This window comes from Choloepus didactylus, chromosome 10 (assembly GCF_015220235.1).
Source record: "Choloepus didactylus isolate mChoDid1 chromosome 10, mChoDid1.pri, whole genome shotgun sequence".
In the NCBI taxonomy this organism is placed as follows: Eukaryota; Metazoa; Chordata; class Mammalia; order Pilosa; family Megalonychidae; genus Choloepus; species Choloepus didactylus.
In genome coordinates, this window is record NC_051316.1 from 70157796 (window position 1) to 70301974 (window position 144179).

At 38.5% G+C, this 144179-nt stretch overlaps 10 protein-coding genes, 2 long non-coding RNA genes and 2 pseudogenes across 13 annotated transcripts; 4 read left to right on the forward strand and 10 right to left on the reverse strand.

Moving 5' to 3' along the window:
* Positions 1 to 9637: 9637 nt before the first annotated feature.
* Positions 9638 to 10201, reverse strand: LOC119504932 (interferon omega-1-like). The gene has a single exon (XM_037797564.1). It carries the CDS (start codon positions 10199 to 10201, stop codon positions 9638 to 9640), a length of 564 nt encoding a protein of 187 aa, XP_037653492.1.
* A 7999-nt stretch (positions 10202 to 18200) lies between these two features.
* LOC119505013 (interferon omega-1-like) lies at positions 18201 to 18764 on the reverse strand. The gene has a single exon (XM_037797694.1). It carries the CDS (start codon positions 18762 to 18764, stop codon positions 18201 to 18203), a length of 564 nt encoding a protein of 187 aa, XP_037653622.1.
* A 6032-nt stretch (positions 18765 to 24796) lies between these two features.
* LOC119505025 (interferon omega-1-like) lies at positions 24797 to 25360 on the reverse strand. Its single transcript, XM_037797705.1, has one exon. The coding sequence runs from the start codon at positions 25358 to 25360 to the stop codon at positions 24797 to 24799; it is 564 nt and encodes a 187-aa protein (XP_037653633.1).
* Positions 25361 to 31385: 6025 nt separating this feature from the next.
* On the reverse strand, positions 31386 to 31949 carry LOC119505017 (interferon omega-1-like). Its single transcript, XM_037797699.1, has one exon. The coding sequence runs from the start codon at positions 31947 to 31949 to the stop codon at positions 31386 to 31388; it is 564 nt and encodes a 187-aa protein (XP_037653627.1).
* Positions 31950 to 39308: 7359 nt separating this feature from the next.
* LOC119505278 (interferon omega-1-like) lies at positions 39309 to 39869 on the reverse strand. The gene has a single exon (XM_037797938.1). It carries the CDS (start codon positions 39867 to 39869, stop codon positions 39309 to 39311), a length of 561 nt encoding a protein of 186 aa, XP_037653866.1.
* A 13848-nt stretch (positions 39870 to 53717) lies between these two features.
* Positions 53718 to 54229, reverse strand: LOC119545223 (interferon alpha-8-like). Its single transcript, XM_037850770.1, is given in 2 exon segments — positions 53718 to 54173; positions 54176 to 54229. Coding segments are annotated over 2 exon segments (510 nt in total).
* A 138-nt stretch (positions 54230 to 54367) lies between these two features.
* Positions 54368 to 56905, forward strand: LOC119505022. The gene is made up of 3 exons (XR_005210670.1): positions 54368 to 54476; positions 54724 to 54939; positions 56766 to 56905. It is a non-coding gene; the product is annotated as an uncharacterized LOC119505022 (long non-coding RNA).
* Positions 56906 to 74699: 17794 nt separating this feature from the next.
* KLHL9 (kelch like family member 9) lies at positions 74700 to 79765 on the reverse strand. Its single transcript, XM_037798262.1, has one exon. The coding sequence runs from the start codon at positions 79210 to 79212 to the stop codon at positions 77359 to 77361; it is 1854 nt and encodes a 617-aa protein (XP_037654190.1). The 5' UTR covers positions 79213 to 79765; the 3' UTR covers positions 74700 to 77358.
* On the reverse strand, positions 79683 to 86387 carry LOC119545224 (annotated as a pseudogene).
* A 3044-nt stretch (positions 86388 to 89431) lies between these two features.
* Positions 89432 to 93531, reverse strand: LOC119504994. Of its 2 annotated transcripts, none has more exons than XR_005210665.1 (3): positions 93342 to 93531; positions 92979 to 93080; positions 89432 to 90314 (listed from the first exon to the last, which is right to left on the reverse strand). It is a non-coding gene; the product is annotated as an uncharacterized LOC119504994 (long non-coding RNA). The 2 variants fall into 2 exon arrangements; XR_005210664.1 differs by having other exon boundaries at positions 93193 to 93531.
* Positions 93532 to 104683: 11152 nt separating this feature from the next.
* Positions 104684 to 105247, forward strand: LOC119505249 (interferon omega-1-like). The gene has a single exon (XM_037797890.1). The coding sequence runs from the start codon at positions 104684 to 104686 to the stop codon at positions 105245 to 105247; it is 564 nt and encodes a 187-aa protein (XP_037653818.1).
* Positions 105248 to 111238: 5991 nt separating this feature from the next.
* On the forward strand, positions 111239 to 111845 carry LOC119545225 (annotated as a pseudogene).
* A 5866-nt stretch (positions 111846 to 117711) lies between these two features.
* On the forward strand, positions 117712 to 118275 carry LOC119505587 (interferon omega-1-like). The gene has a single exon (XM_037798427.1). The coding sequence runs from the start codon at positions 117712 to 117714 to the stop codon at positions 118273 to 118275; it is 564 nt and encodes a 187-aa protein (XP_037654355.1).
* A 21964-nt stretch (positions 118276 to 140239) lies between these two features.
* Positions 140240 to 140821, reverse strand: IFNE (interferon epsilon). Its single transcript, XM_037798426.1, has one exon. The coding sequence runs from the start codon at positions 140819 to 140821 to the stop codon at positions 140240 to 140242; it is 582 nt and encodes a 193-aa protein (XP_037654354.1).
* Positions 140822 to 144179: the final 3358 nt, after the last annotated feature.

Below are 144179 nucleotides of genomic sequence, written 5' to 3' on the forward strand. Positions count from 1 at the left end.
TGAATAACAGAGAAATGAAGAAAGCTAGTTTCTCTACCTTAGCATAGAAAGGCCTGAATCAATGATGATTCCATTACACTGTGCTCCATAAGAACTGAGATTATTTCTATTTAAAAATAAGGTCCTGGTTTCAGTTCTGGCATGTAAAGAGCTTGAAAGTAGTCACTTCTGTACTTATAATAGGAAAAACTGGACAAACTGAAAATAAATTATTTTTTTGGACCTATCATAAAACTGAGGTCAGAGGAAAACCTCCATCCTGAAAAATCGGGAGAAACAAGTATTTTCAGAGACATTGATGGAATCTGCTTACCTGGGCAGAAGCTTGTGGTGCTATAAACTGGAAGGAACACTTAAGTGGTAATTTTAACAAAATGCTGGAGACTGAGTATGGAGTAATGTAAGAATGAGAAACTCCTAGGGCCACAGTCTTAGGAGTCCCCCACATTTCCACGGACTTAATTAGGATTTGAGAAAGATCCCCTAGTGGATAGGACAGCAGAGAAGAAGAGTAGGAATCCATAACAAAGATCTAGGCTGAGAAAAGCCTTTGCCAGAGTTTTATCCCAGCTGGGTGGAGGGAATTCCTCCCCTGCCAGCCCACTCTAGCCTTCCAGAATCACCTAAGAGGGGAGAGGGAAGTACAGTCAATCCAGGTTAGGGCTAAACTGAAATAGGCTAAGAAGACTTCAGCCAGGGAAGGACACAGGGGGTGGGGGAAATAAAGCTGTAGCACCCAAGAAAGATTTGTGAAGGTCATAATTCTGAGCAGAGTCTGAGGTTTATTCTGAATATTCTGAAACACTCCCCCTCCTGCTACCTTAGTGGCAGAGCAAAAGGGTCCTGTTGAATCAGTGGATTACAGCTGAAAGAGTTACAAGACACAGACTCTGATTAATAAAACAAATGGAGACTAACAGATTGTACAAGAATAAGTCAAATGTAGGGAAACCCTAAATCTACTAAGTGTCATGGCTAACCCTAAGGTCACCAAATTCCTGAAACAGAAAAGAAATTTTACAGTAACTGAATATGTTTACTTTTTAAGTTTCCACATTCAGTAACCAAACACATATTTTTATTTTAGTTTTCTGCACTCTATATAACCTTCTCTTCTTTGTCTTGTGGGGGATCTTTTCCATGTGTTGGTTGGAAGCTGCCCTGATTCCTGAATAATTAACTGCTCAAATAAACTCATGAAAGTAATATCATTTCTAATATTTTATTTTAACAGTTTTGATGTCAGAAGTGGGATCAGAAAGACAGTTGATGGCTCCCACAGGCAGCAAGAGAACCAGGCAAAGGTATCTGGGAAACAGGGCCTGAAGTTTTCCTTTCTTTCCCGCATACTTGAGGTGGCGGCCTGGAACACTAGGCCCCTGCTGAGATAGAACACTGCCAAGGCACACCTCGTTAAAGTATGCATGAGCGTGAGAATGCAGCTGAGGGAACTGTTTTCTGTTATTGTGCTTGAGATTAAGATAAGACCCATTTGCAGACTGATGTAAACAACCATGGGAAAATGTCTACGTGCACAGTAAAGCATTACTCTACCCTAAAAGCATAATAAATAAGGGTCTTGGAAATGGGACTCACACACTCACCCGACAGGCGGTGTGTCCACTGCTCTCAGTCTCCAAAAGATATTTTTGGCTCTAATCTTACTTTCTGCATCGCCCCGACAACAGGTATCCACTGAGCCTCATTGAGCTCTCTCCTTCTCTTGCAGTGCCTGGATGAGTTCTTCCAGATTTCAGTTCTGTAAATTGTGTGGATCCCTCCGACTTTCTTTGAGTATCACTAAAATCTGGGGATCAGACTAAGGATTGGTCTCGTTAGAGTTTTGGATGTGCAGATTCGGGGATCAGACCACACATAACTTGAGACCTCAAGTAAGTAATATGGGTTCTTCTTGTTGAAAAATTCAGGATCTGGGGCTCCCCAGCTGGGACATCGACTGGGTACACATTTAAAGATTATGGACCCCAAACTTGTCTATTTTCACACACAAAAAAGGGTATATATCAGCTTGTACACATGTTGGTCTGAACCTCAGTTGCTCATTCCTAGAAAGAAAAAGCTGATTGGATTGACCTGGAAAGGAACCCACAGAATCCCTCTTTTCATTATAAATCTGTGGGTCAAATAGGCCTGAGAAGTAGGAAAGCATCTATAAGATTACACATCAGGGCAAAGAAAATCTTAAAAGTCTCCTACACAAATATCATTGACCTCAACCTTTCCCATATGCCAAGAACAAAATTCTAATAACAATAAAAGAGTGAGGCAAGGATAGAAAGCCAATTCTTTCAAATAAACTAATGAGTTTTATATTTCTGTGTTTTCCATGTGCCTGTGTTTTTATATTTGACTCATGACTGAAAAATTTTAAGTTGAAGCTATATGCTCTCTATTTGTGTCTGTCTGCGTGTTTGATGGATGATATTTCCTACCTCTGGATGGCATTACCAAATTAATTTATATAACTTAAAAGAGCTCTATTCAAATTACTTAAAGGTAAGTAAGTACTTACATATAAATTGATGCTTCTTAAGTCCTAGAAATCAAGGAAACCAACTTCTAATATTTCCAGTAAAGGAAAAAAAAAGAGGATTCCTAGAACTAAACCCAAATGTTTAAAAAAAATTCAAGTTCACATACTTTAGGCAAATCTTTGGCAAACAGGACTAGTTTAATATGGTTAGTTAAACAGAACAGGTGTGTCTTCTGAGTTATCAATGTAAGTACAACACAAGCATACAATTTTATTGTACTTGGGTATGTTCTTCCTAAATGTATACAGATTTACTGATCAAATAAGCTAGCATTACATCTACTAGATGTTTAAGATGTTGAAAAATGTTAATGTGTTTAACCAAATTGAGTTATTCTGACAAACTTAGTTTCAAAAATAATTGTGTTTTGTAAATGTTAGCTTGAAGACAGTTTGCAAGATCTTTTTAGTAACTTAAACATGTAAGATGTGCAGGTTGTGTTTTTGTTAAGGAAAAAAAAAAGAGTAGTTTTGTCCTATAGTAAAGTGACTTGTTGCAGAATAAGAGAGGAATGTGTAGAACAAAACCTGAGTGGATATGCAAAGTTGTGGAAGGTTTGTGGAAAAAGAACTTTATTTGCTGTGGTTGGAGTTGGCTAAGATTTGGTAGGTTTATTGGATTTTAGAGTTTTCTTATCAGACAGCATCTTCATGCCAAGCTGGAATTTATTTTTTTCTCTATTAAAATGAGAAATTTTTCTTGGATTTTTGATCTGTTCTTAGTAGGTTATAAAAGGTCTTTCTTAACCATCTGAGTAATCTGACTAGAAGGAAAATTTTCTGTATTTTATGAGAATAATCTCATATGTTTTATATTGATCTTATCATCCTTAATTGAGAACAAGCCTTCTCACTTTTTAAAGAACTATTTTTTTTTAAGTAATCATGTTAACTTCTCTATTTACTTTAAAAATCTTTTTTGTCACTTGGTTAATAGTGAACCAAATACTGTTTTACAGTGACCCATTTTCCTATTTAACAAAATATCTAAACCTGACAACTTTTTGGCATTTCACATTCCCAATATCAAACCCTAAATGACACCTTCTTGATTTCAAAATGTCTATGGGTTTTTCAGAAGGCCTCTGTTCTTTTACCTTGAAAAAGAGGTGCTAAAAATAGGTTTATTTGATATGCTGTGAATTACATGGGAAGGGTTTCAAATTAGAAAGGATGTTCTAACCTTCTGTTGGTTAAATTTGTATGGGTAAAATGTTATTAATACTAATATTTCAGAAATTATATAAAGTTCCTCGAGATTTGTCAATATCCTGACTGCCCATGAGATGTCTTAGTACTGATCTGCCTGATATTAGACAGTAATATATTGTTACTAGCCATAAATTATTCTTTAAAAATATTACATGTCACAGAAACAACCAAATTTCCTTAATTGCATTATTTTTGTAGTGAACTTTCACAAGAAATTTCACTTTTGTGAAATTGTAATAAATTAACCATGGCCATTTTAAGCTTTTGGTCATCTACAGATAATTTTTATTCTGGTGTCTCCCTGAAAACACTTGCAATCAGCTGCAGGCCAGCTTCTATTTCAGCAAAAAGCACTGTCTCAGAGACCTATGAAAAGGACTATGCCAGGTGCGCTGGGACACAAACTTCTGATAACATTGCATAAGTAACTTTGAGACCATACCACTGGATGAAGTCAAGATCTCCAGAAGTCTAGAAAAGAAGCCAATGGGTTCATAGATTGCTAATACAAGACTGAGAGGAAAAAAGATTGGTTACTCAGGACTGAAGGAACTGATAATGATTATAGGTTTTGTCTGAGCGATTGCTGATGTCCTAATGTTCTGTTTTCTAGATGTAAGGAGTTCCTGACTCTTTTCCCTCAAACTATCTATAATTAATAAAACATTTATCTTTTTCTCCCTGCCTGAACCCTCCAGAATATGGAAACTATTATTGAATATTCTTATTTTTATGGCAAAATAATCACTTGCATAGATTCAATAAGAATCTGTCCCCCTTATCAACAGGATGTTTTTGGAAACATGGGTTTTACAACCAAAGCTTCAACTAGTATGCATGTTTGAGAATGATGCTCATTTAATGGGCATCAGAGAATTTTAAGGAACTAAGGTTGACTTTATGGAGCCCAATGCTTACTAAATCCTCTTGAAAAAACCAGTCTGGTACTTGACTCCAGGGTTCCCAGCTTTATTTTATAGGGTCAATAAGGAAGGTCACTTTCTGCAGGCATAGGAATCTATGATTCTTTGGGGTCCTCAAAAAAAGACGAATTCACCCAAATCTATAGGTACTGCAGGTGTAATCTGGTGTTGTATTCTTGGTTTGGTTTCCTAGCCTCAAAAGCTTTTAAAAGTCCAATCCGAGGTTCCTTATGAAAACTACCAGCAAAACAAACTTCCAAGGCCTACATGGTACATCACCATTCTTGCTGTACCCTTGAAAATAATCCAGACAAATCTAATGAAACCAATCTCATTCTATGTTCAAGAATAATTCTTTTTGGGGGTTAGTTTGATCCAAAGAAGGGCCACTGTAGAGAGAAGTTTTGTGTTTCAATAGAAAACTATAGCATACTTCTTTGGATTATCAGATTCTGCTCCTGCTCACTGTCTGAGCTATTTTGTATCTCCTTCATAAACAGCAGATACTTCCTGAAAAATTGGCTTGCAAACAAATGTGAGCTCCAGAATTGGGGAAACAATGTTAGATAAATAAAGGCCATACATTCAATGATAGCCAAGGATTTGGGGAGAGCCCAGACAGCCATCTGGTTCTCCCAGAATCTTTAAAAATACCCCTCATAAAAGTCCTGCATGAGTTCACTTATCGTGGTATATATAAAATAGTACAAACTATGCTAAAATACTGGTGGAACAATTTCTTAAAAGTTGCCAAAGTAGTCTGTAATCAGCAGTTTACCTGTCAGAGACAAAACCCAGGAACATCTATCAAAGTGTCTAATGGAATTACTCCACCACCTTCTGGCTCTTTTGAACATTAATGACTAGATTTTTTACAATCACCACCCACTACATGGTGCCAGTATGTGTCAGGATGTTCTTTGTTGGATAGATTTTCCCTGTCAAAAGGCAGTTGCCACCACATTTGCCGAGAAATTACCAGAACATGTAATTTCTTTGTAGGGAATGCCTCTCAAATTTTCTAATGACCCATGGGACACATTTTACTGGACAAATTATACAACAATTAATCAATGGGTTACCTGTGTTGTAGCGTTATCACTGTCCTTTTCACCCTTGGTCATCTGGAAAGATAGAGTATTAAATGTAAACTTTAAAAATTGGTCAAATGACAGGATGGTCTTGGCATAAGGTACTGCCTTTGGCTTTAATGGCCGTATTAAGCACACCTTTTGGGAAGCACAAATTGATGCCCAATGGGATCATAATGGGGTGTCTTATATCTTTATTCCTCCAACCCTGTTTAAATTTTAATATTGGAAATCATGGTACGATAAACTATTCTAAGTCCCTAATGGAATATGCCAAAGGTTTTATAGTTCAGGTAAAAGAAGTTTTACAGGAGCCCGACCTAGAGAAATGGCCCTGCCACAACCTAGAACCTGCAGACTGAGATTATTGGAAATGTCATCAAAGGAAGTCATCCATCAAGCCACAGTGGAAGGGACCTTACCAAGGTTCGCTGATCACACACACTGCTGCCAAACTTCAGGGACTAGAGCCGTGGGTGCACATATCACTTCCCACGTGAGGGTTTCCTAGGCACGTAGAGTAATATGGATTCTCTGCTTCCTCTCACTTTCAGTCACTATGACATCATTGTAACAAGAGCTTTACCTCAGGTCCCCCCAAATTCACCAGAACATATACACACAAAACATTTCTTACAGCAGTTTTGAAGAAACAGAATTCCCCTTTAACTTTTGCTTTCTTTCTGTGGCTTTCTACTCTTAATAGAAACCTGGCAGCTAGAAACCACAACGGAACTAGAAGCAGCTGTGTGAAGTGACAGTAAGGTGAAGGTAGTGAAGTTTTGTGATATGGGAGTGAAGAAATGGATCAGGAAAGCAGGGGGAAGAAGACAAAGGGAAGAACTGCAGGTGCCAGGTTCAGTAATAAATACCACGTGTGTTTCCCACTTCCCTCCAAGAGATGACTCTGTTGTTCAGATATTTATACCTACCAGTGTTTGCTGATGAATATAAATCAGTTACATTTCTGGCATGAGAACAATTTTCCCATCTTTTCCAGGACTCTTCCCAGAATTACATGGAATTCCAGCTTTTGGCAAGCATTTTCTGACAAGTAGTAGGAGAGTTTCATAATACTTAATGGACAAACACTATTCTGAGATAGATCTATATAAATATATATAAAAAAGGGATGTTTGCTGTATGTCAGCACTTGTTCACTGGAAAGTATTGTGCTAAATTCTTTAAAATGCATACACTGATTTAATATGCATATACATCTATGAATATTTCTACTCTACTTTACATACATGAAACCAAGGCTCAGAGGAGTTAGGTAAGTTGCCCAGAAACACACATAGAAACTAGCTGAAAGGGGTATCAATTAAAAATCCTATATTGTGAGCTATGGGTAATACCTTAAGTTTCATTATGGATTTCAGTTAACATTTGTTTATCTAAGTTTATGCATCTTTAAACTCTCTCTCTTTCTCCCAGGTCTTTCTTATTTTGGTGACATGCATTTTGTAGTATATATTACTTAATTGCCCTTTTCCTAAGTTTTTGGGAGAAACATTCTCTGATCTAGTTACCTTCATTCGTTTTTCTCAAATGTCTCATTGTTGATATACATTATAATTATCCATTTGGAAATCCACACATGTTTGTGATTTTAATGAAACCAAAGCTCTCTTCTATTGGACAAGTCTAAAGTTAATTACAAAAAAAACTACAAGCAATCATATTTAAAAGTATAAAAAGTATTCTTGGCCTTGGCTGGCTCAACCAGAAGAGTTAAATGCATTTTAAAATCTAATGAGACTTTAGTAAAAAAGATTGTTGCAGTGGGGAAAATTTGGTAAATATATTAATTAAAAAATTAATCTCCAAAAGTTAGCAAGGATTATACCTAATGTTAATAAGAAAGAAAAGAAAACTTTCTAAGAAAATTGCCTGGCACTCTAGCAGAAATCAATTTAGATTATCATCTCATAGAATATCATCTTATATCAGAGAGAAAATCAATCCTAATTGTATACAAAATTGATATGAAACCAAATTAACAAGAAAGGGAACTGAATATGTATAAAATCAGGAGGAAAGTGAGAGGCTTGGTTCTTCATCCTACATTCCAGGGTTGTACAAATATAAAAGCAAATGCCAAGCTCTTTGTACACAGTGTCCATCAAAAGAATATGGCTACAATTTACAGACTTTTATTCCGACAACAATTCAAAAGTATAAAATCATAAATAATTGATGTGAATGGCCAACATAAAGCTAGAATAAAGGAAGGAGCACATAGAATAAAAAGAAAGTTGATTATAAAACCTTAGTGAAAAATAACTGAGTTCAGCAATCAATGGGTTGACACTGAAGTTCACTACAAAGTAATGTTAATTAGAACAATGACAAATTACTATTTTATCCAAATAAACAAGAAGCTATTTAAAAGAAATCAAATATTTAACTTGTTCTCATGTTTGGTTCCAGTTCTTTTTTTCTTTTAAAATTATTTTCAGAAAACATGTTACAGAAATATGAAAAAATATGTATGACATGTTCACCCACATTCCTGTCCAGGTATCACTTTATTTCACCTCTTCTTTCACAAACAAGACTCCCCAAATAAGTTTCTATACATATTGAAGCTAGTTCTACTTCTGGTGTTTACTTTTTATCCCACTCTCATCTGGTTTCTGCCTCATTAATTCTACTAAACCAGATCCTACTGAGGTCACCAATGGTGTCTATTTTCAAATCCACTGTGATAGTTCAGTACACACTGTCTCTGAAAGTATCTCTCTGTCTTTTAAGACTCTTCTTCCATTCATTCATCTTCACCCCCATTCTTCCCTATTATCCTTCCATCTGCACTATCCATTCCACCTCCCTGCCCTTTACACACTGTCCTTCTCTTCTCCACTTTTAAATGTCGACTCGGGGTCTTCAGGATGAGGTGTAGGTTCCTTGTCATTATGCACTTATTCACAAATGACCACATTATTCCCATGTCCTCATTGCCAGAAATACAGTAAAGAATCCTAAATTAATACCTCTACCTATAGCACATGTTAATTCTAGATTCACATATGCAGCTATCAATAGGATTTCTGCTCTTACATGTCCTCAGGCACTATAGAAAGTACTTCTGTGATATTTTTCCTTCCCAGCTTCATTTGTACCTAAAGCTTCTAGTGTGGGAACACCATTTTACTTTACTTTTCTATGTGGCATTTAAAAGCATTAAAATTAAGTAAGCAGCAGCTGTCTTTTTTTGTGGCTCATTCCCTCTAAAATGGCAAGTTCCAAATCAGCAATATCTGTGTTTGCTTTCTTCACCTCTATTCCTAGAAGACCATTATACAATTGTGACATACGCAATTTATATAAAACATAAATTGAATGAATGAATAAATTTTACCCTCTATTCTTCAGTTTTGTTTACAAAACCAGGATTTTGAATTTGATTTTAAGAATAAACAAATTCAAGTAGATTTATTTCATAAGGATTTATTTTGAAAAGAATATGTCATTAACAAAATGAAAAGAAGAACATGTTTAAACATTTTAATACAGTGTGAAGGCCTACATGTTATTATCTGGAAAACATAAATATGAAACATATGATAAGATAAGAATTAATGAACTAACATAAATAAATAAATATACAAATGAATAAATAAATAAATAAATAAATAGCATCTAAGGCATTCAAAGCAACCGGTGCCCCATGACTGAATATTTTCAACATATACTTTTCACATCCTACTGACAAAGTGTTTGCTGTATTTAGTGCAATAAAATCTGTGACAAGTAGAAATAAGAGCTTTTTGAAAAACAAAAGGCCTCCACGCAAGTGCGATATGGCATATATGACAATGAGAATCATTTCAGGAAGAACCAGGTCTCCATCCTCACTTCTGAAACTTTCTTGCAAGTTGGTTGATGAAGAGAACACATCTTCTGAGCTCCATTCTGACGACCTCCCAGGCACAGTCACTGCGTTTCTTCTCTTGCAGATAGAGACGGATCCCCTGGAAGTACCTCCTCACGGCCAGCGCGGGGCCCTCCAATGTCAGCAGCGATTCTGCCTCTCCTGTCTCCTGCAGCAAACAGGTCTCCAGGTCCTCCAGCTGGCGATGAAGGCCCGAGCGCAGTTGGTCCAGGAGGGTCGTGTTCCAAGCGGCAGAGGAGCCCTGTGTGTGGAGGAGGTTGAAGATCTGCTGGAGCGTCTCATGGAGGACAGACAAGGCCTGGGCCTTCTGGACCTGGCTGCCATCCTCCATCTCCCGGGGGAGTCTGAAGTCAGTCCTGTCGTTCAGGCAGGAGAAAGGGGAGATTCTCCCCATTTGGCCCAGAAGCAGGAAGGTCTGTCTGCTAACCAGGACGTGGCTCTGAGGCAGGTCACAGCCCAGAGATGGAACAGGGCCACAGCTGACCACCACTAGGGCCATCAGCAGAGAGAGCAGGAGGGCCATAGGGGCAACTGGGGAAGCTGCTCGCCTGGCTGAGCTGGGACCAGTGTGAACCTTGGACGCTAGGTTCTCTGTAGACGTCCTTTCTATGAACGGCTTTTAAACAGGAAACTTAAGGGTTTTCATTTTCTGAATGTTCTCTCTATACTTTTACTTCTGTTTTTTGTTTTCATTTACTTATTCTCCATATCTCCTGAGAAGATGTCATCATTCTTAATTTTCCCTTAGAGGTTTAATTTTCCCAGTAAACTTTAGATGTTCTGATTCAAATAGATACTTATTGATCTAATGAGAAATGTCTTCATAAAGTCAGAGTATAATATATGTATGTAAATACTCTCTCACACACATTTTTAAATATATAAATACTGTGCTCTCCATGGTAGGAGCAAATCTTTAGTCCTCATCCTGGGTTCCATTTTACCCTTCTTACTTTCCATAGGAAGTCAGGCTCCCTCATCCCTAAGTGTTCTGTATTAGATTAGGGATTTACCAGTCCATTTGTGGCAAATAAGCTTTTTTAAATCAAGGGCTAGGTGTTCACTGTTTATTCACAGCAGAGGCTGATGATTATTAGTCAATAAATTTCTCCTACATGTCTCTTCCTTCTTGAATACATCCATATGGTTATGCTTCACTGGAGCATTAATGTCAGGTTTATGATAGGCAGTGCACTTTCTTTCCATCATTTTTTAAATGGATATTTACAGGCCTCTCAGGCTATGCCAATACCCCTAGCAGAAAACCTAGTTTTTCTCAGGTGCACATGGGTACAGAGATGCTAATTCCAAGACAATTTTGTTTTCAGCCTTTTCCCATCATCACCTCATGAACAAGGCAGTTTTCTCATCTAGTAACAACCTCCCCTCTGCACGACAGAGTGTCTGCAACTCAAACTCTTCCAGACTCTCAGAGTCAGCTCACCACATCCAGATGACATGCGGTCTCCTTTACTGGGGAGGCCTTGCTTTCTGTTGCCAAAATAATTAATCCTTCAGAATCCTCACCTTTACTTCTAGAGTGTTTGTGTGAAGTACCCTAGTTTTCAGTGCTAACCTCCTCCTCTCTCTACTCATGCCCGGATCAAGCACATCAACTGCCTTCAGAAAGTGACAGCAAAAGGTTTTCTTGTCTGGGTAGGTGGAGGAATTATCCAATTGGAATCATTTTACCTTTTGTAGTTAAATAATTTTTTTTGCCATATATAATTGTATTATTCAACAATCTTACTTAAACTACTGAATACTTGTTAATGCTCAAAATTTCTTAGCCGATTATATGGGATTAGATGATAAAATCGTCCCAGCAAAAGCTCATATTAGTGAAGCTGGTGACTTTCAGTTGTTCATCCAGTCAGCGTGACTCTGTTGGGCCTCTTTGTTCTTCCTTCTCTGTCTTGCTATAAGGAAGCAGGGCCTTATGGCCCAGACTATTACATAAGGGAGAAAATAGCCTTCTTTCTTTACTCATCTGTGGTTTTTCATTTAAAATTTTTGTAACTTCTTTTAAATGCTGTGGTTTACTGGGCAAGGATTGTCCGCTGCTCCCACATTACTTTCTATTTCATCCTGAGGTTAATACAGACAATGGGAAGTAAAAGAAAGGCAAAGGGTAATATCACTTTTGTCTCTAATAGTCAAGAAATCCGATTTTTTGTTTCTCATTTCAACTTTCTTAGAAAGCAAAACTTGATAGCTGTTGGTGGGGGAAAAAGAACACAAGATTATTTCGTTGAGAGTAAAATTTAACAAATGACAAGGGAACTAATTACCAAAATATTAGGATGAATGTATTGCTATATTTACCATACTGTGTAGGTAGCATGTTATTTTATAGACATTTCAAATACTATAAATGTAACATTAGGAATGGGTAAGAAACAATACATGCATAAATAAAAGCATAAGAAAGTAAATAAATGCAGCATGCTCATTACAAAGCAATCATTCCTCTATTCCTGAAATTGTTTTCAGAAATAGTTGTCTTGTAACACTGAAAAAGTGTCTGTCATATTTCAGACAATAAATTCTATACAAAAAGCAGAAATACATCTTTGAAGGGAGTGAACATTTCTTTTCAATGAACTTTCCAGCCTATTTCCTTACCGGCTATTTTTTTTTAAATAAGATTAGCAATGCAGCTCTTGATTTCCACTCTGACAACCTTCAGGTAAAGGTTGGTTCCTTAGAAGTACCTCTTCACTGCCAATAGAAAGTACTCACTTGCCTCAGAAATTATTTTTAATTATTTTTACTGATCTACACAGGTCCCTGGGCTCTCCAGCATATTCTGGACCAAGTCCAGTGAGGAATTTCTCCAGGGAGTTCTCATTCAAAGTAGCCCAGGAGCTCTTTATGCTCAAAAGGTTGAAGATTTGCTACAGCATCTCAAGGAGGACAGCGGTGGCCTGAGTATTCTGGAACTGGCTACCATCCAGCTGTCCCTGGGGAAACCTGTTGTCATTCCTGATGTTAAGGAAAGGGACAGTATCCTTATTTTCTCAGAAGCATAAAGTTCCCTACTAATCAGACGTTGGCTCTAAACCAGTTCACAGCTCTGAAAGCAGATGGAGATGGCAAAGTGCATCAGCAGGGCCTTCAGTATGGGGATGGAGAAGGCCATTGAAAATCCTGTGGGTGCTACTGGCCTGGCTGAGGGACATGGCTTCCATTGGTCTCCCAGCATGGCCCTGTCTTCTCCTCACTATTATAATCTTGGCCCCCAAGTCCTGTGAAGTTCTTGTACCAAGTGTTCTTTTAAAATTAGGAACCCAATAGCTTTGCTCTTCTAGATGCCCTGCACCTTGGACATGTGTCCAGGATTGCAATCGACATGGCTTTCTCTTTCTGCTATTTTCTGACTGGGTGTCAATAATGAATCTTCGGATTGTTGCCCAAAATCTTAGAACAAATTCTAGTTATTTTTTGGTGTAATGAGTGTAGGAATTGAAATTCCAAGACCAATAATATTTTCATCCATTTTACAGCCCCACCTTACCTCACAGGGTATTACCACACCTCTAGTGAACCCCTGGGGCCTGGAGTGACTGTAACTTGATCAACATGTACAGAGCCACATATCCTGAACTCTAACTCTCCCTGACTCACTTTCTTTGTACAGGGCATGAATGATCTTTTCACAGCCAGATAGGGTAAAATATTACTTTCTTGGGTCATTAAAATTGTCCCCCAAAATATCCCCCAGCTTTCTTCCCCTTGTCCAAGCACTAAGCAAGTTTGCCAGATATGACTGTGAATAATTTTTAAAGTGAGAAGTGATCTCCTCTCCTCCTGACTCGAGTATCAAATGCTTAGAGAGCGTGCAGGTGGCACCGGTAAACAGTCATCCTCCTAATCTATGAGGAGAAATTATCCTAAGTATACATTTTTGACTTTTCTTTTGCCAAGTGTTCCTTCCATTATTCATTTTATTTCATTAAATTGTTGAATACTTATGAGAAAAATTTCTTTACTTTTTGTGAAATTTTAATTTTTTCACCTTTCCTTTCATATTTTACTGGGCAAAGTTCATCTTGTTTATCCTAGATTGCTTTTAGTATCATGAAAACAGAAAAGCAAAGAAAATGGTACAATTTTCCCCTCAGTGCTCATAACATCGGGTTTTTAATTATCTGTCCAAGTAAACACTGTAAGAAATAAAAAGCTATCCGTCACTGTGTGTGGATGTCTGGGAACGAAAGGAAAACAAATGCAAGTATGAATGTGTTGAAAGTAATAGAAGGTGTGCATTTCTTCAGTGACAAAGTGAAAAATATAATTTAGCTAAATTCAGTGCAATCAAACTGGGAATTCAGGTCAATAGGAAAGGGGAAGGAAGAAAGGTAGAGTGGAAGAAAAGCAACAGCAGCAGTTTCTGGGAGCGGACCAGAGAAGAATAGTTCTTGTCCAAAGGCCTTCAGCCTTGAAGAGCAGCCACGTGGTTATTCCATTTTTTTTTTTTTTTTTTCTAGATGTTATCCCTTTGGAGACAAGGAAGGGGAATCTACCAACCAACTCACAAGAGGCTCACTTTAAAGAACAATAATTTATTAATTTATTAATTTTATCTGACAGGATAATGGTTATTGGTTTTGATGGATTCAGTTGTGTATCCCAGTTTGGACATGTTCTTGGACATGGTCGACATTCTGGTGCATGTGGAACCTTGTAAAAGATGTTACTTCAATTAATGTGTGGCCCAACTGAATCAGGATGGGACTTAATCTGGATTACTGGAGAGCTTTATAAGTAGAATTAAATTCAGGCACAGAGGGAAAGCTATGGGAAGAAGCTGGAAGTCAACAGAACATGCAGGAGAAGGGAGAAGACATGATCTGGGCATTGCCATGTGTCAGAAACGCCAAGGACCCAGGACCACCAGCAGCCAGGCCCAGGGCACCACAGTCGTCAGGAAGAAAGCACTGCCTTGCTGATGGATCAGTTTCGGACTTCTCATAGCTCAAGCCTGGGAACCAATAAAATCTGTAGTTTAAGTCAACCCACTGTATGGTAGTTGTTGTAGCAGCTGGGAAAGTAGCACATCAGTTGTTTTCCCTGAACACTTCAGAAATTTGGATAATCTCAAAGCACATCATAACCAGGAAAATATACCTGGATAATTATGTGACAATATTAAAAATAAGGATATTGTTGAGCACCTGATATGGACTAGGTAATATTCTAAGGGTGTTAATACTTGTAATTCAGTCCTCTGGACACTCAGAAGAGTCTACATTAGCTTACAGATCAGATAATTTTTGAGCATCTGTGTGTAGTCAGACCTTGATCGGGTCACTTTGGTCAATGTCCATAAAGAAAACAGACAGACATAGATCCTTTCATTATCCGTATTTTTTAGAGTTTACTGGCTGTGGTCACATGAGCAGAGCTGGGGCTGCAACTGCGTTATTTACTCTGTTTCTGTGCGGGGCTGTTACCCGTGGGCCTGGACCGCGGCCGCGTTCACACTCCCGCTCCAAGCCATAGCGACATCCAGCTGCCTCCGCTGGCAGGTGCAGTGATCTCCTGGTGACCTGGAGCCGCCTCTCCCCTCCTCTTCTTTCCCAGCCTCCACCTGTGCCTTGGTGAGCGACAGCTCAGAGCCTCAGCGGGACCTGTGCGGGGCGGGGGCGCAGGGAAGCAGAGGCTCGGCCATCCCCACCTCCAGCTCTGCGGCCGCCAGCGCCGCCGCTCGGGTCTCCAACACTTTCCAACATTCAAGTTCATGACTTCTGGATATTAAGGAGGATATGGCTGCAGAGATTGTCAAGGCAAAGAGGCAATGCAGAGTCATCTAGGAAAACAGCTTCATGCTGAATATAACTATAGCAAAAAGAACAATAGGCAATATATTATACATATATATGATGTCAGTATAATGGCAGAATGGGGAGACCAATGGTGAATCCTGTACTGTGAGGTGTGGATGATCCTTTACATTTCATATTATGGATTTACGTTAACATTTATTAAAATCTGAATTTACACAATCATTTAACTCTCTTTTGCTCCCTGATGTTCCCTGTGTGTGTGTGTGTGTGTATGTGGCTAGTGTACTATTTCCTAAACATTACCTAATAATCTTTGTTTGCCTTTGGTTTTGCAAACAAGCCTTTCTCACCAAGTTTCTTTCATTCACTTTCATCTTGTATCTCATTCTTGCCTGTACATTATAATTAGCTGTTTCAAGATCCAAAAATGTTTATGTTCCTCTTGAAACCAATGCACTCCACTTTCAAAAATTTTAAGGTTTATCAGGAAATAATACATGCAAAAGTTTTAAATAATAGAAAAGGAATTCTTGGCCTTAGGTAGCTGAACCAGAAGAATTCAGTGAGTTTTAAAGTATCAGCAATAAAAGGAATGCAGCCAAGAGGAAAGTTCCATAGTTATATTATTAATACAAATAATCTCAAAAAAGTTTTGTTATCAGTAGCACTTAGGTTTATGGTGAAGATTTATGGATTATTAATAATGGAGGAAAGAAAAATTCACTTCAATGTTCTAGAATTGACTGCAACTCTAACAGACATGATTGAGAATCTCATATTACAGATTAAAACAATTTTTGATAGAAAATAGAATTCATTGCAAAAGCAGATTAACCAGAAAGGGAACTGAAAATGTGCAAAATCAAGAGAGGATAGTGAACAGGTAGAGGCTTGGTTCTCTATCCTAGACATTTCCGCAAGTGGCGAAATATATAAGGAAATGAACTTTGTACGCTGTCCTTCAAAAGAAGAGCTATGACTGCAATTTACAGAAAACTTTTATGTGAACAATTAGAAATTATAAAATAATACGTAAGTGATGTAAATGGCTAACAAAAAGGCTAGAATACATGAGGGAGCTGATAGAATAAAAGGAAACTTGATTATAAAACTTTACTGAAAAGGAACTGAAATTAGCAAGCAAATGGCTAAATATTAAAGTTCACTAAAAAATATTATTTAAAAGAACAATGACAAAATACTATTTTATCCAAATAAAAAAAACTAAAATCAAGCAAATATTTAAATTGTATATGATTTGTGCCATTTTTTTGCTAGTAAGTCTCAGAAAACATAGAGTAAAAATATGAAAAAATCATGCATGACATGTTCACCTACATTCTCCTCCAGGTATCACTTTATCTCACTCCTCCATTGACAAACAAGAATCCCCCCAAAATTTTCTACACACAGTGCACCTAATTCCACTTCCCACGTTTACTCTCCATCCTACTGCCATCTGGTTTCTGCCCATTAATTCTACTAAACCAGATACTACTGAGGTCACCGATGGCGTCTGTTTTCAGATCCATTGGGATAGTTCAGTCCTCAACATCCTTGAAAGCATCACTCTGTCTTTGAAGCCTCTTCTTCCTTTCAGTCATCTTTCACACCCATTCTTCCCTATTTGTCTCAATAACTAAACCACCACTCCACCTCCATGTCCTTTGCAGACTGTCCTTCTCTTCCCCACCTTTCAATGTCAATTCTGGATCTTCAGGATGACGGGCAGGTCCCTTATCATTCTGCACTTATTTATAAGTGACCATATCCATTCCCATATTCTCATTAACAGGTATACAATAAAGAATCCTAAATTCATATCTCCACCCATAGCCTGGTTGTAAAGTATAGACTCACATTCCCAACAACCTATATGACTACCACACTTACATGTCTCCCAGGGACCTTAGAAGGGACATCTACAAGGTGTTTACTTTCCCAGCTTCATTCACGCCTAAAACGACTAGTGTGAGAATATCAGTTTTCTTACTTCGCTTTGTGGTGTTTAACGTCACTGAAATTCAGTACAAGTTAGTACTGTGTTTAGGCTTCTTTCAGTGTGAGACTGAAAGTTCCAACAATGCAGGAACTGTGTTTGCTTTATTCACCTTTATCCTGATGACAGTTTTGTCACCTGTTGCTCAGGAACCCAATTTACACATATATTGTGAATGCAATGAATGAGTGATTGAATTTTCCTATCTATTTTTCAATGTACTTTGGAACACTAGGTTTGGATTTTGTTTGTAGAATAAACAAATTCAAGACTGATCCTAATTATTCAATTAATAAATAAAAATAAAAATATTTAATGAAATGGAAAGGTATATTTTGTAAATTTAATATCATAGAAAGGTGAACAGGTTATTTATAGAAAACATGTAAATATTCTAAGTGTATTAAGCCAGAATGAAACCATAAACATAATTAAATAGACAATGGAAATACATAAATACATAAATAAATAAATAAATAAATAAATAAGAAACTAAGTGAATAAATAATGGAAAGTCAACAAGACACTAATCCCTAAGGGACTGGTGTCCCTGGCATTGAAAACTTTTAGCTTATACTTGTGAAATCCTACTGACAAAGGGTTTGGTGCATTTAGTGCAATAAATTCTGTGACAAGCAGAAATAAGAGACTTTGAAAAACAAAGGCCTCCACACAAGGGCGATATGGCTAATAAGACAATGAGAATCATTTCAGGAAGAACCAGGTCTCCATCCTCACTTCTGAAACTTTCTTGCAAGTTGGTTGATGAAGAGAACACATCTTCTGAGCTCCATTCTGACGACCTCCCAGGCACAGTCACTGTGTTTCTTCTCTTGCAGATAGAGACGGATCCCCTGGAAGTACCTCCTCACGGCCAGCGCGGGGCCCTCCAATGTCAGCAGCGATTCTGCCTCTCCCGTCTCCTGCAGCAAACAGGTCTCCAGGTCCTCCAGCTGGCGATGAAGGCCCGAGCGCAGTTGGTCCAGGAGGGTCGTGTTCCAAGCGGCAGAGGAGCCCTGTGTGTGGAGGAGGTTGAAGATCTGCTGGAGCGTCTCATGGAGGACAGACAAGGCCTGGGCCTTCTGGACCTGCTTGACATCCTCCATCTCCCGGGGGAGTCTGAATTCAGTCCTGTCGTTCAGGCAGGAGAAAGGGGAGATTCTCCCCATTTGGCCCAGAAGCAGGAAGGTCTGTCTGCTAACCAGGACGTGGCTCTGAGGCAGGTCACAGCCCAGAGATGGAACAGGGCCACAGCTGACCACCACCAGGGCCATCAGCAGAGAGAGCAGGAGGGCCATAGGGGCAATCTGGGATGCTGCTGGCCCGGCTGAGATGGGAACTCGGTGGATCTTGGACGCTAGGTCCTCTGAAGACCTCCTTCCTATGCATGGCTTTTAAATAGAAAACTCAAAGGTTTTCATTTTCTGAACGTTCTCTCTAAACTTTTACTTCCTTTTTGTTTTACTTTCCATTTTTTGCAAATTGTCTAAGAAGATGTCATCAATCTAATCACTTAATTTTTGTACTAGAGGTTTAATTTGCCCAGTTAACTTCAGATTTTCCAATCCTAATGGATACTATTGATCAAATGAAAAATGTTTGTCTTAAAGTCAGATATATGCATGTATGTAAATAGACACTCTCTTGCATATAAGTATTGCACATCTCTGTGCAAGAAGCGTCTTTTGAGTCCTCATCCTGAACTCTTTTATTAACCTTCCTTTGTGACATGGGAAGTCAGGCTCCCTGGAAACTATGGGGTCTGTTTTAGACTAGGGATTTAACAGTCTATCTGGGACAAAAAATAACAAAACTACAACAAACAAACCAACAAACCAAAAACCCATTAGAATCAATGACTGGGTGTTGTTCACTCTTTTATTCACAGCAGAGGCTGATGATTATGAGTCAACGAGATTCTCTGACTTTTCTCCTCCTTCTGGAACACATCCATGTGGGTCCATGGGGTTATGCTTCATGAGGCCACAGGGCTTATAAGGATTACAATAGACGCTGCCCTACCTTTCCATCATTGTCTTACCAGAGGTCTACGGTGCCCCTTGGGCTGTGCCAATACCTCAAGAATGAATCCTAGTTTTCCTGAGGAGCACATGGGTGTGGAGATGCTGATTCCAAGGCAATTTTATTCTGGGTCTTTTCCCGGCACCACCGCACTCACAAGGCAGGTAGCACATCTAGTAGCAACTCCATTCTAGGTGACAGAGTGTCCTGGACTCAAAGTCTCCTGGACTCACTCTCAGGGTCATCTCACCTCATCCAGATGACATGCATTCGTCTTTACTGGGCAGGGGCTTGCTTTTTTGATGCCAAATTAAGTAATCCTCCAGGATCCTCACCCTTGCCCATGGGAAGGGCCCTGATTTTAGTGTTGACCTCGTCCTCGCCAGACCCATGGTACTGGATAAAACAGGTTGAAGCCTCCAGTTCCAGCAGCTACATTTTTCTTTTCTATGTAGGTGGAGGAATTATGCAATTATAACTATTTTAACTTTAGAACCCAAATGATTTTTCTTTTTCCCAAGTATGCTTTTATTACTCAACTCTTTTACTCTATTTCATACTTGTTATTACCAAAGTGTCCTAGGTGAGTACAGGGTATTACTGATGACTTTTTTCCCAGTAAATGTTTGTATTACCAGAGCTAGTGACCTTGAGACGTTCACCCAGTCTGCATCTATCTTTTGGGCCTCTTTTTTCATCCATCTCCACTAGAATGCAGGGCTGTGACATTATTACGTAAAAAAGAAATATCCTTCTTTCCTTTACATGTTTGTGATTTTTCATTTTAAATATTTGTAACTTCTTTTTCATGTTGTGGTCTCCTGGGCTTAGTTTGCCTTGCTGCTTCTGTATCACTCTCTCTTTCATCCTGAGGTTAGTGGAAACAACGGGAAGTGAAAGAAAGGCCAGGGGTCATGCCAGTATTCTGTTTGTTTCTTTTCCTGTAGTATGCAACACAGATTTTTTGTCCCACATCTCAACCTTCCTAGAAAGCAAAACTTGACAGCTGTTGGTGGGAGAAAGGAAAGCAAATTAAGTATGAACGTCATAAAGTGAAAAAAAGGAATGACTCTTCTTCTGACAAGATGACAAGGTGTAAATTGGCAAAATTCAATGCAGTTACGTTGTGGAATAGTGACTAAGGCAGAGGGGATGAGTGAAGGCCAATATTGAAGTAAACAAAGGCCAGAAAATTACTGATTACAGTCTCAAGAAAGACAACCCCAGGTCCAGTTGATGGCTTTCAGCTTTCCAAGTGCAGCCACTGATTCTTCTCTCATTTTCTTTCTCGATATATAATCACCTTGAGGTCCAGGTGGGGGGAAACATACAACCAACTCACAAGATGCTCATTTTAAGAGGCACTCTAAAATTATTAATTAGTAATTTAACTGACAGGATAATGGCTATTTGTTTTGATCGACTCAATTGTGTATCCCAGTTTGGACTTGTTCTTGGGGATTCTGGTACACAGGGAGCAATTGTGACAGATGTTACATCAGTCAAGTTGTGGCCAAGTGACTCAGGTTGGGACTCAATCTGGATTACTGGAGTCCTTTATGAGCAGAAAGAAATTCAGACGCACACAGAGAGAAAAGGCCAAGAGAAGAAGCAGGAAGCCAACAGAAGATGGAGGAGGAAGGAGAAGACATGGCCCCGTGCATTGCCATGTGACAGAAAAGCCAAGGACCCAGGACCACCAGCAGCCAGGCCTAGAGTGGGAGAAAGCACTGCTTTGCTGACACCTCGATTCTGGACTTCCTCTAACCTCCATCCCGTGACCCAATAAAGCCCTGTATTTTAAGGAAAGCCGTTGTATCTTATTTGTTATAGTAGCCAGGAATCTAATACATCAGTCGTTTTCCCTGAACACTTCAGAAATTTCGGTAATCTCAAAGAAGGCCATACTCAGGGTAATATAGCTGGATGATTATGTGACACTATTAAAAATAAGGATATTATTGAGCAACTGATATGGGCTAGGTACTATTCTAAGGGCGGTGATACTTGTAATTGAGTCCTCTGGACATTTCCAACATCTCCATTAATTCATAGAACAGAAATTTTTGAGCATCTGTGTGTGGTCATACCTTGATCTATTCACTTTGGTCCATGTCTATAAAGAAAACATACATAGGTCCTTTCATTGTCCCTATTTATAGAGTTTATTGGCTGTGGTCGCATGAGCAGAGCTGGGTCTGCAGCTGCGTTATTTACTCTGTTTCTGTGCGGGGCTGTTACCCGTGGGCCTGGACGGCTGCCGCGTTCACACTCCGGCTCCAAGCCATAGCGACATCCAGCTGCCTCCGCTGGCAGGTGCAGTGATCTCCTGGTGACCCGGAGCCGCCTCTCCCCTCCTCTTCTTTCCCAGCCTCCACCTGTGCCTTGGTGAGCGACAGCTCAGAGCCTCAGCGGGACCTGTGCGGGGCGGGGGCGCAGGGAAGCAGAGGCTCGGCCATCCCCACCTCCAGCTCTGCGGCCGCCAGCGCCGCCGCTCGGGTCTCCAACACTTTCCAACATTCAAGTTCATGACTTCTGGATATTAAGGAGGATATGGCTGCAGAGATTGTCAAGGCAAAGAGGCAATGCAGAGTCATCTAGGAAAACAACTTCATGCTGAATATAACTATAGCAAAAAGAACAATAGGCAATATATTATACATATATATGATGTCAGTATAATGGCAGAATGGGGAGACCAATGGTGAATCCTGTACTGTGAGGTGTGGATGATCCTTTACATTTCATATTATGGATTTACGTTAACATTTATTAAAATCTGAATTTACACAATCATTTAACTCTCTTTTGCTCCCTGATGTTCCCTGTGTGTGTGTGTGTGTGTGTATGTGGCTAGTGTACTATTTCCTAAACATTACCTAATAATCTTTGTTTGCCTTTGGTTTTGCAAACAAGCCTTTCTCACCAAGTTTCTTTCATTCACTTTCATCTTGTATCTCATTCTTGCCTGTACATTATAATTAGCTGTTTCAAGATCCAAAAATGTTTATGTTCCTCTCGAAACCAATGCACTCCACTTTCAAAAATTTTAAGGTTTATCAGGAAATAATACATGCAAAAATTTTAAATAATAGAAAAGGAATTCTTGGCCTTAGGTAGCTGAACCAGAAGAATTCAGTGAGTTTTAAAGTATCAGCAATAAAAGGAATGCAGCCAAGAGGAAAGTTCCATAGTTATATTATTAATACAAATAATCTCAAAAAAGTTTTGTTATCAGTAGCACTTAGGTTTATGGTAAAGATTTATGGATTATTAATAATGGAGGAAAGAAAAATTCACTTCAATGTTCTAGAATTGACTGCAACTCTAACAGACATGATTGAGAATCTCATATTACAGATTAAAACAATTTTTGATAGAAAACAGAATTCATTGCAAAAGCAGATTAACCAGAAAGGGAACTGAAAATGTGCAAAATCAAGAGAGGATAGTGAACAGGTAGAGGCTTGGTTCTCTATCCTAGACTTTTCCGCAAGTGGCGAAATATATAAGGAAATGAACTTTGTACGCTGTCCTTCAAAAGAAGAGCTATGACTACAATTTACAGAAAACTTTTATGTGAACAATTACAAATTATAAAATAATACATAAGTGATGTAAATGGCTAACAAAAGGCTAGAATACATGAGGGAGCTGATAGAATAAAAGGAACCTTGATTATAAAACTTTACTGAAAAGGAACTTAAATTAGCAAGCAAATGGCTAAATATTAAAGTTCACTAAAAAATATTATTTAAAAGAACAATGACAAAATACTATTTTATCCAAATAAAAAAAAATGAAAATCAAGCAAATATTTAAATTGTATATCATTTGTGCCATTTTTTTTGCAAGTTAGTCTCAGAAAACAGAGTAAAAATATGAAAAAATCATGCATGACATGTTCACCTACATTCTCCTCCAGGTATCACTTTATCTCACTCCTCCATTCACAAACAAGAATCCCCCCAAAATTTTCTACACACAGTGCACCTAATTCCACTTCCCACGTTTACTCTCCATCCTACTGCCATCTGGTTTCTGCCCATTAATTCTACTAAACCAGATACTACTGAGGTCACCGATGGCGTCTGTTTTCAGATCCATTGGGATAGTTCAGTCCTCAACATCCTTGAAAGCATCACTCTGTCTTTGAAGCCTCTTCTTCCTTTCAGTCATCTTTCACGCCCATTCTTCCCTATTTGTCTCAATAACTAAACCACCACTCCACCTCCATGTCCTTTGCAGACTGTCCTTCTCTTCCCCACCTTTCAATGTCAATTCTGGATCTTCAGGATGACGGGCAGGTCCCTTATCATTCTGCACTTATTTATAAGTGACCATATCCATTCCCATATTCTCGTTAACAGGTATACAATAAAGAATCCTAAATTCATATCTCCACCCATAGCCTGCTTGTAAAGTATAGACTCACATTCCCAACAACCTATATGACTACCACACTTACATGTCTCCCAGGGACCTTAGAAGGGACATCTACAAGGTACTTACTTTCCCAGCATCATTCACACCTAAAACGACTAGTGTGAGAATATCAGTTTTCTTACTTCTCTTTGTGGTGTTTAACGTCACTGAAATTCAGTACAAGTTAGTACTGTGTTTAGGCTTCTTTCAGTGTGAGACTGAAAGTTCCAACAATGCAGGAACTGTGTTTGCTTTATTCACCTTTATCCTGATGACAGTTTTGTCATCTGTTGCTCAGGAACCCAATTTACACATATATTGTGAATGCAATGAATGAGTGATTGAATTTTCCTATCTATTTTTCAATGTACTTTGGAACACTAGGTTTGGATTTTGTTTGTAGAATAAACAAATTCAAGACTGATCCTAATCATTCAATTAATAAATAAAAATAAAAATATTTAATGAAATGGAAAGGTATATTTTGTAAATTTAATATCATAGAAAGGTGAACAGGTTATTTATAGAAAACATGTAAATATTCTAAGTGTATTAAGCCAGAATGAAACCATAAACATAATTAAATAGACAATGGAAATACATAAATACATAAATACATAAATAAATAAATAAATAAGAAACTAAGTGAATAAATAATGGAAAGTCAACAAGACACTAATCCCTAAGGGACTGGTGTCCCTGGCATTGAAAACTTTTAGCTTATACTTGTGAAATCCTACTGACAAAGGGTTTGGTGCATTTAGTGCAATAAATTCTGTGACAAGCAGAAATAAGAGACTTTGAAAAACAAAGGCCTCCACACAAGGGCGATATGGCTAATAAGACAATGAGAATCATTTCAGGAAGAACCAGGTCTCCATCCTCACTTCTGAAACTTTCTTGCAAGTTGGTTGATGAAGAGAACACATCTTCTGAGCTCCATTCTGACGACCTCCCAGGCACAGTCACTGTGTTTCTTCTCTTGCAGATAGAGACGGATCCCCTGGAAGTACCTCCTCACGGCCAGCGCGGGGCCCTCCAATGTCAGCAGCGATTCTGCCTCTCCCGTCTCCTGCAGCAAACAGGTCTCCAGGTCCTCCAGCTGGCGATGAAGGCCCGAGCGCAGTTGGTCCAGGAGGGTCGTGTTCCAAGCGGCAGAGGAGCCCTGTGTGTGGAGGAGGTTGAAGATCTGCTGGAGCGTCTCATGGAGGACAGACAAGGCCTGGGCCTTCTGGACCTGCTTGACATCCTCCATCTCCCGGGGGAGTCTGAATTCAGTCCTGTCGTTCAGGCAGGAGAAAGGGGAGATTCTCCCCATTTGGCCCAGAAGCAGGAAGGTCTGTCTGCTAACCAGGACGTGGCTCTGAGGCAGGTCACAGCCCAGAGATGGAACAGGGCCACAGCTGACCACCACCAGGGCCATCAGCAGAGAGAGCAGGAGGGCCATAGGGGCAATCTGGGATGCTGCTGGCCCGGCTGAGATGGGAACTCGGTGGATCTTGGACGCTAGGTCCTCTGAAGACCTCCTTCCTATGCATGGCTTTTAAATAGAAAACTCAAAGGTTTTCATTTTCTGAACGTTCTCTCTAAACTTTTACTTCCTTTTTGTTTTACTTTCCATTTTTGCAAATTGTCTAAGAAGATGTCATCAATCTAATCACTTAATTTTTGTACTAGAGGTTTAATTTGCCCAGTTAACTTCAGATTTTCCAATCCTAATGGCTACTATTGATCAAATGGAAAATGTTTGTCTTAAAGTCAGATATATGCATGTATGTAAATACACACACTCTCTCTTGCATATAAGTATTGCGCATCTGTGTGCAAGAAACATCTTTTGAGTCCTCATCTTGAATTCTTTTATTAACCTTCCTTTGTACATGGGAAGTCAGGCTCCCTGGAAAGTATGGGGTCTGTATTAGTCTAGGGATTTAACAGTCTGTCTGTGACAAAAAAATAACAAAAACAACAACCAACAAACCAACAAACCAAAAACCCTTTAGAATCAATGACTGGGTGTTGTTCACTCTTTTATTCACAGCAGAGGCTGATGATTATGAGTCAACGAGATTCTCTGACTTTTTCCCTCCTTCTGGAACACATCCATGTGGGTCCATGGGGTTATGCTTCACGGGGCCACAGGGCTTATAAGGATTACAATAGATGCTGCCCTACCTTTCCATCATTGTCTTACCAGAGGTCTACGGTGCCCCTTGGGCTGTGCCAATACCTCAAGAATGAATCCTAGTTTTCCTGAGGAGCACATGGGTGTGGAGATGCTGATTCCAAGGCAATTTTATTCTGGGTCTTTTCCCGGCACCACCGCACTCATAAGGCAGGTAGCATATCTAGTAGCACCTCCATTCTAGGTGACAGAATGTCCTGGACTCAAAGTCTCCTGGACTCACTCTCAGGGTCATCTCACCTCATCCAGATGACATGCATTCGTCTTTACTGGGCAGGGGCTTGCTTTTTTGATGCCAAATTAAGTAATCCTCCGGGATCCTCACCCTTGCCCATGGGAAGGGCCCTGATTTTAGTGTTGACCTCGTCCTCGCCAGACCCATGGTACTGGATAAAACAGGTTGAAGCCTTCAGTTCCAGCAGCTACATTTTTCTTTTCTGTGTAGGTGGAGGAATTATCCAATTATAACCATTTTAACTTTAGAACCCAAATGATTTTTATATTTCCCAAGTAAGCTTTTATTATTCGACTCTTTTACTCTATTTCGTACTTGTTATTACCAAAGCGTCCTAGGAGGGCACAGGGTATTACTGGTGACTTTTTTCCCAGTAAATGTTTGTATTACCAGAGCTAGTGACCTTGAGATGTTCACCCAGTCTGCATCTATCTTTTGGGCCTCTTTTTTCCTCCATCTCCACTAGAATGCAGGGCTGTGACATTATTATGTAAAAAAGAAATATCCTTCTTTCCTTTAAATGTTTGTGATTTTTCATTTTAAATATTTGTAACTTCTTTTTCATGTTGTGGTCTCCTGGGCTTACTTTGCCTTGCTGCTTCTGTATCACTCTCTCTTTCATCCTGAGGTTAGTGGAAACAACGGGAAGTGAAAGAAAGGCCAGGGGTCATGCCAGTATTCTGTTTGTTTCTTTTCCTGTAGTATGCAACACAGATTTTTTGTCCCACATCTCAACCTTCCTAGAAAGCAAAACTTGACAGCTGTTGGTGGGAGAAAGGAAAGCAAATTAAGTATGAACGTCATAAAGTGAAAAAAAGGAATGACTCTTCTTCTGACAAGATGACGAGGTGTAAATTGGCAAAATTCAATGCAGTTACATTGTGGACTAGTGACTAGGGCAGAGGGGATGAGTGAAGGCCAATATTGAAGTAAACAAAGGCCAGAAAATTACTGTTACAGTCTCAAGAAAGACAACCCCAGGTCCAGTTGATGGCTTTCAGCTTTCCAAGTGCAGCCACTGATTCTTCTCTCATTTTCTTTCTCGATATATAATCACCTTGAGGTCCAGGTGGGGGGAAACATACAACCAACTCACAAGATGCTCATTTTAAGAGGCACTCTAAAATTATTAATTAGTAATTTAACTGACAGGATAATGGTTATTTGTTTTTATCGATTCAATTGTGTATCCCAGTTTGGACTTGTTCTTGGGGATTCTGGTACACAGGGAGCAATTGTGACAGATGTTACATCAGTCAAGTTGTGGCCAAGTGACTCAGGTTGGGACTCAATCTGGATTACTGGAGTCCTTTATGAGCAGAAAGAAATTCAGACACGTGGAGAGAAAATGCCAAGAGAAGAAGCGGGAAGCCAACGGAAGATGAAGGAGGAAGGAGAAGACATGGCCCCATGCATTGCCATGTGACAGAAAAGCCAAGGACCCAGGACCACCAGCAGCCAGGCCTAGAGTGGGAGAAAGCACTGCTTTGCTGACACCTCGATTCTGGACTCCCTCTAACCTCCATCCCGTGAGCCAATAAAGCCCTGTATTTTAAGGAAAGCCATTGTATCTTATTTGTTATAGTAGCCAGGAATCTAATACATCAGTCGTTTTCCCTGAACACTTCAGAAATTTGGGTAATCTCAAAGAAGGCCATACTCAGGGTAATATAGCTGGATGATTATGTGACACTATTAAAAATAAGGATATTATTGAGCAACTGATATGGGCTAGGTACTATTCTAAGGGCGGTGATACTTGTAATTGAGTCCTCTGGACATTTCCAACATCTCCATTAATTCATAGAACAGAAATTTTTGAGCATCTGTGTGTGGTCATACCTTGATCTATTCACTTTGATCCGTGTCTATAAAGAAAACAGACATAGGTCCTTTCATTGTCCCTATTTATAGAGTTTACTGGCTGTGGTCACATGAGCAGAGCTGGGGCTGTAGCTCCATTATTTACTGTTTCTGTGCGGGGCTGTTACCCGTGGGCCTGGACGGCTGCCGCGTTCACACTCCCGCTCCAAGCCATAGCGACATCCAGCTGCCTCCGCTGGCAGGTGCAGTGATCTCCTGGTGACCTGGAGCCGCCTCTCCCCTCCTCTTCTTTCCCAGCCTCCACCTGTGCCTTGGTGAGCGACAGCTCAGAGCCTCAGCGGGACCTGTGCGGGGCGGGGGCGCAGGGAAGCAGAGGCTCGGCCATCCCCACCTCCAGCTCTGCGGCCGCCAGCGCCGCCGCTCGGGTCTCCAACACTTTCCAACATTCAAGTTCATGACTTCTGGATATTAAGGAGGATATGGCTGCAGAGATTGTCAAGGCAAAGAGGCAATGCAGAGTCATCTAGGAAAACAGCTTCATGCTGAATATAACTATAGCAAAAAGAACAATAGGCAATATATTATACATATATATGATGTCAGTATAATGGCAGAATGGGGAGACCAATGGTGAATCCTGTACTGTGAGGTGTGGATGATCCTTTACATTTCATATTATGGATTTACGTTAACATTTATTAAAATCTGAATTTACACAATCATTTAACTCTCTTTTGCTCCCTGATGTTCCCTGTGTGTGTGTGTGTGTGTATGTGGCTAGTGTACTATTTCCTAAACATTACCTAATAATCTTTGTTTGCCTTTGGTTTTGCAAACAAGCCTTTCTCACCAAGTTTCTTTCATTCACTTTCATCTTGTATCTCATTCTTGCCTGTACATTATAATTAGCTGTTTCAAGATCCAAAAATGTTTATGTTCCTCTTGAAACCAATGCACTCCACTTTCAAAAATTTTAAGGTTTATCAGGAAATAATACATGCAAAAGTTTTAAATAATAGAAAAGGAATTCTTGGCCTTAGGTAGCTGAACCAGAAGAATTCAGTGAGTTTTAAAGTATCAGCAATAAAAGGAATGCAGCCAAGAGGAAAGTTCCATAGTTATATTATTAATACAAATAATCTCAAAAAAGTTTTGTTATCAGTAGCACTTAGGTTTATGGTAAAGATTTATGGATTATTAATAATGGAGGAAAGAAAAATTCACTTCAATGTTCTAGAATTGACTGCAACTCTAACAGACATGATTGAGAATCTCATATTACAGATTAAAACAATTTTTGATAGAAAACAGAATTCATTGCAAAAGCAGATTAACCAGAAAGGGAACTGAAAATGTGCAAAATCAAGAGAGGATAGTGAACAGGTAGAGGCTTGGTTCTCTATCCTAGACTTTTCCGCAAGTGGCGAAATATATAAGGAAATGAACTTTGTACGCTGTCCTTCAAAAGAAGAGCTATGACTACAATTTACAGAAAACTTTTATGTGAACAATTACAAATTATAAAATAATACATAAGTGATGTAAATGGCTAACAAAAGGCTAGAATACATGAGGGAGCTGATAGAATAAAAGGAACCTTGATTATAAAACTTTACTGAAAAGGAACTTAAATTAGCAAGCAAATGGCTAAATATTAAAGTTCACTAAAAAATATTATTTAAAAGAACAATGACAAAATACTATTTTATCCAAATAAAAAAAAATGAAAATCAAGCAAATATTTAAATTGTATATCATTTGTGCCATTTTTTTTGCAAGTTAGTCTCAGAAAACAGAGTAAAAATATGAAAAAATCATGCATGACATGTTCACCTACATTCTCCTCCAGGTATCACTTTATCTCACTCCTCCATTCACAAACAAGAATCCCCCCAAAATTTTCTACACACAGTGCACCTAATTCCACTTCCCACGTTTACTCTCCATCCTACTGCCATCTGGTTTCTGCCCATTAATTCTACTAAACCAGATACTACTGAGGTCACCGATGGCGTCTGTTTTCAGATCCATTGGGATAGTTCAGTCCTCAACATCCTTGAAAGCATCACTCTGTCTTTGAAGCCTCTTCTTCCTTTCAGTCATCTTTCACGCCCATTCTTCCCTATTTGTCTCAATAACTAAACCACCACTCCACCTCCATGTCCTTTGCAGACTGTCCTTCTCTTCCCCACCTTTCAATGTCAATTCTGGATCTTCAGGATGACGGGCAGGTCCCTTATCATTCTGCACTTATTTATAAGTGACCATATCCATTCCCATATTCTCGTTAACAGGTATACAATAAAGAATCCTAAATTCATATCTCCACCCATAGCCTGCTTGTAAAGTATAGACTCACATTCCCAACAACCTATATGACTACCACACTTACATGTCTCCCAGGGACCTTAGAAGGGACATCTACAAGGTGTTTACTTTCCCAGCTTCATTCACGCCTAAAACGACTAGTGTGAGAATATCAGTTTTCTTACTTCTCTTTGTGGTGTTTAACGTCACTGAAATTCAGTACAAGTTAGTACTGTGTTTAGGCTTCTTTCAGTGTGAGACTGAAAGTTCCAACGATGCAGGAACTGTGTTTGCTTTATTCACCTTTATCCTGATGACAGTTTTGTCACCTGTTGCTCAGGAACCCAATTTACACATATATTGTGAATGCAATGAATGAGTGATTGAATTTTCCTATCTATTTTTCAATGTACTTTGGAACACTAGGTTTGGATTTTGTTTGTAGAATAAACAAATTCAAAACTGATCCTAATCATTCAATTAATAAATAAAAATAAAAAAATTTAATGAAATGGAAAGGTATATTTTGTAAATTTAATATCATAGAAAGGTGAACAGGTTATTTATAGAAAACGTGTAAATATTCTAAGTGTATTAAGCCAGAATGAAACCATAAACATAATTAAATAGACAATGGAAATACATAAATACATAAATAAATAAATAAATAAATAAGAAACTAAGTGAATAAATAATGGAAAGTCAACAAGACACTAATCCCTAAGGGACTGGTGCCCCTGGTATTGAAAACTTTTAGCTTATACTTGTGAAATCCTACTGACAAAGGGTTTGGTGCATTTAGTGCAATAAATTCTGTGACAAGCAGAAATAAGAGATTTTGAAAAACAAAGGCCTCCACACAAGGGCGATATGGCTAATAAGACAATGAGAATCATTTCAGGAAGAACCAGGTCTCCATCCTCACTTCTGAAACTTTCTTGCAAGTTGGTTGATGAAGAGAACACATCTCCTGAGCTCCGTTCTGACGACCTCCCAGGCACAGTCACTGTGTTTCTTCTCTTGCAGATAGAGACGGATCCCCTGGAAGTACCTCCTCACGGCCAGCGCGGGGCCCTCCAATGTCAGCAGCGATTCTGCCTCTCCCGTCTCCTGCAGCAAACAGGTCTCCAGGTCCTCCAGCTGGCGATGAAGGCCTGAGCGCAGTAGGTCCAGGAGGGTCGTGTTCCAAGCGGCAGAGGAGCCTTGTGTGTGGAGGAGGTTGAAGATCTGCTGGAGCGTCTCATGGAGGACAGACAAGGCCTGGGCCTTCTGGACCTGGCTGCCATCCTCCATCTCCCGGGGGAGTCTGAAGTCAGTCCTGTCGTTCAGGCAGGGGGAAGGGGAGATTCTCCCCATTTGGTGCAGAAGCAGGAAGGTCTGTCTGCTAACCAGGACGTGGCTCTGAGGCAGGTCACAGCCCAGAGATGGAACAGGGCCACAGCTGACCACCACCAGGGCCATCAGCAGAGAGAGCAGGAGGGCCATAGGGGCAATCTGGGATGCTGCTGGCCCGGCTGAGATGGGAACTCGGTGGATCTTGGACGCTAGGTCCTCTGAAGACCTCCTTCCTATGCATGGCTTTTAAATAGAAAACTCAAAGGTTTTCATTTTCTGAACGTTCTCTCTAAACTTTTACTTCCTTTTTGTTTTACTTTCCATTTTTGCAAATTGTCTAAGAAGATGTCATCAATCTAATCACTTAATTTTTGTACTAGAGGTTTAATTTGCCCAGTTAACTTCAGATTTTCCAATCCCAATGGCTACTATTGATCAAATGGAAAATGTTTGTCTTAAAGTCAGATATATGCATGTATGTAAATACACACACTCTCTCTTTCATATAACTATTGCACATCTCTGTGCAAGAAGCGTCTTTTGAGTCCTCATCCTGAATTCTTTTATTAACCTTCCTTTGTGACATGGGAGGTCAGGCTCCCTGGAAACTATGGGGTCTGTTTTAGACTAGGGATTTAACAGTCTATCTGTGACAAAAAATAACAAAACTACAACAAACAAACCAACAAACCAAAAACCCATTAGATTAAGGAAGGGGGAACAATAATCCAAGAAGAACAGATAAGCTCTTTAATGTTCTGGGGATGTCCAGGAATGACTATGGTCTGTTAATTTCTGATGGATATAGTAGGAACAAGTTCACAGAAATGTTGCTATATTAGGTAACTTTCTTGGGGTAAAGTAGGAACATGTTGGAAGTTAAGCAGGTATCTTAGGTTAGTTGTCTTTTTCTTACTCCCTTGTTATGGTCTCTCTGAAATGTTCTTTTATTGTATGTTTGTTTTCTTTTTAATTATTTTTTCATACAGTTGACTTAAAAAAGAAGGGAAAGTTAAAAAAAAAAAAAGGAAAACAAGGAAAAAAAAGATGTAGTGCCCCCTTGAGGAGCCTCTGGAGAATGCAGGGGTATTGGCCTACCCCACCTCGATGGTTGCTAACATGACCACAGACATAGGGGGCTGGTGGTTTGATGGGTTGAGCCCTCTACCATAGGTTTTACCCTTGGGAAGACGGTTGCTGCAAAGGAGAGGCTAGGCCTCCCTATGGTTGTGCCTAAGAGCCTCCTCCTGAATGCCTCTTTGTTGCTCAGATGTGGCCCTGTCTCTCTAGCTAAGCCAACTTGAAAGGTGAAATCACTGCCCTCCCCCCTACGTGGGATCAGACACCCAGGGGAGTGAATCTCCCTGGCAACGTGGAATATGACTCCCGGGGAGGAATGTAGACCTGGCATCGTGGGACGGAGAACATCTTCTTGACCGAAAGGGGGATGTGAAAGGAAATGAAATAAGCTTCAGTGGCAGAGAGATTCCAAAAGGAGCCGAGAGGTCACTCTGGTGGGCACTCTTACGCACACTTTAGACTACCCTTTTTAGGTTCTAAAGAATTGGGGTAGCTGGTGGTGGATACCTGAAACTATCAAACTACAACCCAGAACCCATGAATCTTGAAGACAGTTGTATAAAAATGTAGCTTATGAGGGGTGACAATGGGATTGGGAAAGCCATAAGGACCACACTCCACTTTGTCTAGTTTATGGATGGATGAGTAGAAACATAGGGGAAGGAAACAAACAGACAAAGGTACCCAGTGTTCTTTTTTACTTCAATTGCTCTTTCTCACTCTAATTATTATTCTTGTTATTTTTGTGTGTGTGCTAATGAAGGTGTCAGGGATTGATTTAGGTGATGAATGTACAACTATGTAATGGTACTGTGAACAATCGAATGTATGATTTGTTTTGTATGACTGCGTGGTATGTGAATATATCTCAATAAAATGAAGATAAAAAAACTAAAAAAATAAAAATAAAAATAAAAAAACCATTAGAATCAATGACTGGTTGTTGTTCACTCTTTTATTCACAGCAGAGGCTGATGATTATGAGTCAATGAGATTCTCTGACTTTTTCCCTCCTTCTGGAACACATCCATGTGGGTCCATGGGGTTATTCTTCATGAGGCCACAGGGCTTATAAGGATTACAATAGACGCTGCCCTTCCTTTCCATCATTGTCTTACCAGAGGCCTGCGGTGCCCCTTGGGCTGTGCCAATACCTCAAGAATGAATCCTAGTCTTCCTGAGGAGTACATGGGTGTGGAGATGTTGATTCCAAGGCAATTTTATTCTGGGTCTTTTCCCGGCACCACCGCACTCACAAGGCAGGTAGCACATCTAGTAGCAACTCCATTCTAGGTGACAGAGTGTCCTGGACTCAAAGTCTCCTGGACTCACTCTCAGGGTCATCTCACCTCATCCAGATGACATGCATTCGTCTTTACGGGGCAGGGGCTTGCTTTTTTGATGCTAAATTAAGTAATCCTCCAGGATCCTCACCCTTGCCCATGGGAAGGGCCCTGATTTTAGTGTTGACCTCGTCCTCGCCAGACCCATGGTACTGGATAAAACAGGTTGAAGCCTCCAGTTCCAGCAGCTACATTTTTCTTTTCTGTGTAGGTGGAGGAATTATCCAATTATAACCGTTTTAACTTTAGAACCCAAATGATTTTTCTTTTTCCCAAGTAAGCTTTTATTACTCAACTCTTTTACTCTATTTCATGCTTGTTATTACCAAAGTGTCCTAGGTGGGTACAGGGTATTACTGATGACTTTTTTCCCAGTAAATGTTTGTATTACCAGAGCTAGTGACCTTGAGACGTTCACCCAGTCTGCATCTATCTTTTGGGCCTCTTTGTTCCTCCATCTCCACTAGAATGCAGGGCTGTGACATTATTATGTAAAAGAGAAATATCCTTCTTTCCTTTACATGTTTGTGATTTTTCATTTTAAATATTTGTAACTTCTTTTTCATGTTGTGGTCTCCTGGGCTTAGTTTGCCTTGCTGCTTCTGTATCACTATCTCTTTCATCCTGAGGTTAGTGGTAACAGTAGGAAGTGAAAGAAAGGCCGGGGGCATGCCAATTTTGTTTTTCTGTTTTTTTTTCCTGTAGTCTGCAAGACCGATTTTTTGTCCCTCATCTCAGCCTTCCTAGAAAGCAAAACTTGACAGCTGTTGGTGGGAGAAAGGAAAGCAAATTAAGTATGAACGTCATAAAGTGAAAAAAAGGAATGACTCTTCTTCTGACAAGATGACAAGGTGTAAATTGGCAAAATTCAATGCAGTTACATTGTGGACTAGTGACTAAGGCAGAGGGGATGAGTGAAGGCCAATATTGAAGTAAACAAAGGCCAGAAAATTACTGATTACAGTCTCAAGAAAGACAACCCCAGGTCCAGTTGATGGCTTTCAGCTTTCCAAGTACAGCCACTGATTCTTCTCTTATTTTCTTTCTCAATATATAATCATCTTGAGGTCAAGGTGGGGGGAAACATACAACCAACTCACAAGATGCTCATTTAAAGAGGCACTCTAAAAGTATTAATTGGTAATTTAACTGACAGGTTAAAGGTTATTGCTTTTGATAGATTCAGTTGTGTATCCCAGTTTGGACTTGTTCTTGGGGATTCTGGTACACAGGGAGCAATTGTAAAAGATGTTACGTCAGTCAAGTTGTGGCCAAGTGACTCAGGTTGGGACTCAATCTGGATTACTGGAGTCCTTTATGAGCAGAAAGAAATTCAGACACACATAGAGAGAAAAGGCCAAGAGAAGAAGCAGGAAGCCAACGGAAGATGAAGGAGGAAGGAGAAGACATGGCCCCGTGCATTGCCATGTGACAGAAAAGCCAAGGACCCAGGACCACCAGCAGCCAGGCCTAGAGTGGGAGAAAGCACTGCCTTGCTGACACCTCGATTCTGGACTCCCTCTAACCTCCATCCCGTGAGCCAATAAAGCCCCGTATTTTAAGGAAAGCCATTGTTTTGTATTTGTTATAGCAGCCAGGAAACTAATACATCAGTAGTTTTCCCTGAACAATTCAGAAATTTGGGTAATCTCCAAGAAGACCATACTCAGGATAATATAGCTTGATAAGTATATGACAATATTGAAAATAAGGATATTATTGAGCAACTGATAGGTACTATTCTAAGGGTGTTGATACTTGTAATTGAGTCCTCTGGATACTTTCAAGATCTCCATTAATTTTTAGAACAGAAATTTCTGAGCATCTGTGTGTGGTCATACCTTGATCTATTCACTTTGATCCGTGTCTATAAAGAAAACATACATAGGTCCTTTCATTGTCCCTATTTATAGAGTTTACTGGCTGTGGTCACATGAGCAGAGCTGGGGCTGCAACTCCGTTATTTACTCTGTTTCTGTGCGGGGCTGTTACCCGTGGGCCTGGACCGCTGCCGCCTTCACACTCCGGCTCCAAGCCATAGCGACATCCAGCTGCCTCCGCTGGCAGGTGCAGTGATCTCCTGGTGACCTGGAGCCGCCTCTCCCCTCCTCTTCTTTCCCAGCCTCCACCTGTGCCTTGGTGAGCGACAGCTCAGAGCCTCAGCGGGACCTGTGCGGGCCGGGGGCGCAGGGAAGCAGAGGCTCGGCCATCCCCACCTCCAGCTCTGCGGCCGCCAGCACCGCCGCTCGGGTCTCCAACACTTTCCAACATTCAAGTTCATGACTTCGGGACATTAAAGAGGATACGGCTGCAGAGTTTGTCAAGGCAAAGTGACAATACAGAGATATCACGAGATTGGTTTCATGCTATATAAAACAGTATAACAAAAGGAACAAAAAGAATGTAAAATTATATATATATATGATGCCAGTGTAACGGCAGATTGGGGAGATCAATGGTGAATCCTGTATTGTGAGGCATGGATGATCCTTAAATTTTATATTTGGATTTATGTTAACATTGTTTTATAACTCTGAATTTACGTAAACACTCAACTTTCTTTTGCTCCCTGATATTCCTTGTGTGTGTGTGTGCTCACATGTGCATGTGCATAGCTAATGTTCTACTTTTTCCTAAATATTACTTAGTAATCATTCTTTATCTTTGGTTTCACAATCCCTTCTGATCAAGTTTCTCTCATTCATTTTCATCTTTTATCTCATTAGTTCATATACATTATAATTAGCCATTTTGAAATACAGATGTGTATGATTTTTATGAAACCAACACACTGCACTTTAGAACATTCTAAATTAATCAGGAGATAATAGATGCAGAAATATTAAGTAATAGAAAAGGCATTCTTGGCCTTAGCTGGCTAAACCAGAAGAATTAAATGACTTTAAAGTTTCAGTAAAAAACAGTGTAGCACTGAGGAAACTTCTGTAATTATATTGATAAATCGAATAATCTCAAAAAATTTGTGTTATCAGTACCAATTACATTTTTGGTAAAGATTTATCTGTTGTCAATTAGTAAGAAAAAAATTCACCTAAATGTTCTGGAATAGACTGGCTTACTAACAGACATGAATTGAGATTCTCATATTATAGATTAGAACAATTTCTGATAGAATATAGAATTGATTGTATAAGCAGATTAACCCAAAAGGGAACTGAATATGTGTAAAATTGAAAGAGGAGTGTGAACAGGTAGAGGCTTGGTACTTTATCCCAGACATTCCAGCACTTGGAGAAGATAGAAGGAAGTGTCTGTCAAAAATATGGCTACAGTTTACAGAAAAATTTTATGTGAACAATTAGAAATTTAAAAATCATCCATAAGTGGTGTAAATGGCCAACATAAAAGCTAGAATAAATGAAGGAGCAGATAGAATAAAAAGAAACTTGATTGCAAAACTTCATTGAAAAAGAACTAAAATTAGCAAGCAAGTGGTTAATATTGAAGTTAACTACAAAGTAATATTGATGAGAAGAATAATGAATTACTATTTCATCCAAATAAAAAGGTAAAACCTCAAAATAAATCAAATATTTCAATTGTGCATATGTTTTATGCCTATTTTAAAAAAATGATTCTCAAACATATCACAAAAAAATGAAAAAACTGTGCATGGTACATGCACCTACATCTCCACTAGGTATCACTTTATTTCACCTCTCCATTCACAAATAAAATTCCCCAAATAATTTCTTATACACAATGCACATAATTCTTCTTCTGGTGTTTACTCTTCATCCTACTTCTATCTGGCTTCTGCCCCATTAATTCTACTAAAGCAGATCCTACTGAGGTCACCAGTGTCCTCTGCTTTCAGATCCACTGGGATAGTTCAGTCCTCAACGAACCTGAAAGCATCACTCTGTCTTTGAAGACTGTTCTCCCTTCATTCATCTTTCACCCTCACTTTACCCTTTTAGTCCTTCTAGCTGCACCACCCACTCCACTCCCTGCCTCCTGCATTTTTGCACACTGTCCTCTGCTTTCCTACCTTTAAATGTTGACCCTGGGTCTTCAGGATGAAGTGTAGGTCCCTTGTCATTGTGCACTTATTCACGAGTGACCACATCTGTTGACCTGTTCTCATTTACAGATACACAATACAGAATCCTAAATTCTTATCTCTACCCATGGCATAGTTGTAAATTATAGACTCACATTCCCAACAGCCAATAAGACTTCCACAGTTCCATGTCTCCCAGGGACCTTAGAAGGAACATCTACAAAGTTTTTCTTTGCCAACATCAACCACACCTAAAGCTGTTAGTGTGAGAACATCCTCTTCTTTTACTTCTCTTTGTGGTGCTTAATGTCATTGAAAGTAAGTAAACATTAGTACTGTTGTTAGGTTTCTTTCATTGTAAGACTGAAAGTTCCAACAATGCAGGAACTGTGTTTGCTTTATTCAATTATTTCCTGATGACAATTACATAATCTGTTGCTTAGGTACTCAATTAATACATATAACGCAAATGGAATGAATGAGGAAATGAATTTAATCATCTATTTTTCAATGTAGTTCAAAACACCAGGGTTTGGATTTTGTTTGCAGAAGAAACAAATCCAAGAAGTTTTCTTTAATAATAATTTAATTAAACTAAACATAAATTTAATAAAATGGAAAGGCAAGCATATTTTTTAAGTTCAAATACAATGTAAAGGTGAATATGTCATTATACGAAAAATGTAAATATTGTAAGTATACTAAAGACAAAATGAATGAATAAACATAATTAAATAGTTGAAATAAATAAATAAATAATAAATAAATAAAATTAACCTGCCATCAGGGCAGTAATCACTTAGGGACTGGTGCCTCATCATTGAATATTTTTAACCTATATTTATATATTTATATTTATATATGAATTAATATGTATTTATAGATGAATATTTTTAACCTATATATTACATCATACTGACAAAGTGTTTGCTATATGTAGTTCAATAAAGTCTATGAAAAGCAGAAATTAGAGCTTTTTGAAAAACAAAAGGCATCCAACAAAAGTGCAATACGGCATGTTGGTCAATGAGAATCATTTCACGTTGAACCAGGTCTCCATCCTCACTTCTGAATCTTTCTTACAAGTTGGTTGATGAAGAGAAAGAATCTCCTGACTTCCATTCTGATGACCTCCCAGGCACACTCACATTTCTTCTCTTGCAGATAGAGACGGATCCCCTGGAAGTACCTCCTCACAGCCAGCATGGGGCCCTCCAATGTCAGCAGCGATTCTGCCTCTCCCGTCTCCTGCAGCAAACAGGTCTCCAGGTCCTCCAGCTGGCGATGAAGGCCCGAGCGCAGTAGGTCCAGGAGGGTCGTGTTCCAAGCGGCAGAGGAGCCCTGTGTGTGGAGGAGGTTGAAGATCTGCTGGAGCATCTCATGGAGGACAGACAGGGTCTGGGCCTTCTGGACCTGCCTGACATCCTCCATCTGCCGGGGGAGTCTGAAGTCAGTCCTGTCGTTCAGGCAGGAGAAAGGGGAGATTCTCCCCATTTGGCCCAGAAGCAGGAAGGTCTGTCTGCTAACCAGGACGTGGCTCTGAGGCAGGTCACAGCCCAGAGATGGAACAGGGCCACAGCTGACCACCACCAGGGCCATCAGCAGAGAGAGCAGGAGGGCCATAGGGGCAATCTGGGATGCTGCTGGCCCGGCTGAGATGGGAACTCGGTGGATCTTGGATGCTAGGTTCTCTGAAGACCTCCTCCCTATGCATGGCTTTTAAATAGTAAACTCATTTTCTAAATGTTCTCCCTATATTTTTACTTCCTTTTTGTTTTCATTTCCAAATTTTGCAAGAGGTCTAAGAAGACGTCGTCAATCTAATCACTTAATTTTTGTAATAGAGGTTTAATTTGCGCAGTTAACTTCAGATTTTCCAACCCTATGGATACAATTGGGCAAATGAAAAATGTTTGTCTTAAAGTCAGATATATGCATGTATGTAAATACACACACTCTCTTGCACATAAATATTGCTCTTCTCTGTGCAAGAAACATCTTTTGAGTCTTCATCCTAAACTCTTTTATTAACCTTCCTTTTTTACTTAGGAAGTCAGGCTCCCTGGAAACTATAGGCTCTGTATTAGATTGAGACTTAACAGTCTATCTGTGACAAAAAGAAAAAAAAGATCTTTTGAATGAAGAATTGTTTTATTCACAGGAGAGCCTGATGAATATGAGCCAAGTCAAAGAGTTTCTCTGATGATTTTCTTCCTTTGGTACAGATCCATGTGGGTCCATGTGGTTATGCTTCACTGGGCCACAGGGTAAGGATTACAATAGATGCTGCCCTTCCTTTCCATCATTGTCTTACCAGAGGCCTCCGGTGCCCCTCGGGCTGTGCCAATACCTCAAGAATGAATCCTAGTTTTCCTGAGGAGCACATGGGTGTGGAGATGCTAATTCCAACGCAATTTTATTCTGGGTCTTTTCCCAGCACCACCACACTCACAAGTCAGGTAGCACATCTAGTAGCACCTCCATTCTAGGTGACAGAGTGTCCTAGACTCAAAGTCTCCTGGACTCACTCTGAGGGTCATCTCACCTCATCCAGATGGCATGAGATCTTTACTGGGGAGGAACTTGCTTTTCTGTTGCCAAAATAAGTAATCCTCTAGGATCTTCACCCTTGCCCTCTGGGAAGAATCCTGATTTTCACAGTTGACCTCATCCTTTCCTGACCTGTGGTCTTGTGCAAAACACGTAGACAGCCTCAGTTCCAGTAGCCTCATTGTTCTTTCTTTGTACTGGGAGGAATGATCCAATTGTAACCATTTTAACTTTAGAATCCAGATTATTTTTTCCCAAGTAGGCTTTTATTATTCAACTCTTTTACTTTATTTCATATTTGTTATTATCAAAGTTCCCTAGGTGGACACAGGGAGTTCAGTGATGACTTTTAATACCAGTAAAAATTATATTACAGAATCATGTGACCTTCAGTTCTTCATCCAGTCGGCATCAATCTTTTGGGCTTCTTTGTTTCTTCTTCTCCACAAGAATGCAGGGCTGTGAAGTTATTATGTAAAAGAGAAATATCCTTCTTTCCTTTCCACATTTGTGATTGTTTCATTTTAATTTTTGTAACTTCTTTTTCACATTGTGGAAAAAGCTCACAAAAAAGCTCAGTTTGTCTTGCTGCTCCTGCATTACTTTTTCTTTCACCCTGGGATTAATGCAAACAATGGGAAGTAAAAGAAAGGCATAGGGCATACTATTTTTCTCTCTAACATCAGATTTTTTGTTTCTATTCTCATCCTTCCTAGAAAGCAAAACTTGACAGTGTTGGTGGGAAAAAAGAAAACTAATTGATTCTAAATGTCATAGACATGAAAGATGGAAAGTGACTCTTCTGCTGACAAAACGACAAAGTGTAAATTAGTAAAACTCAGTGCAACCGAATAGTGGCTAAGGCAGAGGGATGAGTGAAGGCCAATATTAAAGTTAACAAAGGCCTGAAAAATACTGCTTACTCTCTCAAAAAAGAACATTCCGTGGTCAAGAGAAGGCCTTCAGCTTTGCAAGGGCAGCCCGAGATCTTTCATTCAGTAAGTGTAGGTGTGCTATGCTCTGGGAATAGAAAGGAGGAGTCACAACAGAACTCAACAAAGACTAGATTATCAACCAGAACCCCTGTTGCTAGAACACTAATCCTTTCTGGCAGAATAATAGGTATCACCCCTTGCCTGCATATTCTTCCTAGTTAATAAATCCACTCAGGTAATGAAAAGATTTTTTTGAGAAACCTAGAATTAAAAAAAAAGGAAATAAGATGATCCCAAATGATTCTGCTCTTAATTTACGTAATAATAATGAGAATGATATTTGTATGTAAAATTAAGAGGATTTTATTCATTTTTATATGTTCTTGCAGAAAACCATTCACATGTAATAGTTGGAATTTATTTACACTGTATTTTACAAATACTTTAATTTGGGGGCAAACAGAATTTTTCATTTCAACAGGACTTTCACATGATTACAGATACAACATTGGCACACTAGATTAAAAAACTAAAACAACTAGACAAAGTGTGCAGCTGTATTCCAATTTAAATCTTGACATGCACCACACTTCATACATGATCTTGGAATCACCTACTGTAAGCATATTAAAATTTTAACCAGAGGATGTCTGAGGTAACAAATGATTGCTTACAAAATAAAACCTCTTTCCCTAGTGCTGCTTATTCCATTATAGAAAAATATTACAAATAAAATATTACAAATAAAAAGTAGTGCTATTCAAGCTGTTCGTTTCAAAATCATGGATGACAAGTTCAAGCCAATTTTTTCTCTCTCACATAGAGACATCACAATATACTCAATGAAAATTGAACTACTTATTAAATGTACCTGCCAACTGCTACCAACTGAGTAATGATGCATTTTTAATATGCTGACTGATTACACATGTGATAAATAAAAACATTTGCCAATGTTTTTAAATGATTATATTTTAAAATGATAACAATTTTGTTGTATGCTAACTATGGATCAGCCACTATTCTAAGATCTTTAAAAATGTTTACTCAATCCTTTCACCAACCCTATTTGGGTTACACTCTTTCGTAAAATTGTTCGGCAAGAAATATAAATCTGGAGAGATGAACTATTCCAAATGCGTGCTTGATCCAAAGTCACAATCTTACAGAGAGTTGAGTAGTGGCTTGTCTGGAAAAGCCCATTAAAGGAAGTAAAGGGTAGAAATGGACATGGCATTTATAAGCAGAGAGACCATGGCATTAAACCAGTAGAGCAGGTAGGGTTAGAATACTGATAATTTTGAGCACCACCCAAATGCTAAAACATTGCTGTCTACTGTTTTGTAGGACAAAAGGGGCATGGTACAAGTGAATTGAACTGACTGACTTTAAGTACTAAAGAAAAGAAAACAAAATACCTTTAAATAGTTATAAGGGAGTAAAACTAATGAGTCATTTCTTCAATGAAATATATTAAAATAACTATTAACCCATCAACTTCAGATTTCTGGAAACCTATTAATTTTTCACTCTTGAGTTTTCTTGTGAGTTTAAGAATAAACAATTCCCGTTTCAACCAATTTTCCACTCTAATGATAGCCCAGGCATACGGGCTCTGATTTTTTCCTTCAGGCCTCCATGGGCTGCCCTCTAGCACCAGTCTACTCTTCTCATTACCAAGACCAACAACTCGGCTTCTCACCTCCAACTGGACCTCCCATTGCCTAAGGATGGATTCCAGTGCCTCTCTTTTTCTTTCTATCTTTCCAACCAGTGTTTGAGTTGTGAGTGCAGGAAAGACTTTTTGCATGGCTGAGATGGAAGAATATTATGCACTTCCAATACAAATGCAATGACTGCTTTCAAAGAGCTGTTTACACAGGAGAGTAAAACCAAACTCAGACACACTGCTTAATATGGTTGTCTTTATTTCTCTAGTCTTGTCCTATTAAAAATTATAAAATAAAACTGTAGGATTCAAATAACTATACCATTAAAATAGGCATTAACTGATGGAATGATAAAAGTTTTTTTTTTTTTAAATAAAGATTAGTTAAATAACTTAAGGCTTACAAAGTTCAAACAGCCAGATATTGAAGTCTCCAAGAAAGGTTCCTGGAAAGAGAAGAGAAAGAAGAGAACCTTAGAATTTAAAAGATACTGGAAACATACATTATGAAAAAAAAAAACAAGCTAGAAATTTCACTTTAATGCAAATAATACTTCTGAAATATTCAGAAAGCAGCAACAAGAACTACACACAACAGGCTTGTGAGGATGGGGAGAGAGATTCCCATAGGACATCCTTTCTTAAACTTTTTTGGTACCTCTTCATATTCTGAACACTTATTGAGGACCCTAAAGAGCTTTTTTTTAAAATGTGGGTACTATCTGTCGATATTTCCTACATGACAATCCAAACCGAGGAAAATTTTTTAAAATACAATTTTATTGAGATATAGTCACACACCATACAATCATCCAAAGTGTACAATCAGTTGTTCACAGTATCATCATGTAGTGCATTCATCACCACAATCAATTTTTTTAACACTTTCATTACTCCAAAAAACAAAAATAAGAATAAAAATAAAAAGGAATATAAGAACACCCAAAACATCTCATACTCCTCCCCTCCCCCTTATTTTTCTTTTACTTTTTGTCCTCCTTTTTTTTCTTCTCATCTGCCCACACACTGGATAAAGGGAGTATGAGCCACAAGGTTTTCACAATCACCGGGTCACACCATATAAGCTATATAGTTGTATGATCATCTTCAAGAATCAAGGATACTGGATTGCAGTTCAGCAGTTTCAGGTATTTCCTTCTAGCTATTCTAATACACTAAAAACTAAAAATGATTATCTATAGAATGCATAAGAATAACCTCCAGAATGACTTCTTGACTTCATTTGAAATCTTTAGTCACTGAAACTTAATTTTGCTTCACTTCTCTTCCCCCTTTTGGTCCAGAAGGCTTTCTCAATCTACAATGTCCTGTCCAGGCTCATCCCCAAGAGTCATGTTCCACATTGCCAGGTATATACCCCTGGGAGTCATGTCCTATGTAGGGGGGAGGGCAGTGAGTTTACCTGCAGTGTTGGGTTAGAGAGAGAGGAAACATCTGAGCAACAGAAGAGGTTCTCTGGGGTGACTTTTAGGCACAATTGTAAGTAGGCTTAGCCTCTCCTTTGCAGTAACAAGCTTCAAGCCCCAAGATTGAGGTTTTGGCCTACTAAACTGGTAGTCCCCAGTACTTGTGAGAATATCAGGAATTCCCCAGGTGGGGAAGTTTAATATTTCCACATTTTCCCCCAGTCCCTCAAGGGGGGCTTTGCAAATACTTTTTATTCTCTGCCCAAATTACTCTGCAATGTATTAGGTTTCACATTAACTTGTCCAAACCAGCCAGATCTCATGCCCTATTCAAGGTTTCACGTAATTATGGTGTTTGAATAAACTGACCATACAAGTTAAATTATATAGCATGCTACAGAAAATATAGATTTTCCACCAAATAAACATCTCTTCCTTTGGTCTCACACAGAAGTCAATATCATCCTTTCCCTTTAGTCTGGTTTACCTTAGTCCTAACCAAGTCCATTTGGTTCATATCTCAAATTGAAGTCTGATCTCTTTTTCAGCTTCTTTAACAGTTGCTGTATGGGGTAATGCTGACATTCAGAGCTGCTGGACTCTGGCTCGGAGTCTCAGGTGTCACACAGATACCCGAAGTTCCAGGGACTGATCAGGTTATACACAAACAGCTCAGCATCTCAGAATTTAGAATTACTGTTAAAACTCAGGAATAGATGTAACTGCTGTAAGAACTTACAATCTAGGAAACTTTACCATAAGCCTTCCCCCAATAATCCATGCTTTCAGATTCAATTTCCAGAGTTTGCATACTATAGTTAGTCCATATTAGGGAGGCATTATAATATTTGTCTTTTCATTTCTGGTTTTTCACTCAACATACTGTCCTCAAGTTCCATTCACCTAATTGCACACCTTACAACTTCATTCCTTCTTGTGGCTGCTCAATATTCCATTCTATGTATACACCATAGTTCACCATTCCGTTTATCAGTTGATGTACCCTTAGGCCACCTCCATCCATTGTGAATCATGAATACTGCTGCCATAAACACCAGTGTGCAAATGCCCATTCATGTCCCTGTATCAGTTCTTCCATGTATATACCCAATAACAGGGTTGCAGAACCATATGGCAACCCCATAGTTAGCTTCCTGTGACCCCCCGATGGACTGCCCCATTCTACTTCCCCACCAACAATGAATAGGTATATCCCTCTCTCCACATTTTCTCCAGCACTTGTATCCCTGTTTATTTTTTAAACAGTTTTATTCACACCATATAAACTGTCCTGAGTAAACAACCAATGATTTTTGGTATAATCACATAATTATGCACTCACCACCACAATCTATATGAGGATATTTCCATCTCTTCCACAAAAAAGGAAGAGGAAGAGGAGAAAAAAATAATGAATAAAAATATATAAGATAGAAGAAAAATAAAAATAGAACAAAATACAATAAACATGTCAGACAACAATAGTAACCCCAAGAATCCCATACCCCTCCCTTATATCCCCCTCTTACAGACATTTAGCTTTGCTATATTGCCTTTGTTACAATTAATGTAAGTATATTACAATGTTCCTGTTAACTATAGCCTCTAGTTTGCATTGATTGTATTTTTCCCCTATACCATCCAATTTTCAACTCCTTGAAATGTTGACATTCCTTTGTTCTCCCTCATTTAAAAACATTCTTGTATTTGTACATTTAATCACCATCATTGACCACTCTAGGCTTTGCTAAGTTATACAGTCCCAGTCTCTATCTTCTATCTTAACTTCTGGTGTCAGACATGCCTCTAGGCTTCCTCTTTCAACTGTACTCAGACTCATCTTTTGAACTGAGGAACTTTTAACAAAGAAGAATATCACACACACATTCTATTAACAGTCAGAGTGATGGGATCATCATACAACAAGAGGTCTCTAGAAAAGTCCAACAGACACTCATGAGAGATTGATAGTGAAAAAGACAAATAACATCTTAATATTACAATAAAAACAGTTTGATCTTGTGGACCTGTGAACAGTGTCTCAGGGGTTCCCAAACCACACTTTGAGAAATATGACTATTGAAAAATCAAAGTAATTTTTACATTTAAACAAGTGCTGAGCTTAGCTATGTACAAAAAAAGTTAAACTCCCTGATAAAGGATCATGATTTTTAAAGGAAACTAAAAACATTAGTTTTGACCTTCCTTCTATCTAACTCATGTAGGTTTTTCTTAGAGACAAGCTTTAAAGAGATGGCACTTTGGTTTTGCCAACATTTATCAAAGCCTGAAATAAAAACCCTGCCATGGCTCAGACACTGGCCTGCCTTTCCGAGTGCCCAACACGTAGGACCTAGGCAGACACCGACACACAGAGCTTCTTCCTTCTGACCCAGAACCCACAGTCCATGTGAGTCCAAGATGACATCCCAGGGCCTGGGGGCAGTGTGGGTAGCTGGTTTGGTGCCCCAGTGCCAGTAGGAATTCTTGTTTTTCTGCCTGCTGATGAAGACCCACAAAGCATCTTGTTATCAGGAAGAAATGCTGGAGCATTACCCCAGGGGATAGTGGCTGGGAACCCTTCCAGATTCTCATGGAATCTGAAGCTGAGCTACTCCTTTAGACAGGGCAGAAGGAGCTTTCCTCTCATTTGTTGCAGGAGGTTGCTGTTTTTCATTTCTTTCTTTCTTAACGTGTAGCTATGCACCCCAAAATAGATGCACAGATGGTCAATGAGTACATAAAAATTGATCAACATCATTATTTATCAGGAAGATATAAAGTAAAACCAAAATGATATGACTTTACACACCCACCAAAATGGATGCAATGAAAATACATGAAAACACCAAATCATCTGGAAGATTTGGATTCACCAGGACTCTCACCCATTATTGGTGTAAATATAAAGGGAAAGGCATACAACTTCTTAAAAACTCTGGTGGTCTCATAATTCTTAACATACCGCCACCCTCTGTAATTCAACTTTTAGGTATTTATCTAAGAGAAATGAAAACAGATGTCCACAAAACCTTGTGCCAATGTCCACAGTCCCTCTGTTCATAATGGTCAATAACTAAAAGCACCCCAGATCTCCATCAATAGCACAAAAGATAAACAAAGTGTGCTTTGCTCATATAATGGATACTATTCCACAAGCAAATTAAACACTGGTGCCCAAAGCAATAGGGAGGAATCTCAAAAACAATTATGCTGAGAGAGAAAGCTTAAACAAAAGAATAAATACTGTATGATCACATATGTATGAAGTTTTAGAAGAGGCAAACAATTAGAACTATTATTGCTTCTTGGGAAGCTGAAGGTGAGAAATCCCTAGGAAGAGTCACGGAGACTTTTTTTGGGGTGATGGTGATGTTCTTTATCATGATATGTGTTTGGATTGCACAAGTGTATGTATTTGTCAGAACTCATTAAGGGTACACTTAAGATTTGTACATTTCATTGACAAATTTTATTCAAAAGGAAAAAAAAGAACCAGAAACAAATACGGAACTTTAGTAAGTGATAAGCAATTGCTGAAGCATTTGTGGAGATGAGTATTATTAATGTCTTTTACTTTTTTGAAAGGTGGCAAATAAAATGAGGGATTATGAGATGGACAGTTGGGTAGATATATGATAAAGAAAGTATAATAAAATGCTAATTGGAGAAGTTAGGTAGTGGATATATGAGTGTTTTCTGTAGAATTCTATTATCTGTTCTTTACTTTGAAATTTTTCATAATAAAATTTTTTAAAATAAAATATTGAGAACAAAATTCAATGAAATACACCCAGACATCCACCAGAATGTCTAAAATGAAAGAAACTGTCAATATTAAATGTTGGTGAGCATGTGGAGAAAAGGCCCTCTCATAAAATTCTGGTGGAAGTGTAACTTGATACAACTACTTTGGAAAATAGTTTGACAGCATCGCCTAAATTTGAGCATATTTATATGCTCTGTCCAGAAATTTCTTTCTTAGATATATACCCAACACAGAGGCATACCTGTGTGCCTTTAAAAACACACAAAAGCAGGCTCATATCAACATTATTTGTAGCAATTCCAAATGGAAACAACCTAAGTGTCCTTCCACAAGAATAAAGAATAAGAAGTTCCCACAAACAGAGCAAACGACTGACTTTTCTGTAGTCGTGGTAACAATTAGCCACCAGAACTGGTTTTAAACCTGTTCAATCAAATCCATGACAATTCCACTCAGCGAACACACTTTTGTAAGCCAGCCAGTGAGTAACAGCCCATAACTTCTTAAAGGCAGTCATCCAGGAATGGACTCATTTCAAACAAGCACACTTCTGAGTAACAACCAAACAAAAACATTTCTACCCAAAGAGAACTCTTCCACAGATGGTGGCAATTCTTTATGCCTCTGAAGTCCTCCAGTCCTTGAATTCTATTAGATTGACACTGCTGAGAGATTACATCTTGCCAGCACAGCTTATTTCCCTACAGTAAGCAATAAATTAGTTTTTTCTTTGTATTGTGGGTATTGAGTAGTAGTCTTAGCATTCTTTAATAATGGATACATAGAGTACGATATATTTTTTGAAAATAAAGGAATAGTATTCAATCATGAAAATGAACAACTGTTTCTACATGTAATAACATGGATGAATTTGGAAACATTACTTTTTTTTTTAAATTAAATTCAGTTTTATTGAAATATATTCACATACCATACAATCATCCATGGTATACAATCAACTGTTCACAGTACGATCATATACTTATGCATTCATCACCACAATCTATTTCTGAACATTTTCCTTACATCAGAAAGAATCAGAATAAGAATAAAAAATAAAAGTAAAAAAGAACACCCAAACCATCCCCCACCATCCTACCCTATTTTTCATTTAGTCTTTGTCCCCATTTTTCTACTCATCTATCCATACACTAGATAAAGGGAGTATGATCCATAAGGTTTTTGCAATCACACTGTCACCCCTTGTAATCTACATTATCATAAAATCGTCAGAAGTTATGTTTTTAACATTGGCATTTCAAAAGTTAAATACAGATAGCAGCAGTTGGGCAGTGAAACAGTATTGAAGGAAGGATAAGAGTGCTAATAGCCTCATCTTATAAAGTGGTCTGTGATGAGTCTAGAACTGAAGACACCACAATTTTCCAATATATTAAACCAACACAACTCAAAACACAATCAAAATGCAGCTTTACTCTTGTTTTCCATTGCTCCTTAAAAATGAGTTTAATCTCCTCCATCCCTGATGAAACCTTTGATAGATCCCATGACATTTCTGTTCACTTCCAGGCAATAGACCTACACCTGTCACTTTAAATTGCAGTCATCAGTTAGAAATTAACATCCCATTCTTAACAATAATAAAAAATTTTAATTGATTTAACACCAAATCTTTTCCTCTACCCTAGCCAGGCCCACTGTGGGCTGAGTGGTGCAGAAGGAAAGGGGGACATTGCCCTTCTCTGGCTCTTCTTCCTCCCCAAGTTGACTACCTAGGGCTTCTCACCCCTCCATGTTTGGAGCCCAGGAGGAAGGAAAAACTGGACAGAGAGGTTTTTTACTTGAATTAGTAGTGTTGTACGTTGGCTCCATACTCTTTGGCCTGGAAGATGTTTAGCCCTGTCTCTTTCTCTCATGGATACTTTCAGAGGCTTACCTATGGGGTCTCTCTGGCTGAAGTACCTACAAACATTACTTTTGAGCAAAGAAAGCCAGACACAAAAGGATGCATACTAGTGATTTCATTTACATATATGGGTCTTATGGAATATCAGAGATGTTCAGTGTATGGAAATAGTTTGAAGTGGCATAAACTTCTTCACTTTGTGAAAATCCATTGTGCCATTCACTTATTTTTTGTCCATACTGTCTGTGTGTTATACTTCAATTTTTAAAAAAGTTTTTAAAATTAAAATAAGCAAAAATGAATGCTCTGAAGTGGAAAACAAGCAACCTGTCTGCAAGAAAGGAAAAAAAATAGTGTGGAAAAAATTACACTCATTTTGTATTAAGATAACATGGTTGTTGGCTGGAGAAAATATTTTTAGCAAATATTATGCAGTAAAGGTACATCTTTTTCATATAAAAAGTAAATAGAAAGTAGTAAGGACAACATCAAACACCAGTAGGCAAATGAGGAGATATCATACAACACTTGCTTAAGAAGGGAATGATATTAGCAAATAGGCACATGAAGAAAAGATCCAGTTTAGTAGCAATTAAAGTAATGTGAACAAAAATAACATATTCCTATTTCTAACCAATTTCCCAATCAGTCATCTTAAATACAAATAAAAATTTTAAAATAATATACTACATACATCACAAAGAATGAAACTTAATGTGAACTATGACCTATAGTTAATAGTTTAATTATAATAATATTGCTTCATCAATCTAAACAAAGGTAGCACATAAATGCAAATGAGGATGGGAATTCTGTACTATCTGCGTGATTTTTCTGTAAACCTACAACTACTCTAATAAAAAAGTAAGAAAATAATATAGTACAATTTTAATGAAAGTTTTCCTACTCTTTCACAGACTCAATACTAGATCTTATATTGATTCTGTTTTCTTTATTGGACAATGACTAACACAACTACCAATCAAGGAGAGGAAAATCAAACCTACTAGAAACTACTCTTTACCTATCAGATTGACAAATATTAAAAAGACTGATTATATCTAGTGTTGGCAACAGTGTGGGAAAATATACACATTCATACAATAGTTTCATGTAAAGTAATTCAGGGATATTTGTTAGTACATATTAATAATTAAAATGCGTATGTAATTTGATCAAGCGCTTTCACTTGGGCATACCAGCACATTTGCAAAATATTCGTTGCAGCATTTCTTAGACTGAAATAATCACAATGACGGAATTGAAAAGTGGTGAGTTAAACTAAGGCACATCCATGATACAAAGCATTTTCCATGTAGATGAACAAATGTGGAGAGATTTACAAAACTTACATTAGTTAAAAATATCAAACTGCCAAATGATGCCTTTGGTAAGAATGGTGTTCAATATAAATATAAATAAAAATTCTAGGGTTTTACCCATTAGTTTCTTAACAGTAGTTCCTTCTTGGGGAGAGACTGAAATTGGAAAATAATAGCCCAATGATCAAGGGGGCTTTTACTTTATCTAAATATATTGGATTTTAACAATGTCCATATACATGAATATATCAAGGTCAAAAAATTTATATAAATCTTGTGCAACTATATTTTAAAATACTCTTTCACCATTCATTCCCCAAGTCACATTGATTATGGTGACTCATTTTCTGTCAATTTCTTTGCTTTCTTTCCCCAAACACCAGCACATTCTCTCTTCCTGACTTATTACTGGTTCTTCCCCATCCCATTAATAGCCTCAATAATGATTCCTCTTTTCTGCTCTTTTCATTATGCCTCTATGATCTTTTCCAGTCAGTACAGGAAGCAGGTTCTCTTTTAGAGGAAGGGCTTGAAAATGCCTATATTTTAAAATTCCATCACTGTCATGCATGATTAGAAAACGAATTATTTTATCACTATCCCAGCTTTTGTATCATAGGTGCAATGAATGAATGCCATGCCAATTAAGTGTAAGAAAAGCACACTGTACTGTGGTAATATCAAAGTGTTGAATTAACTTCTTTTTAGCACCCTACATATATTTGAGTTTAGAGAATACATTCCTTGATATTACTTTCACTTCTTAACTGCACCTGCAATCCTCAACCTTTTACAAATTAAATGTTATCACTGTGCTCTCATTTTGATAACCAAGGACCTTCTGGACAAATTCCACAGACTTTCCTCAGCCTTTAGAAAAAACAATGATGATGATAGCAACTACACATTATTTCTCTAGTTCTAAAGGGTTCACTTAATCCTTCCACCACACTTGAATCTGAGCTGTTAATATTCTCATTTGCCAAGAAAGCACTTGGCAAAAAAGCTTATATTATTAACACCATCTAGTTTGAAACTTTGGATTAGTCTCCAAACCCCATTCTGTTCACCAGAGCTCAGATGTCTGTACAGACTGGACGTTCTTGACCATAACTTATTTGATAGCAAGTCTTACACTTCTGAGGCATTAACAGTTCCCATATTGGATCATACAGCATTGCAATTTTGTCTTTTTCACTAGTTTGTTTTTTTACCTCCAATTTTCTAGACATATCGACCAAAGAACAGGGAGACTATTTTTTTTGTATAAAGTGTGTGCAAACAAGATCATAGGTTGTTCTTATTCCCTGCAAACAACACTAGTACAGACAGTGTAAAAATGAACAGTGGTCTTAGTCACTGATTTTGTCTCCTCTACATGTTGTAGATAGCTGACCCCCAAATTAGAAGAACCTGAATTCCTGAATCACTATTTGGAGAAGAGCCAACCAGAAGAATCATCTGATCAGGAATTCATGCATTGAGCTCTTATATGAAGGAAAGATAAATATGTATCATAATCAAAATACTGATAGTTTCTGCTTATGTGTTACAATAGCTAGCATTAACTTAACCGGCAAGTGTCTTTAACAAAATGCTATCCTGAAGAAGCTTTTCAATAAAAAATTGCATAGCAAACTTTGGGAATAGCAAATATTCCCCAAGTATTTAAACAGAAAAATAAAAACTGTAAATCAAAAAATTATTTATTTAAGAAAAATGGGTCATTTTCTCCACACTTGCTTTTGTAAATTCATGGTGTACAACATATATTTAAAGTAATCTCATGATTTTTATTTTGATTTCACGTATTTTCCAGTTGTTACATAATATGAGTCAAGATTGCTTTTTGGGCTAGCAAACACTAATGTAATTGATTGGAGAGAGTCACAAATATAACTTTCTTCTTTCTTTGCTGACTTTTGAGGATTGTTAAATGCGGGAGAAGTACATTTCAATTTCCCCTCTGACAACCTCCCAGGCACAGCTGCTGTATTTCTTTTCCTTCATATAGACAATGATCCCTTGGAAGTACTTGCCGACAAAAATTCCCAAAGAGGAATAGGACAGAAGATTTTCTACTTTCATCTTCTCCAGTTGTTCCAGACTGTAATCAATTCTAGAGAGTAATTCATCCAGGAGCGATGATCCCAGGCAGCACAGGCGTTCTCTGTATTGAAGACGGGGAAGATCTGCTGGAACATCCGACGGCGGAAACATGGCGTGTGTCTTCTGGATTTCGGTGATTTGCCCTCTTTTCCAAGGATATTTGAAGTGGGTCCTGTCATTCACATATGAGTAGGAGGGGATCGTTTTCAGCTTTATCAAAAGCATAAATATTTCCTTATTTTCCAGGTCTTGGCTCCAAGGCAAGTGACAGCCAAGAGAGCAGTCAAGGCTAGAGCTGAGAGCATCACCCCTCCTATTAGCAAGTACAGGGCCATAGAAAACTGCAGTGATTCACCAGATGGCCGGGAGGGGGCGCACAGCCAACGCTAACTAATGAGCGCACGTCTTCCTTCATTGCGCACCGAAGGCCGGCAGATGGCGCCCGAGGTCACGTTTTCTGATCTTCGTTTTCAGAAACATTGACTGGCTGGGTTTGGCTTCGTTTTCGTTTTTTCTGCAGATGCGTCTGCCTGAAAGGGAGGCTGCCGGCGCTTCTCGGACCAACTTGGTGCAACTTAAATAGTGAGTAAAAAATCTTCCTTTTCGCAGCCCAGCCCTGATTGCTGAGGAGGGAGATTTGCCACGACTTGGCCTGAGACATTTTTTCTTCCCTAGCGAGCACGGAACCTTTCATTTTCTGAACTTTCCTCATGTTTTTGTGCTTTGCTTTGTCAGACGGTACTTTACCAAGATTTATTTGACAAAAGTATCGACTTAACTGAGAACTTTGACGGCTCGAAACCCAAGCATGCTGTGGTATTTTTTACAGATTCAGGATTGTTTCTGGGGAGAAAACCCAACACAAATTCAGAGAAAGGGGAAATTAGGATGCCAATATACGACACAAGGGAAACCTCCAGGCAACAAATGCCCCGGACTTACTGGAGCCCGAGGCAAAAGGGACATTGTGAGCCTCTGTTTACCTGCCCTTATTATATTTTTAACGGATAAGTTTTCCTACAACAGTAGTTGAAGAAATTAAAAGGTAGGTCTGTTAAGTTTAAATATTTTATTTATACCAAAACCAGAAGTTGATGTATTTTTACTTACCTGGCTTTAATAGAAACACTCATCAATCATATTTTTAAAACTACTTCTTTGCTCTCTTTTTTTCCATTTCTAGTAAGGAGTGAAGAGCTTAAAATATTTTTTATTTAACTTCACATTACTGAACTCCTTTCACAAGCACTCCACTTTGGTTCTGTTTTAAAAAAATTAGATGGGTAGTGTACAAGGAGTGCAGGACATTTAGCAGGTCAGATCTTTACATTCTCTTTGGTAAGGATTTTATAGGCAGAATAGAATTTGCCAAAATTTAATTTGCATGGCAGTCACCCCCAACCCCAGTGGAAGACTGTCAGGGACTTGGAAGTATAGGGTCAGATCTTGTCTTATTTAAAGTTTTCATGTTTTGGCATTAATTTTGATTTTTTAATATTACATTAAAATGTTATTTGGATTACTTAGATTTGGTGCCTCCTTAAATTTTGTGCTTGAGGAGAGTACCCCCTCACTTCACCCAAATGTCAGTCTTAGATTATCTTTTGAATTATAGTGTGATTTTCAATGGAAGGAAATCCTAGCTGAAAATCAGGAAACATCTCATTTCCTATCACCCCCCTTGCCTCCCCCCACCCCAAACCATTTTTGTTTTGTTTTGTTTTTTGTTTTTTTTTTTTTGGTTTGGTTTTGGTTGTATGTGTGTGTGTGTGTGAGCACACACGTGTTTTCTGGTTCCTTGGTGTGTACAACTTTTGTTTTTTAAGCTCTGCCTTAAAAAATATCACCAGAGGTGGCCAGAAACTATTCACAGAGAAGCCATTTTGTGTCAGACATCAATGCTCATTCCCCAGAAAGAGCCTCACGCAGGCTGAGATTTCTGTCTTTTCTGTGCCAGGCACTGCTGTAACAGTATGAACCTGGGCTCCAGCAGACAGTCCCCTCTCCAAGAATTTCCATTTAGAGGGTGCCAACGTGCCGGACCCTGGGAGTGTCAGGGGAGCTGCAATCAAAGCTTCTTTTGGCTTTTCTTGTTTGAACATGGACTACACAGATAACTATTTTTGTTATATTAATACTAAAGGCAGCTATCATTTACTATGTTCAAGTTCTCAGCCAGTAACTTGCAAACTTTATTTTATTTAATCCTCACAATTTCCTATGTACAGTTGTCTCAAGTTTTTAGAAGAGGAAACGAAAATCTGAACTCATTTAACTTCACAGGGGCCACATATTGTGTCAGAAAGTAGAGCTTTCCACTGGCTCCAGCCCCTTCTTCATCAGCACTAAGCACTCCGTTTAAGCTGAACTGAGCATTCTAGTGGTTAAACAATCTTTTGTTTAATGTCTTGTCTTGGCTGCTGCCTGGAGAGCAGTCATCATCCCTGTTTTACTCATCCCTGAATTCATACTGCCAAGCACAGTGTCTGTCACATCCATGCTGTTTGGGGGTGACAGAATGAAGAGACCTGGATGCATTAACCCTTGATGTTCCAGGTTTACGCCACTATTATCTGTAGACTATGTCAGAAAAAGACAGCTGTGGCTCCTGTAATGAAATGTGGAAGAAATCAAAGCTTGTGCATGGCTGTTCTACAAAGGAAATGCAGGGAGGTGAGGCAAGTAGTATTTCAGTGCAATTTAAGAAGTATAAAACTGGAGTCTAGGATCCAACCTTTTAGAACTATTCATAGAAATAAAAAAGGGAGAGATGCTCAGATTTTTTATTACAACATTGAGTCTCATTTAGATGAATACATCCTACTGATTAAGGCTTCTGTCAATTTCTGATCTGAGTGTGTTTAATTTCAGTTGTAGTTATAAAAGAAGTGCTGAAAGTCACAACATTATCTGAGGTCCATAAATAATAAAGAAAGTGAAAAAAGTGGAAGCAGAATTGGAATAAGTACAGAAAATGAAAATCCTGGCCTCACTATTCAAGAATCTGACATGCAAGTTTCTCAAAGAAGCTGGTTAAAGAGTCACACAGCCAGACAGCCTGCATCATCACCAGCCTTACCAGTGGCCCAGTCAACCTCTTCATTGAGGACACTGAGGACACTGATGCTGATGTTCTCCAACCCTGTCTGCCCCCTTAGCTGTGACCTGGCTCAGGGCCATGGCCTCCAAAAACAGACCTTCACTCCTCGAGGCCAAATCAGGAGGCTCTCTCTTCTTTCCTGTCTGGAGGACAAGAATGTTTTCAGGTTCTTCCAGGTGCAGTTGGCTGGCAGTGAGTTCCAAAAGGCTCAGACCCTTCTGTTTTCCATGAAATGATCCAGCAAATCTTCAGCCTCTTCAACACAAAGGGCTGAATTCCTCATTGGACTTGATTTGCAGCTGGACATGGAGGTGGAAGAGACTGCCCTGAACTCTAACTCCAGACTGGCAGTGAAGAGGTATTTCCAAGGAACCAGTCTCTATTCAAAACGGAAGTATACCAGCTGCTGGCTTCGGACATTGTCAGGCTAGAAATTAAGAAATGAAAATCAAAAGTGTTTTCTTTGTATTCACAAGCCCATCCAAAAACTCAGGAAGTTGTGAAGGACTCAGATGGTTGGATCTTATCTGCTAATAGTTTGCCTTATGCTTGTAAATATGCACTCAATTCAAAGAATTTTTTTTTGCATGCTTTCAGTTATAAAATGTATTCAGTCATTTTTGGCAGATTGTTTTTCAGTGATAAGAAACTGTTTCTGAATCCAGAGAAATGGCATTTTTAATTTGTAATAATTAGAATTTACATGGTTATTGTAGTTACAAATTTATTATTCATATTATAGTATAGTCAGCTTTGCCTTCTGTTTTTTTGTTTTGTTTTGTTTTTGTTTTTTGTTTTTGTTTTTGTTTTTTGATTTGGAGGAGTGGTGAGAGTTAAATCTAGATTTTTAAAGTTTGAGTCTTATATTCTTAAAGAGATACAAAGTGTCCTTGACCTTTAATCTGCCTTAAAATCCAAAAGGAACAAAAATGGTTTTCTTAATTTCATTAATTCATAAAATATTTTGAAGAGTCTCTGCTCCAGGCAATTTGCATGCCCTTGTGAATATCTAGTAGAAAAAACAAAGATATTACTTTCTTTAATGGTGCACTCTGGTGGAGAAGACAGCTCTTAAAGAATAGGTGATTAGTTAGGAACCCTTTGTAGAGCTATGAAGGAGATGAACTATGATAGATTATATTAGCTGGTGCTAATTCAGTTTTACTTATGCTTATTGGAGAAGTCATGTCTGATGGCTATTGATTCAATTTCAGCAGCTCCATAAACTAGAAACTAAAGTGAAATATATTAATCATGGGCCTTGAATCTTCAATAAATAAGGAGTGAATGAATACCTTCTATTTGCTGGCTCAGTGATGGGTACCAGGTACAATGAAAAAAGTAGGCAATTCCTTGCTGCCACAGAGCTTCTGGTCTAGTGGGGAGCATTCAATTAAAATACCGCTAATGACTAACATAGGGAAAGTGCAGGATACTGGGAGCATGTAGGACTTGTATGGGTCAGTGAAAGCTTCCAGAAGAAGCAACTGCTAAGCTGGCATCTCAAGGATCTGTAGGAGTTAGCCGAGTAAATGCATGATGGTCATAGTGTTTCAGAAACAAACAGCTGCAAATGTGCAAGTGTGGTGGAGAGAGCATGCATGAACAAAGAACTGAAAGGAGATATAAGTGTATAGAGATGGAGGGAAAGGGGAAGAGAGTAAAGTTGGAGTAGAAAGCAGGTGTTGCAATATAAAAGGGTCTGCAAGCAATTTTGGGATTGTAATTTACAGAAATGATTATGGAATATTTCAAGCAGTGCATTGATATGAGCAGATTTGGTTATTAAAAAATCTCTTCTTCCTGCCCTTTGAAAACAGGGTTGAGGTTTAGGTAATGACGTTGCATAGAAAGGAAAGAAGTAGACCTATTTGGACATGGGCATTGAACCCAGGGAGAGAGATGATAGGTTTGAAAGATATTTAAGAGGTTGTATCAGTGAACAGTTTAGTTGAAAGCAAGACTGAATAACTAAGTCTAGGTATTGAAGAGTTATGGTGCTCATGGAATTTTTAGGATGCCTTAGAAACAAGTTCTAGGCTAAGCCTCCAAGAAAAATACCACAAATCAAACCAGAGAACTGTCCTGATGAAAAACAAAATATTTTTTCTGACCTGGCCCTAATAAAAACTGGAAGGAAGTGCCATACTGTGATATTATTTCTTTGTCAGAAACCGGAACATGCCCCCATGGGAGATCGCCACCTCAGCCAGCAAATTTAGGACCCACCCCCACCCCATTCCACCCCACCGCTCCTAACCCCACCCCTCTGCCAAAGCCTCATCTTCTCATGGCTCACTTTAGGATCAAAATCTCACACAGCTGCTTCAGATTAGCAGAATCTTGTTCCAGGTCCTATCTGCAAGGAAGTCTGGAAATTTGCATGTTGCCCACTATGCCAGTGTATTAGTTTCCCATTGCTGCATAATTAGCTACCACCAAGTTTATTGGTTTAAAACAATGACTGTTTATTACTTAACAGTTTCTGTGGGTCAATAATTAGAGAGCAGCTTCAGGGTGCACTTCTGGCTCAGAATCTCTCATTGGTTCAGCTCAGGAGGTTGGCTGGGACTGCAGTCATCTGAAGGCTTGACTTGGGCTGGAGGACCTGCTTCTAAGATGGCTCGTCCACATGGCCATTGGCATGAGGACTGGCCCCTTGCCTTAGTCACATGGGTCCCTCCATCCAGCTGTATGATGAGTCCTCACAACATACAGCTGGCTTCTGTCAGAGGCAGTGATGCTCAAAGAGTGTTCGAAATGGAAGAGGCCGTAAATTCTTTTATGTCCTTGTCTTAGAACTTTCCACTGTTAGTAAGAAGGAGAAACACCTAAAGAGACATCAGCCCACACCAATACAGGTGTTGAGGTCACCAGCAAAAGCACAACTCACACAGGCTCTGATGGGTGGACATTTTACTCACAGAGAAGAGACAGAGCAAGGTCAGTTTCACTAGTGGGCATTGGTTCCCCTAAGTCAGTGGGTCTCCAGTCCATGGCTGACACAGGAAGATGTTATACATAGCACCCCTCTCTTATGTTTGTGTGCTACTGGAGTGGAGGAACCCTGCTCCTTCCCTGCTAGGGAAAGATTTACTACCAGGGTGTGAGCTGGGTTTTGTAAAACATGCCCACCAGAGTCAGACTGTCTCCAGTGAAAGTTTGCATTTGCTTGGGACAATAGGGGAAGGAATGTACCAGCAGTCCCCTCATCTACTAGGGCTTTGTGTTCTATCCCGGCAGGCTGACACACCTGGTCCTGAGCACAGGATGGATTTGTGGGTCCCAGGGAGAGGTGGCAGACCATGCCAGGACTGCCCCCCACCACACATACTATCCCTTCAGCAACATGTTGTATGTTTGTTAGAGAGGAGTCACTAAATACTGCACATAGTTAAGGCGAGAGGAATTAAGCCCCAACTGAAGAGAAGTGTATGACAGAATTTGAAGACAACTACATTGGAGAAATGGAAGTCAAAATGTGGGAATATCCACTAATGTGGAAAGACTGTTCTACAGATGATTGGCAGCCATGAATATGATAGCAGATACCACACGTGCCAAAAAAGGACAGCATTTAGTGACTTATTGGATGTGGGTTTTGAGAAAGACGGAAGACTCGAGGATGATGTCCATATCTCTATCTTGGGTAGCAGAACAAGGGGGTCCTTGCACATGTATGGGGAACACAGAAGGAAAGCAGGATTTAATTGCAAGGAAGGGTGAAAATTATGCCAATTTTGGACGTGTTGAGTGTAAATTTCCAGGGGGACAGCCATGTGGAGATAGTCTAGGGTAGCAGGTAAAAGTATGGCTCTGAAGTTTGGAAGTATGTTTCTGGCTACAGTTATGGACGTCATGAGCATAGAGATAGCATTTGGAGGTATTTGGGAGGACGAGACTGCTTATGCAGAGGATAGAGTGTGGAGGCCAGAATTCTGGGGAACACTAAAAATCCCTGAGATGAGAGGAAGTAGTCAGCAAAGGAAAGAGAGGAAGAGCAGACAGCCAGGAAATGGTGATGACCTAGAAGCCAAATGAGGATCAGACTTCAGGGTGGAGGATGTGGTAAAAAATGTCAGATGCTTTCAAGATGTCAGCCAAGATAAACTGACAGTGAACTCTGCCCTCAGTAGGATGTAAGTTATTGTAAACCTTGACTTGAGTGGTTTCAGGAGAACAGGGAGGCTAAAGAACCCACATTAAAGTGAATGGAGAAAGGGGCTGCATTTAAAGAAGTAGGGACAGATATTGGAGAGACTGTTTCAAAAAGTTTAGATATGAATGGAATGAAAGAAGCAAGATAGTACTTAACAGGTGGTTGCAGGGTTAAGGAGTTGTCTTATTTATGATGAAGAACATGAAAATTAAACACATTAAATATTGATCAAAACCAGGCCGGTAAAAAGGAAGGAATTATTGACACAGGAGAGAGAAGAGATAACTAATGAAGCATAAGGCCCTTACTGAAGCTTTTTTTGCTTTGGCATCAAAGAACTCTCTTCCCAAGAGCCAAGCCTCATGGAATTGTCCCTGTTTGGTGTTAGTGGTTTTAGACCCTGGGGCAATGCATGCTGTAAAGCGGGGGATGGGGAAGAGGGGACTTTGTTTTGCAAAGTGATATAAGATCTAAATGTGAGAATGGAAGTGGGAAAGGAGAAAGCCCAAGCTTCCATCTCTTCTCAGGCAGATCAGTTTTATGCAAGTGTATTTATCAAGTTTGAAGATCTGAAAAATGTTCTCCTTAAAACCTGGGCTTGCATAACCCTGGATAGAGTTCATGTACCTTCAGGGACACAGATGCCTGGGTTTGAATAGTGTTGTATTAATGGACACCAGATTTTCTTGTAGTTTACTCATCTTTACTTATATAGAATTTGTTTCCTTTGGAGCACAGACAAATAAAGAGAATTAAATATGTGGTTGTTGGAACAAATGAAGAACCTGTTTCCCACAAAGGTACATCCCCAGTGTACAATTCCAAAGAATTTTGAAAAATAATTTTTATTCTTTAGTTTTGGGGAAAAAATTGGAGGCCACTTAACCAATCGTTTCCTAACCATGGCCTGGTCTAAATATTTGCATCAATTCTTTTAATCAATAACCAGTCTGAATGGGGCAATGAATTAGCTGTTTACTAGACCTCAGGTAGGACTGAAAGTCAGTGAAGGTCAGTATCTTGAGAATCAAAATATTTTTCCTTAATTCCTGAGTTCTCCTGTAAACTTGTTAACTAATGAAGAGAAAGAACTGGCTTGATTCCAGGGCCCAAATGATTTATTATCTATTTCCCTTGAATAGACCAGAAAGAAGAGGGTATTTCTTTACATTTAATCTGATTTTGAAAAATTTCTTAAGGCAATAGGCCATTTTCCTGTTTTCTTAGGAAACCCCATGTATCTTTCCGATTCAGAAGTAGGTGTGTAATATCTGTCAGAGGGCCTGATGAGGAAAGACAGCATTCGACTGTAGATTCAGACCCATTAAATGGTTAAAAATTTTTTTGACGTTACACTTTTTTTAATAGGCTGCTCTGAAGATCTGTTTTTTAGTACAGTGTATTTCTATGTTTATCAAAAATGATCAATGTTTAGGCGTAAAAAGACATAATCAATACTTAGTTGTGATAGTTATAAAAAAATTGCTATCTGATTTTACTAATTTATGGTACTAATTTTAAATCCTAGCCACTAATTATGCAAATGTTCTTGTTGACATGATAGGAAATTTCCATTTTTTTCCTGTACCAAACAGTTGCATTTTAAAATTATTCTGATGATATTCTATTTTAGTATGTTTAAAAGTGTGAAGACATTGAAACTTTTTGTTAATCAGATTTTCAGAGTAGATTAGAAAGTTCAGTCCATCAGTTTCTTTTTACATGTTTGAATATGAATGTTTTTTAGTTGTCAACAAAATCACATAATGATGGAAATATTCCTAAACATCCAATTCCAGAATGACTGTTCAATAATGCTAGATTCTGTTTGAAAAGAAGTTCTCTTTCATTTTTAAGTTAAAACATCAACTTTACTTTGAAGGAACAATTTGTGCTCATTTTTTATTTTTATTTTATTATAGCATTTTGATAGCCTATTACTAACAACCACTTACCATTACAGAAAAGATCAGCCAAATTTGGAAAACTTGTATATGAAAAATGTTTAACTCATCTTTAAGTTGGACAATCTTCAGTATTTTGCAATGAGAAAATTATATTGAAGAAAATCCATACATTCAAATTTAAAATATCTTAAGAAGAATCCTTACTAACAGTTCAAGCTTTACCTAGATCACATTCTTGTTCACTCAGTGAGTGCATAATTAGAATTAACTTCAATCATTGTTTCTTGTCAGGAATCTTTTTATGTAACTTGTTCATTTTGTAAGGATTGATTTAGGTAACTCCGGAGAATATCATCTGTACGCCCACTTCACTGTGCACAGGAAGTGCGAGAGAGAGCACTGTGCTGAAAGCACATTGAGTTCTTGTTGTGAGTTCCACTGCCAACCTCTGCATGGTGAGTTAAGAACAGTATTTACCTTCTTGGGCGCGCGATTATCAGGCCTGGGGACAAAGGGTCGGTCCATATTTAAATATTACAAATCATATTAACTTTTAGAGAAAAATAAACATAAAAACAAGTTCTATGGTTTTCTTTCAACACGTATATGTGTAACTTTTTGCACACCACATTTAGAAGATTATGGCTGTGGTCTCTTCTGCATTTTCCTGAGCACAGACAGAACATGTGGCCACCCCTGGACATTTGTAGTTGGTCTCTAGCACGGCTCTGACCTTGTCCCCCAGGGGAGAAAGCCCTGGGTTGGAAATGGATGGTCCCCCACCCCCCACCCCGGCCACCTGTTCAGAATGTGTGGATTGTGAATACCACGGCCAACCTCTGAATTAGCACTTATTTCTGGAGCAAGAAAATTCCTCCGGATGGTGGACAGAGACAAAGGCAGGTCATGAGGCTCTTGAGGCTAGGGTAACCCGCCTGGACCTGGGCCTGCTGTCCCTGGGAGCTGCACAGGGAGAGCCCGGGGCTCCGGGAGCTCCAGCCCATGAAACCTCGGCCGCCTGCTCCTCCCAGCCCGTGGGCCAGTCCAGGGTTTTGCTCTCCTTTCCTCTCACCCACAAGTCTTTTCTCTTCTGATGTCCTGTTTCTGATGTGATGGCCAGTAATTTTTAGTATTTAGTTCTGCTGATAGATTGTGGGCAAGGGACACTTAGACCTTTTGAATAATTTCTCCCTCACAGGAAGACCCTTCTCACTGCACAGGTTGACCCTGAAGCCCATGCACTGCCTCATCCTCATTATACTAAAATCATCTGTCTTTTCCCAGACTCGGGCTACAAGTCTTCCTTCCCTGCCTTTAGCTTTGGGACCTATTGCTTAGGTCAATCATTTTTTTCTTATTTTCTGTTAATTCTCCTTTTCTGTGTTCCTATCTCTTTCAACTGAAATATTCCCAAGACAATTTCCTACTTTTTGCCGTCATCATTTTGCTGCTATAAATTCTGGTTGGTCCAAATGTAATAAAGTTTTAATAAACTGCTGAGCACTTATTAATATTCTCTATTTCATAAATGAGGTGGGGCTACAATTTCATTTTGTTTCTTTCCTATTCCAAAAGTATTTTTACCCTTTTCTTTGAATCACTTTCACTGTTTTTCCTACTATACTGACCATTTAGAGGCACTGCCTCTTGATTTTTTTGTTTTATCAAAGCTATTGCTTTTTGTTTTGTGTTCAAGTTTATTAATTTCTGAATCTATATTTAATTCCTTATTTCTGTTTTGCTTTTAATTATTGTTCTTTCCCAGCATCTTGAGTAGAATGCTTAATTCACTTATTTATATAATCTTTCCATTTTTTGTTAAACTTATATTTTGAAAATTTCCATTGAATATAAATTTGACCATCCCACACATATTCTTTTTATTATTTTGTGTTTTCATTGTTATCTTGCTATTAATTTCTAATCAATTTGTAACTTCCATTTTTGTTTCCTCCTTAGCTAAAAAATTCAAAAACAATCTTCTATGTCTTCTCACATTCTCCTATTTTTTTCCCTAAATATTCTATGCTTTTTGTTCCACCCTAGCATTGGTGCCAGGAATGAACTCCAGGGTGATTGGTCACTTTGTTTAGAAAGTGGTCCTGAGGTTTTAAATGGGGCCACATGCTCTGCCATTCCCCTTACTATCGGCAAGGAGGGAAAAGGAACAACCTTGCCCTGATATTCTACCTGACATTCCTCCATTCCTCAATGGATTATTGTATTAGAGATCTCCAGAGAAACAGAACCAATAGGAGATATATATATATAAAATCAGCTGTATTGTAGGGATTGGCTGTGTAACTGTGTGGATTAGCAAGTCTGAATTCCATAGGGCAGGCCACAAGTTGGGGATTCCTGTAAAGTTTTTGATGAATTCCCCAGCAGAAGCTGGTTGGCTGGAGTAGAAATAGAAATTCTTCTTTCTGACTGCTAAAATCATCAGTTCTCCCTCTAAGGCCTTCAACTGATTGGATGAAACTTCTCTCATTGCTGAAGATAATCTCCTTTGTTGATTATGAATGTATCAGCCATGGTTGCAATCAGCTGACTAATGATTTAAATCCAGGAAATACTTCACAGTAACGATCAGGCCAGTGCTTGCTTGACCAAACAACTGGACACCATGACCTAGCCAAGGTGACACATGAACATAACTATTACGATTATTACTATATTTGTTTCTGCTCCTTGTATTAGTTGACTCTTAAGCATGGAGTGTGTTACAGTAAGTATTGCAGTTTTACAAATTATCCCAAAATTTCATACCTTAAAATAAACATTTTCTTACTCTTACAGGTTTTGTGGGTTATGAATGTGGACAGAGCACTGCAGGAATGGCTTCTCTCTTCCACAGTGTCTGAGATTTCAGCTGAGAATACTAAATGGCTTGGGGTAATTTGCTATTTGGGGGTTGGAATAATCTAGATTTTTCTCCCCTCAAATGTGTGGTGGCTGTGGCTGTCTATCAGCTGGGACCTCCCCAAGGCCTCTCCATGTGGTGTGGGAGTCTTCACAGCATGACATCCTCACAGTCATTGCGCTGCTCATAGGATGGCTCAGCGAGGAAAGTGGAAGCTGTCCGCCCTTACAGCCCAGCCTCAGAAGTCACAGTGTTATTTCTGCCACGTTCAGTTTGTTATGAGCAGGTCACAAGCCCACTCAAATGCAAGGAGAGAGTAATTAGATGGCATTTCTTGATGAAGGACTTTCTTGATGGGAGATACTTTTGCTGCCACCTTTGGAAAATACAGCCTGATACAATCCACTCTCCACAAAAACATCGCGTCTCTTTCACATACAAAATACACTCATCACCCCCAAGACTTCCCAAAGTCACATCGCAATATGGAATTTGGCAAATACCCAAGTCCAGTGTCTGGCCATCTAAATCATAGCAAGGTGTGGGTTAAGCTTCTTAGAGGCAGTTCCATTCTTCTCAGTGTGAACACCTGTAATCTAAATAGGTTGTTTGTCCCTTTACTCCTAATATACAGTGTTTGAGACAAGCATAAAATAACAATAACAGACAGTATCAAGCAACATGGGAGAAAGGAGGAGAAGCACAGCGATTACTGTTTCATTGCAATTATGATACTGATTTCAGCAGGTATTATCAGTTTTTTTGGTTACAGCTCAGACCTCCTCTCTGGGAGTTATTTTCCATGGCTGACTTTTCTGTTCTCTGTCCTCTTAGTTCTTCCTTCTGAGTCATCCTTCCTTTTCCACAAGACGTTGTCCATGTTTTCAATTATATAAAGTTTCTTAGCCTAATTCCTTTCTGGAAAAGTGTGGGGGTTCAAAGGCATCTTTATTTTGTATGCTATCTGGTACTTTCAGTCTTAACTGATAATATTAAACACTGTGGATTTCCTGTATATCAATGTCTAATGAATGCCATTGGATGGTAGGCACACCTACAAATCTCTTCAAATAAGCCCTTTACCACCTTGGCTACCTATGAGACTGCTGTGGGACAGTTTCTTTGAGCCCTGTTGTTTAATGGAGAGGACCTGGGAGGCACTTAGAAGTCCTTAGGGTCCTTAGAAGTCGTCTTGCTTATTTGAAATGGTCTGTGAGACACCATCTTAGATCTTTCTGAAGTTTTAACAAAGAATTTTATAGCCCCACACTCAATTTGATCTTTTTTTAAATCATATTTTCCTATTGTAGAATACAACATATATACATAGAAGTGACAACCCTCCAAGCACAACCCAACAAGTAGCTAGAGAGCAAACCTCAAAGAACACCATAGGGTACAGTTTCAGCCATCCCCCTACTATGAAGTACAACATATATGCAAAAGGTAATATCACTCAAAGTATGATTCAGCAAGTAGATATATAGGAAACCTCCAAACTTGCCATGAGTCACAGTACCACAGTCTCAGCTATCTCCCTACTGCAAAACATAACAGACACACAAAAAGGTGACAATTTGATCTTTTTGCTTTATTTTTTATAGCATCTCCCTCCCAATACCAAATTTCTGTCCTCATTAATATAGCTTTGAAACAAATTACTCCAAGGTCTATCCCTCTAAATAACAGTTTTCTTACTCTAACAGATTCTGCATCATGGATCTTTACAGAGCACAGCAGGAAAGGTTTGTTTCTGCTTCACTATATCTGGGGTCTCAGCTGGGAATGCACCCCACTGGGCAGCTGGAGGTGACTTGACAACTGTAGGCAGCTTCACTGATATGTTTGATGCTGTCTTCAGCCGGGATCTCACTTGGGGCTCAGTACAGGAGCACCTCCCTGTGACCTCTCCTTGTGTCCTAGTTTTTCTGACAGTATGGTGGACTCAGGGTAATTGTACTTTCTACATGATGACCCAGGGCTCAGAAGTGAGTGGCCCAGTGAGCAAGCTCTACCATCACCAATGGTTTTCAACTGGGGGTGATTTTGTCTCCCAGGAGACATTTGGCAAGCGGGCAGTGCTACTGGTATCTAGTGGATAGAGACCAGGGATGCTGTTAAATATTCTACAGTGCACAGCTTCCACAACCAAGAATTATCTGACCACAAATATCAATAGTGCAGAGGCTGACAAACCCTAACCTTGCCTCAGGAAGTCACACATTATTTCCAGCAGACAATTTCTACAAGCAATTCACAAGCCTTCCCGTATTAAAGAGGAGGTGAATTCTGTTCTACTTTTCTATAACGAAATGGCAAAGTTCTCAAGGCATATGAGGGCTGGATGATATTGTAGCCATCTTTGGGAGATACAAACTGTTGCAGAGTGTCCCTGTGATTTCTCTTGCTTTGTAGAGATTTCTTCATACTCATGTTTCAAGTTGTATATTTTCTGCTCTTAGTATAAGCCAAGCCCATCAAATCTGCTTTTGATCTTCCAGAAAGTCTTCAAAAACTATGGTACTGGTGGTACCCTTCTCATTTCAAGGGATTTGGGTACAAGATGTGTGTGTACATCTCTGAAGTTTTAATTGTTAAAATTATCTACTAAAGGTATGAAAATGTTAAGGACAAACCGCCCCTCCAAACCTCCCCTCATTTTTTTTTCCCACACTAGTTGTTAGAAGTAGAGCTTGCTCTTCCAAACACTTTCTTTTAGATATTTTTTAAAGTTGAAAATATTATATAATATGTATATAATATTTATAATATATATGTATAAAGTAAAAGGAGCATATGTTGGCCTCTTCACCCTAAAAGAAAAAAAAAAAAATTAGCACTAAATTCCCTTTTTTCTGACCACTAACAACACAGCTGGGCCTGGAAGGTTGTGCTTTTATCTCTGGGTACTATTATACCAGTTCCTTGCCTGGAATTGTAATGAAACTGATCAGATGTAGAATACTACAAATAGATCTTTAGTCAAACCAAGTTAGGTTTCTTAACTTGTTAGAGTAAGTGAGCTCTTGCCATGAAGAACCATGGAAAGAGTGGGAAGGAGATTGTTACGGTGTTTGAATCCTAAGGAGGAAGAAGAAGAAGGTACCAGCTCTGGATTCAAATGTTTGAGTTGGTTAATGTGAACTGCTGTTTATTCTGGAGACTCTAGGAACACAGTGGAGTTGAGGTAGTCATAGGTAAGAAGGGAACTCATTCAAAAGGAGAGGGTTGTGTTATTGGCTACATTCCTTCAGGGAAAAACATTGCTTTAGATTGTTAGAAACATCACATTTTGCTTACCAGGAAGGCAAAGAAGCAGAATCCCATTCCTGTTTCCTTAGAAACTACAATGTGAAGATAAATGTAGAATATGGTGAATGAAACCCCACTCTGCAGCTTTGCATCTGGGTTGGAAGTTGAGATTGCCACCCTGTGTTACAGTGGCCCATGTAGCCCAGAGCCTTCGGGCAAAAAAAGGATGCTCTATTCTCAGAAATAATACATCAAACTGAAGTTTCTCTTAGTCTGTGATTTTAGAGAACAGTGTTTCTGAGCATATTGTTCTTGATATTAAAAGCAGTTTTTACGGGTTAAATGCCCAATTTGGGCAGGAGAACAGAATTGTTGGAAATATGGTTTAATTTGGGTATGGGGTGATGGGTCATTCCTAGTGGCTGGACAGATGTTGTTAAGAGTGGAACTGAAGTATTGCTGATGTTTTTCTCTGTGATCCTGCTAGCAGTGGGATGGTGGTACAGGAAGAAAGTTAATCACGGGTTTGCGTGCAGAGATGGAATGTGAGAGCAGCAGGCTATGCATTTTTCCTGTGCCTCATACCACCATCTCCAGTCATCTCCCTAATAGCAACCTGGTTGATTCTGTAGTTGAGGATCCAAAAACTGCATATTTCTCCAAATACAATAGCTTCAGTCCAGTAAAACCACCAAAGTAACAATTATTCCAGGAAATTAAGATTATGGGGTAGCAGAATGATCATACATCTTAATGATTTTTTATAAAACATCCAGCTAGTGACTGGTTTGTACATACTCAAGTGACATGGCTTCAATTCTATTATTCCCCTGAATGAAGTTTCCTTCCTGCCACCTCTAAAACTAAGGCTTCAGCAGACTCAAGTCATTCTTGCAGCTGTACACCTGATGGTCACCTGGCTCTTGCAAGGCCTTCCCTACCTTTCCCCCACCAATGCTTGCATAATCACATAGACAGGGTGTCAACTGGAAGGTCTTACCAGCTGGAAGCGCTCAGCGAGATAGCGAGAAAAAGTATTTCTAGACATTGTATCTGGGGAGTAAGTTGAGAGGGATCTCATTGAGCTTAGTCTGCACACAGAGGTATTCCCGAGTGATGGCCAAGAATCTGTCCACATGGTTGGATTAGCCACAAGGCAAGTGGTGAGAGCAAATGGGATGTGTAGCTATAGCAGCCCATGAAGTGTCAACAGAATCCATAACCTGCTCTCCTTTGAAGGCTGAGTACTGCAGGTCCAGGGCATGGGCAAGTTCATTAATGGAGAGCCAGCCTTGAAGGTTAAAAAAACCCTCTTTCCCCATTCTTTGAACTTAAGTGGTGTGTTCAAGTGTATGTGTACACATATGATATAAGGAAGGTTTTGTGAAGTCCTGTTTGTTGTAATTTTCTCATCTGAAGGAGGGTTGGGAGACCAATTAAAAGGTGAAGTAAACTCTCCCTAGTAGGAAGAAATAAATGCTATGTTGATTGTAAAGTGGACTTTCATACTTGGGAGTATTTTATATTAAGATTTACCATTAATTAGAAAGATGTTTTTTAATGGATCATTAATTCCTGGCTTGAAAAATGTTTTGACCTGTAAGTGATAAACTGTACTCCCCAAGAAAAAGTTAACTTAGTAGAAATTAGACTTGCCTTCCACCCATGCAAACCTGTATTCTGCTGGCTGGGATTGTGGGTGAAGCAAAGCAAAGAGTGATAAACCTCTGCCTCTTATTGAAACAGTTTTTTGGAAGATGGACCAGTAAAAGTATCAAACATACTCTTATAGACTTGGAATTGGAGAAGGGGTAGTACATGGTGAAACATCTGAGCTTGTTATAGACCTTGACTGCTGTGGGCAGCCAGTTCAGCACCCGGCAGTCGGCCTAGTGGCACGGTCCCTGGGCCTTCAGTACATGTCGTGGTAACCGTTCCGCAAGGCGGAGCATCGAGTGGCACCTATGACTCCTGCCTAAAAGGAATTTGTTTCTTATGCTGTTTCTTATATGTTTTTTATATTCATACTGCCTCTTTTTCTCATTTGACGTCTTTTGGGCTCTGTGGTGGTGGAATGCTCCCACACCTAGCTACATTAATGAGCCAGCAGCTTACCCTGCATTAGCGTCAGCGTAGTGAAAATGCCTGCTCCTTTCTTAGAAAACGATAGGTCACCCTTTCTGCTCAAAATCCCCCTTCCCAAGCTTTGAAAGAGTTAGCTAGAAGAAACAAAAAGGTAATGATTAGCAGACTCTAAAACATGAACACAAAAAATAGTTATAGGTTGCTTGGTACCAAATAATAGGAACTGTTATTCCTGTGCCCAAACACCGTGTCTTGCTACGCTTCAAGGAATCTGTCCCTGCAAACCCATTGATCACTGTGTAAGAATAAATAATGTCTAAAATTTAGCCAAACTATTCTAGCATTGCTTGCCTAAATGCTAGTGCATATGTTACAGAAAATTATAAAAATAAAGCTCTGATGCTCTGCTTGGTCGGAGATTTTTCATCTTCGTACCTGGACACAACAAGGTGTCTGTCTCGTTTTTTCGCCGACTCCAGCCCCCCTTTCAGGACCCTGCCCGTTGCTGAGGGTTAGGCCAGCCCTCGGCAGACTGCTGTCATCAGCTTTATATTCATCTTGTTCTAAAATTGCAGGAAATCTAACCATATTCCTTAAGTTCTATCTAAAAAGGAAAGATGGGGTTATGTGCAGTCAAATGATCTTTCAGGAGGCACTACTAAGAGATCATCTGTTTTCAGCCATATACATCCTGAGGGAAAGATTGCTCAATTGGTGAGACTATTTTGCTCTGAGACAATGTTTTGGAGAGTCATTGATATCACTCTTGCTGTTCACATAGCCAAGAAATATGCTTCCTTTGAGTCCATGGATGGTGCTACGTAGAATTTGGATCAGCTGGTCCAGGAACCATTTTGACTCGCACATGTGTGCTTGTGTGGGTGTTTGTCTGGACTGGATGAAAGTTTTTTGGCTAGAGCAGTGATGATCTGATCCTAGCACCCACCTGTGCAAGCTGAGATTAAAAAGCCCTCGGAATATTATGAGTTGGCCAGACTTACTCATACCTGGATATGTTGCCTGCTTTCTGCCATTGAAAAAATTTACCCTATAAGGGTGTTGGTGTTGAGGCATTCTGCTAAAAAACAAAACAAAACAAAAAATACAGCATAGTAGTGGGTGTAAATGATTAGAATCTGGATGAAATATTGCAGATTTTTTACAATATTTAAATGATATGATTTATTAATAAAAACTGTCAAAGCAATTTAAATCTGTTTTTATGTGGAATTTTAAAAATATGTCCTTCTCTTGGACTATTTGACCATAAGTCACCATAAGTTTTTAGGTTTATTTATGTAATTGAGTATGATCTGAAAACTTTAAACTTTCACATATCCTATAAAATTTTCTGATTTCTGTTACTATGTTGCTTAAAGGGGATATGTTTTCTGGAATCTATCTAAACAAGGAATTTTAATTTCAACCAGTAGATGTCAGAATAACATTAGCCCCTAGAAAGTGGTTTCTCCGAGACTGTCAACAGAAAATAGAGGAACTATCTGTAGGCATTCATGTGTAATTAATGCTTTTGATTACTGAGCACCATTTCAACAGTTCTGCAGTGAGTACAATCATCCTTAAAGAGTACATCAGCCTTTTGTTTTAACCATCACTCAGCCATTCAAATATATGTTCAACAATGGGATACTAGGAGACACAGAGAAGGGATCAAAATCAGGGTGGGAAGAATTAAAAAATCCACTTTTAAAGTAAATTTTTGGAAGTCTGATGGGTAAGATTAGAAAGCAAATATTAATTGAGAGGATCATGCTGAGATGACCATTTTTCTGGCTTATTTTTCACTAACTCTAGCAATATACTTACTGTCCAAAAGGTATGAAATTCGGAAGATTCTTTTCCTGATCTTGCCAAATTACTTTCTAAAAATTACTTATCCCAATTGATAATGCCCTCAGCAATATATGAGAGTGCTTTCTAACCCAAAGTTAGGAACAATTATAAAACATACTCTTCAGTACTTAAAATAACTAAATTGCCATCTCAATAAATTATGATCTAAGTATTTGTGATGAAACTTTGCATCCTTAATTTTTTAAGACTCCCAGTTAATGAGGAACAGACAAGATACTTCATGAACAATCTCAAGATTCTCTCTTTAACCAAGGAATTTTAAAACTAGAAGTATCTCTATTAAAATAAGACAGTGCCTTGTGTCACTACTGTAACTTTGCTGGATTAACCAAAGCTTTAGGTTATAAAATAGTGTAAAACAAGGTTTTATGATATGCAGATAATGATTCTTTAAAGTGAAAACACAGGAGAATCCACCCAGAAAGGTATTAGAACCAATGTGTGTCAGAAATGTAGACAGAAAACCAATATGCTCAAGCTATATATTTCCTACTACTGCCAATAAGTTTAGAATGTGAAAATAAAGTCAATTCAAAACAGCAATCTATATACTAAGGACAACTTGAAAGAATTCAAAACATTTTTACTGTATTGAGTGACTAAGATGTCAATTTATTAAGTTTTAAGGCCACTCAAATCAAAACAGTAGCTGAAATTTTTTAAAATAGGACAGAGAGTATGTAAGTCAACTAGAAATGTAAATGAACAAAAGCCTACAAGGTTTTCAAAATGATGTATCATGAGAATAAACCTCTCTTAGTGGTTATGAAAATGTTTTCTATATCTACAATAATTAAAACAGTTCAAAATTAATTCAAAATAGCAATCTATATACTAAAGACAACTATTTAATAACTTGTGAAAATCATTACGATGAAACTGCAAAGATTAAGATACAGTATGATGCCAACTTTATTAGTAAAAACTATCATTTACTGAATGCTTCTCTAGGCATGTCTTATGCTAATACTTTGTAACATTACCTCCTTACAATTCTGATGTACAATTATTAACTACTACTCCCATTCCCAATGAGGAAACTGAAACTTAAAGGGGTTAAGTAACTTATCTCAAGGTTTGTCAGCAGTTGGTTACAGTTGGTTGAGCTGGGGAACAGAACTCAGAACAGGCTGAATGGCTGATGAGACAGTGGTTTTAATTCTTTATGGTGTTTTTGTATTTTTGAAATGTTCTGTAGAAGCATATTTTGTCTTTGTTATCAGAACAAAATAATTTTACTTAAGAACCTGTAAAAATGTGAACAAGTTCAGATGTGTTTTGCCTTGCAGATAAACTACAGAAAAACTGTTGGTGAGTGGGGAAAAAAATTAAATCTGAATTTGTTTGGGTAAAAATAGAATGTTTTGCTTAATGGCACATGTATTTATAATTAGGAAAAAACAAAATATATAGAGATTTTTAAAAACAACTTGAGAAAAAGTCATAATGATAGCAGTCAGTGTCTTTTGAAGTTGGATTTATTTCTTTTTATCCAGCTTTTTGCTTAGCGTCTTTGGCATATATAAAAAGCATTTGACAAATATCTGTACATATGTATGTGAATAATATAGCCAGTATTAACAGAAGTTATTTTTGGCAAGTGAAATCATCAATAATTTAACTTTATTTTGATTAATTTCCCTGTACTTTCTACAATAGAAAAAAATTTTCATAATCAGAAAAGCTAATACGTGTTAATATTTGCATGCTTAGAAGAAAAACTCAAATGAAATAAAATAGTAACAGAATGCTTTATGTGCTTGTAGCTTTTATCCTCTTTTAAATATTTTTCTATGTAGTCAAAATTTTCTTTAAAAAAGTATCAGCTTATGAAAACAAATCTTTCCCACCAATCATTTTAAAGCTACCTAAGATTTCCATATGTATAAGGAAGGAATTCCAAGCTAAATCAGTAGCATTAGCGTAGCATCAGCCAGTCATTTGTATGATTGCTAAGAGAGCTGTCAACTGCAGAAGACTGGAAAGTAAAAGGATGAGAAGGTGGGTGTGTGAGGTGGGGTATGTACCTGGAGCAGTTGGCTCAGCTGATTAAACAATACTTAATTATAAAGTGACAGCGCCAAACATAATAAAAGGCAAAACCCTTTTACAACTATGGAAAGAGAAAAGCTGTTTATACAGAAGAGAAGACAAGCAAGGAAATACTACTTTGCCATGTCATAATTAGGAAGTGAAAAAGTAATATATCAGTGTTATGCAAAAATTAAAGAACTATCCCAAAGAAAAATTATCCTCAAAAGGTCAAAATGCAAAAAGAGGGACAACTTTGATCTCATAAAAATTAACTGACTAGTCAGTAAAACTGTTAACAGACTGGAAAAAAAAATGCAAACAAATGCCAGTTAAATTATATTTATTATATAAAGAGATCCAATAACTTGATATGAAAAACAAAGCAATTCCAATAGATAGTCACACAGACAAAGGACATGAACATCTGCTCAAAGAGGAAACACAACTACTCAAGATACACAAATGTTCAACCTCATTAATAAAGAAATGATTGGGATGCCATTTCTTGTTTATCCAATACACAGTTAAGAGCAATTTCTACTTTCTCTATTTTCTAAATGTCCTTGGATGTGCTATTTTTAGTAATATAAAGCTGAGTCATTTAAAAAAAACATAGTATGAAAAATTCTGCCAATGCAGAAATCATAAAAAGCATTAAAATGAATCAACACTTGTGTGGGGAGTAAGGGTCAGATCCCTAGAAGCCAATTCTTTTTGCCTTGGTTCCTGAGTTTTGTTTTGGGATTGTCAATAAGGAGAAAGTTGTTCCTGATTTATACTCTGACAGTTTCCCAGGTATAGGGATACATATATGTACACACACACACACACACATAATATATGTATGTATATATATATGTATGTTATGTATTTTTTTTCCCTTCAGGTAGACAATTATTCCAGACAAGTACTTCTTCAGAATCACTCCTTGAAGTACCACTTCAAATTCACCACGGAGGACTCCTATGATTCTAACTGCTACTAATGTCCCTTTTAGATCTCCCCATGTGGTTCTCAACCAGTAGGCAAGCTCTTGGTATCGGAGAGGCTGAAAATTTGCTCTAGTACCACCTTCAGTTCAGCAGTGTCCTAAGCTTTCTGTAGCTGGCTTCTTGGGGAATCTGAAGTTGGTCCTGTCTTTTAGACATGGCTGAAAGGACATTTCTTATTCGATGCAGAAGAGAATTTATTCTCTGCTTGCTCAGACAGTAGCCCTGAGGCAGATCACACACAGCTCAGGATGCACGTGGGCTGGAGCAGCACCAGTCACAATAGCCCCAAATCACAAAACAATATTAGACTAGCTAAATTGGGAGACTGAATTTCAAATTCTATAGCATTGTTCAGCAAATTTCTTTCTTTGCTTTTTACATATTAGAAGTTTTACTGAACAAAAATGTGAAAAATAGTGAAGTCTAAATTTACTGAGCAAAAGCAATTCTCTGAAACTTCTACTTTGCTAATTAACCTGTATAAAAGCAACTCTACAGAAAACAAATAATATACAAGTTACTTCAACAGCAAAACAGAAAAAGTAATGTTAGTTTCATCTGAAATAACAATTTAGTCAAATGATAAATTTGGTTGTCAATTTAATCTGTTGTAGCCCCTATCTACCTTTCTCTTTTTCTTTCCAGAAAGATACTAAACCGTGATTTAGGGCTATAGCACTTTGTTGTTCTTTAAAATTTATTATTTCTCTTGTCTGCCTCAGAAACTTCACATACTCTGAATGTGCACACACAATCTGGTGAGTTGACAAGGTATGTCAAAAACTTGATGAAAAAAGGGAGGTAGCTAATAATACTTGGCAACCCTTTGTTTATTCGCAGTTGTAGTTTGCCTCCCTTTGATGTTTTGCAGTCAAAGATGAAAAGAAAACTTCCAACTTTGATGCATAAAGAACATAATTATAAGTTCACTACAATAATCCCCAATTTGATTTATACAACACAACAAAAAGGCATCTAAACATTTTCCACACACCTTTTTCCATTTGTTACAACACCTGGCTATGCTGAACACATTTTCAGAATGCATTTGTTAATCGTTTGCTACACTTACTAAGCCAAACAACACAAAGAACATCAATTACCTTTTAATCTAATAACTGTACCAATCGCTGTAAGAAGAGATACAACAAAGAGGAGATCACCCATGATCCATCGCAAAAGTATTACACCTTAGTCCTAGGAATGATCCGTAGGTGCAGAAAGAGGTGATTCTCTAGAAGGCGACCCAGGGTTTTCTTCAGGTGGAAAAACCGTGAGGGTACAAGCTCGAATGCCACCAAGAGACTCTGGAAGGTCAAAAACTTTGTGCCACTCATCTTTTTCGGGGTCATATTTTTGGACAATTTCTACCATACACCGATTATTCCAAGAATATCCACCAACGACATAGATTTTATTTTCAAAGACCGCAACTCCAACATCACTCTGACCTCTTAACATAGCAGCAATTGGTGTCCACTGGTCCAGAGTTGGTGAATAGTACTCACAACTTAGTACATCATCATAATCACTTGTTCCTCTGAAGTGATTGCCACCAATGACATAGAGCTTGTCTCCAACTGTACACATGCAATGCAGACCTCTAACTGTAGTCATTGGAGCTTTCTGTGTCCATTTGTCTGTATCTGGGTCAAAACACATGAGCTCATTTTGGAAAGTGTCATGAGTAATTCCTCCTGAAATATACATTAAGCCTCCATACACTGTTCCAGCATGGCCATAGTGAGGTTCACTCATTTTTGCAACATAGCTCCACTCATTCATTCTTGGGTTGTAACATTCTACTGTAGCCAGTTCACCAGCTGCACTGCGCCCACCAACTGCATACAAATGTCCTTTGAGGGCACTCAAGTGGAAGAATGTGCGCTTTTCATTTAACGATGCAACTTGCATCCATTTATTATACCGAGGATCAAATCTGAAAACTGTATCAACGGCAGTTTTTCCTTTGGTATCATAATTGCTTTGACCACCAACTACATAAAGAAAGTTTCCAATGACAGCAATGCCATGCTGGTAACGAGGAGCATCCATGGGGGCTAAAGATCTCCACTCTTGTGCCCTTTCATCATACATTCGTAATTCTTTACTTACAACCAGCTGCTGCCTCAAAACTCCTCCTAATGTAACCAAGTGAGTGGAATCAGATCGAATGGCCGTTCTGTCTGACTGCATCACTGGCTGCATATACGGCATCATTTGGTAATTGCTAGCTTCCAAAAGCAAATTCACACAGGTATTGTCCGTCCTCATGAAATCTACTGTCTGCACATAATTGATGAGATCCTGCGGTGTCATCAGTGGAAATCGGATGTTCTTCATTAATTTTGCAGCATAATCCATCCGTGGGTCTTCCAATCTTAGCCAGCGGCAAGCAGCCTTGAAAAGTTCAAGTTCAGAACAGTGCTTTAGACTATTACTGGAAAGCACAAAGGCAAGCCGTTCAAATGGGAGTTTCAGGAACTCTCCAGTACTCAATAATGCAGGAAAATTCTTAAGGATGAAATTATTAACATATTTATCCACTTCAATAAGATTGTAGGTGTTAGCAATTCGTCCAACCTCAACACAGTTATCTAAAGAGACCCCTGATATAAGAAATACTTTGCAGAAGTCCAAAACAGGTAAAATCTGTAAAAAGCTGGCAGCTTCAAGTGTATCCTGAAGATTGTCCATATTAAGAGAAAGTTTTGCAGTATAAATAAAATCAATGATTTTCTTCAGACCAACCTTGTTCACCCCATGAAGCTTAATGCACATTAAATCTTGTTCTTTCATTCCACCTGTGAACATAGCCTTGAAATAATCACTAGCAGACGCCATCATAGCTCTGTGAACAGGGAAGATTTCATCTCCATCCCCTGGTATCAGGGTCACATCACAAAGCAATCCTTCTATTCTAAGTTGATCAAAACCTTGCAATACCACTGAACTGTGGGTATTGCTGGTAAAAAAACGTGTGGTTCCTGCCTTGCAAGGCTGCAAATGGGCAGAAACGCCCATTTCGCTGTTACCAACAGACACTTTCATGTGAAAGCCTCCTTCTTGCACAAAGAGATGTTTGCCGGAAAGAGGCTGTAACCTCGACGTTTTAAAGGAAACAAGGATTTCCAAAAAAACCCGAGAGCTCCCTTTCTTTATCAAGGACAAGCAGTCACTGTGGCGCCCCTCAGGACACCCTCGTCAATCATCCACTGAGAACTGTTTTGTAGCAGGACCACAGCGAGCTGTGGACTTCAAATCTGATTATTATGCTGATGATTCATCACCTGAAGGCAGTTAAATGACCCGGTTCACCTCGTCCGGCTCCTTCAGCAGTTCCGCTCCAGGCCAAGGGGGAGGCGCCGCCACGTACTGAGGCTCCCCGGCTCGCTCAGCGGCAAGGCCGGGACCTCGGCTTACGGCCGGTTGCGCCCTCCGCTGTCACCAGCGCGTCGCGCGCCCACAATGCTCTCCCAGAGTAAGGGCCTGGAACACTAGCCAAGGCCTGGAACACGGGCCTAGCCCCGGACACCGAGCCGGTCCTTCCGGAAAAGAAGAATCCCAGGATCCCCCGGGCTAGGAGCGGCTGTGACAGCCACTGCGGCTGCGCTCCTGACTGAGCTCATCAGTGGGAGGGCGTGGGGGGGAGGGGAGAGGAGAGGAAGTGCGCCGGACGCGGGAAGGGCGGGGCGAGGGTGAAGGAGCGGTGCGGAGGAGGTGGGTGTGAGCGAGGGCTTTTGGGGTCGCGGATCGCCTCTTTTCTGGGACTAAACAGGTCGGAAAAAAGTACACGTATATTATGCTGCATTTGGCATACATTTTTCGCGGTATCGGAGCTCTCTCTCCAAATGCGTACTTTTTCTTTAAGGTTTACACTTCCTGGCTTCTGCCGTTTTAATCACTGTGAAACACGGGTATCCTATAAATTGAAAGGAAACTGGCAGAGGAGGGGTTGGGGAAAAAAAAGGCTTAAAATTTTTTCTCTATAAAACAATTTGTAATTCTTATTCCAAACAATTTAACAGATACTTAAGTTATAAGTTTGGTTCATATTTTCGGATTTTAATTTTTTTAAAACGCGTATAATTTGTCTCTCTGAATACCAGATTGTCACCATGCTATGTAAATAATGTATCCTGAATTTTTCGCTCCCAATGCCATCATAAATAATTTTTTCATGCTTTTGTTTTCCATTGTCAACGTTTTAAATGGCTACACAATTTTCCAACAACTATATATGCTATGGTTACCTTTGCCCATTATTTGTTTCTGAATATATACATTCTTGTGCATTGTATACAATATATAATAAGCTTATAGAATCTGAGCTCAAAAATCTCCCCTGGTTTTGGATAAATCCAAAGAGTAGAATGTTGGTTGAAGACATAATGAGTATCTTTTTCCAAATTATTGTCTTCAGCAATGTTTGAGAGTGCATCCCCCCCCCCACCGAGTTTTCCCTTTATGGTATTTTATTAATTTGCATTTCTTTACATACCTGTAATTTTAATTTTGGCATACAAATAAATGTAAACTTCGACACAATTTCTTCTAACATTTTCCACAATTTGAGGTTATGCTCATTTGATGTGAGTAGACAAGTGGCTAATAAATGTGTTTTGAAAAATCAACTTAATTAGTAACTAAAGCTATGACAATTTGAAAAGAAAATTTCAACCATAAAATATTCAAAGATAAAAGTATTCAGAACTAAATAAATTCCAGGCACTTTAGGTGCTTTACATATTCTCACAACAATTTTATGGTAGATATAATTATTATTTCCATTTTACAAATGAGAAGATTGAGGGACAAAGAAAGCTAATTTCCCAAAGATCACATAACTATAAAATAGGAGAGCTGGGATCCAAACCTAGATAGCTTGACTCTCAGGCCTTTGCTCTTTACCATTCTGCTACAGTGCTGTCATGGTTTAAAAATAAAGCTTATTATTGAAGAAGTTGAGATTGATGTTGGGTTTATAAATTGACATTTCATATAGACTGAGCATATTTTTTCCTTAAGGTACAGTAGTTCCAATTTTAGAAACATATTTTGGTACAGTAAATCCAATTCTAGGACAATATTCTACTGTAATAAAATATGGAAAATTATGCAAAAACATGTATATCCGTGCATAATCTATTTTAATACTAGGAATTTAAAAATAATTAAATAGTCAATAACAGTAATGATTAAGCTATACATTAACATGATGCATTATGTTTGCAAACTGCTTGCAAACTGTTCTTAAAGTCTTAAGAAAATATATGATAAAAATATGTGCAAAACTGCATAATGTGATCTCAACTATATGTGGGTGGTTTGTAAAATTAGCTCATGTTGCCACTGTTACATACAAAGATAAAGAAATGCCTTTATTTTGCTATAATTACACTGCTCCTTCTCCAGAACCCACACCCAGAGGGGGCATTAACTAATTGTCCAATTTTATTTTATTTTTAATTTTTTAAACATGTATAATCTCTTTTTAATGCTGGTGAACTCAAGGATTATAGATAATAATAAACTTTAGGGAAAGCTGGGCTGAGTGGGGGATTATCTTCCAAATTAAAGTGAAGGAGGATAAGCATCCCCACTGTGTCAAAAGCAAAAAAGACAAAGAGCCCAGTTGTGGGTGAGCAAGTTTGGCAATTCCTATGTTCATCCCTTCCACAAGTATTTACTGTGCCCCTACCACGTGCCAGGCACCAGGCTGTATGCGCTATTGAGGCAATAACACAATCCCTGCTGTGAAAAAGCAGCAGGCCAGTGGGAGACCAGGCAAGTAGACAATTAGAATCATGGACATGCTCCACTCTGCAAATACCTCCTTGGGTTCTTGATGTGGCCCCACATCATGTTTCTATCTCATATTCACCTAACTCAGTACAACTGCTACTTGCATTAAAAAGTCTCTCTTCAGGAATAGCTAAGGTTTAGAAAAGTCTTTGTAACTGTGAAAAAAGCCTGAATTCCTTTTCTCCCAACTTTTTGAGGAGTCTCTACCAGCAGCACATGATACTGCTGTCACTCTCCCTGACCTAGAACCTGGGCCAGTGGAGATGGATCTCCAAGATGAGCAGTGCAATCTTTTCAAGGACATCTCCTAAAATAAGATTTTCCAAAACTTTCCATCTGCCCTTTCCAGATCTGCCTTGAGAGTATCAATCCTGTGATGCCTAAATTCATTCAAGATGGTTCCCAGTTTGCTGGTGTTGCTGTGAGGTTTGGGGCAGCAACAGCCAGATGGAGGTCCCTCCAGTCCATGGACAGGCAGAGACCACCAAAGGTGATGACTCTCAAGAATGTGAACTACTTTCACACTAGGATCAAAATGATGCACTTCACATCTGTTGTTGGCCATGTTACCCTCAATATGGGTATCATCACTTCCCAGTCCCAAAGAGTAGAGGCAGTACTGCTTTCCTACTGCTTTGGTGAGCTAAGCCAAATCTGTCGAGACAACTGACCAAGGTTTCTTTGTAGAGCTGTAGTCAATAGCCAGACTGTCTGTACTCAAGATTGCATGCAGTCTGGGTCATACTGATGTATCTCAACAACTCCAGGTTTCTTTATCCAGGACCTGAGCTGGGTCTGCCCAAGGCTGGAGCTCTATATGCCACTGGAGACTCTTCTGGAGGGGTCAGCTGCGTGGGTCACAGCCAGATTCTGACATCCCACTCTGGTTGTACTCAGCAGCTGGGGGCCTGGCCTGGCGTGCCATAGCTCCAGGCACAGGCCTTGACTTTATTTTAAATTCAAATGCTCTGTTTAAATGCTTTTCAGTTTATCTTGGATAAAACTGCTCCGTCTCTCAGAGACGACTCCTTCTGATTTTTGTCCCTAAATGGTATCTGAAACGATGGGAATTGTTTCCACATCCTTTTGACATTGTGGGTGCCCCACCCCCGTGATGGTCCTTTTATGTGTGCTGGTGGCATCTGGTCTTCAGGGAGATCTCTCTTGTCCTTACGGTGTCACTATATGTAGCAGTCTCCAGCTGTGTACCCCAGGTCCATTCTTTTGGCCTATCCAAGTCTCCCTGTGAGAATTAGTCATCTTCCCTCCTTATTGACTCAATTTCTCTTTAGCTTTGGGTGCTTAGTATGTAGGTCAAGTGATCCACTCCTCCACTCCCCCACCCTGTCTTGACTATGAAATTATCTTATCTTACTCATTGCCATAATGTTCAGACCATCGGAGGAGAAAGAACAGATCAGCAGAGTTGTCAGCCTCAAGGTCTCCTTTTTGCTGACCATGCTGGGATGCCATGCTTCCCCGGATTGGTATGAGATGGTCCCCATGAGCATACTTACAGGGAGTAGCAGGGCAAGAAGCCATTGCCTTTGGTGGTCCCCTAAACTTATTTAGCACACCCTTCTCCTTCCAGAAGACAACAGGAAACAAAAGTCTGGGGCATGCAAGTACTGCTGTCTGACCATCTCCACATGCTCACATGCATGCTCCATTTTCCCATGAACTTGAACTCACAAAGTACAAGTTCAAAGATAAAATTATTAAGAATTTCAAGATGGCAATGGCAGAGCTTTAAACCAAGGGTGGGGTTCTTCTAACTGTTCAAGTGTTGTCACACATACACACAAAAAATCAGCAGCAGTAGCCCCAGGAGAAAGAGAATAACCCTGCAAGTAAAAAGTAGTTAAAAATTACAGAAATCCAACATATAAAATTTAAAGACTCACCCGTATTCACTTAGTGGGATTCTGCTTGGAATCCTCAATCTGCTCGAGTGCAACTCAACTTCCCTGAGCCTCAGTCTTCTCAAATAGAAAATGAGGTAAAAAAATATCTAGAGCTGATTGTGTCAGTTTGGATGTATTATGTCCCCCCAAATGCCATTATCTTTGAAGCAGTTTGGTAGGGGCAGACATATTAGTGTTGATTAGGCTGGAACCTATTGATTGTTTCCATGGAGCTGTGACTCAATCAACTGTGGGCAGGACCTTTGACTGGACAGTTTCCTTGGAGGTGTTACCCTACCCATTCAGGGGGGGTCTTAATTAAATCACTGGAGCCATATAACAGAGCAGCCGTGAGTGACTTTTAGAGCTACAGCTGAGAGACTTATTTTGAAGATGGCTGTTGGAAGCTGACACAGAGACATCTTGGAGAATGCCATTTTGAAACACAACATGGGAGCAAGCAGACACCAGCCACATGCCTTCCCAGCTAACAGAGGTTTCTGGATGCCAATGGCCTTTCTTCAATGAAGGCACCCTATTGTAGATGCCTTACCTTGGACACTTTATGGCCTTAAGACTGTAACTGTGTAACCAAATAAACCCCCCCCCTTTATAAAAGCCAATCTGTTTCTGGTATTTTGCATTCTGGCAACATTAGCTTACCAGAACACTGATTCAAGTACATTTTAAAGCACTTAAGATAATCCCTTCCTCAGAGTTAGCACTTTAATACATAAATAAATGCTTCCTTCATTTTCTCGATATATTATATATTACATAAGAATATTACATCTTTTTCTATAAAATGGTTTGAAACTGTAACACCTCTCTCTTAGTAGCTGACTGACTCACAAAGATCAGCTGAATTTTGGCAAGAAACTTGAAGAGTGAAAGATAAGCCTTCACCATATCATCACCACCACCAATGGGTGCTTCTCTTCCTCCAGATCCCTTTTTAAAGAGGAGTAAAGTTAGACTAACAGATTGATGAAACTGACAAGAATGTAGATACAAAGCCACACATACACTGTCAATGTATTTTCAATTATGGAGTAAAGGCAATTCAATGAAAAAAAAGGATAATATTTTAAAAAATTAGTGCTGGAACAAGTAGACATTCATATGCAAAAAATAAAGAAACTTATCTGTACTTTACAATTATACCATATACAAAAATTAACTCAATGGGTCACAGACCTAAATATAAACCCTGAAACTATAAGATGTCAAAAAGAAAAAATAATTGTGACCCTTGGCAAGGCAAATATTTCTTAGAATTAATACAAAAAGAAAAATCCACAAAAGAATTGATAAGTTGCATTTAAAATTATAAATGTTTTCTTTTCATTGAATTTTGTTATAAAAATGAGAAGGTAACACTCAGACTTGGAAAACACATTTATTCAAAAAAATACTTAGATCTAGAACTTTAGAACTTTTACAACTTTAAAATAAGATTACAAACAACCCCCCCCGAAAATTGACAAAATAATTGAACAGATACTTTATCAAAGAAGATATATGAAAGGTAAATGAGCACATGAAAAGATATTCAAAATCATTAGTAATCAGAAAAGTGTCAAGTAAAACTATGAGACATCACTACTATCACTTTAGAATAATTAAATTTAAAAGGCTGCCTTTATCAACTGTTGAGGATATGTTAAGTGAAACTCCTATACAATACTAGTGGGAGTGAAAATGGTACAGCGACTTTGAAAAATTCTGGCAGTTTCTTAAAATGGCAAGCACACACCTACCATACAACTTAGCTATTCCTCTTCTATATAATTACACGAGAATCAAACGTTTATGTCCACACAAAGACTTGTACAGGAATATTCATAGCAGCTTTATTTGTATAGCCCCAAACTGCAAACAATCCAAATATCAACAGGTGAATGGAGAAAAAAGATGATATATATCCAGACAATGGGATAGTACACACTCAGAAAAAAGGAATGAACAAATAATACATGCAACAACATAGATGATTCTCTAAATAATTAAACTGAGTGAAGGAAGCCCAGTGTGGCATGGGGTTGGCATGAGAATGAGAACCCATAGGAAATAGAATGCAAAGGTCTGCTTTGGGGTAAGGGATAAAAGGATGCCATGAAGTCAAAGGTGTGGAGGAATGTGACCCCTGCCAACTTGCCACATGTGCCTGTCCCCATTCTGCTCCTGGATGCACTTCAAACGTCCTGTCTCCTGTGGGCACGTATGTAGTTCCCTGTTGTGGGTACTTTTCCAGAACAGTTACAGCAAGATCCATGCTCTGAGGAAGTGACAGAGCAATTATGGAAGCGGACATTCTACTGTGTGGGGAATCTGGGGAAGAGTCTGCTCTGTCACCTTTGGGATCCATTGAGTAATCACTCATTCTGGTCTCCTTTAGCCATCTCTGCCCACTGGACCATGCCACTGCCTCACTCCCCATTTTATCGTCACCATCAATGGGTGCTTCTCTGCCTCCAGATCCATTTTTATCGTTGTACCGTATTGTTCATGGACCATTTCGCCATCACTCCCCTCTCCCACCACCACAACTTACCTTTTACTTTCTACCCGAGAGGATGCTCAGATACTGAGAACTACTGCCCATCCACAACTTGCTTTGTCTTTCAACACTACCTCCTCACCTGAACACACTTGCAAAGTCCATCTCTCCCTCTCCAGTTACCTATGTTTCAAGGGCTGTCTCAATAGCAAAGTTGTAAAACCCTTTGAAAGAAAACTTCAAGCAGGTCAGGGAGAAGAGAGGTGACCACAGCCTGGAGAGCTCTCCCTGCACCCCCATCTTAGGTGAAGGACACGAGATGGCCATAAGACGGTCCACTCCAATTCTGCTCACAGGCTTGCACAGGTCCCTCAGACTGGGGCGAAAAGCAGTAGATGATTCTTGATTCAGAGACCATCCTTTTTAAGGGTGACAAGAATCATCATCTACTCAGGAGAGGACCCTAGGAGACTCTTAGAAGCAGAGAATCAAGGAGAGGATGCAGGATTCAGGTCCTTCCACCTCAGAGAGATGAATCCCTTTGCTCAGGAGAGGGATTACCAGAGATCCCTGGGAATAAGACACCCTAGTTTCTTCCACAGGCTCCACCAAAGAATAACTTAAAAAAACAAATGAGGTGAACATTTCAGAGATGTCATTTATGGAAAATAAGGAAGGTATCAGAAGATCCACAGCACAAATCCATGACAGTGTTAACCTCTGTGCAGAGTCCAAACCCACTAGAAATCTGAGCTGTCTTTTTGGGCAGTGGGGATAAGGAAACTCAGAAGAACAAGTCAGACATTGGCTAGATCCTAAAGGAGAAATTGGGGCTTATGCTTGGAGTTAAAGAAAGGAGAGACAGTCCACCATGGAGGAGCTCAAGGACTAAGCAGGTCCAAAGACAGAAAATCCTGCAATTACAGGGCCCTCTTTCCCTGAGAAAAGGAATGGCTAGGCCCATCCTGCAGCCTTCTAGCAGGCTATGAGGCCTGAGTGCCCTGAGTATCCAGAGGCAGGTCCAGGACAGAGTCAGACATTTTAAGAAAACTGAAATTCCAGGATCAACAACTGTGTTTGAGGAAACCCACTGCAAGAAGTCTAGGAGGGCTATGATCCCAGCCAGTTCCAGCAACCTTGGGCTGAAGACGTCAGGTCCACCAGGCTGCCCTTATCCTGCTCTAGGATTTGTCTCTAGGGAAGACACTTCTACAGAGTCAGAAAGTCCTCCTCTATGGCCTCTTTGGAGGGTAATTTCACAGAATTTTTGTATTACTAGAATTAAAGACCAACAATTAGTTCTCTCTCTGCTTTTTTTTTTTTTTGAAAGTATATTCTGGGGGTCCCCAAGACCACCCTCAGATTCAGTGATTTGCTAGAAGGACTCACAGAACCCTGAAAAGCTGTTACATTCATGGTTATGGTTTAGTACAGTGAAGGATACAGATTAAATTCATCAATGGAAAAGGTGCACAGGGCAGGGCCCAGGAGATTCTAGGTGCCTAGGTGCAAGCTTCCAATTGTCCTCTTCCGGTGGAGTCATGCAGACAAGCATTCAATTCTCCCAGCAATTATGTGTAACAATATGCATGGAGTTCTCCTAACCAGGGAAGCTCACCCAAGCCTTGGTGTCCAGGGGCTTTTTGGGGGTCAGGCATGGCCTACCACCTGCATGGCTGACCTTAGTCTCCAGCCATTCCAGAGGTCAAGCTGGTACTAGTGGTCCAAGGTCCCCATCATAAATCACACTATTATCATGGACTATCTGGCATGGCTCAAGGCCCCCAGGTGAACAAAGACACTCTTATCAGGCAGGATGTCCCAAGGGCTTAGACATTATTTCCCAGGATCCAGGCAAGGGCCACACCTTTCTTTGGGATATGGACAACCCAGACTTGCTGAGTTAATCCTTTACTGCGCAGGCCACATCCTGGTCCTCGGCCTAGGCTCTCTCACTGCAAAATGATCATATTTTTCTGAGCATCAACATTTAGTATAGTATTTACCTAATAGATACAGCAGTAGTATCAGTACGCCTAATATTTGGAGGAGCCAGTGTGGGGTAGGGATAGATTTAAAGAGCAAGTCAATTCATCCTATAAAATCATTATATATATTTTAATATTTTTGTACTAGTTTGGTCACTCATTCACTCCTTGAACTACTTTTATTATTTGTACTTTATGATAAACTTTTTTTGCAGAACTAATTTAGCATAGAAATTGTTAGCTAAATCCAGTTCTTTCTCAGGCCAGTCATTTTTCACTAGTATTACATCTTGAGGGGGCTTTAATTCAACCTCCCAATACATCTGATTATCAATATCAGCATTATAAGACATAAGACTTTTTTTTAATTCATTTTATTGAGATATATTCACATACCATGCAGTCATACAAAACAAAGCGTATATTCAATTGCTCACAGTACCATTACGTAGTTGTGCATTCATCACCAAAATCAATCCGACACCTTCATTACCACACACACAAAAATAACAAGAACAATAATTAAAGTGAAAAAGAGCAATTAAAGTAAAAAAGAACACTGGGTGCCTTTGTTTGTTTGTTTGTTTCCTTCCCCCATTTTTCTACTCATCCATCCATAAACTAGACAAAGGGGAGTGTGGTCCACATGGCTTTCCCAATCACATTGTCACCCTTCGTGAGCTACAGCTTTATACCATCGTTTTCAAGATTCATGGGTTCTGGGTTGTTTTTCATAGTTTCAGGTATTTACTGCTAGCTATTTCAATTCATTAGAACCTAAAAAGGATTGTCTATATTGTGCGTAAGAGTGCCCACCAGAGTGACCTCACAGCTCCTTTTGGGATCTCTCTGCCACTGTAGCTTATTTCATTTCCTTTCACATCCCCCTTTTGGTCAAGAAGATGTTTTCCATCCCACGACGCCAGGTCTACATTCCTCTCTGGGAGTCACATTCCACGTTGCCAGGGAGATTCACTCCCCTGGGTGTCTGATCCCATGTTGGGGGGAGGGCAGTGATTCCACCTGCCAAGTTGCTTAGCTAGAGAGAGGGCCACATCTGAGCAACAAAGAGGCATTCGGGAGGAGGCTCTTAGGCACAATTATAGGGAGGCCTAGCCTCTTCTTTGCAGCAACAGTCTTCCCAAGGGCAAGTCCTGTGGTAGAAGGCTCAACTCATCAAACCACCAGTCCCCTGACATAAGACTTTTTTACATAAGGTAGTTGAATCTCACCAACAGTGCCAGTGTTACACCCTATTGGAGTATGATAGTAGATGCAACCTGAAACATAAGAATCAAAAGATACTCACACATTACTAGAGTCCCATTCAGTCATCAACAACTGGACCATTTCCTCATCATAGTGTATGACCAAAATGTCTCCCAGAGCAATGACATTCAAGTTTGCAGGCTTCAATTCAACCACTTCAAGTTCCAAAAGCAGAAGTGGGCTTGGCAAACATGGCTTCACCCTTTCGGACATCTGGTATATTGAGCTAAGAGACAATATCTTCTCTTGCTCTGAGTCTCGAAGTACCAGTACAATATTGTTTAACCCATTTATTCATTCCTTTACTCTAAACAACTATTTCTCCTCTTCATTTGTCATTGCTTTTTACTTAAACTTTTCTGCCTTTGGAAGGGACATTAGTTTAGCAACTGTGCTGGTCCAGCTTGCCAGCAGAAATACTAATCTAGCAAGTGCCTTCCCCTCAGTCTACTCCCATTCATATAAGGAAGGGTAACACAGGTACAGAACTAGTGGGCTATCTTGTCCACTAAGCAATACAGCTACATTCACTGTCAACCCCAATTGTGCCATATGGGATGAAGGCACAATCCATCCCAGCAGGCCCTTAGGAATTCTAACATAAAAGTTAAAGGTGTAGTTACAGTTTCTTGCTTAGGGATCATCCCTGCATCCAGCACCTGCAGTTGCAGTCTTGGCCCAGGACTACTGCATCAGATAAGAAAAAAGAAAGTTAAAATGATGCGGGGAAGAACTGTATAGTCATTCCAGTATCCTCCCATACCCCCTACTCACCAAATCCCCAGAAAAGTGGAGGAATCCATCTAGTGGAGATACAACCTTTACTCCCCTTACATGCCCACTCATGAAGGGCACGTGCCTTTATCTCCCCCCATTTTAGATAAAAATGCTTCAACTGCGCATCCCAATTCTCTATTAAACCATTACTCTGAGGATGATATGCAACATATGTCCAGTTGATGTGGCATCTCTTTGCCCATTTTAGACAGTATGGGCTACAAAGTGTGTTCCTTGGTCTTAAGAAAGGTAACTCAGCAGTCCAAGCTGGTAGAGTGTCTGAAGCAATCTAACTTGGCAGTCCGGGTTGGTACAGTATCTTCTGTTCCATTCCTTTTACAGTATTACGAGCCTTTGCATCTACCACTGGGTATGTAAAGTCCAATCCAGAGGAAGGGTCTATTCCTGTCAGGACCCATTTACAGCCTCCTGAGACTAACAGGAGCTTTCTGATATAGTTTACTTGCTAGCTGTGTGCTGGGCCTTTCCCTTGGGGAATCTGTCCCATAGCCACCTGCATCCTCTGACCCACTAGTTGACGGAGCAGTTCTTGTTGGCACTTTGTGCCTCAGAAGGTGCAGGTGGAGTATGTTGAGATTCAGCCCACCTCTTCATTGCTGCTGCTTTCCCATGTCCACTCATTTCATGGACCTACATCATAGCTGCCTCAAGCAAGCATGCCAGGGTATTCACTGGTCAGTTCCAGTCACTTTTTGATCCTGGAAGGGGATTCTTCTGATAGGCATCAACACATCCTACTTAGATGCACCCCTTAAATTCCCACAGGGATTTCTATAGGGCCAAGCCCTATATAGGCATCCCTTTAATAGACCAGCTTTCCACTGCCCATCTGCTTGACTGTATGTCCAGGCCATCGGACCACAGCCCATGAATTGGGGAAAATCCTAGCATGGGGCAATTATCATTGTTCAGTTACTCCTCACTATAAGGATGAGCTGCAAATCACTAAAAATCACTAAGCTGATTTGTTCTTACGTTCTTCAATCAGGTTTTTCCATCAGTTGGTTGCAGTGAGGCAGCCTCACTGCAACCTTTCAAACGGGATGTTGTCTGTCCACCAATCGCAATAACTCTGCTTGGGAATAGAGGGTCAATATTGATAAAAGCCAAGCTGAGTGACTCGGTGATCACCCTCAGGCCCAACTCCCATAAACTTGTGCCTGAGCTATACATAAAAGGAGGTCACTTAGTGGGTTCTGTTTTGTTTTGTTTTGGGCTTGTTTGATTGTTTTTAATGTCAGGCACTAAAAGCACAAAACAGCACACAAAATTTATGATGATAACCAATGTGTTTCAGAGTGTTTAAAAACTAGGCATTTTAGACATATATAGCCTATATGACAAATTTATAGATATAAATAACCTGATCGGCCAATAGCTGGTCTACCAAAACAAACTTGTAGATAAAAAGTGGATGAGCATTTTTGGAGAGCTGGAATCTAATTCCTACAAATCCTAAGGTGCTTGTTTAATGGAAGGCCCATCCACTAGCTCACAACAAATGAAAGAAAGTAACTTTGAAACTATGTTTGATGAATGCAAAACTTAAGAATATGACTATAATTCCCCAATTTTAAAATTAAGTGAAAAAGAAAAAAAAATTTTAATGTGTTAAATGAGAGGATTGGAGAACACCCCCCAGTGCCATCAGCAGAGACTTCACCATTGAGAATTTCAGTGATTCACTAGACCGGCAAGAGGTGGCTTGCAGCCAATGCTAAAAACTGAACTCAAAGCCTCCTTTGAGATGTATTGATTATTATGGGAAAAGTGCATATAAAATAGAAATTAAAGAGATTACAACCTACTTTCATATTTGAAACGGAGATATGAAATTAAGTGAAATGTCTTCAGATTTTGACATTTAACTGGAAAAAAGTTATTTTACATATGCACTAAATTTACAAAATCAGCCACTGGTATATTTTATTTAAGAAATTCCACTGTGGAAATTTCATCTTAAATGGTTTTAAGCAACATGCAATATCAATTATTTTGAATACAAAATTTGCATGTGTTTGGATTTTCTTCAACTCATACAGGAATTTTGCTTATGGGTATCTTAGCCAAATTTGGAAGTGGCATTCAGATATTCAGATTTTTTTTAACAAGAACAGTCAAAGTGAGGTCTGTGAAGGAGTTTCAGTAAGCTGTAATTAATTAAAATTTATTTAAGATTGTCATTAAGGAGTTTCAGTAAGCTGCAGTTAATTAAACATTATTTAAGATAGTCACTGGGTTGCCAGATGTTGTCAAACATGGCAATTCTCTCAAATGAAAATGAGATAAGCTTATAAGCATATTTAAAAATATATATATTGATGAGTTTACTTCCACATAAAGCCGGGCAAGTAAAATTACATTAAATTTTGGTTTGGGTATAAACATTTAAACTTAAAATAATGCGAGTTTTAATACACTTATACTATTCAAAGATTCAGTATTTTTCAAATATTTTAATGCTGTGGGAAAAATGAACCATTAAATAATTAATAAAAGCATGTATAGACGCACACATTATCCTTCCACCTTGGGGTTCGGCTGGGCACTCACCATGTCCCCAACGCAGGCGCCTGGAAATCCCAGTATTTCGTATATTCGTTTCCACTCTCTCTGAATTTGTCGCGAGATTTCTCTCCAGAAATAATCCTGAATCTGTTAAAAAAAAAACAAAAAAAAAAAAAAAACACTGCAGTACGCTTTGGTTTCAAGCCGTCAACCCCCTCAATAAACGGATGCTTTTATCAAATAAGTCTCGGAAACGTACTTTATGAGAGGATAAAGCACACGAACATGGAGAAAGTTCAGAAGATGAAAGGGTCTGTGCTCGCTAGCGAACAAAACTGTCTCAGGCGAAGTCGCGGCAAGGGTCCCTCCTCAGCAATCGGGCAAAGAAAAGGAAACATCTTTACGCACCGTTTAAACTGCACCAAGGCGGTCCCCAAAGCGCCGTCTCCCTCGAGGAGAGGGACCAACTGAAAACGAAAACCTAGCAGGCGGAGCCGAAGGCTGAGGTTTTGAAAAGGAAGGTCAGAAAAGGCGAGTTCGGGCGCCCTCTGCCGGCGGGCGGTGCGCAGTGAAGCTTTGAGTTCAGGATTTAGCTGTGGCCGCGTGGCCGCTCTCGGTCGTCTACTGAAATCACTGAACTTCTCAATGGCGAGGTCTCTGCTGATGGCACTGGGCATGCGCTCCAACCCTTCCATTTAACACATTACTATGCCACCTTATAATTTTCCAGTCACTTCCCTTGTCCATGTAAGTTAGCACCATAAGGATTTTCCCTTTTAATTCACCAGAGCAACTAGCTCAGTCTTTTCTGCATCAGTCACTGAAAGGTTTGTAATTGATTCACTTTGGTGCAGTGGCCACAACTTTCACAGGTCTTGTATCCCACACAGTCTCCCATCTTATACATTTGTGGTGAGAATTAACTGGGTAATGCATATGATCCATCTGGAGTGTATAAAACATGGCTATTTTATAATCATTATTAGAATTATTAACTTTGTTGATAACATTTGAGATTCTCAGAAATACTTGCCAATTGATAATTTCATTTCGTCAATTATATATAAGAATCTTCAGCACCAACTGACAGATGGCATCAGAAAACTGGCATCTGAGGGGATAAGCCTCCAGATTATTCCCTTCCCCATCCAAAAACCACCCCAAGCTATAAAGCAGGCACTGTGGAACAGAGAAGTCATCCCTAATGCATCTTGTTCACATTCTTAATCCACAGAAGCTGTGAGCATAGATAAAGCTTTATTTTAAGCTCCTAAATTTGGGGGTAATATGTGCGAACATACACTATGGTAAGCATCAATTCATTTAAGGAGTAAATACACACAGACACAGACTTACCCACCACCCCAATACATGCACACACACAATGATAACTCTGTGAGAACTTCTTTGCAATAGCAGAACAAGGTGGCTCTTTCCTTGCCTACAAACAAGCAGGAGACTAGTAGAGGCAATGAGGCTATGGTATTAAGTCTAAGATGACTTTCTAAACAATGTGACCAATCGCCCTAGAGAGGGCTCCTGGCACCAGTGCCGGGATGGAGAGAAACCAGGATATATAAAGGGAGAAAAAAATGAGAAGATATGTGAAAATATAAGACTTAAGTGTGAAGTTTCCTGAATTTTTCAGTTAGCAAGGAAACCAAAATGGAAATTACAAATTAATTGGAAATTAAAAACATTGAATACATTATATATTAATAACTGCAGGCATAATCAAACATATTCTGAGAAAAATCTCTAAACATAAGTTTTATAATAGAAATCTTGAAAGTATAAAAACAAGTGAATACAAGAAAACTGCGGGTTGATAGTTATGTTCTTGATTGCACTGATTATTTCATAAGTGAATGCTATGTCAAAACTTATAAAATTGGATACTTTATATGTGTATACAGTATATATAACTATAACTCAATAAAGCTGTTTAAATAAAAGGTAAACAATATAATTGAATTAAGCATTCAATTCAAGATGCTGGAAAAAGAACAACAAAAATAAACCAAAGTAAAGTAAGGAATTAATAAATGTAGAAGCAGAAATGAATGAGTCTGAATACAGAAGAAAATGTCATAACCTTGGAGAAAAAGTCAAAAGGTGGTGATTCTACAAGACCAGTTTAGTAGGTAAAACTTTGGCAAAGCTGACATAGGGAATAAAGGAAAAATGCCTTTGGAATAAGAAATAAATCATAATTACAGATAAAGAAGAGAATCTTTTTAAGTTTTAAGGAAAAAAGAGTACTCAACTCCATATCAATAAACTTTATAATTAAATAGATAACTTTTATGAACATATAAATAATCAATTGACAACACAAAAGGTGGTAAATCTCTACCACTACACTCAAAAAAGGTCACAGGTAGGGAACTTTAAGATACTGATTATTTCTATGTTAAATAAACCTTTCCAGAGCATGGAAAAAGATGCAAAGCCTCCCAAGTCATTCTGTGATTATGAAACAACCCTGATGGCAATATTAGCAAATCTAATCTAGTAGTTTATTAGAAGTGTAGGATCTCAGGAGCAAGTACGATTTAGCCCAGGAACATCACAATGTGGGGGGGCGGGGGCTAGGAAATTATCTGAGTAGGGCTTCCTTCAGTTGCAAATAACAGGAACTCAGAAGGGAAGCCCAGAAAGACAGAGGGGGAGGGAGGAGGGGAGGAGAGGGAGGGAAGGAGAGAAGAAAAAGAGAAAGAGAGAGAAAGAAAGAGACAGGAAGGAAGGAAGGAACGGCGGAAGGGAGGGAGGGAAAGAAAAGTATTGACCTATTTCTCTAAGGTTGAAGGAAACCTTAGAACTCAAGAGGTATCTTCACCTACCACTCTTGCTCTCCCTTCCTCCACTCCCACACCTGAGGAAGGGAGAGCAAGAGCGCCTGGTGACATCAAAAGACAGGGAAGGAAGCCTTGTAGCCCGAGTCTGGGAAGGGACAGATGATTTTAGTATAATGAGGATCAGGAGGTGCACGGGCTTCAGGGTCAACCTGTGCAGTGGGAAGGGTCTGCCTGTGAGGGAGAAATTACTCTCAGGATGTAAGTGCCGCTGCCCACCATCTATCAGCAGAACAGAATACTAAAAATTACCGGCCATCGCATCAGAAATCAGACAGCAGAAGAGAAAGGATTTGTGGGTGGGAAGAAAGGAGGGCGAAAGCCAGACCGCCGCCGGGGCTGGGAGGAGCAGGCCGAGAGCGGGTTTCCGGGGCTGGAGCTCCCGGCGCCCCGGGCCCTCCGTGTGTGCGGGTCTGTGTGCGGAAGGCCCCCCAACCCGCCTTTGTCTCTGTCCACCACCTGGAGGAATTTTCTTGCTGCAGAAATTAGTGCCAATCCAGAGCCAGACCAGGGTGTTTACAGGTGACATATTCTGCACAGACTGCTGGGAGAGGGCGGCCATCGACTCCCAGTTCAGGGCTTTCCCCAGGGGACTAGGCTGGAATCTGCGCCAGGGGACCGACTCCAGATGAAATTGGGGGAGAAAGAAAGAAAGGAGAACCAGGAGAAGGAGGAGAAAAGGGGGAGGGAGGAGAAGCAGTTGAAATGGTTGTAGACTTTTTTGGAGTAAAAGTTACTGACCCAATAGGAAACATGGCCCAGGCCGCTAATCATGAGTCCAGGAAGGTATATATTATTATTCACTCACCACGAAGGAAGGTTGAGGGTAGAACTCTGTTGCATGTGTTTCCAGCACATTACTCTGTCCTACAGTTTTTGTATCATCCATTATATGAGCATATAGAATATATTCTCTAATTGCTACTAAATCAGTCCTTACAAAATGGACAAGTGACAATGACTAAAGATCATTCTGATTATGCCAATACTCAATGAATAAGAAAATCACCTATGTGATGCTTGTACTGTTAGAAGTACAGCTGCTGATACAATGATTCTGTAATCAGATAAGACATCAGCCAATTTTTTTTTCAAAACTGAGATCTATGAAATTTGAATTTATGGGTTTTTCTCCAATAAAATTTTCTCATTGCAAGGGACTTAAGTGTTGTCCAACTTAAAGATGATTTCAACCTTTTTTCATACACAAGTGTTCAATGTTTGCTGACCCCTTCTGTAATAAGAAGCAGTTATAAATGGAATGTTAATTTCATGTTTTGATTGTTCCTTGCTAGGGTATAGAAATACAACTGATTTTTATGTATTAATTTTGTATCCTGCTACCTTGTCTAATTCATTTATTACTTCTAATAGTTGTTTGGAGGATTCCTTAGGGTTTCTACATACAAGATCATATCATCCATGAATAGAGATAATTACTTCTTCATTTACAATCTGGATGCCATTTATTTCTTTTTCTTAACTTAATTGCTCTGACTTGAACTTCCAGTACAATGTTGAGTTTGCTCCCAATCTTTATCTAGATTGAGGAGGTTCTTTTCTATTCCTAGTTTGTTGAGTATTTTTACCATGAAAGACTGTTGAACTTTGTCAGATGTTTTCCTATGACTATTGAGATGGTCATGTGGTTTTGTACTTTATTATATTAATAGGGTGTATTACATTGATTGATTTTTGTATAATGATCCAACCTTATATTCCTGAGCTAAATCATGATCACAGCGTGTAGTCCTTTTTATATGTTTTTGAATTCAGTTCGCTGGTATTTTGTTAAGTTTTTTTTTTCTTTTTGCATCTATGGACATAAGGGATATTCTTTTTTCTTTTCTTATAACGTCTTTGTCTGGTTTTGGTACCAGGATAATACTGGCCTCATAGAATGAGTTGGGAGGTATTCCTTTCTCTTATAATTTTTGGAAGAGTTTGTGAAATATCAATGTTAATTATTTTTTAAACATTTGTTAAAATTCACTAATGAAGCCATCTGGGCCTGGACTTTGTGGAAGTTCTTTGTTTACTAATTCTGTCTCGTTACTTGTTATAAATTTATAACAGATCAACTTCTTCTTGAGTCAGCTTCAGTAGTTTGTGTCTGCTTTAGTTTGCTAGGCTGCTGAAAGCAATATACCGGAAAAGTGTTGGCTTTTACACTGGGAATTTATTAACTTACAAGCTTACAGTTCTGAAGCCATGAAAATGTCCAAATCAAGGCATCATCAAGCAATACTTTCACCCCAAGACTGGCTGCAGCAATCCTGGACTCCTCTGTCACATGGCAAAGCACATGACGGTGCCGGCTGGTCTCTCCTTTCTCTTCCTGGTTTCATTGCTTCAGCTTCTTGCTTCCATAGCTTTCTCTCTGCTTTTGTGGACTTTCTCCATCTGAATTTCATCCTCTTATGAAGGACTCCGGTAAGTGGATTAATGAGGTGGGTCACAACTTAAATTAAGATCCTTCTTACAGTGGGTCCACACCCAAAGAATGGATTAATTTTGAGAATGTGTTTTTCTGGGGTAAATACAGCTTCAAACCATCACAGTGTCTTTCTAGGAATTTAACTTTGTCCATTTGATCTAGGTTATCTAATTTGTTGGCATACAGATGTTCATAGTATTCCCTTATAGTCTGTTTTTATTTCTATAACATCTGAGATAATGTCCTTTCCTCTTTCATTCCCAATTTTAGTAATTCAAGTCTTCTCTATTTTTATCTTGGTCAGTCCAGCTAAAGATTTGGCAATTTTGTTGATATTTTCAAAGAACCAATTTTTGGTTTCCTTGATTTTCTGTCTAGTTTTTGTTTTCTCTATTTCCTTTTTTTCTACTCAAATATTTATTATATTTTCCTCTATTTGCTTTGAGTTTAGTTTGCTCTTCTTTTTCTAGTTTTTTTAAGGTGATAGTTTAGGTTATTGATTTGAGATTTTTCTTCTATTTTAATATAGGCATTTACAGTTACTAATTTTCCTCCAAGCTAGCTTTAGCAGCATCTCATAAGTTTATCTATTACGTTTTCTTTGTCAGTCATTTCAAAGTAGATTCTAGTTTTCCTTGTGATTTCTTCTTTATTTATTGGTTATTTAGAAGTATATTATTTGATTTCCAAATATTTACCAATTTCCCAAGCATGCTTTTATTACTGAGCTCTAATTTCATCTCATTGTGGTTGGTAAATATAATTTTTATGATTTCAATACTTTTAATTCTCTGAGACTTACTTTATGGCTTAACATATGGTTTTTCATGGGGAATGATCAATGTGCGCTTGAGAAGAATGTGTATTCTGCTGTTGAGTTGCGTTTTCTATAGATCTCTGTTAGGTCTAGTTAGTTTATAGTGTTGTTCATGTCTGTCATCTCCTTATCAATCTTCTGTTAAGTGGTTCTATCAATTATTGGAAGTGAGGTATTTAAGTCTCCAACTATTACTGTTGAATTGCCTGTTTCTCCCTTTAATTCAGTCAGTTTTTGCTTCATGTAGTTTGCATCTCCATTATTGGGTACATACATATTTATGTTTATAATTGCTATATCTTCCTGATGGATTGACCTTTCCATCATAGTAAAATGTCATTCTTTGTCTCTAGCAATAATTTTAGTTTAAGGTCTATTTGCCACTCCAGCTCTCTCTTGGTTTCTCTTGACATGTATATCTTTTTCCAACCTTTTGCTTTCAACCTATCTGTGTCTTTGAATCTAAAGTATGTCTATTGTAAACAGCATATATTTGGATCATTTTTTTTCTAAAAAACTATTCTAGTCTTATCTTTTGATTGAAATGTTTAATGCACTTATATTTAATGTAATGACTGATTATTGTCTTACGTCTTTCTGTTTCTCTATTTCTCCATTACTACCTTCATTTGTGTTAAATAGATTTTTTAGAGTGCCATTTTAATTCCTTTGTTGTTTGTTTAATATATTTTAAGACATTTTCTTAGTGGTTGCCTTGGAGATTATAATTAACATCTCAAATTACATGATAACAATCTACTTGAGATTAATACCAACTTAATTTCAATAGTGTAAAAAAAATTTGCTCCTATATATTCCTGTTTCCTTCCCCTCCTCTGTGCTATTATTGCCATATGTTACATCTTTATACATTATAGCCCTATCAACTCAGTTTATAACTGTTTTATGTGGTTGGTTTTTTTTTTTAAACAGAAGAAAAGTGTTATAAACAAAAAATTCATTTATACTGTCTTTTATATGTATGCCATCTTCAGTATTTTTTTAAATTTCCTTTTATATTTTCATGTGCCATCAGGTTGTTGTCTATTGTCTCTTACTTCAGTCTGAAGTACCCCCTTTAGTATTTCTTGCAGGGCAGGTCTGCTGGTAACAAATTACCTCAGTTTTTGTTTACTAGGGAATGTGTCAATTGCTCCTTTGTTTTTAAGGGATAGTTTTTTGTATATAGGTTTCTTGGTTGACAGTCTTCTTCTTTCATCACATTGAATATGTCATCTCACTGTCATCTAGCCTCCGTGGGATCTGATGAGAAATAGCTGTTAATTTTATTGTGCATTCTTTGTACATAACGGGTCACTTCTCTCTTGCTTCTTTAAAGTTCTTTCTTTGTCTTTTACTTTTGACAGTTTGATTATGACATGTTTATATGTGAATCCCTTTGTGTTGAACTTGGAGTTTGTTGAGGTTCTTTGAAGAGTAGATTAATATTTTTTTATTCAATTTGGGTAGTTTTCAGCCATTATTTCTTCAAATATTCTTTCGCCTTTCTTTTTCTCTCCTCTCCTGGGATTCTTGTTTTGCATATGTTGGTATACTTGATGGTGTGCCACAGGTTTCTGAGGCTGTGTTCATTTTTCTCCATCCTTTCTGTTCTTCAGACCTCAAATATATGTACATGAATAAAAATATCTGATGAAACTTTTCCATACTACCACAATACTCTATGACCTCTTCCTAATTAATCATTATGACATCATTCATTCATCTAGGAGGTTGGGTATGTATTTAATATTCAAACATGCATGGTAGAGATGAAACTTTAAAATATAATTATACTCAATTTCTTCTTCTAAAAGAGAAACTGTTCTCTGTGCTGGCTGGTAAAGTCCTTAGAAGAATAATCAAAGAAGGAGAGAAAGTTAATGATCATTTCATCTAAGAAAGGCAAAATTCTATTAACAAGGGAAAAGAAACAGCAAGAAATAGGAATAATAAATAGGAGAGAGAATGTTCTCACTGGTGTTTGGGGATATAAAGGAAACAAATAAGCAAGGAAGGAGCCACCATGGTAAATGTGACTTGGGGACTGAATGGTGACACAGCATTTTATAATATTTTTTTAAGTAATTGAACAAGGTCTATATAACTTTATTAACACTTGTGTATATATGTTTATAAAGAAATTGTTAAAAATTCAATCAATTCAGTAAAGTAAAATCCCCTTTCACCTTTGGGGTATTACTCCCAAATTCCAAATCTTGCCCAAGAGATAAGCATTGTTAAGAAATTGTTTACACTCCAGAATTTGTATTTATATTTTACCGAGTTTGTATTCTGCATGTTTTGTCAAACATTGTTTTAACTAGATACTGTAAGGCTAAAGACAAAATAATTGTACACAAACACTACTTTAGTTGGTAGATTTGCTTCTCAAAGAGGTTCTGGTTAGTAGTTCTGAAAATATATGTATACTAGAGTTGAATAAATAAGTAAATATATTGTAGTTAATGAGCACCAGATTCTCCCTATTGGGAAAAAAGTTACAAGTAAGCTAAAAGGGAAGGATAGAACGGATCCTGAAGTGCTGGATTAGAATCAGAGATAACAGTATATATTCATGTTTATTTCAGTACGCATTCGGAGACATAGGTGCAAATATAAATATAGGTGTGTGCATACGCAGGGGTTAGTATACATACATACATACATACAAGTCTTAACTCTGTGACAAAGGAGTCCTAGAAGCAGTGATTTCCTAGTGACAATTAGCACACCTTACCCCTAGATCTTGGTTTCTAAACATCAGTCTCCAATAAAAGGTCTTAGGGCTTCTTAAAGAAATGACTAATTCCTGGTTTGGGATGGGGGAAATACAAGATGAGCCTGGAGCATCTTGTAGTTCTAGAAAATACAAGGTGCTCAAAAACAAAAGAAAAAAGTATGGGTGCATGTCAAAAAGACACAGGAGTCAACCTATAGCCAAAGTTGGAAGAAGTGCAACATCAAATTAAATAATGATACTTTTAGATTGATACCAAATAATAGAATAAATATCCACACATCCATACTGATATATGTAAATGATTGGATAAATAAATAAATTGTGATGAGAGGACAACTCTTCCCCACAGAAGAATTCCGATGATTAAACGTAGAAGGAATGAGGAAAATAGAAAATCACCATTAGAACATCACAGAAACAATTGCTACAGGCAAGACCCATTGATGAATGCTAAAATTAGTGGGTGAAACTTCATAGAGGAAAAGGATAATGCGTAGCTTCAAAGTATCTCCCCAAAGTATTTATTAATTACAAAGCTTTTGATACTCTGCCCTTCTGGAAGTGGGACTTAATATCCCTTCCTGTGAGTATCAGCCGGTATAAGTGACATGCTTCTGACATGTAGGGTTTGGGAAGGGAAAAATAGTAACTACATAATGGAGATCTCTGGCAAACATCACCTGAACCAGATGAAGAAAAAATCTTTTGAGACCATCCAATTCCCTTTCTTTTAATTCTAGATTTCTTATAACAAACTTTTAATTGCATGAAGGGATTTAATAAGTAGGTAGAGTTCTCAGGTAAAAGTGTATCCATTATCCTGCAGAGATGATTAGTGCTCTAGCAATTGGGGTTCTGGTTGCTAGTCCATTGTGAGTTGCTTGGTGTCACCCCTCCCTTCTCTCCTTGGAGCTGATCACATCTGGATTAAATGAACAAAAAAGCAAGTGTCTGGTTTTGCAAAGTCGAAGGCCATCTGTTGAACCAGGGGTTGTTCTTCTTTGAGGCTCTGGCAGAAGCAGCTATTTTCTGGTCTTTGTTTACTTCAGCATTGGCCTTTGTTTGTCCCCTCTGCCATAGCCACTAGCTCCCAATTTTGATGCATTAAATTTTGCTATCTTATACTTTTAATCATTTTGTCAGCTAAAAATTCCCTTCCTATCTTTCAATTTCATGACATCACACTTACATTCTTTTTTTCCTTTTTGTCCACAAACAACTGTCAAGTTTTGCTTTCTAGGAAAGTTGAAATAAGAAACAAAAAATCTGATGTCTTGATAATTAAAGAGAAATATAATACAACTCCTTTGGCTTATTTTACTTTCCTTTTCATATTAACCTCTGCTTGAAATAGAGAGTAATGTAGCAGCAGCAAGACAAAGCATGCCCAGAAACCACAAAATGAAAGATACAAAAATTTTCAATGAAAAATCATGAACAAGTAAAGGCGGCTATTTCTCCTTTACATAACAGCCTCACAGCCCTGCATTGTCAGAGTGAAACAGAGACAGAGGAACAAAGAAGCCCAAGAGAATGATGATGACTGGATGAACAACTGAAGATTACTACTTTCTGTAATATAAACTTCCATTGGGAGACAACATTATTATTGAATCCACTGTAACTCCTGAGAAACTTTACTCATAATAAGTGTTCAACAGTTTAAATCAAAGAGTTGAAAAATGAAAGCTGCATTTGGAAAAATAAAAATTATTTGGCTAGTAAAGGTAAAATGATCCTATTTGGATAATTCCTCCACCTACACAGACAAGACACACTTGCTATTAGCACTGCAGGCTGCTGACATGTTTGATTACAGCTATATGGGTCAGGAGCGATGTCAGCACTGAAAACCAGGGACTTTCCTACAAACACTCTAGGGCAAGGGCAAAGATCCTGGAGGATTAATGATTTTGTCAAAACAAACAAACAAACAAACAAACAAAACCCTCCTTAGCAAAGGAGATCCCATGTTATCTGGATGTAATGAAATAACCCTCAGAGTGAGTCCAGGAGAATTAAAGTTGATACTGTCATGCAGAGGAGAGGGAGTTACTAGATGTGAAAACTGCCTTGTGATTGTGGTGGTGCTGGGAAAAGGCTGCAAATAAAATTGTCTCAGAATTAGCCTGCCCATAGTCATTTGCATCTGAGAAAAACTAGGATTCCTGCTAGGGTATTGATAGAGCTTGAGGGGACTATTGGCATCCTGTAATAAAATTATGGAAAGAAAGGGCATTATTTTCATCTTGACCTTGTGGCTCCAGTGAACCAAAACCACATGGACCTACATTGGATGAATTCTAGGAGGAAGAGAAAAGTTGGAGAATCTGGTCTGTGAATAAAACACTGGACAATGCCCAGTTCTTGGTTTTAAAGAGCTTATTTGACACAAATGGTCTGGTAAATCCCTAATCAAATAGAGAACCCATAGAGCTAGGGAACCTGATTTCCTATGGAAAGTAAGCAGGGTAAAAATGGACTCCAGGATTAGGATTAAAACTTAGTTCCTAGAACAAGCAACAATATTTATCGATAAAAATGTGTGTATTTGTGTGGGTGTATTTACATATAAATGTAATTCTGACTATATAACAAACATTTTCCATTTGATCAATAAGTATCCACTGGGATTGGAACATCTGAAGTTAACTGAGCAAACTGACTTCTATGGCAAAAATTAAAGGACTAGATTGATGATATCTTCTTACACCATCAGGAAAATATGGAAACGAAAACAAAAGGGAAGTAAACATATAGAAAAATGTTCAGAAAATGAAAATCTTTGAGTTCCCTATTTAAAAGCCATGCATAGAAAGGAAGTCTTCAGAGAAACTAGTGTCCGAGGTTCAGACCAGTTCAAGCTCAGCCAGGCCAGCAGCATCCCCAATTGCCCCTATGGCCCTCCTGCACTCTCTGCTGATGGCCCTGGTGGTGGTCAGCTGTGGCCCTGTTCCATCTCTGGGCTGTGACCTGCCTCAGAGCCACGCCCTGGTTAGCAGACAGACCTTCCTGCTTCTGGGCCAAATGGGGAGAATCTCCCCTTTCTCCTGCCTGAACGACAGGACTGACTTCAGACTCCCCCGGGAGATGGAGGATGGCAGCCAGGTCCAGAAGGCCCAGACCCTGTCTGTCCTCCATGAGACGCTCCAGCAGATCTTCAACCTCCTCCACACACAGGGCTCCTCTGCCGCTTGGAACACGACCCTCCTGGACCAACTGCGCTCGGACCTTCATCGCCAGCTGGAGGACCTGGAGACCTGTTTGCTGCAGGAGACAGGAGAAGCAGAATCTCTGCTGACGTTGGAGGACCCCGCGCTGGCCATAAGGAGGTACTTCCAGGGGATCCATCTCTATCTGCAAGAGAAGAAACACAGTGACTGTGCCTGGGAGGTTGTCAAAATAGAACTCAAGAAATGTGTTCTCTTCGTCAATCAACTTGCAAGAAAGTTTCAGAAGTGAGGATGGAGACCTGGTTCATCTGAAATGATTCTCATTGACTAACATGCCATATCACACTTGCATAGATGCCTTTTGGTTTTCAAAAAGTTCTTATTTCTGCTTGACACAGAATTTATTGAACTAAGTACTGCAAAAATTTGTCAGTAGGATGTGAAAAGTATGTTAAAAATACTCAATTATGGAGCACCAGTCCCTAAGTGATTACTGCCCTGATGTCAGATTAATTTTATTTATTTATTTATTTATTTATTTCAACTATTTAGTTATGTTTATTGATTCATTCTGGCTTAGTGTACTTACAATGTTTACACTTTTCATGTAATAACATGTTCATCTTTACATTGTATTTGAACTTACAAAACATGCTCGCCTTTCCATTTTATTAAATTTATGTTTAGTTTTATTAAATTGTTAAAGACAACTTCTAGGATTTGTTTCTTCTACAAACAAAATCCAAACCCTGTTGTTGGGAACTACATTGCAAAATAGATGATAAAATTCATTTACTCATTCATTTCATTCACATTATATGTATAAATTGAGTACCTAAACAACAGATTACGTAAATGTCATCAGGAAATAATTCAATAAAGCAAACACAGTTCCTGCATTGTTGGAACTTTCAGTCTTACAATGAAAGAAACCTAACAACAGTACTAATGTTTACTTACTTTCAATGACATTAAGCACCACAAAGAGAAGTTAAAGAAGAGGATGTTCTCACACTAACAGCTTTAGGTGTGATTGATGTTGGCAAAGAAAAACCTTGTAGATGTCCCTTCTAAGGTCCCTGGGAGACATGGAACTGTGGAAGTCTTATTGGCTGTTGGGAATGTGAGTCTATAATTTACAACTATGCCATGGGTAGAGATAAGAATTTAGGATTCTGTATTGTGTATCTGTAAATGAGAACAGGTCAACAGATGTGGTCACTCGTGAATAAGTGCACAATGACAAGGGACCTACACTTCATCCTGAAGACCCAGGGTCAACATTTAAAGGTAGGAAAGCAGAGGACAGTGTGCAAAAATGCAGGAGGCAGGGAGTGGAGTGGGTGGTGCAGCTAGAAGGACTAAAAGGGTAAAGTGAGGGTGAAAGATGAATGAAGGGAGAACAGTCTTCAAAGACAGAGTGATGCTTTCAGGTTCGTTGAGGACTGAACTATCCCAGTGGATCTGAAAGCAGAGGACACTGGTGACCTCAGTAGGATCAGGTTTAGTAGAATTAATGGGCAGAAAACAGATAGAAGTAGGATGAAGAGTAAACACCAGAAGAAGAATTATGTGCATTGTGTACAAGAAATTATTTGGGGAAATTTATTTGCGAATGGAGAGGTAAAATAAAGCGATACCTGGCGGAGAATGTAGGTGAACATGTCATGCATGATTTTTTCATATTTCTATGATATGTTTTCTGAGAATTACTTGCAAAAAATTGGCACAGAACATATAGACAATTTAAATATTTGATTAATTTCAATTTTTTTAATTGGATAATATAGTAATGTATCATTGTTCTTGATATTATTTTGTAGTAAACTTCAATATTTACCCATTTGCTTGCTAATTTCAGTTCCTTTGCACCAAAGTTGTATAATCGAGTTTCCTTTTATTCTATCAGCTCCTTCATTTATTCTAGCTTTTATGTTGGCCATATACATCACTTATGTATGATTTTATAATTTCTAAGTGTTCACATAAAATTTTTCTGTAAATTGTAGCCAGGTTCTTTTGATGGCACCTCCTTTTATCATTTTCCATGTGTTGGAATGTCTGGGATAGAGACCCAAGCCTCTACCTATTCACTTTCCTCTTTTGATTTTGCACATTTTCAGTTCCCTTTCACTTCATCTGCTTTTGCAATCAATTCTCTATTCTATCAGAAGTTGTTATAATCTGTCACATGAGAATCTCAATTCATATCTGTCAGTGAGCCAGTCTGTTCCAGAACTTTTAGGGAATTTTTCTTTCCGGAATCATCTACAACAGATAACTCTTTGCCATAAATGTGAAATTCCTACTGATAATACAAGTTTTTTGAGATTTTGTTTTATTTATATAGTTACTGAACTTTCCTCATTGCTACATTTTTTTTTTTTTTACTGAAACTTTAAAGTCGTTGAATTCCTCTGTTTTAGCCAGCTAAGGAAAATAGTTCTTCTCTATTATTTAATATTTTTGCATATGTCATTTCCTGATTAATTAAGAATCTTTTAAAGTGGGGAGTGTTGGTTTCATGAAAATCATACACATCTGGATCTCAAAAGGCTAATTATAATGTACACGAATGAATGAGTCGCAAGATGAAAATGAACGAGAGACACTTGCTCAGAGGGGCTTGTGTGAGAAACCAAAGACAAAGAATGATTATTAAGTAATATTTACGAAAAGTACAACATTAGCTACACGCGCGCATGCACACACACACACACATAAGAAACATCAGCGAGAATGAGAAAGTTGATTGTTTACATAAATTCAGAGTTAGAAACAATGTTAACATAAATGCAAAATATGACATGTAAGGGGTCATCCATGCCTCAGTACAGGATTCACCATTGGTCTATCCATTCTGCCATTATACTGGCATCATACATATATAAATTTACTTACTTTTTTTTCCTTTTTTCATACCGTTATATTGAGCGTGAAACCATTCTTATAAATGACTCTGCATTGCCTCTTTGCCTTGACAATCTCTGCAGCCGTATCCTCTTTAATGTCCCGAAGTCATGAACTTGAATGTTGGAAAGTGTTGGAGACCCGAGCGGCGGCGCTGGCGGCCGCAGAGCTGGAGGTGGGGATGGCCGAGCCTCTGCTTCCCTGCGCCCCCGCCCCGCACAGGTCCCGCTGAGGCTCTGAGCTGTCGCTCACCAAGGCACAGGTGGAGGCTGGGAAAGAAGAGGAGGGGAGAGGCGGCTCCAGGTCACCAGGAGTTCAGTGCACCTGCCAGCGGAGGCAGCTGGATGTCGCTATGGCTTGGAGCGGGAGTGTGAACGCGGCAGCCGTCCAGGCCCACGGGTAACAGCCCCGCACAGAAACAGAGTAAATAACGCAGTTGCAGCCCCAGCTCTGCTCATGTGACCACAGCCAATAAACTCTATAAATAGGGACAATGAAAGGACCTATGTCTGTTTTTGTTATAGACATGGACCAAAGTGAATAGATCAAGGTCTGACCACACACAGATGCTCAAAAATTTCTGTTCTATACATTAATGGAGACCTTGGAAGCATCCAGAGGACTCACTTACAAGTATCAACACCCTTAGAATAGTACCTAGTCCTTATCAGTTGCTCAATAATATCCTTATTTTTGATATTGTCATATACTTACCAAGCTATATTATCCTGAATATGACAGTCTTTGAGATTATCCAAATTTCTGAAGTGCTCAGGGAGAAGGGCTGATGCATTAGTTTCCTGGCTGCTATAACACACACCATACAATGGCTTTCCTTAAACAATGGAAGTTTATTGGCTCACGGGATGGAGGTTAGAGGAAGTCCAGAATCGAGGTGTCAGCAAGGCAGTGCTTTCTCCCACTCTAGGCCTGGCTGCTGGTGGTCCTGGGTCCTTGGCTTTTCTGTCACATGGCAATGCACGGGGCCATGTCTTCTCCTTCCTCCTCCATCTTCTGTTGGCTTCCTGCTTCTTCTCTTGGCCTTTTCTCTCTGTGTGCGTCTGAATTTCTTTCTGCTCATAAAGGACTCCAGTAATCCAGATTGAGTCCCAACCTGAGTCACTTGGCCACAACTTGACTGATGTAACATCTGTCACAATTGCTCCCTGTGTACCAGAATCCCCAAGAACAAGTCCAAACTGGGATACACAATTGAATCGATCAAAACAAATAGCCATTATCCTGTCAGTTAAATTACTAATTAATAATTTTAGAGTGCCTCTTAAAATGAGCATCTTGTGAGTTGATTGTATGTTTCCCCCCACCTGGACCTCAAGGTGATTACACTGAGAAAGAAAATGAGAGAAGAATCAGTGGCTGCACTTGGAAAGCTGAAAGCCATCAAACGGACCTGGGGTTGTCTTTCTTCAGCGTGTAATCAGTAATTTTCTGGCCTTTGTTTACTTCACTATTGGCCTCCACTCATCCCCTCTGCCTTAGTCACTAGTCCCCAATTTAACTGCATTGAATTTTGCCAACTTACACTTTGTCATCTTGTCAGCAGAAACGTCATTCCTTTCTTTCACTTTTATGACGTTCATACTTAATTTGCTTTCCTTTTTCCCACCAACAGCTGTCAAGTTTTGCTTTCTAGGAAAGTTGAGATGAGGGAACAAATATCTGTCTTGCATACTACAGGAAACAAACAAATCAAAAAAAAAAACTGGTATGTCCCCTGGCCTTTCTTTCACTTCCCATTATTTCCACTAGCCTCAGAATGAAAGAGAAAGGGATACAGGAGCAGCAAGGCAAACTAAGCCCAGTAGACCACAACATGAAAAAGAAGTTACAAATATTTAAAATGAAAAATCACAAATGTGTAAAGGAAAGAAGGATATTTCTCTTTTACATAATAACATCACAGCCCTGCATTCTAGTGGACAGGGAGGAACAAGAAGCCCAAAAGATTGATGCAGACTGGATGAACATCTTAAGGTCGCTAGCTCTTGTAATACAAACATTTACTGGGAAAAAAAGTCATCAGTAATACCCTGTGCTCACCTAGGACACTTTGGTAATAACAAGTACGAAATAGAGTACAAGAGTTGAATAATAAAAGCTTACTTGGGAAAAATAAAAATCATTTGGCTCTAAAGTTAAAATGGTTATAATTGGATAATTCCTCCACCTACATAGAAAAGAAAAATGTAGCTGCTGAAACTGAAGGCTTCAACCTGTTTTATCCAGTACGATGGGTCTGGCGAGGACGAGTTCAACACTAAAATCAGGGTCCTTCCCATGGACAAGGGTGAGGATCCTGGAGGATTACTTATTTTGGCATCGAAAAAGCAAGCCCCTGCCCAGTAAAGACGAATGCATGTCATCTGGATGAGGTGAGATGACCCTGAGAGTGAGTCCAGGAGACTTTGAGTCCAGGACACTCTGTCACCTAGAATGGAGGTGCTACTAGATGTGCTACCTGCCTTGTGAGTGCGGTGGTGCCGGGAAAAGACCCAGAATAAAATTGCCTTGGAATCAGCATCTCCACACCCATGTGCTCCTCAGGAAAACTAGGATTCATTCTTGAGGTATTGGCACAGCCCAAGGGGCACTGTAGGCCTCCGGTAAGACAATGATGGAAAGGAAGGGCAGCGTCTATTGTAATCCTTATAAGCCCTGTGGCCCCGTGAAGCATAACCCCATGGACCCACATGGATGTGTTCCAGAAGAAGGAAAAAAGTCAGAGAATCTCGTTGACTCATAATCATCAGCCTCTGCTGTGAATAAAAGAGTGAACAACACCCAGTCATTGATTCTAAAGGGTTTTTGGTTTGTTGGTTTGTTTGTTGTTGTTTTTGTTATTTTTCTGTCACAGACAGACTTTTAAATCCCTAGTCTAATAAAGAAACCATAGTTTCCAGGGAGCCTGACTTCCCATGTGAAAAAGGAAGGTTAATAAAAGAGTTCAGGATGAGGACTGAAAAGATGTTTCTTGCACAGAGATGTGCAATACTTATATGCAAGAGAGTGTGTGTGTATTTACATACATGAGTATATTTGACTTTAAGACAAACGTTTTTCATTTGATCAATAGCATCCATTGGGATTGGAAAATCTGAAGTTAACTGGGCAAATTAAACCTCTATTACAAAAATTAAGTGATTAGATCGATGACATCTTAGAGAATTTGCAAAATATGGAAGCAAAAAGAAAAAGGAAGTAAAAGTATAGAGAGAATGTTTAGAAAATGAAAACCTCTGAGTTTTCTATTTAAAAGCCATGCATAGGAAGGAGGTCTTCAGAGAACCTAGCGCCCAAGATCCACCCAGTTCCCATCTCAGCCGGGCCAGCAGCATCCCAGATTGCCCCTATGGCCCTCCTGCTCTCTCTGCTGATGGCCCTGGTGGTGGTCAGCTGTGGCCCTGTTCCATCTCTGAGCTGTGACCTGCCTCAGAGCCACGTCCTGGTTAGCAGACAGACCTTCCTGCTTCTGGGACAAATGGGGAGAATCTCCCCTTTCTCCTGCCTGAAAGACAGGGCTGACTTCAGACTCCCCCGGGAGATGGAGGATGGCAGCCAGGTCCAGAAGGCCCAGACCCTGTCTGTCCTCCATGAGACGCTCCAGCAGATCTTCAACCTCCTCCACACACAGGGCTCCTCTGCTGCTTGGAACACGACCCTCCTGGACCTACTGCGCTCGGGCCTTCATCGCCAGCTGGAGGACCTGGAGACCTGTTTGCTGCAGGAGATGGGAGGGGAAGAATCTCTGCTGGCATTGGAGGGCCCCGCGCTGGCCATGAGGAGGTACTTCCAGGGAATCCGTCTCTATCTGCAAGAGAAGAAACACAGTGACTGTGCCTGGGAGGTTGTCAGAATGGAGCTCAGGAGATGTGTTCTCTTCGTCAATCAACTTGCAAGAAAGTTTCAGAAGCGAGGATGGAGACCTGGTTCTCCCTGAAATGATTCTCATTGAGTAATATGCCATATCATACTCGCTTGGAGGCCTTTGTTTTTCAAAATCTTTTATTTCTGCTTGTCACAGAATTCATTGCACTAAATACAGCAAACACTTTGCCAGTAGGATGTCACAAGTGTATGTTAATAGTCATCAATGCCAGGGGCACCAGTCCCTAAGATATTAGTGTCCTGATGACTTTTCATTATGTATTCATTTGGTTTCTTATTTATTTATTTATTTATTTTATTTATGTATTTATTTTCACTGTTTAATTATGTTTATTGATACATTCTGGCTTAATATACTTAGAATATTGACATGTTTTCTATAAATAACATGTTCACCTTTATATGATATTAAAATTTGCAAAATACACCTTTGTGTTTCATTAAATTTTTTTATTTTTATTTATTAATTTCATATTTAAAATCATTCTTGAATTTGTTTATTCTACAAACGAAGTCCAAACCTAGTGTTCCAAAGTACATTGAAAAATAGATAGGAAAATTCAATCACTCATTCATTGCATTCACAATATATGTGTAAATTGGGTTCTTGAGCAACAGGTGACAAAACTGTCATCAGGATAAAGGTGAATAAAGCAAACACAGTCCCTGCATTGTTGGAACTTTCAGTCTCACACTGAAAGAAGCCTAAAGACAGTACTAACTTGTACTGAATTTCAGTGATGTTAAACACCACAAGACAAGGAAGAAAACTGATATTCTCACACTAGTCGTTTTAGGTGTGAATGATGCTGGAAAAGTAAATACCTTGTAGATGTCCCTTCTAAGGTCCCTGGGAGACACGTAAGTGTGGTGGTTATATTGGCTGTTGGGAATGTGAGTCTAGAGTTTACAAGCAGGCTATGGGTGGAGATATGAAGTTAGGATTCTTTATTGTATATCTGTTAATGAGAATATGGGAATGGATGTGGTCACTTATGAATAAGTGCAGAATGATAAGGGACCTGCCCTTCATCCTAAGGTCCAGAATCGACATTTAAAGGTGGGGAAGAGAAGGACAGTCTGCAAAGGACATGGAGGTGGAGTGAGTGGTTTAGTTATTGAGACAAACAGGGAAGAATGGGTGTGAAAGATGACTGAAAGGAAGAAGAGCCTTAAAAGACCTAGTGATGCTTTCAAGGATGTTGAGGACTGAACATCGCAGTGGATGTGAAAACAGATGCCATCGATGACCTCAGCAGTATCTGGTTTAGTAGAATTAATGGACAGAAACCAGATGGCAGTAGGATGAAGATAAACACGAGAAATGGAATTACGTGCACTGTGTGCAGAAAATTATTTGGGGAATCTTGTTTGTGAATGGAGGAGTGAAATAAAGTGATACCTGGAGGAGAATGTAGGTGAACATGTCATGCATCATTTTTTCATATTTTTACGATATACTTTCCGAGAATTACTTGCAAAAAATTGGCACAAAACATATACACAATTTAAATATTTGATTTATTTTAATTTTTTATTTGGATAAAATAGCAATTTATCATTGTTCGGTTGGATATTATTGTGTAGTAAACATCAATATTTACCCATTTGCTTGCTAATTTTGGTTCCTTTTCAATAAAGTTTTATAACTGAGTTTCCTTTTATTCTTTCAGCTCCTTCATTTATCCTTGCTTTTATGTTTCCCATTTACATCACTTATATATGAGTTTATAATTTCTAAGTGCTCACATAAGATTTTTCTGTAAATTGTAGCCAGGTTCTTTTGATAGACACTTCCTTTTATCATTTTCCAAATGCTGGAATGTCTGGGATAGAAACCCAAGCCTCTACCTATTCACTTTCCTCTTTTGATTTTGCACATTTTCAGTTCCCTTTTGGTTAATCTGCTTTTGCAATCAATTCTCTGTTCTATCAGAAATTGTTATAATCTATCACATGAGAATCTCAATTCATATCTGTTAGCGAGCAAGTCTGTTCCAGAACTTTTAGTGAATTTTTCTTTCCATAATCATTGACAACAGATAAATCTTTGCCATAATGTAAAACTGCTACTGATAATACAAGGTTTTTGAGACTTTGTTTTCTTTATATAATTACTGAACTTCCCTCATTGCTACATTGTTTTTTTTTACTGAAACTTTAAAGTCATTGAATTCCTTTGTTTTAGCCAGCTAAGGCTAAGAATTCTTCTCTATTATTTAATATTTTTGCATATATCATCTCCTGATTAATTAAGAATCTTCTAAAGTGGGGAGTGTTGGTTTCATGAAAATCATACACATTGGATCTCAAAAGGCTAATTATAATGTACACGAACGAATGATTCGCAAGATGAAAGTGAATGAGAGACATTTGATCAGAGTGGCTTGTGTGCGAAACCGAAGACAAAGAATGATTATTAAATAATATTTAGGAAAAATTACAACGTTAGCTACGCGCAGGCGCACACACACACGAGAAACATCAGCGAGCATAAGAAAGTTGAGTGTTTACATAATCAGAGTTAGAAACAATTTTAACATAAATGCAAAAATATGATATGTAAGGGGTCACCCATGCCTCAGTACAGGATTCACCATTGCTCTTTCCATTCTGCCATTATACTGGCATCATACATATATAATTTTACTTACTTTTTGTTCCTTTTGTTATACCGTTATATTGAGCGTGAAACCATTCTTATAGATGGCTCAGCATTGCCTCTTTGCCTTGAGAATCTCTGCAGCCATATCCTCCTTAATATCCAGAAGTCATGAACTTGAATGTTGGAAAGTGTCGGAGACCTGCGGCCGCAGAGCTGGAGGTGGGGATGGCCGAGCCTCTGCTTCCCTGCGCCCCCGCCCCGCACAGGTCCCGCTGAGGCTCTGAGCTGTCGCTCACCAAGGCACAGGTGGAGGCTGGGAAAGAAGAGGAGGAGAGAGGCGGCTCCGGGTCACCAGGAGATCACTGCACCTGCCAGCGGAGGCAGCTGGATGTCGCTATGGCTTGGAGCCGGAGTGTGAACGCTGCAGCGGTCCAGGCCCACGGGTAACAGCCCCCCATAGAAAGAGAGTAAATAACGGAGTTACAGCCCCAGCTCTGCTCACAGGACCACAGCCAATAAACTCGATAAATAAGTCAATTTAAGGATCTATGTGTGTCTGTTTTATTTATGGACCTCGACCAAACAGTCTAGATCAAGGTTTGACCACACATAGATGCTCAAAAATTATCTATTCTATAAATTAATGTAGACTCTTGGGATTGTCCTAAGGAGTGAATTACAAGTGTCAACCCTGTTAGAATAGTACCTAGTCCTTATCAGGTGCTCAATAAAATTCCTTATTTTTTAGTTTTTTCATATAATCATCCAGCTATATTGAGTATGATATTATTAGAGACTATCCAAATTTCTGAAGTGCTCAGGGAAAAGGACTGATGTACTAGTTTCCTGGCTGCTATAAAAAACACCACACAATGAGTTGACTATGGGAATTTATTCGTTCCCAGGTTTGAGGCTAGGAGAAGTTCAATATCGATCTGCTAGCAAGGCAGTGCTTTCTCCCTGAGGACTGTGGTATTCTGGGCCTGCTGCTGGCAATCCTGTGTCCTTGGCGTTTCTGTCACATGGCAATGCCCAGGGCCATGACTTCACCTTTCTCCTCCACATTCTGCTGACTTGCAGCTTCATCCTATGGCTATCTGTTTCTGAATTTCATTCTCCTTAAAAAAGTCTCCAGTAATTCAGATTAAGTCCCAGCCTGATTCAGTTGGTCCACACATTAATTGAAGTAACATCTTTTACAAGGCTCCACGTGCACCAGAATGTCGACCATGTCCAGGAACATGCCCAAACTGGGATACCCAATTGAATCCCTCAAAACCAATAACCACTATCCTGTGAGATAAAATTAGTATACAATAAATTAGTCTTCTACTTGAAAGTGAGCTCTTGTGAGTGGGTTGGTAGATTCCCCTTTCTTGTCTCCAAAGGGATTCCATTGAGCAAAACAATGAAAGAAGAATCAGTGGCTGCACTTGCAAAGCTAAAGACCATCAATGGGACCTGGGGCTGTTCTTTTTTGAGACTGTAAGTTTCTGGCTTTGTTTTCTTCAATATTGGCCTTCACTAGTCCCCATGCCTTAGTCACTAGTCCCCAATTTAGCTGTATTGAATTTTGCCAACTTACACTTCATCATTTTGTCAGCAGAAGACTCACTTCCTTTCTATCACTTTTATGACATTCAGACTTAATTTGTTTCCTTTTGCCCACCAACAACTGTCAAGTTTTGCTTTCTAAGAAAGTTGAGATGACAGACACAAAATCTGTCTTGCATATCACAGAAAAAAAATGTTATTCCCCTGGCCTTTCTTTTATTTCCTATTGTTTCCATTAACCTCAGGATGAAAGAGAAAGTAATACGTTAGCAGTAAGACAAACTAAGCCCAGTAAACCACAACATGAAAAAGAAGATAAAAACGTTTAAAATGAAAAACCACAAACATTTAAAGGAAAGAAGGATATTTCCCTTTTACATAACAACGTCACAGCCCTGCATTCTAGTGGAGAGGGAGGACAAAAAGCCCAAAAGATTGACACTGACTGGACGAAGAACTGAAGGTCACTACCTTCTGTAATACAACCATTTACTGGGAGAAATAGTCATCATTGAACCACCTGTGCCCACCTAGGGAACTTTAATCATAACAAGTATGAAATAAAGTAAAAGAGTTGAAAAATAAAAGCTTAGTTGGGAAAATAAAAATCATCAGGATTCTAAAGTTAAAATGGTTACAGTTGGATAATTCCTCCACCTACACAGAAAAGAAAAATGTAGCTGCTGGAACTGAAGTCTGTCAACATGTTTGATCCAGGGTCATGGGTCAGGCGAGGGCGAGGTCAACACTGAAATCAGGATCCTCTGGAGGGACAAGGGTGAGGATTCTGGAGGATTACTTATTTTTGAAACAAAAAAGCAAGCCCCTATCCAGTAAAGACGAACACATGTCGTCTGGATGAGGTGAGATGACTCTCAGAGAGTCCAGGACATTCTGTCACCTAGAATGGAGGTGCCACTAGATGTGCTACCTGCCTTGTGAGTGCGGTGGTGCTGGGAAAAGACCCAGAATAAAATTGCCTTGGAATTAGCATCTCCACATCTGTGTGCACCTGACAAACACTAGGATTCATTCTTGAGGTATTGGCACTGCCCAAGGGGCACTGTAGGTCTCTGGTAAGATGATGATGGAAAGGAAGGGCAGCGTCTATTGTAATCCTTACCCTGTGGCCTAGTGAAGCATAACCACATGGACCCACATGGATGTGTTTCAGAAGGAGAAGAAAAGTCAGAGAAACTCACTGACTAATAATCATCAGCCTCTGCTGTGAATAAAACAAAACAATCCTTGATTCTGAAGACCTTATTTTTGGTCATAGGTAGACTGTTAAGTCTCTAATCTAATATAGAACCCATAGGTCCTAGGGAGCCTGACTTCTCATGTGAAAAAAGAGGGTAATAAAGTAGCTCACGATGAGGACTAAAAGTATGTTTCTTGCACAGAGAAGAGCAGTACTTATACACAAAAGAATGTGTGTATATTTGTATACATACATATACTTCTGACTTTAAGACAAACATTTTTCATTTGACCAATAAGTATCCATTGGGATTGGAACATCTGAAGTTAATTGGGCAAATTAAACTCCTATTGCAAAAATTAAGTGATTAGCTTGATGACATCATCTTAGAACATTTGCAAAATATGGAAACAAAAACGAAAGGGAAGTAAAAGTATAGAGGAACATTCAGAAATTGAAAATAGAAAAATTTTTTATTTAAAAGCCATGCATAGGAAGGAGGTCTTCAGAGAACCTAGCGTCCAAGATCCACCCAGTTCCCATCTCAGCCGGGCCAACAGCATCCCAGATTGCCCCTATGGCCCTCCTGCTCTCTCTGCTGATGGCCCTGGTGGTGGTCAGCTGTGGCCCTGTTCCATCTCTGGGCTGTGACCTGCCTCAAAGCCACATCCTGGTTAGCAGACAGACTTTCATGCTTCTGGGCCAAATGGGGAGAATCTCCCCTTTCTCCTGCCTGAACGACAGGACTGACTTCAGACTCCCCCGGGAGATGGAGGATGGCAGGCGGGTCCGGAAGGCCCAGGCCTTGTCTGTCCTCCATGAGATGCTCCAGCAGATCTTCAACCTCCTCCATACACAGGGCTCCTCTGCCGCCTGGAACACGACCCTCCTGGACCTACTGCGCTCGGGCCTTCATCGCCAGCTGGAGGACCTGGAGACCTGTTTGCTGCAGGAGACGGGAGAGGCAGAATCTCTGCTGACATTGGAGGGCCCCGCGCTGGCCGTGAGGAGGTACTTCCAGGGTATCCGTCTCTATCTGCAAGAGAAGAAACACAGTGACTGTGCCTGGGAGGTTGTCAGAGTGGAACTCAGGAGCTGTGTTCTCTTCATCAACCAACTTGCAAGAAAGTTTCAGAAGTGAGGATGGAGACCTGATTCATCCTGAAATGATTCTCATTGACTAATATGCCATACTGTACTTGCGTGGACGCCTTTTGTTTTTCAAAATCTCTTATTTCTTCTTGTCACAGAATTTATTGAACTAAATATAGTAAAACAATTTATCAGTAGGATGTAACAAGTGTATGTTAACAATATTCAATTATGGGGCACCCATCTCTAAGTGATTGCTGCCCTGATGTCAGTTTAGTATTATTTATTTATTTATTTATTTGTTGGTTGTTTATTCATTTATTTTTATTTATTTCACCTATTTAATTATGTTTATTGATTGATTCATTCTGACTTAGTATACTTATAATGTTTACATTTTTCATGTTCACCTTTACATTGTATTTGAACTTAGAAAACCTGCTCACCTTTCCATTTTATTAAATTTATGTCTAGTAAATTTATTTATTTATTTTATTAAATTTATGTCTAGTATTATTCAATTGTTATTAAAGAAAATCTCTTAGATTTGTTTCTTCTACAAACAAAATCCAAACCCTGGTGTTGTGAACTATTGAAAAATAATGATTAAATTCATTTACTCATTCATTCCATTTGCATTATATGTATTAATTAGTATCTAAACAACAGATTATGTAATTGACATCAGGAAATATTATTGAATAAAGCAAACATAGTTCCTGCATTGTTGGAACTTTCAGTCTTACACTGACAGAAACTTAACGATAGTTCTAATCTTTACTTACTTTCAATGACATTAAACACCACAAAGAAAAGTAAAAGGAAAGGATGTTCTCACACTAGTAGATTTAGGTGTGAATGATGTTGGGAGAGAAAAACTTGTAGATGTCCCTTCTAAGGTCCCTGGGAGACATGTCAGTGTAGAAGTCTTATTGGCTGTTGGGAATACAAGTCTATATTTTACAACCATGTCATGGGTAGAGATAAGAATTATGTATTCTTTATTGCATATGTGCAAAAGAGGACAAGGCAATAGATTTGGTCATTTGTGAATAAGTGCACAATGACAAGGGACCTACACTCGTCCTGAAGACCCAGGGTGAACATTTAAAGAAAGAGAAGGACAGTGTGCAAAAATGCATGGGGGTGGGTGGAGCGGATGGTGCAGGTAGAAGGACAAATAGGGTAAAGTGAGGGTGAAAGATGAATGAAAGAGTGAAGAGTCTTAAAATACAGAGTGATGCTTTCAGGGACAATAAAGACTGAACTATCCCAGTGGATATGAAAACAGATGCCATTGGAGACCTCAGTGGGTTGTGGTTTAGTGGAATTAATGGGGCAGAAACCAGATGGAAGAGGAATCAGGTGCACTGTGTATAGAAAATTATTTTGGGAACCTTGTTTGTGACCAGAGAGGTGAAATAAATTGGTACCTGGAGGAGAATGGTGGTGAACATGCCATTCATATTTTTGTGATATGTTTTCTGAGAATCATTTTCAAAAAATAGGCACAAAATATATGCACAATTTAAATATTTGATTTAAGTTGTTTTTTTAATTGGATAAAATAGTAATTTGTCATTGTTTTCATTAATATTTATTTTGTAGTGAACTTCAATATTAATGCGTTTACTTGCTAATTGCAGTTCCTTTTCAATCAAGTTTCCTTTTATTCTATCTGCTCCTACATTTATTCTAGCATTTATGTTGGCCATTTCCATCACTTATGTATGATTTAATAAATTCTAATTGTTCACATAAAATTTTTCTGTAAATTGTTCCCATATTCTTTTGATGGATTGTGTAGAAGTAGCTTGAAAATTCCTGTTATAGTTTTTCAAGTGCTGGAATGTCTAGGAAAGGGAACCAAGCCTCTCCCTATTCAGTTTCCTTTTTGATTTTATACATTTTCAGTTCCCTTTCTGGTTAATGTGCATTTACAATCAATTCTATAATCTATTAGAAATTGTTTTTATCTATTTGAATCTAATTCATGTCTGTTAGAGTTCCAGTCAATTCTAGATCTTATAAGTGAGTTTTTCGTTCTTTCCTTATTGATAATAGGTAAGTCTTTACCATAAATCTGACTGCTACTGATAATACAGCTCTTTTAGATTATTTGACTTATTAATATAATTACTGAACTTTCCTCATTGCTACATTCTTATTTTGTGTGTGTGTGATTTTTTGCAGATTTTATTGCTATATATTCATTTATCATATATTCCATCAAAATTATACAATCAATATCTCACAGTATCATCACTTAGTTGTGCAATAATCATTACACTCCCTTGTAGACAGTTTTTATTACTCCAAAAAGAAAATTATTGGATAGATACAAAAAGAAATCCCCAAACATCCCACATCCCTTATCTCCCCCTGTTATTGACCCCTAGTATTGCTACTGTATACAAGTTACTGTTGATCAGAGAATTATAAGGTACAGTTGACTATAGTCTTTAGCTTGCAATAGGTATTTTTCCACCACATATCACTCTATTATTAATTCTTTGTACCAGTGTCATACATTTGTTCCAGTTCATGTGAGAATTTATTTAAATTTGTAGTTTTAATCGTTGACATACATGACTCTAAACATCCCCTTTCAACTCACCTACAAATCATCACTATTCCTTATATTTCCACTAATGAACTACCCTCACCCCCTATCTATTTCCAAGCATTTTGAGTTCAACCTCATTATACATTCTGAACATATTAGGTTACTGCTTCCTCTTCTCTAACATCTGACTATTTCTAGCTACTCTATATACTATATCTTAAGGCTCTGAATTTACATATTCTAGTTACTTCATATTAGTGAAATCCATATCTATCCTCTTGTGTCTAACTTATTTCACTCAGCATTATGTCCTCAAGGTTCATCCATGTTGTCACATGCTTCAGGACCTCATTCCTCCTTACTGCTGTATGTGTATGTGTATACCACATATTGTTTATGCATTTACCTGTTGATGGGCATTTGTATCGTTTCCATCTTTTGGTAATTGTGAACAATGCTGCTATGAACATCGGTGAGCAAATGTCTGTTGAAGTCCCTGAGTTCAGATCTTCTGGGTATATGTCAAATAGCAGAATTGCCAGGTCATAGGGAAACTCAATGTTTAGTTTTCTGAGGAACCACCAAACTGTCTTCTACAGCAGCTGTACCATTTTACACTCCCACCAGCAGTGAATAAGTGATTCTATTTCTCTGCATCCTCTCCCAGAGTTGTAGTTTCCTGTTTGCTTAATAGCGGCTATTCTTATAATTGTGAGATGATATCTCATTGTGATTTTTATTTGCATTTCCCTAGTAACTAATGAAGATGAACATCATTAATTGTGCTTTTTAGCCATTTGTATTTCCTCTGGAGAAATGTCTATTCATATTTCTTGCCCATTTTATAATTAAGTTGTTTGTCTTTTTTTTTTTTTTTTTGAGTTGTAGGATTTCTTTATATATACTGGATATCAAACCCTTATCAGATATACGGTTACCAAATATTCTCTCCTATTGAGTTGGCTGCCTTTTCACCCTTTTGACAAAATCTTTTGAAGCACAGAAGTGTTCAGTCTTGAGGATTTCCCATTTATCTATTTTTTCTTTTGTTTCTTGTGTTTTGGGTGTAAGGTCTAAGAAGTTAACTCCTATCACTAAGTCTTGAAGATGTTTCCTTATATTTTCTTCTAGGAGTTTTATGGTACTAGATCTTATATTTAGATCTTTGATCCAATTTAAGTTAATTTTTGTATAGAGTGTGAGTTAGGGGGTCTTCTTTCATTCCTTTGGATTTGGATATCCAGTTCTCCCACACCATATATTGAGGAGACTATTCTGTCCCAGTTCAGTGAACTTGGGGGCCTTGTCAATAATCTGAAGATCTATTGCTGAACTCTCAATTAATTATATTGATCAATATGTCTATCTTTGTGCCAGTTCCCTGTTGTTTGATGAATATGGCTTTGTAAGCTTTAAAGTCAGGAAGTGTAAGACATGCCACTTTATTCTTCTTTATCAGGATTTTGGCTATGTGAGATCCCTTTCCATTCCAAATAAGTTTGATGTCAAACTTTTCCAATTCTGCAAAGTAAGTTGTTGGAATGTTTATTGGTATTGCATTGAATCTGTAGATCAATTTGGCTAGAACTGACATCTTAACAACATTTAGCCTTCTTATCCATGAACACAGAATGTCTTTCCATCTATTTAGGTCTTCTTTGATCTCTTTAGGCATTGTTTTGTATTTTTCTGAGTACAGGTCCTTTACATCCTTGGTTGAGTTTATTCCTAGGTACTTGATTCTTTTAGTTGCTCTTGTGAATGGAATTTTTTTTCCTTAATTGCCTGCTCAGGTAACTCATTTCTAGTACGTAGAAATACTAACAATTTTTGTGTGTTGATCTTTATCCTGCCACTTTGCTAAATTTGTTTATTAGCTCAAGCAGCTTTGTTGTAGATTTCTCAGAATCCTCCAAATACAGGGTTATGTCATCTGCAAATAATTAGTTTTACTTCTTCCTTTCCGATTTACATGCCTTTTATTTCTTTTTCTTGCCTTACTGCTCTTGCTAGATCCTCTAGCACAATGCTGAATAACAATGGTGACAGCGGGCATCCTTGTCTCATTCCCAGACAGAGAAGGAAGGCTTTTAGCCTCTCTTCGTTGAGTACGATGCTGGCTGTGGGTTTCTCATATATGCCGTTTATCATAAGTAAGTTTCCTTCAATTCCTGTTTTGAAGTGTTTTTATCAAGAAATGATGCTGGATTTTGTCAAATGCCTTTTCTGCATCAATTGAGATGATCAAATGAATCCCTTTTGATTCATTAATCAAATTTGATTCATTAATGTGTTAATACATTAATTTATTTTCTTTTGTTGAACCACCTTTGCATGCCTGGAATAAACCCCACTTGGTTATGGAGTATAATTATTTTAATGTGCCATTGGATTGGATTTGCAAATATTTCATTAAGAATTGTTGCATCTATATTCATTAGGGAGATCGGCCTGTAGTTTTCCTCTCTTATAGTATCTTTATTCGGTTTTTGTATTACAGTGGTATTAGCTTCATAGAATGAGTTATGTAGCGTTCTCTTTTCTTCAATTTTTTGGAAGACTTTGAGCAGAAATGGCGTTAATTCTTCTTGGAATTTTTTTTTATTATGAACGATTTTTTAAACTTTATTTATCAAAAAAATAAAAACATTTCCAGACAAAATAAAACAAATGAATAGGAAAAACAAATATCCTGAAATAACTTCATTGCTTCTGATATGCTCCTACCATACCATAAGAAAATTAACAAACCATAGTCATTCCTGAGCATTCCCATATCATTAAGATTACCCTCAATATCTTATCTGTTCTTATTAGATTATTGTTCCCCCTTCACTAACTGCCATTTATCTCTAAGTCCCGTATATTCTACAATATAAGACACTTGTTTTACAATTTTTACAGACTTCACATTAGTGGTAACATACAACATCTCTCCTTTTGTATGTGACTTATTTCACTCAACATTATGTCCTCAAGGTTCACCCATGTTGTCATATGCTTCATGACCTTGTTCCTTCTCACTGCTGCATAGTATTCCATCGTATGTATATACTACATTTTGTTTTTCCACTCATCTGAGGTAGGATATTTAGGTTGTATCCATCTCTTGGTAGTTGTGAATAATGCTGCTATGAATATTTCTTCTTGGAATGTTTGATAATACTCCCCCATGAAGCCATCTGGCCCTGGGATTTTTTTGTAGGATGGTTTTTGATGACTGATTGAATCTCTTTACTTGTGATTGGTTTGTTGAGGTCTTCTATTTCTTCCCAAGTCAGTATAGGATGTTCATGTGTTTCTAAGAAATTGTCCATTTCTTCTAAGTTGTCTAGTTTGTTGGCATACAGTTGCACATAGTATCCTCTTATGATCTTTTTATTTCTTCAGGATCTGTGGTAATGATCCCCCTCTCATTTCTGATTTTATTTATTTGCATTTACTCTCTTTTTGACTTTGTCAGTCTAGCTAAGGGTTTGTCAATCTTGTCAAAGAACCAACTTTTGGTTTTATTGATTCTCTCAATTTTTTTGTTGTTGTCGTTTGTCTCCAATTTATATATTTCCACTTTAACCTTAGTTATTTCTTTTCTTCTATTTGCTTTAGGGTTAGTTTGCTGCTCTTCCTCTAGTTTCTTCAGTAGGTCAGTATGAAAAAACCTTCTGAAAAAGCTACATACTGTATGAGTCCAACTATGTGATATACTGAAAAAGACACAACTATTGGAACTGTAAATCTATCAGTGGTTGCTGGTGGCTGCTCTTACTGTTCAGGGAGCAAGGAAGAGGAATGAATAAGTGGAGCCCAAGGTATTTTTAGGGCAGTGAAATTATTTTGTATGATACTATAATTGTGGATACATGGCATTACACATTTATCAGAACTCACAGAACTCTATAACTCGAACAGTGAACCTCAATGTAAGCCCTAAGGTTTTAGTTAATAATGTATCAATATTGGCTCATCAACTGTACCAAACTGTACAAAAGGAGAAACTGTGTGTTTTGGGGAGAGAGGATATATTGAAACTCTTTGTACTTTGTGCACAATTTTTCCATAAACCTATAACTACTCTAAAATATAAAGCCTATTAAAATTATTATAAATGATACATCTGTTGACAGCTGGATGGATTAGTTCCATCTTCAATTCATCTAAATGAAGAATTGAAAGTTACCCAACTCAGTAGGATCTGACAACTGGATTAGAGTCAGCCCCTTTTCTCAATACCTTTTCCAATATTTCAAATTATCCCTGTGGGATCCATGGCCCACAGGAGGATTCAAGATGGATGAAAGGCACTCTTTCTTTTGTGAAGTGGGAGACAGGCTATTCTGAAGAGGGACTATTTGATCTCAGGGTAGATTTTAGGAAGATCAGTTTTTGGAAAGAGCACATATGGAAAACAAGCACATCTGGAAACCAATTCCTTTAAAACTATCCAAAGTCTCTGACTTCTTAGAAAGTTTCCTTGAATGATCTTGAATTCTGTAGGTCTAGAGAAACAAAAAGTCCCTGAGACACCCAGGAGCAGGGAAGGGACAAGACGAAGCTGTCATCCTCACAACTGCAGGAACTCACAGACTTCAGGAATATATTCTAGCAGGATACACAGAAATCAGAAGAGTAAGAATCTAGCAGTCATCATGAGGACCAGACGCCCCACCTTCTGCCACTATGAAACTCCTGAATTCCAACCCCTCTATTCAGACATCATTCTGGGAAAGAGGAGCCTTACAGGATATGCTTAAATGAGCAAAGACAGCATGATTGGGAGATTACTCTTATAACTGATGGACTACTTGTGCACTGGTCACTGATTTAAGCTAAAAACGAATCATATTTACTTAACAAGCTTAAGAATTTGAAAATATTGTTCTAATTCTCTCTCTTTTGCTGCTATTGTTTTTTCTATCATGTAGTGAATAATGGAGATGAGAGATCTTAGAGAAAATGAACACAGTAAAATCATTTACTAGTCTGAAGCAAATACAGAGTCAATATCACTTTTACTGTTCAGATGGTGAATGAATAACCTTGGTAGAAATGTGCGAATACTGGAAGAATTGGTGTTTGCTGGTCCAGAAACTATTCTCTATCATCCTTGCACAGGAGCCTGTGTGAGTGCCTGTGGGCACAAATGTGTTTGCCTTAACTAGGTGAAAGCTATTGTGCCATGGCAGTGAAAATCTTAGTGCCTCCATGGAAATATCAGATAAAAATCACTTAAAATATTGAGACTTTGTCAGCTTTATTTATGTTTGGATACGTTGTGTGTTACATTCTTTCTGCCCTTGAAAAATGTTACTTTGTTATGGCTTAAAGATGAGGCTCTCTGCTAAGAAAATGGCACAGGAAAACAATTGTTGAACTAGACTGTTGGTTCTTTATGCTTACAACTAGTTGAAATTTTGCAGTTTTGATAGCTTTTCAACTACATGAAGGGCTTAACAATGCAATTCTAGAATCTTATATAGGATCAAAATATTTTCTGATTTTTGGTTATTTGAAGCTATACATGCATCAAAGTCTTCATATTTCTAATTCGTTTTTTACTTGTTTTGTTTTTAAAGGGAAAATTTCATAAAGAGTGTACCCAGAAGCTATTTTCCTGGAATGTATCTAAACAGAGGATTCCAATTTGAACTAGTAGAGGGCAAAACAACATTTGTTATTTGAATGTATTTGCACAGACTGTCAACAGCAATGGAATAAAGCACCTCTAGTCATTCACATGTCCTACTGCATTTGGTTATTAAGATAAATGCTATGACCTATAGCTGGTCAATTTCATCCTTATTAAAGACAGCTAAGATGATTCTGTTTTGTTTTGTTTTGTTTTATTATTTATTTATTTATTTATTTATTTATTTATTTTTACCAGACTGCGGCATTTAAATACCCTTCTTGGCAAAGAGATACCAGAGGATCAAGCTGTTAAAATCAGGGTGGAAAAAAAATAAAAAAATCCAGTTAAAAACTATTTTAGGGACATTCTGATGGGTTCGGGGTAGGTAGTAAATAACACTGCAGAACAAGTAGTACACAGGCATCACCATTTTCAAGCTAACTTCCCCCTCTCTATTTTGCATTATTTACTTATTCTAGATTCCCATAAATTTATTAGCCGTTCCAATGAAATGACTTATGGAAGATTTTTGTCCAAATTGTTTTAAAACTAGTTACCTCAGTTGATAATACTACTAATAACATGGCTTTTTGATTCAACTATTGGGAACAATTTAAAATGATCAGTATTTAACATGAGAAAAATAAAGTCATCTTAAATATTTTGATATCATTTATAAAAACATATATTAATATTCACCATTATTTTTAAGATTCCAAGTTAATGACAAATAGACAAAAACACATAGATAAGATCAAGCATGTTTCTTTTTCAACAAGGATAATTTAAAACCATATGTATTCCTTTTAAATTTAGCTAAAAGTTAAAAATACCTATTTCCCCTTCTAGTATTTAATGCTGGCAGTATTAACAATTGTAAAAAGTTCTGAAACAAACGAGGAATCAAATTTACTATAGTACGCTCTTGTTGCCCTCTTAATGAACAAACCACTACAAATCTAACTCCTATATCACCATAGATTGATTTTGTCAGTTTCTGAACTTCTTATTATATGAAAACACACATTAGGCACTCTTTTATATCTAGCTTAGTCACTCAATATTATGTGTGTGAAATCACCCATATTGTTTAATGTATCAACAGTTCATTTTTTTCATTGCTATGTACTACTGTTGGTTGAATATATTAAAATGTATGTATCCATTCTACTGGTGATACAAATTTGCTTTGTTTCTTTGGTGGGGGCGGGGCGGGGAGGTTTACTATGTTATGCACATACTGGGACTTTTCTTCTGGTGGACATGAGCAAAAATTTCTATTGGGAATGGCTCTGTTATGGGAAATGTGTATACATGTTTTGCTTTATAGATATTGCCGAGCTCTTTTTGAAAGCCATTTAATTTACATTCTTATTAGCAACACTTGTTATGTCAGTATTTTTTATTTTTTAAATTTAGTCTTTTTAGATTTAGCCATTCTGAGATGTGTGTTGTGGCATGACATTTTGTTTTTATTTTTGGTTTTGCATTCTGTAATCAGCAATGATATTGAAGACGTGGTTTATTGGCTATTTGGATATGATCTTTTGTAAACTGTCTGTTCAAATGTTTGACCATTTTTAATTGAGCACTCTCTCATGTTCTAATTGATTTTTAGGAGTTCTGTAGATAGCCTGGGTATGAATCCTTTGTTGTATAAACATATTAAAAGTAACATTTTCCAGTTCGTGGCAGCTCTTTTTATTCACTTAAAGTTCTTAATGTCATGTCATCTTTCATTAAGACACACTCCTATGTCATAAAGAAGATACACTCATATTTTTTCTAGGCTCCTTCTAGTTTTAGTGTCATATTTAGGTCTATGACCCATCTTCAATGACTGTGTTGTGTGATGTGAAGTAAGGGTAATGTGGATATCCAATTGACCTATTTTTTGAAAAGAACTTTTATCCCCCACAGAATTGCAGTGGCATATTAGTCAAGAATCAGCTGACAACATATGTGGCCTGTTTCTCAACTCCATTGTCTTCCATTGTTCTATTTGTTTGTTCTGTTTTTGCTCTAATAACACACTGCAGCTTTATAACAATTTTTAATATGTGGTTGAATCAGTCTTCTGTACAACCCAGACACCCCCTTCTGTTCCTGATGAAGACTGGGGAGATAAGCAATGCTCCCCAATTCTTAGCTTAGCCTTAATGAAAATGCACACTTGAACACCAAATTCCCTTTACTCTCCCTGGGTTACATGCTCTGGAGCAGTAGGGAATAGAGACCTCCTGGCTGTGTTTTTGGCTTAGCAGACAGGGGCAAGGCAGAGCAGGGTTAGGGTCTTAGAAAACCTGGGAATGGAAGGAAAACTTATTATCAGGCTTGAAAAGAAATCTCCATATATCTTTAAGTAGCACTCAGGTCACTTTCCAGTCACTGGAGGAGGGCTAGATCGCAAGCCAAGCACAGGAAAATTAGACCATGCTCAATCTCCCAACCACTGCAATACAGCCCAGCTCTGAGACTTTCAGGGATAAGATCTTTTTTCAGAAAACAGTGGATTTCTGAATGTTAGAAAAACTACCCACTGTCCAAAGGGCATAGAGCTGCGTGAACTTTAGAGGGGTAGGTGTTTGGACGATATTGTTGAGGTGGGTCATTGGTTGGATGTGGCAAGGCCAAGTGACAAGGTAAGTGCTGCTTACAGATCTGCCGTGTCTGTGAGGTTCATCTTTCTTCAAACAAATTTTGATTTCAGCTATGAACTCTCCTTGCTGATTTGATACCTTAGGATAGGGAAGCTAAACCCCATGGAGAGTACGTGACATATGGCTTAAAGGCATCATTGCAAAGGAAAGAATGACCAGGCTTGAAGTAAGGAATGTGACCATTTCCATTATCACTAATCATGGCTCTCCCACCCCCACCCTGCATGACACACACACACACACACACACACACACACACACACACACACATGCATGCAGACACACAACCTGACTCAGGCTCCTCCTTTTGAAACTGATGAAGATACTGTGGAACACTTTGGGGTCCTCACCACAGAAGCATGTTGGGGGCATGTCTTTGAACATAAAGATAATAACTGCAGGGATATTTCCAAGCCAGGTCTCTCCTTTTCTGGGTAAGTGATCTTGTTGCCCTTCTTCCTGCCACTCTTTATGACCATGTGCAGGCTCTTGTCCTCAGTGCAAAACAGTTGGTCCCTGGGGATTGAGGAGACCCACTATGATCTTCATGTGCTTGGTAGAATCCTAGGATATATTTTTTTAGGGATACTCATAGGTCTTGTGCCACAGGTGGTTCCTGCAATTTGTGATGAGGTGGGGGTGGGGGTTGCAATGCATATGGCACTTGTCTTGGGTCCATATTCAGCCTACAGAAGTCAATTCAAGCAAAGACGCTAAATGAGTCTACACTCTCCTCTATATTGATGTCAATTGTGTTAACACCACTGAATTGCTGAGTGCGGAGGATGAAAAAAGAAGAGTTCCCAAGAAGAAGTGAATTCAGCAAAAGGAAGTATCAGCAGCCTGTGAATCCCCATGAAATAACCAGAGAAAAGAACTACTGAAGCCTCTTGTTTTACCATTTCCACCTAGAGTGGAGGAGAGGTTAGGGGCAGTGTAGCTCCTTCCGGCTCTTCTACTGCAGTCTCTGCATCCTGCCTTTGCTCTCAGATCCAGGGCCTAGGGAAGCAACTTTTATCTTCTACTGATTGGTTACAGAGAGGTTCAGTCTTACAGAGCAAGTGAAGTCTGGGAAGATGAATATCTGCTTTTTCTTGGTATGGAGAATTCAGAGATGGTGACTCCCATGACAGTGACTTTTCTCATGCTCCCATCACCAAGGACTACTTAGAAGTACTGAATGACTGGCTATGAGACACAACAAACCATACTTGGCTCCCATCTGTGCTTATCTCCAAAGATGTGCATGGTTTGAGGCAATCAGACAGGATGTGCACACACAAGAGAACTACTAATTGACTTGTCCAAAATGGGGTGGGAGCACTCTACAGGAAGGACCCCTTATGCTAGCTCAGTTTCTACTGTTTTTCCCTTTCATTTTCCCTAACTTTGCCCACATAGAAAAACAAGATGGCCCTGGAGAGCAGAAAAGTCCTTTAGTTGAATTATGATGGAGAGATGAGAAATTTTCCCAATGCTTTGTTCCCATAATCAAAGTTCACAGTACCTCCCAACTCCTGGAGGTGTCAGTCACTTTGTGTAGAGTTGTTCCCGAGGAGGAGCCATAGACCTGGAATACTACCATATGTAGCTTCTCAAAGTTAACCAATACCAGGTCATACATCCCACACCCAATGTCAAGACAATCACTCCCAATTACACAACTTCGTAGTACAAATCACACTTACAATTCCATGCCAGCCCCACCACCATCTACCACAAGAACCTTCCCCTCACCCCATTATGCTTTAACTTCCCTTTCTCCTTCCTCAAGGATAAAGAACCATGGCCAAATGAGGAGCTGAATAGATATGGATAGGAAAAATGAAAAATATCATGCTAATCTGATTACTGCTTCATAACCAGTTACAGAAATCAGGTCTACAGTTTCCATTAGGTGTTTTCTCTCTCTTTTTCTTGGAGCATACAACTGTTCACCACTTAGCTACCTTTTTACTTTTTTATTGGTTAAAAGTTTTTTTTTTTTCTCTCCCTCTTTCTTCTTGTATATTTGGATTTCATCATACCCAAATTTTCCATTTGGACTATAAGTTGCAAAAGGATTGTGGTGGACATACCTAGGACACAGTACAGTCTGAGAGCTGTGGCCCCATGACGTTTATTAGGTGCAATTTATAAGCATGATATTTGTTGTTCCCAACTGAGGGATTGCAGGTGTAGATGGGATAATTGGGTTGCACAATTTAAAATAGTGTGCAAAAGAAAGAGTTTGAATGTAGTAGACCATACTGTTGGTCTTTACACCCCCTCTGCTGTAAGAACAGCCCTGCAGCCATTATAAAGAGAACACTACTTAACTCATTCTATGAAGCCCACATCATCCTACAAAAAGGAAAACTACAAACCAATTTCTCTAATGAATATAGATACCAAAATCTTCAACAGAATACTGGCAAATTGAATCACACAGCACATTAAAAGAAGTATATACCATGATCAAGTGGGCCTTATCCCAGGTGTGCAAGGGTGATTCAACACAGGAAAATCACTATAATACACCACATTAACAAACTGAAGGGGAAAAAACCACAGGATCATCTTGATCAATGCAGAAAAGTCATTTGACAAAATAAAGCATGCTTTCTGGATAAAAACACTTCAAAAGATAGGAATAGAAGGAAATTTCCTCAACATGATAAAAGACATTTATGAAAAACACACAGCTAATACCATACTCAATGTTCTGAAAGACTGATAGCTTTCCCTCCAAGATGTGGAACAAGACAAGGATGCTCACTGTCACCATTGTGCTAGAAGTTATAGCTAGAGCAATAGGCAATAAAAAGAAATAAAAGGCATCCAAATCAGAAAGGAAAAAGTAAAACTTTTGCTATTTGCAGATGACATGGTCCTATATTTAGAAAGTCCTGGAAAACCTACAATTAAGCTACTAAAACTAATAAATGAGTTCAAGAAAATGGCAAGTACAAGATCAACATGCAAAAATCAGTAGTGTTTATATACACTAGGAATGAGCAATTTGAGGAGAAAATCAAGAAAAGAATCAATTTACAATAGAAACTAAAAGAATCAAATACCTAGGAATAAATTCAACCAAGGATATGAAGGACTTGTAAACAGAAAATTATAAAACATTCCTAAAAGAAATCAAAGAAACCCAAATAAATTGAAGGACATTCTGTGTTCATAGTTTGGAAGACTAAATATTGTTAAGATGTCAATTCTACCCAAAATGATTTATAGATTCAACACAATTAACAATCAAAATTCCAACAACTTACTTTGCAGAAATGGAAAGCAATCATCAAATTTATTTGGAAGGGAAGGGGCGCTGAATAGCTAAAAACTTCTTGAGAAAGAAGAATGAAGTTGGAGGACTCACAGTTCCTGACATTAAAGCATATTACAAAGCTACAGTGGTCAAAACAGCATAGTACTGGCATTAAAAATAAATATATTGATCAATGGAATTGAATTGAGAGCTCAGAAATAAACCCTCACATTGATGGTCAATTGCTTTTGACAAGGTGTCCAAGTCCACTCAACTGGGAGAGAACAGTCTCTTCAACAAATGGTGCTGGTAGAACAGGATATCATATCCAAAAGAATAAAAGAGGAAGCGGGCCCCTACCTTATACCTGATACAAAAATTAACTCAAAATGGATCAAAGACCTAAATATAAGAACAGGATCACAAAATTCCTAGAAGAAAATGTAGGGAAACATCTTCAAGATCTTGTGGTAGGCAGTGGTTTCTTAGACTTTACACCCAAAGCACAAGCAATGCAAGAATGTGTTTCAAAGGACTTTATCAAGAAAGTGAAAAGATAGCCTACTGTGTGGGAGAAAATATTTGGAAACCACATATCTGATAATATATAAAGAAATCCTACAACTTGACAATAAAAAGACAAACAACCCAATTAAAAAATGGGCAAAAGACTTGAATAGACACTTTTCCAAAGAGGAAATACAAATGACTAAAAAGCACATGAAAAGATGCTCAAATCACTAGCTATAAGGAAAACGCAAATTGAAAACACAATGAGGTATCATTTCACACCTCCTAGATGGGCCACTATTTAAAAAACAGGACACTGCAAGTGTTGGAAAGGATGTGGAGAAATAGGGACACTTATTCACTACTGGTGGGAACGTAGAATGGTACAACCACTGTGAAAGACAGTTTGGTGTTTCCTCAGGAAGCTAAGTATTGAATTGCCACATGATCTAGCAATCCTGCTACTAAGTATATACTCAGAAGTACTGAAAGCAGGGACACGAACAGACATATGCACACTGACGTTCATAGTGGCATTATTCACAGCTGTCCAAAGATGGAAACAACCCAGGTGTCCATCAACTGATGAATGGATAAACAAAATGTGGTATATATATATATGTGATGGAGTATTATTCACCTGTAAGAGGAAATGAAGTCATAACTCATGTGACTAAATGAATGAACCTTGAGAACATTATGTTGAGTGAAATAAATCAGACTCAAAAGGTCAAATATTGTATGACCTCACTAACATGAACTAAATCTAACTAACAAACTCATGGTGTTAATATCTAGAACATAGGTCACCAGATGATAGCATGAGGGCAGAGAATGAGGGGATTATGCTTAATTTGTGCAGACTATGAAATCAGGTTGATTGTAAATGTTTGGAAATGGATAGAGGTGACGGTAGAACATTATAGCTAGTATAATTAACAGTGATGATATGTGGGTGTGATTGTGGTTGAAAGGGAAAGTTTAGCCTTGTGTATGTCACTAGTATAAAAGCCAGAGGATGAAACATGGGACTGTATAACATAGTGAATCCTCTTGTGAGTGAAAATGTTATAGAACAGATCATGGACTGTCAGAAAACATGGTCTTCAATAGTTAGGCCTCCCTGATCCTGCATCAAACAGAGAAACAAGTCTCTTTGTCTTGATGAGAAGGTGAGTTTTATTACAGGTTCACATGTAAGGAACTGGAGAAAAAATTTTCCAAGACCAGTTTGTAGTGAGGTGGCTAATTTGGGCTTTTATAGTTTGAACAGACAAAGAAATGGCCAGGATCCATAAGAAAGCAGAAGGGGAAAAAAAATTGAAGAGGAAAAGCTGTTTGGTGAATGTATCCTGTTATCTTAGAGATCCTCCCTTTATTCAGGTTTTGTTCTTATTTTTAAAGGAGAGGCAGGTGCTGATTATCAGACCATATGGTGTTTCTTGGAAGGCCTCTACGAATAGAGAGTAAAACTTTTGAGATTAGGTCAACAGCAAGCTGTTTCAACAAGGGCTTTTAGGCTTAAAAATAACTCAAGGCTGCTTGAGTGCAGTAATCATAATAAACATTTTTCTAGCTACTGAAGACATACTATGCATTCTCCTAACTTTCCAACTATCAACTGTGGTGGTGAATGCACAACTCTGTGAATATACTAGAAACACTGATTGTACACTTTAGATGGATTATATAGTATGCAAATTTATAAACTGCTTTTTTAAAAAACAGAAAACTACAAGTGTTGGAGAAGACGAGGAGAAACAGGAACACTTATTCACTGCTTGTTGGAATGTAGAATGGTGCAGCTGCTGTGAAAGACAGTTTGGCAGTTCCTCAGGAAGCTAAGTATAGAATTGCCATATGATCCAGCAATTCCACTACTAGATACATACTCAGAAGAACTGAAAGCAGGGATGATAACAGACGTTTGCACACCGATGTTCATAGCGACATTATTCACAATTGCCAAAAGATGGAAAAGATGGTTATTGTTATGGTGGGAAAAGGGATTTTGTACTCTCCACATAGTTTCTTCAGGAGGGAAAATGACTGTATAATCTGCCAATATGAAAAGGTAGTTAGAAAAATAAAATCGAAAGGGGAAAATTTAGGTTGTGTGTATGTTACTAGAATAAAAACTGAAAAAAAAATCCATAGGACTGCACAGCACAGTGAACCCTATTTTAAATGATGAGCTATAATAGTTTATAGTACAATCATAAAAAAATACACTCAAGAATGTATCACACTAATGCAAGGTGTTAATAATATGATGGTTTATGGGAACACTGTATTTCATGTATGATTTTTCTATAAACCTACAGCTTCTTTAATTAACAAAAGAAAAAAAGAAAAATAAATCTATCCTCACCAACTATCTCCTATTTAGTATTCCCACTTCTCTCCAGGATCATAGGAAAATGTGAGATCAGTAACCTCAATGAGACTACATGTTAAAATCTACCAAAGCTATCAAGAAGTAGGTGAGTGATTCATTTTCATATCTGGTAGCACAAATACCATTTACTATTCTTTTTTTTTTTTTTTTGTCTTTTTCTACATTCAGAAACACTGGTATGTTTATAGTAGAGTTTTTCAGTGATGGATAAGCTACAATTTTCTTCACTCTTCAGGTATTGCCTTGATAGGGCTTCTATTTCTTGAAAATCATTTATAAATTGGAATACATCTTTGTGGTTATTAAAGGTAAAATCCAACAGGAAATAAGGAATATGAAGAGAGAAAAATCTGGGGTGAGCAGAGTTTCCGGCTTTTGTGACTGGGTAGATCTTGGTTCCATTCACAGAAATAGGGAAATTAAATTTAACAAATAATTATGATGACTGAATCATTATATAGATGACTTTCTCTTACTTTCTAGTATATCATAGAATAGCCAAAAGGCAGTATCTGAAATTCCTGAAACCCAGTAAATTGCAAATTTTAAAAACCTCATAACTGGTTCCACCTTGAACCCCCTTATCCCATTTTACCACTTTAGAGCCTTATAATCACAAAGACAATGTTATTAAAGGAACTTGAGTTAACAATGAACTAACCATTCACTTGTTCTTGTAATGGTTAGCTTAGCTCTAGCATAGCCCCACTCCTTCACATTTGTAAACTGTAGCTGCTTATACTTGTTACTGTAATAGTAACAACTCCATCCCCCCTTGTTTGAACCCATGAAAACCTTCAGCTCCTTGGGGAGACAGATTTTTAGGCCATTGGGCCATCTGATCTCCTGCTTTGAGCTTAGCAATAAACTCTTTTCTCTGAAACCCCGGTGTTTCAGAAATTGGCCATTTGAGTGCATTGGGCAGCCCCTGATTTGGTTTGGTATCAGTAAATCAGGCTTAGCTCTAGGTCAGATGATGATGTACTCAATTTTGTATATATGGAGTCTGAGGTACCTGTGCAACACCCAAAGGACATGTCTAGGAGGCAATTCAATTTGACACTATCAGGTTTGAAAAATAAAATCTAGTAGGCCCAATGTGGAGGTGCACATGCAACAAAACAAAGCAACCTCAGCAAGTTTCCATTTCCTGTAAATGTCAGAGGACCAAATTTAAATAAGCCAGATCTTTATCAATTATCACTAGTTAACTTCCTCGTTCCTATGACAACTTCCTCATTCCTAAGCAACCACCTGCTGCCACTTTGTAAGATGCCAGTAGGTAAGGTGGAAACTTAATGTCAGCCAATCAGAACATTTCCTCACTTGCTTCCGCATTCACCTTGTATGAGGTTCTCCTGTCCAAACCTTCGGTGGAGCTTCCTTCTACTTTCCAAATGGTATGCTGCAGAATTCATGAATTACTCAATAAAGCTGTGAGATCCTTAACTGCGTGAAAAGTTTTTCTTTTATCAGTACAAGTGACAAGTTTCTACTAGTTGCATAAACATTGGGGTCATCTTTGCATTTGTGGTCGTTGATGTTATTTGTATATAAGATGGTAAGCAAAAAATGTAACAAATGAGAAGAAAGCTGGGTACTAAGCTCTGGGCAACACCAATATTTATACATTTGTGGAAAAAACAATAAATGATCTCCTAGTGAATCCTCAAATCTATGCTGTCTTTTGCATAATAGGGGAGAATCTTCATAGCTATTTTATATTGAAGCTCAGAATTTTCTGTTGACAGAAAAGTAGATTTTGCAGCATAGATGACAGCATTGATAGGAGAATAAGGCTGACAAATACTCAACAAGTAAATTAAGACTCCCTCTTATTCCTTGGAATGCATAACAGTGAGAGTAGGGAGACTGGAACATTGCCTGGGTAGAAAGGACAAGCTTCCTCACCTTGTTGATTTTACCTTGGCCTAGAAACTGGTCCTTCCTCTTACAACTTGGTCCATGCATAAACAAAGAACAACCCCATTCCCAGAGACCAAAGTCTAAACAAGAATTAAAAGCTATCAGTATCCAATGTGAAAGGTGACTGTCACAAGGACCAGGGTGTTAGAAATCCCTTGGTTATAGTTCTCTCCTTTGGACAGTGCGTGGACGTACATTGCTTAATGATGACCCTTGTTTTTCCATGTTTCTATGAATGACTAGTTGTAATAAAATTCTGCTAGACTGGAAGTACCTCTTTTTTAAAAGTGATATAGATATTGTGCAATTTTGTCCTGATTAATTCAGTGTTTATTTTATGGTTCAATTCTCCTGAGGATTTTCTTTTTACTTCCAATTTTCAGTGTCTTGGGGAAGGTCTCACTTTATCCTCCAGGTACAGAGAAGACTATCTTTGGCATAATGATGTCCTTTTTTTTTCAAATGTTGCCCTGCAGTGGGATAGCAAATGAGCAGGTTTTAAAGTCTACTTGTCTTTTGGTTTAATTTACTGATTCTAGTTTAGAACTCCAGTTTTAAAGTTCTGAAAGGGCAAATACATTTAAAAGTAAATAACTTTTACTTTGTCTAAGCACATGCAATATGTCAATTCAATGAAGCTAAATGTTTGGGAAAACATCAGCATGAAAATAATTGGTTTTAGCCTCTAAATTTAATCATTATCTGATAAAAATTTTCACTTGACAGCTCCCCTGTTCTATTCCTCTCAGTTCTTAGTAAAGAAATGTTTAAGGGAGACAAATGCCCTTTCTTTAATTCAAGACTGTTGTGAACTTGATTAAGGAAAGCCAAAAGCAAATTTCTCCCACCACCTCCCACCACCTTTTATTATTAATACTTATCATTATTATTGTCATTATTACCATTATTGTTTTGCAGGGATATTGCATGCTGTTGTTCATGTTTGTGGTATTCAGGCTTTCAAGTCAGGCAGACTCAGGATAGAATCTTTGTGCTGGCATTTGCTGGCTCTGTGGCTTGCTGTGTCACTTTGAGCAAGTTACTTCACCTTTGAAGCCTTGTTCTCCTTGCCTGGGAAAAGGGGATAATAATGGAAACAACCTTGCAAGGTTGATTTGATAATTAAATAATGTGTTAAATGAAGGATTTAGTTCTGAAAAGTTCCTGGTTTAAGGAAGAACAAACAAAATAAAATTCTACAGACCAGGAGACCAGGAGAAGCAGAATGACCTATATTTGTGTTTGTGCGTGGTATCTTCTCTTCCTCCACTTCACTACCTCTTTGTGAATTATGCAGAGTCAGCAAAGATTTCCTTCTGACTGCTCAGCCTCAGCCACCTGACCCCCTCCCACTCCCCCAGGTGACAGGGAGAGTCTCACTTGCAGGATCCTAGCCGGCTCCTTCTCCTCCTTTTCAAACCAAATCTGGAAGCGTTGGCCAACCGTTAATATAATTATTGACTGACGCACTAATTAAACTGAACTGGAATATGTTTTGTTCCTCAGCAAGCTTTTAAAGTCAATAATAACTTTCATCTCAAAGTATAAAGTCATGGAATTAGCACCAGATTTGGGGGCTGTGGCTCTGCTATGCTTATACTGGGTAAATATGGGAAAGTCACTCAGTGGACTTCAGTTCCGCTGGTCGAACATTTGTCCCATGGTGATTTCTGAGAGCTCCTGGCTGCAACAGCTGGAATGCCTTTATGGTCGGCATCTTCCAGATGCCGGAAACTGACTCCTGGCACAGACACTCTGCCCTCAGCCCTCGTCCTCCCAGCCATCCCCACCACGTGCAGGCTGGCTCAGTCCCCATTTTTTCTAAGTTCCACCTAACACCTCTCATCAGCAAGACTCCCTTATTCATATTTCTGAAAACTGTGATTGGTTAAATACATTTTAGTTTATTATTTTAATTTGTAGCATTCACATGATTCAAATAAATATTAAAAAGTTTGCTGTAAAATCACTCCCAACCCTGTCCTCCTCCCTCAGTCACCCCTCCCCCCAAATACAATCATTATGATTTCATTCTTATATATTCTTTATTAATATGTAAGCAAACATAAATATAAAATTTATTTCACAATTTTTACCCTAAATAACAGCCCTTTATACACACTGTTCTGGATCTTGCCTCTTTTTAATTTTTTAAATACTTTCTCCAGTGAATAGTATTTCTTTTTGTAATACATACTAACTGTCCTATAATTAAAAGAAATTCCTATCTTTTGATATTATAAATAATGTTGCAATGAAGAACACTGTGCATAAGTCATTTTACACATATGCAAGTATTTCTATAGGATTCAGACCTGGAATTGATGGAGCAGAGACTATATACATCTGAAATTTTTACAGATATCATCAAATTACCTCCACAGAGATTGTACCAATTTCCAGAGCTCTGGCAAATTATAAGAGGGTCCCTTCCCAAAGCCTTGACAAGAGTATTTTTATCACACTTTGGGCTTTTACCACTCTGATAGGTTATAAATGGCATCTTATTTAGTTTTAATTTGTACATTTATTATAAATGAGGCTGATCCTCTTTTCAGGTGTTTTTTCCCCTTGCAAACTGTCTGCTCATGTCCTTTGGCCATATTTCTATTGTGTCACCTGTGACTAAAATATTCAAAGTATTAAAAGTGCAATATTTTGGAAGGAAAATTATGACTAGCCTTTTTCATTATTTCTACCAAATTCTGACAAAGAAGAAAATCACTGGAATGAATGTTCCATGTTAAATAAAAGTATTATTACTCTGGAGACATATTTCATTATATCTACCTGGCTAACTTATGTGAAAATACACCCATTTGAAGAACCAATTATGAAATATTAACGAGTGAATTTCAACTCATAAACAATTTAAAATAGAAAATATAAAGTGATATTACAAAATAAAAACAATTTTGATCAATATGCATAATCTTACATTACGGAGAAATATACACACACACAATGAAAGCAATACTTCTGGCAAAAAAGAAATACTTGTGTCTGGAGAAGCCCTCTCACCACCAACTCTATGGTTTTAAAGCCTGCAGTCAGCTCTTGCTTCCCCTCATTCAAGAGTCCATTCCTTGTTGGCTCACCTTTCCTGTGAGTCTGAAAACAAAGAACAGGCACCGGTTGATTTCTACATGGACAATGGTCCAGGCACAGCTGCTGTATTCCTGGTTTTCCAGGTAGTCACGGATCCTTCGAAAGTATTTTTTAACCTGTAACCTGAAGTTCTCACTGCCCAAGGTATCACTTTTCCATTCTGCTTCTAGTCCTATGAATGCTTCTAGGTGTTCCAACTGTTGATGAAGCTCAATGAGGAACTTCTCCACCTGGCTTTCCTCCCAACTGGCCAGAGAAATATTTTCCCTGAAGAGGCTGAAGATCTGTTGAAGCATCTCATGAAGAACGGCCACTGCATGTCTTTTCTGGTAGTGGTGAGGATTCATAGACTTCTGGGGAAGCAGGAAGTTTTCCCTGTGGGATAGACACTGCTGAATCGATGAGGTTTGCAATGTATTCAAGAGGTTTAAACTCTCTCTGTTCACTCTTCTTTGCTGGAAGAGAACCAGTTTCAGTTCCAGGGAGAAGAAAGTAGAGGAGGCCAGTAGCACCAGTACGATTTCAAAGAAGCGCTTATTAATCATGGCGAAGGTCAAATATGCTACTTGTCTCTGTTCGGATTTAGTAAATAAAGCTCTAACTCTCGTGAATGTCTGTCTTTAATCCATCTTAGATTATTCTGGAAGGTATGCTGTTGTTTTTGTTTTTTAATGCTGTCACTTCTCCAACTTGACACTTTAGTTTTCCTTGTTCCGTTTTCATGGTGTTTATGAGACATTTCCTCCACTTTTCTCATTGTGTTGACTGCTTGAGGAAGTAACCAAATGAACTTGTTTCATTGTATGCTTTCAGTAAGACAATTATAGAGTAGTCACCCAGAAAGATTTCTATTACTCTCACTATTTATTACATACAAAGTTTCACTCAACACAATGTGCATTCTAAATATTTAGTCAAGCTTATTAAACTTCTTCTACTGAAATTAAGTGTTAAAGAAAAACCCAGCAGCCTCTCATGGAGTAATATTTATCAGAGTTTTAGCAGTACTTATAAGGGATTCAGGGGCAAAAATTAAAATCCATAAAAATTACTAAATTTAAAACCTCAAGTTCAAGTTGAAATGTAAATTGGCACAAATGCTTGAGTCAATTGATTTAAAAATATGTATCAACAAACTTAAATTGTTTTATATCCTATCCAAGTAGTAAAATAACTATGATTCTAGTTTAATGAAGTAATCTGAAATAAAAAAATACAGCAAAAGAAGTTTGTTATATTATTATTATTATGGTAGGATATTAGAAAGAACATATAGGTCCAACAATAAGAGAGTGGTTAGATTAATATTGGTACATCCATATAATGAGATCCTATGTAACCATTATAAATTACAAAAGTACATGCAGAAGAAAGAAGAGAGTGGGGGCAGATGGTCCATATTTCCAAGGACATCATTGACTATGGTAAACCATTGTGAGTATATTTACATCAGTACTGCCTCTTGAATTAGAAATAACCAGTTCTGGTCTTCCTGAATATGCCTCCGATCTACGTCTGTGATCTAAACAATTTAAAGTTGAGAGAATCCAAACTCCAGATGAAGTGAATGATTCGCTTTTCCCCTGATATAGCTAGTGCTTGTGTCTCTGCATATGTGTGTCATTGATGATGCGTTATCTGTTGTTTTACTCCTTCCCTGGTGCCTGTCTGTGCAAGGACTACTTGCTTTCCAGGCCCCAAACTCCCACAAAGACTATATATTATCTCTCCTCCCCTGGATTCTTACAAACGCTTTGTACCTCTGTTAAGAAACCTTTGTTATTCTGTCGTGTATTTGGTTATTTGTTTACCTGCCTTACAACAATCCAATATTAAAAGCCTCTTATGGGTGTAGAACAAACACATCTTTTTATTGTCCACACAGCTATAGTATGTGCTTAATAAACATTTGTTGACTTGGAGTGAAGTAATATGCTCTTCCACAAAGAAATACAAGAATCTTATCTTTGACAATTTCTCTGCAGGCAGTTGGTAAGTGAAACCCTAATTGCTGAAAACAGACATTTTGCTAACATGTATGATCGCATCATATACAAGCTCAGCTCTATGTTGGCATCCATCTGTCAGTTTGGTATTACTAAATTGAAATAAACTGAGTTGGCACGCTCCATGGAGGGTTCTTTTCCTGTGTAAAGTTAAATTGCATTCATCAAAAGGTTTCTAATATTATGAGTGTTGTAGAATTTGCACTTTCAATTAGATTCAGAAACTACAGAAAATCTCTTACCTGAGCCAACAGAGTAAATATCCTGTAAGCTTTTGTCAAAGAGTGGGAGTTGGAAAGAAAAGATAACCCCACACCTAATAATAAGAGGGATATTCTTATTCAAAGGTGGTATATATATCATGCTAAACCTTGCGTGCATGACTACAAATTTAACATTTAAACTACACATAGTTTGCACTAGATATCATTCTGCAAAGCATATTCTATTTGGAAAATCATAAAACTTTTCAATTGCCCAAACATTTTATAACAATTCCATCACAGTTACCAGTTATTTATTATGTATCTGCCCATAGCATTCCTCTACTTGGGACCATGGCGTAAGGCTGGCTGACAAATGTCTGGATGCATCATTCACTTTTTCAAGCTACCTAAGACAACCAGTAACTGCAAAATGACCTAGTCACTAAAGGAAATTCTTCTTTCCAGCTGGCTGGAGGAGAAGCCAAGAGCTCAAGCAAGACATAGAAAAAAGAAGGAAACCTGTCATATCTTGTTACTCAAATTTTAGAATTTGGGTTTTGGAGTCACAAAGACCTAGACTGGAATCATCTCTCAACCACTTTCTGGTTGTGTGGCTTTGAGCAAGTTACATACTTAAACTCTCCCAACCTCAGTTTTGTTTTGTTTTTTTTTTTCCCATCTTTAAAACCTAACTCATATAACATTTTTGAGGATTAGCAGATAAAATGATTATAAATAAAAATCTAATGTGGTGCCTAAAATATGATAACTAATACATATTAGTTCTCTTCAATTTAACAAATGACTAACTCAGCCACATTCTTCCTGGGGATTCAAAGATAGAGTAAAATATTTTTACAGATAGATTTGGTAGATATAAATTAAAATTTGGACATTTTTATCTATTTGAGGATGAGTTTCTCTGGTATTCTGGAATGGCGTGGCCTTTTTATATCTGAATAATTTTTATAGTGGCACAACTCCAATATTTCTGAAATAACCTGTGGCCTGCATGCTATTGCAAGGATCCTCTGGTTTAGATACAGCAATTGAGAAGTATGGCTCTTACAAAAAGGAGGAAGAAGAAAGGGTAGAGAAGATGACAAGGGGGGTTGCAGATTGTGAGCAAGTGGCAAGTGCTTGGAAAAGACTGATGGTAATTTATAATATACAAAAGGAATACCACTTGTTTCAGTAACATTCTGCTTAATCTGTCTGGACAACAGAGTCTTGATCTGGTCTCAAGATAAACCTATAAATCTTTAACACAAAGCTTCAGAAATAATATTAGAATAAATTCAAAATATTTGAAGTGACTCTATTGAATGAGAATATGATCTCTGACCTACAATCAAGACTTTCTATCATTTTCATTCTATTGACAATAGGGATCTAAAAGTGTGTTGTTATTAATCTCTAATTTAAATCTATTGTGGTCAAAGAATATATTACGTATAATTTCAATCCTTTAAAATTTATTGAGATTTGTTTTATAGCTCAGAATGTGGTCTATCTTGGTGAATGTTTCATGTAAGGTAAGCAAGAATACGTCTTCTGCCTTTTGCTGACTGGACTATTCTATAAATGTCAATTAGGTCAAGTTGGTTGATAATGTTGTTGGAGTTTTCTATGTCCTTTCTGATTTCCTGTTTATTTTTTCTATCAATTATCAAGGAAGGAATGTTGAAATA

Bases quoted from the DNA above. Each gene is read 5' to 3' on its own strand.
- LOC119504932 (XM_037797564.1), bottom strand. From the start codon at position 10,201: ATGGCCCTCCTGCTCTCTCTGCTGATGGCCCTAGTGGTGGTCAGCTGT.
- LOC119505025 (XM_037797705.1), bottom strand. From the start codon at position 25,360: ATGGCCCTCCTGCTCTCTCTGCTGATGGCCCTGGTGGTGGTCAGCTGT.
- LOC119505013 (XM_037797694.1), bottom strand. From the start codon at position 18,764: ATGGCCCTCCTGCTCTCTCTGCTGATGGCCCTGGTGGTGGTCAGCTGT.
- LOC119505278 (XM_037797938.1), bottom strand. From the start codon at position 39,869: ATGGCCCTCCTGCTCTCTCTGCTGATGGCCCTGGTGGTGGTCAGCTGT.
- KLHL9 (XM_037798262.1), bottom strand. From the start codon at position 79,212: ATGAAAGTGTCTGTTGGTAACAGCGAAATGGGCGTTTCTGCCCATTTG.
- IFNE (XM_037798426.1), bottom strand. From the start codon at position 140,821: ATGATTAATAAGCGCTTCTTTGAAATCGTACTGGTGCTACTGGCCTCC.
- LOC119505017 (XM_037797699.1), bottom strand. From the start codon at position 31,949: ATGGCCCTCCTGCTCTCTCTGCTGATGGCCCTGGTGGTGGTCAGCTGT.
- LOC119505587 (XM_037798427.1), top strand. From the start codon at position 117,712: ATGGCCCTCCTGCTCTCTCTGCTGATGGCCCTGGTGGTGGTCAGCTGT.
- LOC119505249 (XM_037797890.1), top strand. From the start codon at position 104,684: ATGGCCCTCCTGCACTCTCTGCTGATGGCCCTGGTGGTGGTCAGCTGT.